General features: G+C 36.3%; 13 protein-coding genes and 1 long non-coding RNA gene across 26 annotated transcripts; 8 read left to right on the top strand and 6 right to left on the bottom strand.

Annotated features, from left to right (window-relative positions):
* Window positions 1-9,340: 9,340 nt before the first annotated feature.
* Window positions 9,341-18,808, bottom strand: LOC145220501 (uncharacterized). Of its 3 annotated transcripts, XM_080087714.1 has the most exons (15): window positions 18,738-18,808; window positions 18,332-18,445; window positions 17,815-18,090; window positions 17,404-17,517; window positions 16,696-16,806; window positions 15,236-15,289; window positions 14,555-14,803; window positions 13,508-13,627; window positions 13,224-13,340; window positions 11,557-11,832; window positions 10,960-11,076; window positions 10,673-10,819; window positions 10,264-10,536; window positions 9,855-10,016; window positions 9,341-9,771 (listed from the first exon to the last, which is right to left on the bottom strand). In XM_080087714.1, the coding sequence occupies exons 2-14, from the start codon at window positions 18,390-18,392 to the stop codon at window positions 9,895-9,897; spliced, it is 2,037 nt and encodes a 678-aa protein (XP_079943840.1). In that variant the 5' UTR covers window positions 18,393-18,445; window positions 18,738-18,808; the 3' UTR covers window positions 9,341-9,771; window positions 9,855-9,894. The 3 variants fall into 3 exon arrangements, with proteins under 3 accessions (XP_079943840.1, XP_079943841.1, XP_079943842.1); XM_080087715.1 differs by lacking the exon at window positions 18,738-18,808 and having other exon boundaries at window positions 9,341-9,767; window positions 18,332-18,633; XM_080087716.1 differs by lacking the exons at window positions 15,236-15,289; window positions 18,738-18,808 and having other exon boundaries at window positions 18,332-18,632.
* Window positions 18,809-18,863: 55 nt separating this feature from the next.
* Window positions 18,864-41,832, bottom strand: LOC145220499 (uncharacterized). Of its 8 annotated transcripts, none has more exons than XM_080087705.1 (22): window positions 41,769-41,807; window positions 37,877-38,276; window positions 37,468-37,532; window positions 37,218-37,406; window positions 36,278-36,395; window positions 30,230-30,252; window positions 29,000-29,173; window positions 28,316-28,507; window positions 28,062-28,136; window positions 27,488-27,574; window positions 27,222-27,314; window positions 26,907-26,999; window positions 26,574-26,666; window positions 25,686-25,778; window positions 25,501-25,593; window positions 22,158-22,250; window positions 21,999-22,091; window positions 21,442-21,534; window positions 20,659-20,740; window positions 20,509-20,570; window positions 20,171-20,300; window positions 18,864-20,099 (listed from the first exon to the last, which is right to left on the bottom strand). In XM_080087705.1, exons 2-22 carry the CDS (start codon window positions 38,238-38,240, stop codon window positions 20,086-20,088), a joined length of 2,319 nt encoding a protein of 772 aa, XP_079943831.1. In that variant the 5' UTR covers window positions 38,241-38,276; window positions 41,769-41,807; the 3' UTR covers window positions 18,864-20,085. The 8 variants fall into 8 exon arrangements, with proteins under 8 accessions (XP_079943831.1, XP_079943832.1, XP_079943833.1 ...); XM_080087706.1 differs by having other exon boundaries at window positions 29,000-29,170; window positions 41,769-41,806; XM_080087707.1 differs by having other exon boundaries at window positions 37,468-37,517; window positions 41,769-41,805.
* Window positions 38,277-41,969, bottom strand: LOC145220498 (putative E3 ubiquitin-protein ligase HERC4). The gene has a single exon (XM_080087704.1). The coding sequence runs from the start codon at window positions 41,967-41,969 to the stop codon at window positions 38,889-38,891; it is 3,081 nt and encodes a 1,026-aa protein (XP_079943830.1). The 3' UTR covers window positions 38,277-38,888.
* Window positions 41,970-42,827: 858 nt separating this feature from the next.
* Window positions 42,828-48,037, top strand: LOC145217708 (RING finger protein 32-like). The gene is made up of 8 exons (XM_080085044.1): window positions 42,828-42,993; window positions 44,321-44,504; window positions 44,571-44,660; window positions 44,771-44,955; window positions 45,190-45,314; window positions 45,378-45,581; window positions 45,745-45,903; window positions 47,793-48,037. The coding sequence occupies exons 1-8, from the start codon at window positions 42,958-42,960 to the stop codon at window positions 48,001-48,003; spliced, it is 1,194 nt and encodes a 397-aa protein (XP_079941170.1). The 5' UTR covers window positions 42,828-42,957; the 3' UTR covers window positions 48,004-48,037.
* A 446-nt stretch (window positions 48,038-48,483) lies between these two features.
* On the bottom strand, window positions 48,484-57,283 carry LOC145217707 (serine hydroxymethyltransferase, mitochondrial-like). Its single transcript, XM_080085043.1, has 13 exons — window positions 57,103-57,283; window positions 56,561-56,680; window positions 54,202-54,274; window positions 53,907-54,029; window positions 53,492-53,576; window positions 53,342-53,423; window positions 52,817-52,939; window positions 52,306-52,466; window positions 51,633-51,777; window positions 51,135-51,234; window positions 50,587-50,742; window positions 50,162-50,269; window positions 48,484-49,565 (listed from the first exon to the last, which is right to left on the bottom strand). The coding sequence occupies exons 1-13, from the start codon at window positions 57,166-57,168 to the stop codon at window positions 49,438-49,440; spliced, it is 1,470 nt and encodes a 489-aa protein (XP_079941169.1). The 5' UTR covers window positions 57,169-57,283; the 3' UTR covers window positions 48,484-49,437.
* Window positions 57,284-57,919: 636 nt separating this feature from the next.
* LOC145217706 (oxysterol-binding protein-related protein 11-like) lies at window positions 57,920-65,253 on the top strand. Its single transcript, XM_080085042.1, has 15 exons — window positions 57,920-58,184; window positions 58,381-58,565; window positions 58,818-58,988; window positions 59,306-59,431; window positions 59,922-60,040; window positions 60,524-60,785; window positions 61,118-61,224; window positions 61,317-61,463; window positions 61,664-61,832; window positions 62,124-62,296; window positions 62,468-62,597; window positions 62,666-62,852; window positions 63,173-63,266; window positions 63,465-63,583; window positions 63,801-65,253. The coding sequence occupies exons 1-15, from the start codon at window positions 58,018-58,020 to the stop codon at window positions 63,994-63,996; spliced, it is 2,352 nt and encodes a 783-aa protein (XP_079941168.1). The 5' UTR covers window positions 57,920-58,017; the 3' UTR covers window positions 63,997-65,253.
* Window positions 65,254-65,602: 349 nt separating this feature from the next.
* LOC145220153 (uncharacterized) lies at window positions 65,603-66,565 on the bottom strand. Its single transcript, XM_080087435.1, has 2 exons — window positions 66,402-66,565; window positions 65,603-65,883 (listed from the first exon to the last, which is right to left on the bottom strand). The coding sequence occupies exons 1-2, from the start codon at window positions 66,547-66,549 to the stop codon at window positions 65,645-65,647; spliced, it is 387 nt and encodes a 128-aa protein (XP_079943561.1). The 5' UTR covers window positions 66,550-66,565; the 3' UTR covers window positions 65,603-65,644.
* Window positions 66,566-67,685: 1,120 nt separating this feature from the next.
* LOC145220059 (sperm microtubule inner protein 11-like) lies at window positions 67,686-69,030 on the top strand. Its single transcript, XM_080087357.1, has 4 exons — window positions 67,686-67,795; window positions 67,918-68,079; window positions 68,543-68,684; window positions 68,902-69,030. Exons 1-4 carry the CDS (start codon window positions 67,699-67,701, stop codon window positions 68,948-68,950), a joined length of 450 nt encoding a protein of 149 aa, XP_079943483.1. The 5' UTR covers window positions 67,686-67,698; the 3' UTR covers window positions 68,951-69,030.
* A 740-nt stretch (window positions 69,031-69,770) lies between these two features.
* Window positions 69,771-78,713, top strand: LOC145218487 (uncharacterized). 2 transcript variants are annotated; one of them, XM_080085896.1, is made up of 17 exons: window positions 69,771-69,960; window positions 70,323-70,490; window positions 70,555-70,637; window positions 70,816-70,967; window positions 71,266-71,365; window positions 71,573-71,696; window positions 71,966-72,079; window positions 72,335-72,538; window positions 72,916-73,000; window positions 73,063-73,124; window positions 74,873-75,104; window positions 76,672-76,817; window positions 77,090-77,236; window positions 77,388-77,498; window positions 77,908-78,017; window positions 78,149-78,209; window positions 78,383-78,713. In XM_080085896.1, exons 1-17 carry the CDS (start codon window positions 69,841-69,843, stop codon window positions 78,509-78,511), a joined length of 2,148 nt encoding a protein of 715 aa, XP_079942022.1. In that variant the 5' UTR covers window positions 69,771-69,840; the 3' UTR covers window positions 78,512-78,713. The 2 variants fall into 2 exon arrangements, with proteins under 2 accessions (XP_079942022.1, XP_079942021.1); XM_080085895.1 differs by having other exon boundaries at window positions 71,951-72,079.
* Window positions 78,714-78,965: 252 nt separating this feature from the next.
* On the bottom strand, window positions 78,966-81,822 carry LOC145218488 (metaxin-1-like). 2 transcript variants are annotated; one of them, XM_080085897.1, is made up of 4 exons: window positions 81,343-81,822; window positions 80,256-80,523; window positions 80,055-80,192; window positions 78,966-79,305 (listed from the first exon to the last, which is right to left on the bottom strand). In XM_080085897.1, the coding sequence occupies exons 1-4, from the start codon at window positions 81,741-81,743 to the stop codon at window positions 79,165-79,167; spliced, it is 948 nt and encodes a 315-aa protein (XP_079942023.1). In that variant the 5' UTR covers window positions 81,744-81,822; the 3' UTR covers window positions 78,966-79,164. The 2 variants fall into 2 exon arrangements, with proteins under 2 accessions (XP_079942023.1, XP_079942024.1); XM_080085898.1 differs by lacking the exon at window positions 80,055-80,192.
* A 10,473-nt stretch (window positions 81,823-92,295) lies between these two features.
* Window positions 92,296-96,741, top strand: LOC145220458 (uncharacterized). The gene is made up of 9 exons (XM_080087664.1): window positions 92,296-92,446; window positions 92,687-92,815; window positions 93,056-93,112; window positions 93,310-93,435; window positions 94,103-94,222; window positions 94,546-94,615; window positions 94,799-94,893; window positions 96,019-96,099; window positions 96,444-96,741. The coding sequence occupies exons 1-9, from the start codon at window positions 92,336-92,338 to the stop codon at window positions 96,459-96,461; spliced, it is 807 nt and encodes a 268-aa protein (XP_079943790.1). The 5' UTR covers window positions 92,296-92,335; the 3' UTR covers window positions 96,462-96,741.
* A 1,121-nt stretch (window positions 96,742-97,862) lies between these two features.
* Window positions 97,863-101,649, top strand: LOC145219820 (uncharacterized). Its single transcript, XM_080087127.1, has 11 exons — window positions 97,863-97,973; window positions 98,334-98,390; window positions 98,734-98,865; window positions 99,119-99,238; window positions 99,503-99,572; window positions 99,670-99,764; window positions 100,228-100,297; window positions 100,396-100,490; window positions 100,929-101,009; window positions 101,452-101,514; window positions 101,576-101,649. Exons 1-11 carry the CDS (start codon window positions 97,863-97,865, stop codon window positions 101,591-101,593), a joined length of 912 nt encoding a protein of 303 aa, XP_079943253.1. The 3' UTR covers window positions 101,594-101,649.
* A 4,612-nt stretch (window positions 101,650-106,261) lies between these two features.
* Window positions 106,262-107,466, top strand: LOC145218777 (uncharacterized). The gene is made up of 4 exons (XR_013857733.1): window positions 106,262-106,482; window positions 106,548-106,648; window positions 106,925-106,984; window positions 107,042-107,466. It is a non-coding gene; the product is annotated as an uncharacterized LOC145218777 (long non-coding RNA).
* A 13,110-nt stretch (window positions 107,467-120,576) lies between these two features.
* LOC145219119 (uncharacterized) lies at window positions 120,577-122,483 on the top strand. 2 transcript variants are annotated; one of them, XM_080086502.1, is made up of 4 exons: window positions 120,577-120,657; window positions 121,070-121,147; window positions 121,320-121,466; window positions 121,765-122,483. In XM_080086502.1, the coding sequence occupies exons 2-4, from the start codon at window positions 121,114-121,116 to the stop codon at window positions 121,944-121,946; spliced, it is 363 nt and encodes a 120-aa protein (XP_079942628.1). In that variant the 5' UTR covers window positions 120,577-120,657; window positions 121,070-121,113; the 3' UTR covers window positions 121,947-122,483. The 2 variants fall into 2 exon arrangements, with proteins under 2 accessions (XP_079942628.1, XP_079942626.1); XM_080086500.1 differs by lacking the exon at window positions 120,577-120,657 and having other exon boundaries at window positions 120,712-121,147.
* Window positions 122,484-123,080: the final 597 nt, after the last annotated feature.

The raw sequence follows: 123,080 nt of genomic DNA, 5'->3' as shown, positions 1-123,080 counted from the left end.
ATTGTAACATTGCGACAGCATGTCGCAATTGCGCTGGCGAGCGCTCCCGCTTCCGCACCACAACTAGACATCGTCCCCGCACGTCCGTCCAGCTGGCATTGGTCTGTTCGTTTTGCGGCATCATCGGTTAAGACGATTTGGCACAAGAGCACAAGTCGCCACCAGCCTAGCCCAACGAACAGGCGAACTCCTCGATTTCTAGGCTCGGGTTGAGCGGGAAAACACCGGTGGGAACCTCGGCCAAACGTTGGCGACCGCCTGCTTGCACGACATTTTGTGTTTGTGGGTCACCACAAACACTGGAAAATGGAGTCTGGCGTGGCAAAGACTTCGTTTCCCTGGTACCTGTCACGCCGCCTGCTCCAGAACCGCGTTGTGGCAAGCAGGACGAGCGACGGAGCGGGTCGATTCGCGCGACTAAGTTCCGTCCAGCAGTCTTGCGACGAGCGACCTGCTGACAGAGTGCGCGCTTTGGCTAGGCGGATTCCCGCGCCCAAGCAACCACTCGCTCCATCCCGTGACACAACTTGTTGTTGTTCACGTGACTAAGAACTGTTCAACTGTGTCTACGTTGCGATGACGTATTTGCATGAAAATGAGTACATCGAGAAGAAAACCACAAACAGAAAATTTCAACATATATTGAAATAGACCAAGTTTTAGGGCTAGAGTGAAGCTCGTTCTGGTTGTTTCGGCAACTCGGACACCGACTCGTCCCCAGCTCCGTCACAGGTGACGTCAGAGCTCGGGAATCGGCTTTACAGCCGGTTTCCCGAGCAACGAAGGCATTCTGTTTCGGCAGCAAAGGGAAAGAGTCGAGTTGGCTTCTGTTTGCAACGCCGGCCTCTCGGCTTGCTCGAGAGGATCGGTGCTGGGCCTTGTGCTCGGCACCGCTCCTCTCTTGCAGCAGCAAGTCGAGGAGGTGTCTCTCGGCTTGCTCGAGACTATCGGTGCTGGACCTTCTGCTCGGCACCGCTCCCCCCTCTTGCAGCAAGTCAAGGCGTTGCGCCAAACCCACGTGCGCGTGGGGATTACTTGCACGGCGCGAGAACGCTTTTTGTTTTACTTGCTGCTGGCTGCACAACGAGGCGACGATCCGGAAAAAATCGAAAGTATTTGTAGCGCGAATGATTAAGGTGACAAATGCAAAAAGAGCGCAAGGCTCTTTTTAACCAAGCCCACCCAAAGAAGCCAGTCATCGCAGAAGCAAAAGCATCCCGCTAGGCGGCTTCCTGAGCAAGAGAGGGGAACAATACTGGAGCACGAAGCCCCAGCACTGAACCCTCTCTCCGCCAAAAGGAGCGAAGTTGGTCCGTAGCTTTTCAGGAGGCGATGGTACTTAAGCAACGAAAGCTTCTACGACACAGCAAAGCAATGTGCAAAGCACCCGCTAGGCAGTGACGCGTCTAACTCGTTGCAGAAAGACTTCACCTCGCAAAGCTTACTGAAAGGGATAGATTGCCCCTTTTTTAATTCTCCAAACAAACTTATGTTTGTGGTTCGTGGGAATGTGCTGCAATTGGTCGTACAAAAAACGTTTTCTCACGTGAGCAAATCCATGGAAACAATACTTCCAGCGTCGTGGTATTAGATTGTAACATTGCGACAGCATGTCGCAATTGCGCTGGCGAGCGCTCCCGCTTCCGCACCACAACTAGACATCGTCCCCGCACCTCCGTCCAGCTGGCATTGGTCTGTTCGTTTTGCGGCATCATCGGTTAAGACGATTTGGCACAAGCCTAGCCCAACGAACAGGCGCACTCCTCGGTGTCTAGGCTCGGGTTGAGCGGGAGAACACCGGTGGAAACCTCGGCCAAAAGTTGGCGACCGCCTGCTTGCACGACATTTTGTGTTTATGGGTCACCACAAACACTGGAAAATGGAGTCTGGCGTGGCAAAGACTTCGTTTCCCTGGTACCTGTCACGCCGCCTGCTCCAGAACCGCGTTGTGGCAAGCAGGACGAGCGACGGAGCGGGTCGATTCCCGCGACTAAGTTCCGTCCAGCAGTCTTGCGACGAGCGACCTGCTGACAGAGTGCGCGCTTTGGCTAGGCGGATTCCCGCGCCCAAGCAACCACTCGCTGCATCCCGTGACACAACTTGTTGTTGTTCACGTGACTAAGAACTGTTCAACTGTGTCTACGTTGCGATGACGTATTTGTATGAAAATGAGTACATCGAGAAGAAAACCACAAACAGAAAATTTCAACATCTATTGAAATAGGCCAAGTTTTAGGGCTATAGTGAAGCTCGTTCTGGTTGTTTCGGCAATTCGGACGTCGGCTCGTCCCCAGCTCCGTCGCAGGTGACGTCAGAGCTCGGGAATCGGCTTTACAGCCGGTTTCCCGAGCAACGACGGCATTCTGTTTCAGCAGCAAAGGGAACGAGTCAAGTTGGCTTCTGTTTGCAGCGCCGGCCTCTCGGCTTGCTCGAGAGGATCGGTGCTGGGCCTTGTGCTCGGCACCGCTCCTCTCTTGCAGCAGCAAGTCGAGGAGGTGTCTCTCGGCTTGCTCGAGACGATCGGTGCTGGGCCTTCTGCTCGGCACCGCTCCCCTCTTGCAGCATGTCAAGGCGTCGGCGTTGCGCCAAACCCACGTGCGTGTGGGGATTACTTACACGGTGCGAGAACGCTTTTTGTCTACTTGCTGCTGGCTACGACGAGGCGGCGACGATCCGGAAAAAAATCTAAAGTATTTTCGAGGTAGCGCGAATGATTAAGGAGACAAATGAAAAAAGAGCATAAGGCTCTTTTTAACCAAGCCCACCCAAAGAAGCCAGTCATCGCAGAAGCAAAAGCATCCCGCTAGGCGGCTTCCTGAGCAAGAGAGGGGAACAATACTGGAGCACGAAGCACCAGCACTGCACCCTCTCTCGACCAAGAGGAGCGGAGCTGGTCCGTAGCTTTTCGGGAGGCGATGGTACTTAAGCAACGAAAGCTTCCACGACACAGCAAAGCAATGCGCAAAGCACCCGCTAGGCAGTGACGCGTCTAACTCGTTGCAGAAAGACTTCACCTCGCAAAGCTTACTGAAAAGGATAGATTGCCCCTTTTTTAATTCTCCAAACAAACTTATGTTTGTGGTTCGTGGGAATGTGCTGCAATTGGTCGTACAAAAAACGTTTTCTCACGTGAGCAAATCCATGGAAACAATACTTCCAGCGTCGTGGCATTAGGTGGTAACATAGCAACAGCTGTTGCAATTGCGCTGGCGAGCGCTCCCGCTCCCGAACCACAACTAGACATCGTCCCCACACGACGACCGTCTAGCTGACCCTGGTCTGTTCGTTTTCCGGCATCATCGGTTAAGACGACTTGGCACAAGAGCACAAGTCGCCACCAGCCTAGCCCAACGAACAGGCGCACTCCTCGATGTCTAGGCTCGGGTTGAGCGGGAAAACACCGGTGCTTGCACGACATTTTGTGTTTGTGGGTCACCACAAACACTGGAAAATGGAGTCTGGCGTGGCAAAGACTTCGTTTCCCTGGTACCTGTCACGCCGCCTGCTCCAGAACCGCGTTGTGGCAAGCAGGACGAGCGACGGAGCGGGTCGATTCGCGCGACTAAGTTCCGTCCAGCAGTCTTGCGACGAGCGACCTGCTGACAGAGTGCGCGCTTTGGCTAGGCGGATTCCCGCGCCCAAGCAACCACTCGCTCCATCCCGTGACACAACTTGTTGTTGTTCACGTGACTAAGAACTGTTCAACTGTGTCTACGTTGCGATGACGTATTTGCATGAAAATGAGTACATCGAGAAGAAAACCACAAACAGAAAATTTCAACATATATTGAAATAGACCAAGTTTTAGGGCTAGAGTGAAGCTCGTTCTGGTTGTTTCGGCAACTCGGACACCGACTCGTCCCCAGCTCCGTCACAGGTGACGTCAGAGCTCGGGAATCGGCTTTACAGCCGGTTTCCCGAGCAACGAAGGCATTCTGTTTCGGCAGCAAAGGGAAAGAGTCGAGTTGGCTTCTGTTTGCAACGCCGGCCTCTCGGCTTGCTCGAGACTATCGGTGCTGGGCCTTCTGCTCGGCACCGCTCCCCCCTCTTGCAGCAAGTCAAGGCGTTGCGCCAAACCCACGTGCGCGTGGGGATTACTTGCACGGCGCGAGAACGCTTTTTGTTTTACTTGCTGCTGGCTGCACAACGAGGCGACGATCCGGAAAAAATCGAAAGTATTTGTAGCGCGAATGATTAAGGTGACAAATGCAAAAAGAGCGCAAGGCTCTTTTTAACCAAGCCCACCCAAAGAAGCCAGTCATCGCAGAAGCAAAAGCATCCCGCTAGGCGGCTTCCTGAGCAAGAGAGGGGAACAATACTGGAGCACGAAGCCCCAGCACTGAACCCTCTCTCCGCCAAGAGGAGCGGAGTTGGTCCGTAGCTTTTCAGGAGGCGATGGTACTTAAGCAACGAAAGCTTCTACGACACAGCAAAGCAATGTGCAAAGCACCCGCTAGGCAGTGACGCGTCTAACTCGTTGCAGAAAGACTTCACCTCGCAAAGCTTACTGAAAAGGATAGATTGCCCCTTTTTAATTCTCCAAACAAACCTATGTTTGTGGTTCGTGGGAATGTGCTGCAATTGGTCGTACAAAAAACGTTTTCTCACGTGAGCAAATCCATGGAAACAATACTTCCAGCGTCGTGGCATTAGGTGGTAACATAGCAACAGCTGTTGCAATTGCGCTGGCGAGCGCTCCCGCTCCCGAACCACAACTAGACATCGTCCCCACACGACGACCGTCTAGCTGACCCTGGTCTGTTCGTTTTCCGGCATCATCGGTTAAGACGACTTGGCACAAGAGCACAAGTCGCCACCAGCCTAGCCCAACGAACAGGCGCACTCCTCGATGTCTAGGCTCGGGTTGAGCGGGAGAACACCGGTGGGAACCTCGGCCAAACGTTGGCGACCGCCTGCTTGCACGACATTTTGTGTTTGTGGGTCACCACAAACACTGGAAAATGGAGTCTGGCGTGGCAAAGACTTCGTTTCCCTGGTACCTGTCACGCCGCCTGCTCCAGAACCGCGTTGTGGCAAGCAGGACGAGCGACGGAGCGGGTCGATTCGCGCGACTAAGTTCCGTCCAGCAGTCTTGCGACGAGCGACCTGCTGACAGAGTGCGCGCTTTGGCTAGGCGGATTCCCGCGCCCAAGCAACCACTCGCTCCATCCCGTGACACAACTTGTTGTTGTTCACGTGACTAAGAACTGTTCAACTGTGTCTACGTTGCGATGACGTATTTGCATGAAAATGAGTACATCGAGAAGAAAACCACAAACAGAAAATTTCAACATATATTGAAATAGACCAAGTTTTAGGGCTAGAGTGAAGCTCGTTCTGGTTGTTTCGGCAACTCGGACACCGACTCGTCCCCAGCTCCGTCACAGGTGACGTCAGAGCTCGGGAATCGGCTTTACAGCCGGTTTCCCGAGCAACGAAGGCATTCTGTTTCGGCAGCAAAGGGAAAGAGTCGAGTTGGCTTCTGTTTGCAACGCCGGCCTCTCGGCTTGCTCGAGACTATCGGTGCTGGGCCTTCTGCTCGGCACCGCTCCCCCCTCTTGCAGCAAGTCAAGGCGTTGCGCCAAACCCACGTGCGCGTGGGGATTACTTGCACGGCGCGAGAACGCTTTTTGTTTTACTTGCTGCTGGCTGCACAACGAGGCGACGATCCGGAAAAAATCGAAAGTATTTGTAGCGCGAATGATTAAGGTGACAAATGCAAAAAGAGCGCAAGGCTCTTTTTAACCAAGCCCACCCAAAGAAGCCAGTCATCGCAGAAGCAAAAGCATCCCGCTAGGCGGCTTCCTGAGCAAGAGAGGGGAACAATACTGGAGCACGAAGCCCCAGCACTGAACCCTCTCTCCGCCAAGAGGAGCGGAGTTGGTCCGTAGCTTTTCAGGAGGCGATGGTACTTAAGCAACGAAAGCTTCTACGACACAGCAAAGCAATGTGCAAAGCACCCGCTAGGCAGTGACGCGTCTAACTCGTTGCAGAAAGACTTCACCTCGCAAAGCTTACTGAAAAGGATAGATTGCCCCTTTTTAATTCTCCAAACAAACCTATGTTTGTGGTTCGTGGGAATGTGCTGCAATTGGTCGTACAAAAAACGTTTTCTCACGTGAGCAAATCCATGGAAACAATACTTCCAGCGTCGTGGCATTAGGTGGTAACATAGCAACAGCTGTTGCAATTGCGCTGGCGAGCGCTCCCGCTCCCGAACCACAACTAGACATCGTCCCCACACGACGACCGTCTAGCTGACCCTGGTCTGTTCGTTTTCCGGCATCATCGGTTAAGACGACTTGGCACAAGAGCACAAGTCGCCACCAGCCTAGCCCAACGAACAGGCGCACTCCTCGATGTCTAGGCTCGGGTTGAGCGGGAGAACACCGGTGGGAACCTCGGCCAAACGTTGGCGACCGCCTGCTTGCACGACATTTTGTGTTTGTGGGTCACCACAAACACTGGAAAATGGAGTCTGGCGTGGCAAAGACTTCGTTTCCCTGGTACCTGTCACGCCGCCTGCTCCAGAACCGCGTTGTGGCAAGCAGGACGAGCGACGGAGCGGGTCGATTCGCGCGACTAAGTTCCGTCCAGCAGTCTTGCGACGAGCGACCTGCTGACAGAGTGCGCGCTTTGGCTAGGCGGATTCCCGCGCCCAAGCAACCACTCGCTCCACCCCGTGCCACAACTTGTTGTTGTTCACGTGACTAAGAACTGTTCAACTGTGTCTACGTTGCGATGACGTATTTGTATGAAAATGAGTACATCGAGAAGAAAACCACAAACAGAAAATTTCAACATCTATTGAAATAGGCCAAGTTTTAGGGCTAGAGTGAAGCTCGTTCTGGTTGTTTCGGCAACTCGGACACCGACTCGTCCCCAGCTCCGTCACAGGTGACGTCAGAGCTCGGGAATCGGCTTTACAGCCGGTTTCCCGAGCAACGAAGGCATTCTGTTTCGGCAGCAAAGGGAAAGAGTCGAGTTGGCTTCTGTTTGCAACGCCGGCCTCTCGGCTTGCTCGAGACTATCGGTGCTGGGCCTTCTGCTCGGCACCGCTCCCCTCTTGCAGCAAGTCAAGGCGTTGCGCCAAACCCACGTGCGCGTGGGGATTACTTGCACGGCGCGAGAACGCTTGTTGTTTTACTTGCTGCTGGCTGCACAACGAGGCGACGATCCGGAAAAAATCGAAAGTATTTGTAGCGCGAATGATTAAGGTGACAAATGCAAAAAGAGCGCAAGGCTCTTTTTAACCAAGCCCACCCAAAGAAGCCAGTCATCGCAGAAGTAAAAGCATCCCGCTAGGCGGCTTCCTGAGCAAGAGAGGGGAACAATACTGGAGCACGAAGCCCCAGCACTGAACCCTCTCTCCGCCAAGAGGAGCGGAGTTGGTCCGTAGCTTTTCAGGAGGCGATGGTACTTAAGCAACGAAAGCTTCTACGACACAGCAAAGCAATGTGCAAAGCACCCGCTAGGCAGTGACGCGTCTAACTCGTTGCAGAAAGACTTCACCTCGCAAAGCTTACTGAAAAGGATAGATTGCCCCTTTTTTAATTCTCCAAACAAACTTATGTTTGTGGTTCGTGGGAATGTGCTGCAATCGGTCGTACAAAAAACGTTTTCTCACGTGAGCAAATCCATGAAAACAATACTTCCAGCTTCGTGGCATTAGATGGTAACATTGCGACAGCATGTCTGCAATTGCGCTGGCGAGCGCTCCCGCTTCCGCTTCCGCACCACAACTAGACATCGTCCCCGCACGTTCGTGTAGCTGACCTTGGTCTGTTCGTTTTCCGGCATCATCGGTTAAGACGACTTGGCACAAGAGCACAAGTCGCCACCAGCCTAGCCCAACGATCAGGCGCACTCCTCGGTGTCTAGGTTCGGGTTGAGCGGGAGAACACCGGTGGAAACCTCGGTCAAACGTCGGCGACCGCCTGATTGCGGGACATTTTGTGTTTGTGGGTCACCACATCGACTCCCTTTTTTTTTTTTTTTTTTTTTTTTCCTTTTCTTAACGGGGTTCGAACCCAGGAACCTCCCGGGGACGAATCCCGATCAGGTTTTTTATGTCTGTATATGGGTCAGGCGCGCCAGGCCATTCGGCCAACGATTATGTCTGTATATGGGTCAGGCGCGCCAGGCCATTCGGCCAACGACTCCCTGCTCGTTGGCAAGCCGCCTGCTTCAGAAACGCGACGTGATTGAATGAAAATGATTCCACCGAAGAGAAAACCACAAACAGAAAATATGAACATCTATTGAAATAGCCTAAGACTTAGGCCTCGAGCGAAGGTCGTTCTTGTTGTTTCCGTCACAAGTGGAGGTAGAGAATCGACCTGCCAGTTTTCCGAGCAACGGCAGCATTATGTTTTGGCAGTAACGAGGTCGAGTCGAGTTGGTTTCTGTTTCCAGCGCTGGGTTTAGATTCTCTCTCGCACCAACTCGAGCTAAAGAAAATAAGTAAGGAAGGAGCGTAACGATCCCCCAGCACTGCACCCTTTCTTGCCCAATATGAGCGGATCTGGTCCGAAGCTTAACAGGAGGCGAAGGTACTTGCGCAGCAAAAACTTTTTCACCTCCACTTAGCATTGTGTTAAGCACCCGCTGAGTAGTCGCTCCGTCGAGCTCTCTGCGGCAAGACGACACCTGCCAAAGCTTTTTTGACACTAAAATTTGACATATATCATTTGATTAAACGAACTTCTGTTTGTGGCATTTAAGAATGTACTGCAATTGACCGTACATTAAACGTGTTATCGCGTTAGTAAAAAAATAGCCACATACGAGATGTCACAACTGCGGGGGCAGTACTGCACGTACAACGCCAACCCTCACAACAACTAGAAATCGTTTGCCGCACTGCGACTTTGTTGATTTACAACTCAAAACAATGGATTTTTTGCCTTATGACGCATATTGATGTATAGCATGGACAAATTGCGTTCAGTAGTGCTATGAAGTGACGTTTTGGTGCCATTTAATATGTCAAACCCGTTAAACGCTAATCCTTCCTGTTGAACTTTTCCGCAGTGCTCGTAGCCAAAAACTGTTTTTGCACATGCTTCCCTAGGACGTATTGGTAACACTTGCAAGCATAAAACTGCCGAAGAACTTTTTTGCGTAAGGCTTACGAAAAATGCGTTCAACAAACCACGATACCCACCCAAGGAGGTCGAATATGTCAATCGCAAGAGAGAAAAAAACTTTATAGTTTAGATTTGAAACATCTATTCTAAATACATGTTAATTCGTCATTGGTTCCGTGTTTTTCGTTGAACAGAAAGTACGAGTGAAAAACAGCAGCACCATCTTTCCTAGCTAATTCTTTAACGTTAAATAGCCACCGTCTTTAACTTTATTCAAGATACGATGTTAAAAACAATGCACAACAATATTGAAGACGAAGTTGGCTAATATATAAATGAATGATGATACAGTGTAAAATCATCGAGCCAATAAATGATAGGCTGCAGACAGTGTACACTGTTTCGACCCTATAAGGTCTCACAAATGCAGTTGGTGACAAGAGATCGACCGTAATGGCTAGTGTAGCGATCCAACGGCACTCCAGTTTGTGGGGAGTAACAGGCTTAAAAGCCATTTCATCTATTGTGTGCGAACTGGGCATACACCACGGAGGAAAGTGGCTCACAATGGCCAAGCACTGATGAGAACTTATAGGTCAAAACAGTGTGCACTGTCTGCAGCTAATGACGATATACTTTGTCGATTCGGTGCAGAAATTAGTTCTTTCGTTGATGTTTCTGTCTAAAAAATACAAAGGGTATAAGAACGAAGTGTGCTTTGCTGGTACAAGCAACAAAAATATAATAATAATAATAAAAACTTACAAAAAGTCAAAAACCCAATGCGAAAACCTCGTTCTCATCGTCACGGTTCTGTTTCACAAAACTGTCCAGAAAAGCCGTTTCTGCATTCACAGCGTTGTCCACTTAATGAATTGTGACAAAATCCACCATTCTGGCAAACTTTTGTTCGGAGAGTTATTGGATCTGAAAAACAACGGTTCGTGTTGAACATGAACCATACTTGCTGTTATTGTTTCTTCTTTTTTATTTTTTAACGACTGAATTGTCTTGATGGTATGTTTATAAATTTTTTCTATCATAACAAAAAAGCAAAAGTTCTTTGCCTTTAAAACTAGAAAAACAAATTGTCAAACATGTAGTGAAAGCGAAGAAGCAACAGTATAGTATAATTATTGTGAAAAACAGCCACATAAAATTGCATAAAACTCACCGAAAAGAGCTTTCCAATACAAATCAATCTCTCCCTGGGTCCAACCACCATAAGAAGTGTCTGTTCTGACAACTCTAGCCCTAAAGCCCAGGTCCGCAATCTCAACAAGTTCAACTCGAAACGTATCAGGCAACTGTGGTGCACCAACAGCAGATGCACTCACATTTCTTGCCCTCGTGACGTAACAATGATCGTAAATGACGTCAACGACTTTGGTATTGTCGCTGCATTCGAAAGGCTGTGCACCAAATATTGTACGCCCCGTCACCAATTCTGTGAAAACAACCGAAAGTTTTTTAACAAACGGGTTTTATGTTTTTGTTCAGAATAAGAGGTTGTATTGCTTTGGCTATAACAAACACTGCTGTGTAGTTTTCTTTAGTTGCTTGTTTGCTTAAACTGAGCTTACCCACTCCCGATTCATCCGCTAGTCTCTCCAAAGTTTTGGTCTCGCAAGAGGAACCTTGAAACCCTTCGGTGCAAATGCATTGAAACCCATCACTAGTTTCTTCACATCTTCCACCGTTCAAACACGGATTTTGGCAATTGTTTAGAACTAAAAAAAGTTTTGTAGATGATTTTTTTTTAAAGTGATATAATCTTATGTAAGTTACCATTTTTTGTTTACTTTTTGCTACGCCCCAAAGTTAAAAATACGTAATCGTCAACGAGTTCATCACACAAAAAACCTCCTACCGGTTTCACAGAATTTTCCAGTGAATCCTTCCTCGCAATAGCATTTGTGATGTGGGAGCCTAGTGTTCTTGCAACGGCCGCCGTTTTGACAGGGATTTGTTATGAAGTTCCGGACAGCTTAAAAATAAACGTACTTATTATACTCATTTCATATGTTTAAAACATTACAAAACACAACTGGCGAAAAATAATACATTGAAAATGCCATTAATAACTGCATTCGCATAAAGTCCTTGGTTTAGCAAATCTTTAATTGCAGCAAAAATGGCTTTGAATTTAAATCAACATAAAAAGAGTTCAATAAGTCCATGGGCACAGCAAACCTCGATTAATCCGGACCCGTTTGGGCAAAGACCCGATGTCGATTAGTGCAAGCCTTACCACATTACAATCATTTGTAACTTACGTTTTGCCCGAATTAGGCGAAGATCCTGATTAACCGAACTCGGTTCAACCGAGGTTTACTGTATATGTTAAGTGGCGTGTTTTGTTATCAGGAGAATAATTTTGTTCTATATTTGTTTGTACATTTAATACACACTCGTATGCTCATGAAATTCATCAAATCAAGCAAAATAATTTTAAATCCAATCTTACGGAAGGACGCTGTCCATTTCAACTCAACAAAGTTTCCAGGATCTGGTACTGGTGCGCGGACGTTCAATTTTAAACCCACCATAAAACCACGGTTATTAAGCTCTGACGTCACTGTCTCGATTACATCACTAATGTTTTGAGGATTTAAAACTTGAACTTTAAGGTGGGGTTGTATGTCTCGAAAGCAAGCGTCAAAGGTGACCCATTTTTTGCGGGTCTTTCCTCCAAATGGAGACAAAATCCTGCCAGGAAGTTCAACCACTCCACTTCTGGCATCTACAAAGAAGAAACTACAAAATGTTACTTATAGGTTGAATATAGAAGCGTTCCGAGAAACCGAGTTGGTGTTTCCGTTTGAAGGGTTTCATATGACCAGCAGAACCTGCGCGTTCAACCACCGTCATATGCCACCGGTTAAACTGCGGCAGGTTCGTACGGTCGGTTGCTATCATGCGCCAAATAGTGCCCAGTACACTACATGCATTACCCAAATAATAGGACACTTGACTCGATAACTTGTGTATTTTCTGTGTCCTTGCTGTTTTACACAACTGTTCAACATGGACTTGTCTGAAGAAGTGACAATGCAAAAACACTTGACTGGACTTGATTGGTAAGGGAGCCAAAAATAAAGCTATATATAGCTATCAATACACTGGCAATATTTACATGCACAAAGGACGACGGAGCATTAACTGGAAAAATTTGACTCGGCAGTGCTTTTACATTTTGAGACGGCATTAAATATTCGGTTATGGAACGATACTGTGGTGCCCATTTACCTTGATGCAAAAACACGTGCTTAATACGCCTGGTTAGTAAATTGTTAGTCTAATCCCCAAGGATAACCTCTATATGTTTAGGCTAGGGATGGGAACCTTTTTGTTTGCGAAGGCTGCCAAACGGTTTATCGACACTCGTTTAGGCCGCACAGACTATTTACCAGGCCAAGGACAGTTGTGTTCAAACTTTTTGACTTACAGGTTGGTCGCTGTGATATTGAACTTACGGTCCAAGCTAAATAAAATTCCTCATTACATTTCCACCCTCACTACAACATTCGGGATTTTATTAATGTAGAAACTCGCTTGTTTACCAATATTAATCTAAGAGCAGCTTGTGACATCACAGACGAGTTTAAGACATTCGATTATGCGCAAACAATTGTTCTTCTGCAACACAAGTAAGATTACAGAACCTGGGTCTCTTCGCAGACCTACGGAAATCGCTTTGTGTACCAGTACGCAACCACTTGGCTCTAGTTTGAAAACAGCTGCCCTACAACCAATCAAATAGTAATGTGGAATAAAGATAAAAAATACGTTTCTGTCTAGTTTTTAGTGCCTGGTACAGTGTGTATTATCAACATCCTAAATTGTATTCTGACATCGAAGGCCGCACCTAGTGCCCTAAAAGGCCGCATGCGGCCTTTAGGCCGCAGGTTCCCCACCCCTGGTTTAGGCGCTACAAGTCTACGGACAAACGAATCAAATGCAAATTGTATGAATTGTTTAGAAAATATAGGTCTATGATTTGCCGCACATAAATCTTTGGCCAACGTCTAATATTTTGTTATACTTCGAGATAATGTATAATATTTCAATATTTTACACCATACATAACAAAAAACAAAACAAAACAGTTACATGCTTTAAACCAACTCTTACAATAGTTGCAGTTGTATCCTCCGTAGCCTTCGGGACAGACACACCTGTGGGTGTTATCACTCATTCGGTGACAAGTTCCATCGTTTTCACATGGAACGCTTGAACAGTCCCTTCGATCTATGTACAAACAAGTATTTTAACATGCTTTAGACTCCCGTAAGGACACTTTGAGATTATCCCAACGCAATTTTACAAAATAAACCAATCCAAAGCAATTGCAGATATTATTTTTCAGTTCAAATTTCAATATACATTTGCATTGACGACGAAAAAGTACAGCTTACCAAATTCGCAACGTTCTCCAGTGTACTCCAGTGGGCATGTACATATTTGACGTTCATATGTATTTTGACAAGTTCCCTTGTTCTGACACATTGGACCATATGCAAACGGTGATCTTATGCCTGCAAAATGTATTGTTGTTTTACACCAAGGATAAATAAAATATATCCCAAAAGTTTGCGTTGGTTTGTCTGTCATTATAAAGTTTCTAAGATGGCTGATTGGTAAGGGCTATCGCCTTCAGTTGAGTTTTCGCTGGGTGAAAGAACACATTATCTAATTGCATTAAAATACATTTTATGGAAAACAAATTTGAAGCTTAAAGTCCAAAACATATTAAAGCCACATAGGAGAGAAAAGGTCCAAAGTTCGTCACAAATTCTCTTTAAGGCAAAGAACCATTCTTGGAAAGCACCTATAAATTTTGCCAGAAAAGTTCCCAATTTCGGAAACAATTCAACGTATTAAAATCAATCGCGTAACGCAATCATTTCCAACATCCGTGTCACTTTGGGGCCGCAAAATAGAACAAGTTGGGAAACATGGTAGGGTGGTTTTTCAACTTTTTTTGCACGGACTCAATCTGCACCACTTGCAGAGCAAAATAATTTCACAGGTAGAAAAGACCAAACTACTGCATTGTGCCTATCGTTGTTTGTTCAGGTGAATCATTTAAAAAAATGCCACAGAGTGTAAATTCAGGCCCAAATTTAGCGCCTTTATTTTAAAGAAACCCAAGCCCGAACTTGGCCCGAAAAGCCCGTTCTTGCAACTCTGAGACGGACAAAAAATAGAAGTGGCCACGCGCAAACATGACGGTTGTGTTGAATATAAATTGTTTAAGAAAGGCATTAACAATAGATAATACTTTTTTCAGGATGTCTTGATATCATTTTATTGTTGGTCAATTTAAAAGCCATTACACTCATTAAATAAACGCTTCCTAACGATTACATGTGCAGATATCTTACAAAAGGGTAAAATCTCAGAAAAACCAAAAAAAAAAAACTGTAACCGAAACCTTTGAAACGAATATCAGCTGCACTTACCATATGTGCCTATTGTATAAATTTCAACAGTATCTAATGCATTGGGTGGTTGCTTTTTTTCTAAGAGGATTGAAAACCCCCGATTGTTGTTTGAAACTAGTTGTGCAGTGAAGTTTTTTCCGTTTGGTCCCACTGGCCCCAAACGTATTGTGCGAGCCGCTACACTGAAGCAGCTACGATAAGGGATGTTTTCCACTGAACTGTTCTTGTCTTTCAGGTTTTGTATATGGAAGTTGCGGTACAACAAACCTAAAAAACAAAAAAGTTAAAGTAGGTACCCCACTAGCGATTTCGTGGCAAAACAAGTAAGCCGTCATGAAAACAAATTTGGAAACATTTGTTTCAAAGCTTAAATCAGTTAGATTTCAAACAAAGAACAAATATACATTCCACTTATGCAATTATCTTCAGCATCTTTTTGAAAAAGAAAAGGTAGAAAGAATGTTAACAGAATAGGGAATGATTCCTAGGATCAATTTACTAGGATTAATAACAACAAATGAACAAAAACACAGAATAACGATAACCTGTGCTTCATACAATCAATGCCTTCTTTAAAGTAATCATACTGACAGAATCAACATTGCATTTACCCTTTGAAAATGTTTAAAATTTGGTTAAGTTTACATCACTAAGTGCAAAAAGTCTTAATAATTGAAAAATATAATTGCATCAAATCACCAGAAAAAGCTCCGTAAACCGTTGGAGATGTTTCAGTGTTTTTGTACACCATTTCTACAACATAAATGTTTTCTGGTAGGTTTCTTATTGTGTTTTAAGGCCCGTTTACACTATGCGTATCGCGCTCGCTCAGACCTGCGTAAGTTTGTTTGTTTCATTTTTTCTGTCTGGTTTCGCGCTTGACTGATTTTGGGCGCTCAAGTCTCGTAGAAATGAGCGAGCGATCGCCTGCCGAGCGTTTTTCTGCGTATCAAGCTGCTTGAACCTGCGCAAACGGTTTGTGTACGGGTTTCTGTTTTGAAAAAGCTGGTTCAATTGCCAAAAATAAATGATGACACGCTATTTGCCTTCAATTTAATTATTTATTACATGGTTATGATTGCATGTTATGTTTTATTGTGTTTAAATATTGTAATTAATTGCATTTAAAATGTACATTTACCCTAGCACAGCGGACTACATGTTATAGAAACATGAAAGTGAGCTAAATATGTCACTAATCTATACAACAGTGGTTCCGAACCTGGGGTTCGCGGACCCCCAAGGGGTCCGTGAGATGGTTTCAGGGGAACTGTGGAGGCAAACATTTGTAGTAGCATTAACAACAGTACAACATTTTTAAGTTCCCAAACCGTCTTTACAATCCTGCGTGCCAGTGCTAACTGTTTATCAAACCTTTGGATCAAGAAAACTTGCTTTTTGTGTGATTGTTACCTCCATTGTTACATCACAACACACATGAACAATAGACTTTATAGTGCCTTGTTTCAAGTAATGTGCACCAGAAAACTTATTTCTTTGTTGCATTGGCTGGTTTGACAGAATGCATTGACAGAACTTTATTGAGATTTAAGGACTGTGAAGGTTGATTAAAGTTCTGCCCCTAAAAGGGAAAGTATAATAACGTACAATGCAGGAAACGAATATCACAGCTAAATTACTTTGGGGGTCCGCGGACCTGTAAAATTTTTAAAAGGGGTCCGTGACTACAAAAAGGTTGGGAACCACTGCTATACAACAACATCCAGAACAATCCTGTATGATTACCAAGATGCAAAATCATGTTTACTAACAAAATATGATTTAATTTAGATTGATACAAAGCTTTTTCGATCTAAAATAGGTAACAATAAATTTGTGTGGTAATTTATGGTCATCGACATTTGCTGTGAGCTGAAAAATACGTCTAGTATATTATTTAGTAAGCTTAGGTACGCACCGATAATCGCAGTGTAAACGGAAGGGGTCGTAAGGTTAGGTTAGGCGCCGCTAAGCATGGTGTAAACGGGCCTTAACACCACAATTGCCAGTATTTTGTAAAATACAAGACTGGGCAAAACATTTGAATAAGAAATTGTTTTGCCAATATTGTAGTGTGAATTCCCATCAATTTTTAAATAAGTCATACATTTAATATCCACTTTAAAAAGAAACAATCAGAAAAGAAAGGACCCACTTACTATTTGTACAATTCCTTCCAGTGTATAGCGCATCACACACACAGCGGTAATCATTTTCTAGTTCAGTACAATCACCATGAACACACGGGTTAGGAACACAGTGAACCTTCTCTGCAAATAATACATATTTCTTTAGTATGTCAAAGTGAAAGAGTTTAAAAAAAACGTAATTAAATAAACAAAGAGAAATGGCAAAGTTGTAAAATTTGAACCAATTAGAATTCGGCACAGTTTTACATTGACACAAAGTGGCAGATAATGCTCTGCAGTCTGCACATTCTAAAAAGGACTGTTAAAGAGTTTGAAGATTTGAATAGTTATTATGTCAAGTCTATATTGCGCACAAAGAAACTGGTTTTAAATGTTCACATGGAAATAATAATTTAGCAACTACATATTTTTTGCCCAATGGTACATTTTTCACATACTTTGTGTAATTGAGACCCCCCAGCCAAAATATTTTTATTTTGCAAATTATGACTTTTTGATTTACAGTAACAGCCCTTTTGGTAGCAACTTAAATGTTTATTTGATCAAGCTTCTAACTTAAGTGGTGCAAACAACACAACATTCCCTAGTGTAAAGCACACTGAATAGTTTTGAACATAATGTTAATTGGAGTTTTATAAGACAAGAAAAACTTTAGCTCTGCATCAAAGCCTTTTATCATAGCATTCCATTAAAAATAATACACCATACAGTGCTTACGTTTTCTGCAACGAGGTCCATAAAAGTTTCCGTTGCAAAAGCATTGTTTTCCATTTTTATAGTTGTTACAATGTGCACCATTGGCACAATAATTGGATGAGTAATTTGGTGTCTCTGTTCAAAGACATGCAGTGTTAAATGTCTTATTAGCCTCAAATTTACAAACTGTTTAAATATAAATAGTTATCATGTCATGATAACAATAACAAGGTCAGTGGTAAAAATATTTGGCTCGATAGTTTGTAAATGGTAATACCTTGTATAATACAAATTTCCTCAGCTTTTAAAATATATAGAAAAACAGATTTTGGTAAAGATTTGAATAAAAAAATATGACACAATTAAAAAAAGAATACTACACACTAAAAGAATAAGTCCTTTTTGTATGGCAATTTTTAACATGTTACTTACCAAAGAAAACCCTGTACAAAAATGTTAAATATGGAGGATGTTTGGGTTTCTTAAAACTATCTGTAGTTTGAATCAGGACTTGAAAACCCCAATAGAATGTATCTTGAACTGTAGCTTTAAAACCCGGGTTCCACAATTCAGGTCTATACTTTTTCAACAATCTAATTTTTGTGGGTAATTGTCCCAAGCAGGCAGGGTATATAACTTCAATTAGTTTTCCCTCTTGGGTTTGATATTCAGGCGATGCAACAAACGAATGTCTAGCCTTGAAGTGGTCTGTATAAAACAAGCAAATGCATTAAATATTATTAGCTGTAAAGAAAATGAACTCAGTGATACCACAACAACAGGTGATGTAAACACTTTCCAAATTATATGACATAATGTACTTTAAAGTAACTTGTATTACATGTAATAACCTCAACATGACTGAAAAGAATTTATCAAAATTTAGTTTCAAATAGCAAGTTTTATGAGTCATAATGAAAAAACGCAACACCTGATTGCATAGACTTACTTGGGTTAATTGTTAATCCTGTTGAAACACAACAAAGAATAACAACCAAAAATCGATTCATTTTTGCTTCCTACTTTCGGCAAGTCTCATTTGGAGTAACCGTTGGCGCGTTTGCTGAAAGCCCAAAACGCACCAACTGTTAAAAGGCGTGTCAATTGCTCAACAGGATGTAATTTGCCAATCGATTGCATTCTCAAATTAAGGGGCATTTCCGGACACTGTAACGTGCAACTTTAATCTGGACAATTGGGGCAATAGTTTTATCAGAAATGACATAAGTGTTCTAAAAACAACTTGTAGATTACATCCAACGCCACTTTGTAATAAACTCAGAGCGCAAAATTTAAATTTGGGAATACCCATGTTACATAAACATCATATTCAAAATTAATTTTTATGTTCTAACCGAAAGTTCGATACAGCCGCTAAGATTTGTGTCATCCAAATTATGGTAGCACCAATCAACCAAACTATCAAAGCTCCAATCAACATTGGTTGACGTCGGAATTCTATGTTTGAACCGCAACAAATGTAAAACAGTAACCAAAACTTTTATTTGGTGACCAAAAGACCGTCACAGCACAAGTAAAAATGCTATACATCTTAAACGAACAGCAGTTGACGTGCAGTTAGGGCAATGAACATACAGCTTCACAATGTGGACTGGTAGAATTTGTTATTTAAGTACAGATTGGGGTTGGTGTTCCTATTACACAATGTATGGGTGCAGTGGTTTGTAGCTACCCAAGTTTGAATCAGTAAGATTAAAACATGGTGTGCGAAAATTCATGTTGAAAGGATTGTCAAATACACACATACATACAGATAAAACGGTGGTAAAACTTACAAAATCAGTGCTAAAACGTTGCTTTAAAAATACACAACTTTTAACAGTTTGTTAAAATTATGCACCAAAAAGATGTATTATTCAGTATTAACAGGTAACAATTTTGCAGGTAACTGTTGAGATCATTTCATACTGTAAAGATTTGCGATAAAAGCATTAAAATAAACAGTAATTTGTTTACTACTGTACCTTGCTAGTTTGCTATATCGATTCTGAAAAATACTGAAGTCGCGTCGTACCTTCTATGCGCTACTCTACAAACTACAGGCATAAAATCGATAATGTACAGTAAATTAAGGACCGTTGGATAGTAAACGCAGCCGGCATAAAGCCGTTTATGTACTGAGCCAAAAGCCGGTGACCACACCAAGTTTTAAACAATGTAGCCTAAAAAAATTTGGATGCATTTCTGTATGTACCACCATAAGTTCGGATAAATTTTTCTGCTTAAACTGTTTGTCACAGAAATTCATTAAACTCGGATTTAAAATTACGCTTTCGACAAACGTATACGAAAGCTGTAATGGAAATCAGTAATGAACTGCAAAAGCAAACCGCACCTTTTATAGACACCCAAACTTGTCGTACAGCCGAAAAGCGTTCGCTGTGCAAATTGATTAAAACTTAAAAAAAACATGACACTACGGAATTTTGGCAGCAGATATCCACGTTTCTCACACGCGCAATACAAAAAGCAGCCAAACTTCAGGTAACAAAACACGTTGGGGGGACACAGTGCACCCCTTGTGTTGGAATAAAATCAAGGTGCGACGGAAGGAAGCAAATTGTACAATTGTTACGCCAAAACGCGAGTAACAGTTAACACAAAACAATCTACAAATATACAGCGAAAAAAACGGAAGTTGGGCTTCGGGTTCTGGTTGCTTTTCTGCTTTGCTATCAGGGGTCACGTCTCTGAAGCTTAATTATAGGATCAAAGTATTATTTTTTATGAAAAAAAAACGATGTAAAAACAACAACTAATGACTTACATGTGGACGAAGACATGTGTACGCCGCTGTCAGTTCTAGCCGATGCCTTATCTCGAAATTCCAAACGGTCATTGGTGATGGCAACTTTACCGCCACCTGGTGTATGATCGGCGTTGTCAAGGGAACCCACCTGTTTTTAAATGTAGCTGCTCATAAGCTCGCAATGATATTAGATATCCTGATTACGATTAAAAACATTCTAATACTGTACAAAATGTTGATTTTTTAATTCTCTTTTGTTTCTATTTATAGTGGGCAAAAAGCCTAAAAATGATGGGCTCTAATTATGCATGTAACTAATAATACAGGTTTATTACATTATCATGACAAAATGCTACCTTTGACTGTGCTATTTCGTTGAACACTGGTTTCTCATCAAATATCTGGATATTTCCACCACCTTTAAAAACAATAAAAAATAAAATTTCATCAGATTACAAAATATGTTTTATTTTTAATTTTTTATAGTTATGAAATAAATGTTGTACCTGGTCTGTGATTGGCATTGTCAAGGGAACCACACTTTGATCCAACTTTGCTAAGATCCAAACTTTTCTTGACAATTTTAACCTAAAAAGCACATAGGATTTTAAATCACATTAATTAATGATAATTATCATGCTTTCAAACAACGACCAACTTCTTTCTTTTTAAATTTAAACCTACAACAATATCGTTTACTTTTTTGAAGATGGCCACTCAATTTGTAATGTAGTACATGCAATGCTTACATTTTTATACACAGTGGTAGAAAAACTGTGCCACTTATAGTTGTATTTCAAAAATTAGGTGCAAGTGTATGTGCTTAATCACAAATGCCATTAGCCACCAAATTTCAACAATCAGTCAGTTATATGAAAAAACAAGTTACATCAACAAAAAAACTGTCACTGAGGCTGAAAACATCACAGTTACGTTAAAAATTCCCCTGAAAAACTACATTTCATCTACTAAAGTGCTAAGCCAGTTGCATAATCAATAGATATGATTCCGATTTATGATTCGTTACATAACATGCATCTACATTTTCCTGCAAGTTCAACACTACTTAATTTACTGATCACAAGTCTAATACATAAAAATGTTTGGCAATGCTCTTAACAGACTTTGTGGGTCATTTTTCGTTTGAAAGTGCAATGACAAATAAAGTGACTCATTTTTTTTCTGTTATCACTTATTTTTTGTAATCAAATATCAAGCTTGCTAACATAATCATTGAGATAATGTATGTGAATGTGTATTGGTGCTAGCAGGCTATTCATGCCACCTACATTGCCACCAGCAGGTTTATGGTCGATAATTTCACGACTGCCCACTTTGGAATGAGCATTGGACAAATCCAAACTTTGGTTTACGATCTTGCTCTAGTTTGAATAAAACATTATTGTACAGTAAGTACAGTATGCAAAAGCATTAAGTCGCAGCATAAAGTAAGCTGCATACAGTGCACAGTTAAAACCTGTAAGATCTCCTGTCTTGTTACCAGATGCGCTGATGAAAACCTATAGGTAGTGGTGGAATTACAACTTTTTGTCAGCCAGTTCTATCACAAAATACATATTTTTCAGCTGGTTCTGTTACAAAAAGTCCATTGACAGTAACCACTAACCAGTAATGCTAACCAGTTTGCTAATCTCATAAAATTTCGTAAGACGGTTCTATAGAATCGTTGCGAAACGAATCCCACCACTGCCTACAGGCCTTTTACAGTTGCACACAAACATTTGAACAAGTGTTAAAAGATTAATTGTAATAGTTCAATCATGTGTTGACCATTTTTTGTTTTTGTTTATGTTTATTTGCAGCTTCAAACTAAACAAATCCTTACATTTCCTCCACCAGGTGTGTGGTGTATGTTATCTGTGCTTCCTACTTTCGAAGACACCCCTTTGAGGTCAACCTTTTCAGTAAATATCTTCACCTGGAAGGTGGAAATAAAAAACAAGAATAAGCTTTTTTTAAAGCACACATTTCACAGTTAATATACCTTTCCACCAGTTGGTGTGTGCTTCAGATTATCTTTACTCCCAACTTTGGACTGAACTTGTTCAAATGTTGGTTTCTTATTGAAAATCTTAACCTGTAAATAAAATAAATGAACACAATAGTTAAGTGGCCAGCAAAATAGAGCAAATGAAGTCTCATAAGACATTAAAAAATAATTTCAATTTTTTATAGCTTTTTTTGTAATTTACAAAGGTGTAAAATAATACAGACGAATCCGGTTAATCGCATCATCGATTTGCCAGGGGCATTTGATGCGATTGACCGGATTATGCGATAATCCGGTTGCTGTATAAACAGTCCACAGCGGTTATCAAAAGTGCTCATTTACACTTTCCCAGCTACGACGCTCAACCATGGCAACGGAGCAATATTTTCTCTCTTTTGTCGCCGAATTGTAAAAAGTGCTACTCTCAGCGGAATACATGACGTCATGCTTCCTAACTGTCGTGGCTATGGTGCAATCGCCCAAGTGTGTTGAAGAAACAGAAGCAACGCACACAAACTCTTTAATTGGCGCACACGCCGCAGTTCGTTTGATTTGTGCTTTCTCTTGTAGTCAGGTTTATTTGAAAAGATATGTTACATCGCATCGTAGCCAAGGGACCCAACATTTAAATTTAGGAACTTCCCTATGACGACAGTTTATGACGTTTTAGTCTTGTTTTGGGTAGTTTCCCTTATAAAGGCATCTCGCTTAATATGCACGTAAAATTGTTTCTGAACTATTTCGTTTTGTAGTTCAAACCAACGCGTTAAGCGGCAAAGCGCTGTGCATATTTGTAAGCAAGCCCAAACCAAAGTACACGACCGAAACCTGGTCAAACTTCCAACTTCGGCACATTCTACAGCCAAGGGTGCAAAGGCGAGCTGCATCAGTAACCCGTTATTCAATTGACAAAAAGAATAATTCATTTTAGCAAACCTTTAAAGACTCTGTGGCGCTACTTTCTAGCTTACTCAGCAAAACTGCAGCTGCAAGATTAGCGTGACTGTCACGTGATCAACGTGTGATCGTTGCTTCAAAAATTTAAACCAGCAACAAATCTAGAGGAATAAATGCCTTTCTTAATCGTTGATCCACCTGATAAGTTGCGCAAGGTCACGAATAGACGACATAAAATATGTCAATCATTGGCACGTTACCAATTACGTGAATCTAAACAACATAGTGTGATTACTTGCGAGCTAACATTTTTTACAACCATTACGTGTTTTGCGGGTCATGAACAATAACCGAAGAACATTTTTAACCATTTGTTTTACATTTAACACTGTTTAAATTTCAATACAGTTCAATACTTCGAATTTGGTGCAGTTCGCACTCAGTAAGAAATTACAATCAGCGTCTTTGCCGGAACACCAGTTTCGTAATTTTAACGTGTTGAACTCTTTTGAACGCTTGTTATTTCACTATTGGCCATTAGATAAGCCAACAATAAAGGAACAATGTGCACGGCTTTGAGATAACGATTCCTAGTTATCGCACAGCGGTAAACTGAACGCCGATTTAATCTCCTAATAACTTTTCAAAAAAAGGTATAACTTTTCTCCTAATAACTTTTTTTTATTTTATGGTCGAGACGTTTCATTTTCAACGTTAGATGCGTTATTTGGTGCAGAATGCAAACATGCATCTACGTTTTTTTCGCGTACATTACCTCCGGAGGATTTTACTATCATATCGTCGTCTTTATTCGAAAAACTCGGTCTGTTTGACTTTCACATAGAGATCATCAATCCGGTTAATCGCATATTTCGTTGAAAATCGATGCGAGTATCCGGTTTATGCGATAAACCGGTATGCGGTTAACCGGACGATTTTCTTAACAAACGATGGGCGACGGTTTGGGATTTTTGATTGCGATGCAATCAAACGGATTATGCGATTAACCGGTATGCGATTAACCGGATTCGTCTGTAACAATAAAAAATGATTACCAGTCCAATGCCAGTAAAGCACAATCACATTTCTTTCATACATTTTTTCTTACAAAAGTCTTTCTTGACATTTAAAACAATTAGTTACACTACATGCGACCAAAGTCTATATAAAACACAAGTTGTCCAACCTATTGTTACGCAATAAAGTCTATGGAGCCATTTTGTGTCCAAAATGTTACAGTGGGTAGAGGAAAACAACACATAAATTGTCTGATATTTACAAACTGGAGATCTTAAACGCGAATTTGATTCGCCAAATTGAATGAAAATTTCGCGTTCTAACATTTCACCATAATAATAAAAGCTAAACTGCTTTTTTTCATGTAAATTTAGCCGCTAACTTAAAATATTTGCATTCAGCGTGCGTTATCATGCTCAAATGTTAGAACCCAAAAGTTTTATTCGATTTTGCCCATCAATACCGGCTGTATTAATTTGGACACAAAATGGCGTCCATGGAGCTCTGTCGCGTAACATTGGGTTGGACTACTTGTGTTTTATATATACTTTGCATGCAACGACCAACAACAGAATGTACAAAATCTAGATTCTGTTTTTTTTTGTACCACCAACCCTAGACCAAACTGCATAACTATTTGCAAACATAATTATTCTACATGTGGTGTTCCAGAATATACTGGATTAAAAATAGAACAATATATTTTTATTTACTTTGTCTTGCCAAGGAACAGCAAACATTTTACAAGATACAAGAGATTCTCTCAATTTGGCAAGCTTTTTATACGACTAACTGGAAGACTTAAGTTAACCTTCAGTTTGAAATTTAGATTGCCAAAAAACAATTAGTAAGTAGTCCCATTTTCAAATAGGTGTATGTGTTAAAAAATGTGTATTTTGAATGAACTAACCCTCAACATTTGAGCTAAATGGTCAGTGAAGCATCTACAACACACATGTGATACTAACACATAATGGCTTATCATGGCCTAAAATCTATCCTGTCCACCAGCTAAGGTAATGAAAAATGTTTAAAAACAGATAAATATGCAATCACAGTGACTATCTGTCAGAAATATTAGTCTGTTAGATATTTCACAACAGCATTGATACGCTGTATTAGTCACCAAGTAGCAAGAAATGTTAGTAAACATTTTGGACCTTGCCACCACCAGGTGTGTGGTGGATATTGGACTTGCTGCCAACTTTGGAAGACACTGAGCTGAAATCAAGGGCACTGTGGAAAATCTTAACCTGAAACATCATGCCACTCACATTACCTTTAAAATTTATATATTTACAAAACCACCTAAACAACTAACAATAATCTAGGATATATTTTCGGAGGAATTTTATTAAATGAGCATCAAGTGGTCATCAGCCTATTGCCTTCCGAATAGTTTTAAGAATTTTTTTTTACCCACCTTGCCACCCTGGGGTTCATGTTTCATGTTGTCAGTGGAACCACACTTGGACCCAACTTTACTGTAATCCAGCTTTTTTGCTTCAATTTTTACCTGACAAAACAACAAAAGTTTGAAATTATTCACATTAAATTTTACATCACTTCAACATACACGGCAATATGATGTGAAAAAATTTAAATTACCTTTCCACCACCAGGAGTATGAGTAAGGTTGTCTTTGGATCCGCATTTGGAACGAACATGACTAAAATCCAACTTTCGATGTTCCACTTTCACCTAAAAATATTATTGTTTCTAAATTTAAATATTAATGTATTAATGGTAAAAATATTAATTTTTCACTGCTCAAGTAGTCAGTTGCAAATAAATAACCTACTTTGATAGAAAACAATTTTAAAGCAAATGTTTAAATGTAACTTTGGTGTGCTAAGTATTTTTCAGCTTCTGTGCTCATCTAGGCAATTAGGAATGTTAGTATTAACCAAATTGTGAAGAACATAGCGTAGCATGTGTTCTGAGAATTATATGTGTTGCCGAGAATTAACACACATTAGTCCTTGACCAAAAACAAAACTCATCTTTCCTGACAAAGGTTTTGGGTCGGCTCTTTAAATTAAGCTGACAACATCAATAAGATTTGATAACCAATAGGGATGGGCTGGGCTAAGCCAGAACCGGAGTACTCGGTACCAAGCATCGCTATTTTTCATGCTCGGTGCTTGGCCGAGCAGTTGCACAAACCGACCTGAGCATTAAATTTGCATATTCATGCTCATTTATACAAAACTAGTGTTCGAAAAGGTATTAAAGAACAAAAATGACTGTTTAATTAAGTGAGTCAAGTGTTGAAATACTGCATATTTTTGAGGTCTGTACAGCTTAACACAAGTAAGAGACCTAGGAAAGCTACAAAACTAGCTGGAATTAAGAATGTTTGTGATGTCACAATGCACCAAGCATGCCCAATCAAACAGAACCTTTGTAGTTTTGGCCCATCCCTAATAACCAACAAAACAATCTGAAGGAGACAAAAATAAAGATTAAGACTATTTAAAGAAAACAGTAGCTAACCTTTCCTCCGCTAGGGGTGTGATTCATATTATCTTTTGATCCACATTTTGAAGATACCTTGCTGAAGTTTAGTTTCTTGTTTTCAATCTTCACCTGAGCATAATAATGGAAAAGTTATAGCCAAACCTACACAAAGTAATACAACAACACTACAAACATCATTTGGGTTTATACATCAAATGATACACCAACACTTGATAGAACATACAGAGAACATACACCAACACTTGACTTTAAGGTTAACATAGCAATAGCTGACTAAAACTAATTTCACATATACTGGAACAGAAATAAGTACAGGGTTTTTCACCTAAAACATGATTTGAGACTTACATTACCACCTCCTGGGGTGTGAGTTATGTTTGACAGTGATCCACATTTTGACTCGACGCTAGTAAATTTTTTGGGTTGATTTGTTATTTTTACCTGCAGATTACCAAAAAAGCTGTTTGGTTTCTTTGAAATTGAAGGTAAAGGAAAAATAATAAAAACTAAAAGTCAGACCACTGACAAATAAACAACAAAATTGTAATAAAAAATAAAACAAAAACTCTGAAACAGGATTCAGAAGAAATATGAGTCTTCATGCAATGCTGAAAATTTTGTAAAATATTCCTTGTAGTATATATTTATTTGCATTCTTTTTACCTTTCCACCACCAGGAGTGTGGTTATAATTTTCCTTTGATCCACACTTTGATGAAACTTGACTGTAATCAGTTTTCTTGCTTTCAATTTTAACCTACAGAAATTTCCAATTTTTAGCATAAACAATCAAACTTTTTGCTGCAAATCATGCTTAAGCTATTTAGTCCTAGCTACACTGGACTTTGATCACATGTATTATTCAAGTCAAGTTTATAATAAATGTAAGGTGTTTCAGACATATTACTGTATTAATTTCCATAAACTTACCTTTCCACCACCTGGTGTATGTCTGATGTTGTTCATAGAACCAACTTTACTCTGGGCATTCTTTGTGTCAGGCATTTTGCTTGAAAGCTGTTACAAAATGCATTGTTTAAAAGAAACACTATGCACGGACTTGAAAAGTAGTTTAATCATAAACATTACTGCCAAGGTAGTGGTGTATATAGAATATACCGTGTTCCACAGCTTGATTGAAAACATGTACTGATGATGACAACAGAGATTGTCGAAACGTCTACACGATGTATTCTATATACACCACTACCTTGGCAGTAATGTTTATGATTAAACCATTGTTTAAAACATTGACACAAAAAATGTTAAAAGTGATCAAGTACAAAAAACCTGTTAGGTAGTGGTGTATATAGAATACATCGTGTACAAAAACCTATGTCATTATATTTACATTTTATCATTAGGCCAAAAGCTCAACTCAGAAAAACTGAAAAAGCAGTAGTAATATGCAGGCAATGTTTTGAGGTAAAACACCATATTTTTGCTAATAACAAGAAAGTTATTTAATGTTGTTTTAGTAATTGTTGGCCATTATTTAACTCACATTGGTATGACTGCGTACTGGAGATCCAGTTGAGTTGTTAGAATTAGCTGAGAAAGGACGAAGTGGAGTTGTTGCCTGGAAAAAGTAGTAACTGACATTTAACTTTGCAACCAAACTAAAACAAAGAGGCATTTCAAGGACACAAGAGAGGAATGAAGAAAAAAAACATACAGCGTTTGATGATAAAAGTAAAAAACAAAATTGAAAGCTTTTATACAAAAATTGAAAGTAAACACAAAATGTAATGCTTTTACAGCTCTTCTTGGAGTTTGGTTTCCAGATGATTTGGAGGATGCAGCTGACAACGGTCGTCGGGGAGAACCAGTGGTAGGTGTCCTTGGTGTCACAGATGCTAATTGTCGGGGTGGTGCTGATCGTGGAACGTAAGCAGTTCGAATTGCTTTGTTTACTGGCGTTTTAGGTGTTTTTGCTGATGGAGACTGTGGCTGCAAAATAATGCAAGAAAACCTCACATGCAATGCTATAAATTATCACATGTTTATGTTTCAAAAATTTCTTCAATTTTACTTGACTAACAATGGTGACATTGAACAATTGCTTGAAGTAGTAAAGCAAGATTTTGTACAGAAATGTGCAACTATGATTACTTTGCCTGCCACTTCTGTACAAATTATAATAATAAAGAACAATTTATCCAACTCCAAACAAGTTTAGGTTATGAATAGGGAAAAATGTTTACTACGGCTAACGTAAACTGCAGAAAAAAGTTTTATAAAATAAATCTTCGACAAATAATCTGTTGCATAGGATATAGCCCATTTTTCTTTTTTTTTTGCAAAAACTGATTATATGGCCATTTTCCTAGAAAATATTACAAAGTTTTGAAAGATACACATATTTATCATTGATTACACATGGTTTTCTGATAAAAATATTGGTCAAAACATGTAAAAGCAAACCTACAAAAATAAATTTACCCTGGTTTTGTTTTGCAAAGATCTATTAGATTGACTGGAGTGACCAACAACTTTTAATTCAGCAGATTTTGGGGTAGTTCGCTTGCCGGAGACAGATGCAGGTGTTGTAGCTGTTTTCTTTGGTTTGTTTGTTTTCTTTTGACTTGTAACAGTTGTTTCTGTTGCAACAACCTGCTAATCACAGTAGATCAATTAGAATTTGTACCATACCCATTTAGTAGTGGCCAGTGAGTATCAAACAACATGTCTGTACTAAAATCAAGCTGTATTACAATTTGCTTTCTATTTCACATACATGTGTGATATGAACGAATGTCATCATGATTCCGCAGCCCCTTTAATTTGCAATAAAATGATTCAATAGCTCATGGGGATGGAGATTAAACAACAGACTCTAACTAAGTAAATGGTCTTGTTCCAATTTTCAGCAATAGTCTGTATGAATAAGAATCGAATTTTGACCTAAAAAGTTTTTCAATTTGGCCAAAGCAAATAAAACTTAACGCAGAATGACACCCTTGGCTCAATGAGCATTTAGGGTTTAGAAACATAAAAAAGTGGCACAGAATTTTAAGTTTGATCTTGAATCGCTTAAAATCCCTCTACCCTGATATATAAACACATGCACATTTGTTGTGATGTGTCATGTTGCTTAAATAAAGCGAGTGTGTTTAATTTTACAGTAAAAATGCAACTCTGTAAATAACCAAATAGCGCACTATCGCCGTTGACAACCAAACCAGTTTGTTTATTTTAATCTTTCCTTATGATACACAGATTGCATGTAAACCTCCGCTAATATGGGTAGCAATGATATACTACAAGCCAAGTGCTATGCATTGCATTAACTTATACCCAAAGTTGAGTAGTCAATGTTAAGGAAACAGTGCGACGACGAAACCCGTAACGGGTGTATTTCTGAACATAACCATGTTGTATTAGTTCACCTAAAAGACCTATAAAAAGTCTTATGTTTTTTAACGGCTAAGAATATACGAAAGAAGTTTGTTGCGTTGGTTGGTCTAGCGCAAAATAACACGTTATCCAGTTATTTGTGTGACACTAACTTTACAAGAATTAAAAAAGTTACCAACGAAACTGCACATTTCATAAATATTTTATAGTTGGATCGATAATTATAAAATGAGCATAACGGCCTTGCTCTACCCGACTCGGGTAAAACGGACAATAAACAGCGTTCTGAGTTATAATCGACAATAAATGACTTACCTCTTCGTTGACTTTTGCAGCGTCTAAAACACAAACAAATTACAATGAAAATACTGAAAATATATCTGAAAAACACATGAAAATCATGATACTGTTCTTACTTAAGTATTTACAACTTGTATACAGAGGAGTCCGCTTAAAAACGGTATCAAAACAACGTATTACAAAAACCGATGTCGAAGCAAAGATTGAGCCTTCTTTTATAACATAGAAGAGATTTCGTGATTGTTTTGTAGCTTTAGGTTTATTACAACATCCTGCAATACTGATGTTTATCACGTCGTTTAAATCACGATATTATCTAATATTAAAAAGCGACAGTTTGACAAAGCCTTATAGTCGTATCCAGCATTTGCTACACTTACGTATTGATTACGTCAGCTAAACTAACGCAGAAGTTTTCAGCCAAGGTCTAGGCCTAATAACCTTGGTTACACTATGTGAAGAAAACGTAAACACAACAAATCGATATAATTGGGGTTACATGGGTTCGTCGGTTTAATTTATGCACCTGTAATCATGTGTGAAACTAATTCACACACAACGGAAAACGTAATACATATGCATACTTTACAGGCGCTCAATATCGCATCTATGTTGGTAAAATAAGTTGACAAAGCCATTCGTGGAAAAACTCCCCAAGGTTTTATGTTAATAATGCTCCTGAAGAGATCTGCAAATCTACACCTATTAAAGCACTTTCAGTAAACAACCGGAAAGTTGTGCTATTTTTGAATATACAAGGAGGTTATCGATTAAGCTGCTTAACTTAAATTGTACAGACTTTTTCTTGGGTATTATAGATTGTCTAACTGTGTGTTTTTTACGCATCACAGAGAGCGAATTAAGTCTTAGTTCAAATAGGCAATTAGTTGTTAAACTGCCAAGTAAGCTAACTATCGGTTATATTGCCACGAAGTATTAAGATTCGCTTTGCCAATTTATTTGGTCGAAGTAGCGATATTTTTTAAATACAGTTTCGGCAGTAATTCTTTTCTTATTTATCCGCTTTTATCCCGCTTTTTATTTTGTTTTTAGACACTGATGATGCTTTTTATAGCGAAATGCATTTGTTTTGATAAAACAAATAAAACATAGCGACAGATTTAGTGGTTTTTCACAGTGAATTTTCTACAGTTTCGGCAGGTAAACAATTTTGGCTTGTTTTTGTACGAACGTGACTTATTCCTGATTCGGCTTGCATCTCCGGCATATTCTATTTGAACTGGTATTGCTTTTAATGGATTTCAAGATCAAAGCATGGACGAAACAGTTATTTAAACCAATAGTCGCGACTTTGTTTTATTGTGAGATTGGATCAAAATGACAGAAATTAAAACCAACAATTAGCTTAGCTGATTTGAGTCTTAAATTAAATAGTTAATAATCAAACAGAAAAGTCAGATTTTTGTTTTTGTGCAATGTAGTTTTTTTTCGCACACAATCACATTAATACTTGCTCTACCAATACATTTTGCGTGTCAATGTCAAATCACATATTTTGGTTAAAAAAAATTGGGTTCTTTCCAAATTTCGGTTAATTTTGGAGACAGAAACCGCAACTGCTAACAACATTGAAAAGTTGACACAACAAAAAGTGTTCTAGATTCGCGTTGTTTTTTCAACGCTTTGTCAAGTTATCGCCTTTTCATAACAAACTTCGACATTAAAAAGTTTCTGTAAACGCCAGAGTTGTTTCAACAATGCTTGAGCTGTAGTAGTGATGTGAACTGAGATTGTGCGACTGCGTTAGGGCTCAGTAAAACCAAGGCAACAACATAAAATATTCATGAAGAAGTTGCAAACGTCTATTTACAAACGCTTGAGTTGATATGATGCTTTGGTATTGCATGGCAATTTGACACGAAAAAAGAAAACACACACAAAATTCCATACTGAAACTAACTAAATAAATATATATGATTGACTTTCTTTAAGCAATTGTATTTTTTTAGAAGAAACTCGCAAGAAACAAAATTAGTTTTGCGCATTCTGTCCGATATAGGCGCTCGTTACGCAATATATTCAATATTATTAAGATACTATTTATGCCGTTTTTAGACAAAAAGTATTAGGAAAGGTTAACAACTGAGTGATATAATTTTAAGACTTTCTTAAAACTTTTTTCTTAGACGTCAGATATGAAACAGACAATTTAAAACGTCATTTAAAAAAACTTGAGAATTTAAGTAACGCAGAATTTAACAAACACCTTAAAAACTACATTTACTACACGGTAATAGTTCACTACATCAGCAACCCTCATTCGCTAAACGATGAAACAAACTTATTTTGAGACTTTTTAGGTGCTTCATAAAACGCCAATAACCCTTTTCCTGTTTCAATGGTTGAATGTAGCGTTGATATTTAATGCTACGGTCACGAGAAAAATCCTCAAGCATTGCACATATTGTAACGTTAAAAAACAACAAACGTATAATTTACTCTGGTTCCATTTTATCTTAGAAGTTTCATGCTAAACGAAGCTTTTTAACCTAACTCAGGTTTTTTAATATCAGTGAAAAACAACCTCAATTGTGCACATACTCACCAACGCCTAAAACTAACAACTTAAGCTTGATTTGGAAACAACTGAATGTCTTATAGGAGCGATAACAAAACATAGCGTGTTTTCCTAGCGCTTTATCATTTCCAATGAAAACACTTCGTGCCGGACGTGGAACCGTCCAGTCTCACACTATACGCCCTGGTCAGTTTGCTATGTACCCTATGATGAAAGAAGCTTACGAAGGGTGATAATCCGGACTTTACGAATCGATATCAGGCCTTGCTACATTCCTCGCTTTGTAAAGCTATTACATTATCACACAGAATGCATATGGCGCATTTGCTTGGTGAAGAGGTATTAGCAGATGGACAAACTGTCGAAGCTGCGAACGTATATTTTTTACGCTGAGCTGTTAGAAAATGTTACAACTAAATGGGAATGTCACTCAAACGAAACAAACACTCACTATACACTTATATCAATCTGTGTTATTCTTTATGCACTGTATAAAATGTAAAATCGATTTCGCCCCTCTGATGGCATTCCCCAACACTCAACAGTGTTCATTCTGTGATTATTTCACTATATTAAAATCAAGCACTGCAAAAAAACAGCATTTTCAATCTTTCCCCTTGGCCTAGCATCACCACTGTCACATAAAATAACGTAGACTATTTCGTTATTTTTTAAAGCCTCTACAAAAACAAACAAAAAGTGACAAACCTCGACGTTGCCGTAAGATTGGATAACATGCTGTAACGTTACTCCGAAAATTACCCATGGATTGTGAAAACTTTCAAAAAAAATTCCTCAAAATCCATCGAGTTTGTGGGAATCTCTATTTTGCAAACAACCCTGCGCCCAAGCTTGACATGCTCATTAAAATTTTACGGACTCAGAAAGGCGAGAATACTACACACTTTTAGTCGCATAGCTTTTATACTTCAGCACTGATAAGTTTACAAACGTCTAAAAACCAAGAATTGCTAACAGAGTACAAAGATTAAGAACAGCATTGACCAAAACAATACCAAACACACGAACTTAATTCCAGTGTTATTTTTAGTCATCCAATAGTTTTTATTCTCTGTTTTTTCCTCTCCATGCATTTTTACTCTTCATACCGCATTTATTAAGAACTAACATCTCCTACTGAAAAACTCAAGAATCTAACTTCAATTGAAAATTCCGCAAGAGTATCTAACCCAATGTACCAACATTCAATAAACACAACACTTATTTTTTTAAAGCTTCTGGAACGCTTGAGTTTTAAAACACCTGAACTTAACACAATAAATCACCTACATCCAACGTGCAACGCATTTCAAAGGGGTAAAACTGACTGCTGTCTGGCAACCACGGTAACTAATGCAAAGCTTAAATGACATTACCTTACAGTTGTAAGTGTAAATGGGATTCCCAAGGGGTTTCGCTAATGACCTATACGCGAGGTTCTTGTGGAGGTAGGCCTCGGACGGCTGGTTTCATTGAAACATTAAATGAAATACAAATGTTCAAAACGTCAAACGTAATGTGATTTGAACGTCTCATTCTGATGAAATCCGCACTTAAATTTGCAAAACTGTCAATCATAATTCTTTTTTTCCTTTGTTTATCGTGCACTGTACTATCCGCGCATTAAGTGTTAGCTACCCTGATAAAGGCGACTTGTATATGACGTCGAAACGTCGGAATAAAACTACAATTGCCAGAAGAGGTATATAAACTTAATAATTCTAAGACATTGAGCACACGAAAAGTTTGTAAAATATAACTTAAATATGCTTGGCAAAAACACTTTGTTACTTCGATCTGGCATTTTGCAATAAATAAACTATTACTGTTAAATATTTCAATTTTACCTGACAATCACTTCTCAGTACAGTTTTATTAAATGCTTGAAAAACTAATGTTAAAACCTACAAGATATTACAACAACTTTTCCACGGCAATTCGCACTTGAAATATTCACCCAGCTGTTACCAGCCGTATCAAAAACAACCCGTAAGTTTTGCCAACTTGGTAGCACTCTCAAGCATAATGACACAAATCCAGTCGTTAAGACCCATCTCATATCATGGTGAAGTACACTTGTGTGACCAGCAGAGTAAGAAGTGCGGCTCCCAAAACACACGATATGTTTCCTATTCGACGTCAAGCATTGTTTTAGCGTCTGGGTCGCTCCAAGAGTCCAGTATAGGACCAAGGTGTTGACGAAACACAGAGTGAATGGCAATTGGAGATGCTCAAGTAGTAGCTCACCATAAAATGTTAAACACATTCTCCTTAGCAGCGTGTGGGCCGTATGTATAAAATCGAACTTGTTTTTCACGTTTTATGCTTAGTTGTTAAATAAACCAAAGTTTTAAACGCTAACACTAAAGTGAACGTGGTAGAGTGGCTTTATGGTGCAAACACTGTTGTGCCAATAGCACAAACAGATGTCCTTAGGTTACCCAATGAATTCATTGTTTCGTTTCGGTTTGATATGTTTTTAATGTAAATAGAATGGTTTCAATTGCTGTACACAAAGGGCAGGAGAATAAAATTTAAAAATAGAAACAATGCAACTGAAACAAACAATCTGAAGATTATTTGGTTAGTGTCGCTATATGTTTCAACAATTCCACACAAATGAAACAAATTAAATAGTTACGTATGTTTAGTTGTTTACAAACCAATTTACTTCATACATATTGCGGACAAAACAACGGTGGTAAATGTTTGAATTAATACGCACAAGACAGAGCCTTTTGAATTTTTTAACGAAGTTGGGCGTTTTTTTCGACTGCAAAGTTAATGTTCGTTTATAATGGCAAAAAGACTATCATTGTAACGTGTCTTAAACGGCAAAAAGCTGGATAACACCGGGTCGACACGACTGCCGCCAAGATTATGTAATATTTTCATTCCGGTACACATTTAGCATTTGTTTGTTGCCGAATTCGGCAATAACTATGCACCGCTGAAAAAGCGAACTAGAAAGGAAGAACATGGTTTTGCGTTTATTTAAACAAAGTGAGAACAAATGTGCACGTAGAAATTTACGCCCGAAAATTTTCGCACAAATTGTGCAGTCTTTAGAAACGTACTTCATGACTGAATTTGTACGTGCGTGAATCCTTGACTACATAACAAGTTTGAAACGTTTATTTCCACGTTTAAATCAATTAACTATTTTATTTAGAACAAATACATTTCGCTTATAAAAGCATCTTCATTGTCCCTGTTTAAATAAGACACCAAAGACGCTATAAAAAGCGAAATATATTTGTTCCAAATAAGATAGCTTACTGTTTTTAACCAGGAAATAAACGTTTTTAAACTTGTGATATAAAATATATAAGGTGGAAATCGTAACAAAAATGGTAACAAAAATAGGGAACGATTCCCAGAATCAATTTAATAGGATTTAGGATGTAAATGATTCCGCATTTATCTTTAAATAAACTAGTAAAAATACCGATCAAGTCTTGCAACTTAAACTTTTCATAACGTGTTGTTAATGTCACTTTAAAAGCAGAAATGGACGCACAAACCTGAGTCATCAGTGTTGTTGGTGGTTTGTTTGCGTTTTGTTTTTTCACTGATGATCATTTCCCGTAGCTCAGCCTCCATTTTTTGCGACACGGAAAGCATTTGCGAGTCTGTCAGTTCCTGCAAAACAAGCAACAAACAAAGTGACGCTTCATCCAACACACAGTTGTAAGTCGGACCGGGTTCGGGTTTTGGTTATTTTATCGGGCCTGACTTTACATCCTGTGTCCGTAACTTAACAAAAATACCTAGCTAAACAAGTCGGTGGAACCTAATGTCCAACGGCCCTAAAACGTCCCGTTAAAGTGATTCTCAAACTGTGTGCCGCGGCACGGTAGTGTGCCGTGAGATATTTCCAAGTGTGCCGCGAAATATCCCCTATTTTAAAGTGCAAACATTATCTGGTGTTTTAGGACCTTATGATGAAATACTGATGTACCTGCCAATGTTTCAAAGCTCACAACTTAGTTATTGGTAATGAAAAGCATCCCTAACCACAACAATAAAGTTAAAATTTAAAATTCTTGCAACAAGTTATGTTCTGTTTACCTGCGAAGTGTGCCGCCGAGGGAAATTTTAATTCTTTAATGCGCCGCATGCGAAAAAAGTTTGAGAACCACCTTTTCAAAGTGATTGTGGTCTTCCGTATAGGGCTGTCATTTGTCAATCAAACCTTAGGGCCAAAACAGGCTCCTCAGCAACGATAAGGGATTTGGGTTTGTACTTTCGGGTTCGGGCTCTAATTTCGGGTCTGCTCACAACCCTGATCCAATACGTAACTTTTGAAACGCTTTTGCGCCATCTAGAGGAAAATGCCTTTTCTGTTGGCTACAACAAGCTTACTGAATATTATGGGTATTACAATGGATGATGGAAAAAGGAGTTTTCAGTTTCTGTAAGTTCATCTTATTCTCCTGTATTCATTTAACAAACAGCACTTACTGTATATTCAGCATCAATTGGCGAGTTTCTCATTAGCTCTTCCAACGCTTCCTGGGGACTTTCCCTTCTGAGGGCTTCGTCAATCCCTTCTGAGTCAGCACTTTTTTCTTGCACCGGCAATTTCGCCGAGTCATCAAATTCGGAAAGTTGAATTTCTTCAAGCTGATTGCCTTCTTCTTTTCCCAACAACTAAGTTCACACATACAAGTATATAACAAAACAAACGACCTATGCAATTGATTTCACATACCTGTTTATCAGTAGTTATTTCTGGAGCATCAGTTCCATTGATATTAGGTTCTGTTAGGTTAACAACTAAATTATAAATGTGATGTACCCACAGAGCTTTATGATTATTCCTTACAAGATTTATGAGCATATGGCAAGAAAACGCTAAATTTGATAATATGTGACATAACAATACATTTTTTTTAATTTACACAAAAAAGTGTTGATGTACATGATACTAGATTTTAACCATTAACAGAAGCGCTAGTTTAATGTTTTACCAATGGCCCAAGTTGTAAACAATATTTGTAAAAGTTCCTTTTTATCACCCTCACAACAAATATGTGCTAAATAGGAATAGAATAAAATATGTAAAACAACAATACATTGCACAAATGCAAAACCACAATTTCTGAAAAAACACCACTTACTTATTTCGGTTTGCACCAAAGATTGGGCATCTCCCATGGCTTGGTAATCAGTAGAATCTTGTTGAATGGCATTTTGTTTTGGCAAGATATTTTGGCTTTCAGGCTGTTCTTCAGTATCATTTGTTTGCATGGTAAAAAATTCAGACTTATGATTGATTGAGGCAGCATCTTCGATTGGCAGTGAATTTTTTTCAATGGATAAGTATTCATTTTCAATGTTAGCAGCTGATGATTGTGGTTCTACATTGCTTGGCGGTGCAACAGGTGGTGTTGATTTTTGTAAAGAAACAGGCGAATTGTATGGAGAAATAAAACTGTCATTGGAGATGTCACCAAATTGTTGGCGATCCGTTTCAGCCATCATTAAACAGTTAAAAGCAGCTTAAAATTAATATAAAACCTGTAAGCAACATGAAAGGGTAAATGAAAATCGGGCACAGTTAAAAAAATGCCAAAGAAGAAGTATACACATAAATGCTATGAAGCAGGAAATAAATTTAAATACATAGTAATAAATGCAATGCAATTGCGGATTAAAACAAATTCTGCTAACACAAAAACAAATAATATTCTTTTTGAACAAAGTTGGTCTAATACACATTTTAAACAGTACCTTTATGTCAATGAAAGCCAACCCATACCCAAACTCAAACAAATCACACCTAACAAGAATTTGGTCATGATATTAAACAACTTAGTGGACAATAGCAGTAATTTCTACCTGAAGGATTTGGTCCATCATAGAACATTCTTGGAAAGACAATGCACAGAATTACTAGGGCTTTGTTATTGGTCAAAAACAAGCACAACAAATGAAGTTGCTTCCACAAACATAATATCTGTTTTACTACTTTTAAATGGCTTCAGCAATAGCATTGCACAAAGTTGAAAAAAAAACTAGTACAACAGTTTGCAAATAATTTTTACCAAATGGATGCAATATTAGACAAGAATAAAGAAATTAAATTGTTTACATTGTGAATGCAGTATGTCTTCTTCAAATTAAATTAATTTAGGCCAAGTGAAATCCTTGATTATTAAGCATAGCCATTTTTAGTTTTTGCTCAAGAATAGACTGTGAAGAGTACATTGGTAAGTCCAGCAAATTGAAACAAGTGTGAGCGACTGGTAGGTGGCTGTCACCAGTACGTACTGGTTGAATGGTTATTTTCACACCATTAATAGGAACTTTGTTGCAACCAGTAAGAAACAACAGAAACTCTTTCTTTTCTTCCAGTGAAAATGCATGAAAAACTGACCAAAACATTTTCATCACTGGATGCTGGCGATAATACTCGCCCTTGTAATCAGCTGTTTTCTCAAACTCTTCCCAGTTGTAATTTTGGTTCCCAACAACCATTTCCATGAGTTCCATTGGTCGAAAAAGGTTCATGATTTTGCCTCCACAAACTTTATGAAATCCTTTATTAAAGGCTTCATACTGATGGAGGACTGATTTGTTGAACACAAAATCAACATAAGTATCAACATATTCCTGACGATTTTGCTCTGTTACTGGGACATTTGAGCCATTTGGAATCAATTCAACCACTCTGCTTTCCCCAAAATTTTCTCTATTTACAGTGAAGTCCAAACAGAATATATCCTCAATGTTACCACCATCAAACTCTAGAAGTTGCTTCAGGCTGCGCGCCATTGTAGGATCAAGTTCTTGTAAATCGATTAAAGTTGGAGTTGCACCAAGCAGCTTCTTGTACAAAGCAAGGGGAAAGCATATATCAATGATTGTATTGTTGTAAATTGCAAGGCCACATAGCAAACCAACCAAAAAGTACATCATTTCGGTTTCCAGTTCAAAGTCAGAAAACCATATCAAGCGAGATTCTTCAAAATACTGAAACATGCCATACTTTGGATCAACAACCTCTTTCAAAATTAACATGAAGAATTCTTTACGCACACCACCAGCATCTTGGCCTTCTTCTCCAGCAAATTTCACCACTAGAGGTTTTTTTAAGCTCCGCATATCAACATTGGCTAAACTAGTTAAAGCATCATGTACTAATTCACCTCTTCTGACTTCCAGTTCAAGGACAAGAGTTTCCAAATACTGATTCTGACCATACCCAAATAGTGATGACATGTTACGATCATGCGCTTCACTATAGGCTGATCGCATTTGCCAAACAGCATCTATCTGCAGCAGGGACGTCTTGGCTTGGGAATTTAACACAAATGGATACTGGCAGATACAGCCTGGTCGACCTTGTACCCATTTGATATAATCTTCTTCCAAGTTTATAAGATCTGTTATGGCTGGAAGGTAAAAATGCTGATAAGGTATAATAGACTTTTCACCGGAATCATTAGCATGATTTAACTTTCCAAGATAGTCAAGCACAAATTTCATTTCTCCAAACATATTCACACCATTTACAACAGGGCGTCTCAAAATTTGCATAACACAGTCTTTGCAAATGTTCACAGGTTTTGTAAAGTAGAGTGGTTCCATTGATCTGTACCATTTGTCAAGCACTTTTGACGCAGCGCTAACAAGCATGGAACACTTTTTAGCAAAAGGTATTAATAAGGTAAGATAATTATCACGTTCTTCAAAGAGTTGGCATTCTGGTAAAATAAGATACACCCGAAGAGCTTCCATGTCAGGAGGGCTTGCAACCAGACATGGTATTAACCTATGCTGAAGAGATTGCATCATAACCTCCTGAACTCTAGAACAGCTACATGAACAAAGCTTATTAAATCCAAGTCTTGCAGCCATAAGACTTACTCCATGGTTGCTTGTTGTAGTCTTGTAGTGGTCACTGGTGAGGAATGATGCATTGAGACAAGAGGCTGAACTCATTACAGTTTGCAAATATCTCTCTACATCTGGCATTATTCTGGTTTCATTCGAAAGAGATTGAAGCTTCGCAATTAATTCATCACTGAGTGTAAAAATTTTCTTTTCTGGTGGAACTTTTCGAAAGTCAGCAGAAGGTGTAGAAGTTTTAGTGTAAGTAACTGCAGACTCATCTCCACCAGCTGAAATTTCCTTGATAAAAGCATGTTCACCTGTAGTCTCTGCGCTTGTTGTAGGTACGCTCTGTTTACTGTTGTTTCCAGGCAATGTAACTGCATGAGGTAAAAAATTTCCACCAACTTTTTCTACTCCATATCCAAGCTGGCCACTTGAGTTGTCACCAAATGCATATATCTGGTTGGAACTTGAAACAAATGTTAAAGTATGGCAGGAACCACATGCTGTTTGTGTCACTGTATCTCCCATGTGTTCAAAGACTTTTCTTGGATTAAGCGAACTTTCGGAAGATTTTCCATGGCCTAGTTGCCCCTGTTTGTTTGATCCAAATGTAAACAAACCACCATCCATAGTTAAAGCTGCTGTGTGGTAACTACCAGACGCAACATGCTTTATAACCTGAGATCGAAGAGACTTGAGTAACACTGGTGCTGAACGGTTTTCACAATCTCCTACACCCAACTGGCCATTATCATTTCTTCCCCAACCAAAGACTGCTCCAGAGACAGTCACAGCTAAACTATGCCAACTCCCTGCAGCGATTTGAGCAAATGGAATTCCACCCAGTGACTGTATTATCTTCATTTCATTGCTACTATGTGGTGCATCACCAGTGCCAAGTTGTCCATATTCATTGCTTCCACAAGCCAGTATAACTCCACTGCTGGTTAGAAATAAGCTGTGAGCCTCTCCACAAGCCACACTAATTATCTGGTAATATTGCAGTGCCTTAACAGGTTTCGGAGATGGATAGAAGTCAGATTCAGGTAAACCAATCTGTCCATGTTGATTTCTACCCCAACCATAAACCCTGAACCGATCATCAATTACCAGAACAAAACAATGTCCAGCAAAAACATGCTTAACAACAATAGTTTCCAATGCAGTTACCTTGTTACTGATGATACTGTTTGGGTGGCAGTGCCCGAGAAAGGCATACACTGACCCATCTTTCAACAGGACAACAGAAGTAGATTGGTTCAGACTTGCTTGCTGGACATCTTGATTTTCAAAAATGGTAACTTTTGCTGGTTGGATCGAAGTTTGGTCAATGGTGTTTTCTTCTATGGTTCGTTGTCCCCATGTAAACATTATGTTTATTGATTACATACCACCTAACTTTTAATTTAAGTCTTTTCCTTTTCCTAAATAAACAAACACATCATCCTTGATTTGCACAAAAGTTTTTGTTATAGTTTTTTATTACATTATATATACAAGTTAAAAGCTAAGTATCACCAGTAATTTGCACCTCCAGCCAGAAAAGCAACTCAACATTTTGAGTTAAGTTATAAACCTTCTGTCTGATGTTTTTACATTACAACCACAAAAAAACAATAATTTTAACAAAACATGTATAATATGCAAGATCAGATTTTGGAAATAGATTTTTATAAGTTTGTACACGACTGGCAGTTCGGCACAAACACAAACCCACGCTGCATCCTGCACACATTATGCTTGTTCAGGTAAGCTGGTCGCCTGGTTTGACATGCCAGATGCCACCTCCCACATCCGTCCACACACAGGTTTTGAACTAAAAGTATCCCCGTTCACAATCTGACACGATTTGTGGGAATTTGAACTGTGTAAAATACAATCGCAGGTATTTATGCCGCTACAACAACCACAAAGTTTGGGTTTGTGGCACAAACCCGCCGTCCACAGTCCACACACAGACAACCTTTGCAAAGAGCCGATTTTTCTAGTACATGTGCAAAAATACAGGAATTGTGTACCTGGAAAACAAAGTGATCTATTTTGTTTTTATTCATAGGCAATCTGTAACTCTATGTCAAAAATAGCATTTGCAAAATAAAATTTCCTATTACGCAAACAAATGAAACATCTATATTTTTTTATTTATCTGTTAAACTTGTTCGGATTTATGGTCGTTAGACAACATTTATCTCTCTAGTTTTTTTTGTAAATACAAGTATATTTAATTTTAAATAGAAAACATATTTGTTTATAATTGAGACGGTTACCATTCAACAAGTTACGTAGGCAACGTGTGCCGCCATTTGCAAACTTAAATAACAACTGGACTGGACGTAAATTACGTAAATACATTTTAAACATGGAACGACAAAGTCTGTCACACAAACTGCATTCGGTGAGTGGTGTTAGAAACTATTTTAAACCCACTGTTTCTGCTTGACAATGTTTATTTCACCGATGATGACAAAAGTTTTGATCTAAAGTTTGAAAAAAAATGAGTATGTTTTTATGCAACGTCATTGGCAATTTTGTTTTAAATTAATAGTGGTGGGACGGGTACCCAGTACTCGGTACTCGGTATCGATGGTATCAAACGATTTCAGTGGTATCTATACTCGTGCTCGGTATCGAAATATTTTGCATCAGTTTTCGATACCAACGTTCAATACCAAAGGCCGGTTTACACTATAAGGAAACTGGCAACATTTGCCCAAAATTTGCTTTGGACAGAACAAAATCGGCAAAAAGCTCTGCCAGGCCAGTCTGCAGAACATGGCAGTTCCCGACGAGATCTCGCGCGTGCAGGACCTACATGTCCCACGTGCGCGCATGCACGACCCGTAAGTTTGCGTGCAAGGGCAAGTTCAACAGGCCCAAAGCAAGTAAAAGAGGTCAAAACAGTACAATTTTCGCGTGCAACCATCAAAAATTGGTGTGCAAAATTTTTTTTTATAAAAAAATCGCGCGTGCAGCTGCCACACTCTGCAGACTGGCTGCCAGGTGATGTATATTATTTTCGCTATGGCGACAATCACTTTTTTCTACATGCTTCTGCATGTCAGTATGTGCTCACTGCTCATGTACCCCGAACACAGCAGAAAAATGAATTCACGGTATACAAGCTAAGTACAATACTATATTGATGTACTCGGTATCGAAGGTATATACATGTGGTACTCGTACTCGCTTCAAAATATGGTATCGTCCCATTAATTTAAAATTTAGCTACATTTTAACCTGATGTCAAGTGTACCCAATCATTTTACTGGTTAAGCATACTTTTTACACCCAAGTTTGACAAACTTAAGTTTCTTTGTTGTCAGTTTTTACTCAAACCTCACCTCACCTTTCCCTGACTTGTGTGATTATTTTTTCAGTCCCTCTTTACTGTTCCAACCAACATTGCTCCCCAACCCCCAGTCTTGTTTAACAACACTGCGCCAAACTTACTTTCTTGTATAAGCCCTAGTCACAATAATGCTGTATAACATGGTGTAATAGCTGCAGTGTGTTTAGTCATGATCCACCAATTAGCCCTCAAAAGTTTTGCGCTCAATAACATTTTAACGTTATGCAGCTATTTCCAACAGGGTGATTGTTTTAGTGCTATTGGGTCACTATGATTTGTGTACCGAGAAATAAACTTAGCTCAACTAAACTGAAATTGTATATTGTGACGGATAGAATAGATTTACGCTTACTGGTGAATATTTTATTTACAGAATCCAACTACAGCACTAGTTGCAGTGGCATACCAAGATCACCTAATCAAAGAAATGGCTTTAGGTGATTTGTCCTTAACAGACCCTGTTAAAAGAAAAAGGCCATCCCTGAAGCAAGCTCTTAAAGGGCAAGAACGACATCGGATTAATGCAATCAAAAATTGCAAATCTACACTAGATACAGGTAAATTGACATTGGACAAAAACACATGTTTTATTGGCATATTTTGTTATGTTTATTGAATTTAAGGAAGAAAAAGGAAAGAAATTGCTCATAAGCTTCCAGACAAGACAGAAACAGAATATATATTGGATCCCAAGCCAAGACCCCTAACTTTAGGTAAACAAATCTGTACCGCTAATAAAGTAACTAAATTTTGGAAACTATTTTGTTTATTTTTTATATTGTACATTATCTGGAAAAAGTGACTGAAAACAAACTTATTTTAGCCCAGAAAATGGGTTTAATTGCATGCAATGAGGACCAACAGCGTTTACTCACTGAACAGGAATGGAAAGAATTAAAACTAGCATCAACTGAGCGTGAAGATTTTACAAACCCATGTGTTATATGTAAGGATGAGTTTAGAATGGAAGATCAAGTTCTTCTCAGCTGTTCACATGTTTTTCATAGGGTATGTGGGATTTCAGTATTTTTTGTTACTTCTTTCTTACCAATTATGTCATAATGATACAAAGTCTTCACATTGGTTTGGGGGTAATACATTTTTCCTCATTATTTTATCTTCTCAGTGTCATGTAAATAAATTTACAGTTATTATTGAGCTAGCAGTTTCATCATATTATTTAACAAACCAAATCAAATGTATTTTTTTCTCCATCATTGTAATAATTTGTGTGTCTTTCAGGCATGCCTTAAAGCTTTTGAAAGATTTACTGGAAAGAAAACCTGTCCAATGTGCAGGAGAAATGGTTATCAGACCAGAGTAGTACATGATGGCACAAAAGCTTATAGACACAGAAGTGCTGCCAAGTAAACAAATTTTATTTGGTTTTAAGTAAGGGACCCAATTGAAATCCTTTGAATTTTTTTTAGAATTCAGGCTTATTGGCGAGGTTATGTTGTGCGGAAATGGTATTTAAACTTACGAAGAACTGTTCCACCAAAAAATCCAAAACTGAGAAAAACATTTTATGAAAACAAACTAAGTGAGATCACAGATCGGTTGGTTGCCATGGCTGCAAGTGATCATGTTGATAGATTTTTAGACAACATTGACGAATCAATACAAGAAAGCAGGTACGTTACTTTGTGTGTTATTGTTTTATTAAATAGGAAAGAGCCAAAGCATTTTTCAACACATTATGCAACACCTTCCATTCAAACCTTAATGCAAGAACCGCAAAACTAAAAGCTATCTGCCTTTTACATTGTATGTGTGTTGAATAAGTTTAATTTGAAGGAACATTTTCATGCACTGGGACAAAATGAGAATGTCAAACATGTGTGAAGAGGAATGGTTGAAAGTTTCAGTTACAGCAAGTGCAAGAGGAGCTACTGAATGTCCTATCTGCCTAAGAAACCTAAACATTGAAACAGACACTGCCAACACATCTGCCAGGTTGGTACTAAAAAAATATTTAAAAAAAGATAGAAAAGCATTTTATTATTCTTGTGTGGTAAAAAATTAGATTTCATAATATATTTCTCACAAAACTACCCCATCTCCTGTCTTTCAATGGCAAGTAACTCTATTGACATAACTCTGCCACATTAAAAATATTAGTAAATTAATTATAGGAAGTTTGTCCATGCACTTTTGGCATGAAATGTTTGGTGAATTTGGATGAAACTTTCACAGATGGTAGATATAGTAATGCAGATGTGCCATTTCCTTTGTTTGACTTGATAACCCCAGTATTTATCCCGATATACCCCAAAGTGTAAAACGTTTTTGTATGTTGCTGCACACCCCAAACGAAAGATTTCTGTGGTGTAATGGTATAATAAAGGCACTAGTACATATGGTACTTTTGTTTGTGCATTACTTGGTGGACGTTTTTGCACATGCCAGTCAGAGGGGTATTAACAGCCTTATGACGTCAGAAGCGTTGACGAATGTTGCTGATAACACCTCTAGTGGTCAGAATTTCAAACATTGTTCAATTTGGATAAAATTTTACATGACTGTTAATTGGGTCATCTTGGTTTCATATTTTATACTTTTGGGTGTTAAACCCCATCAGTCACCCCACTGACCCACTAAAATGGGTGAGTTTTTTTAAACGGTGTCAGAATTTGGTGAAATTTGAAAAGCTGGCAGAATTTGTCACTTATAGGTGTCAATTGTTGTGTTTAACCCTGCAACCCCAATATTTACCCCTCTAGCCCCCTAAAAAGTGTGAATTTTTAAAACATTATCCGAATTTGATGAAATTTCGACAGCTTATAGAGTGTGCTATTTATAGTTGTTGTTTGTTATGTTCAACCTTGTCGCTCAAGCATTTACCGCACTAGCCCCTCAAAATGGGTCCATTTTGTAAACAATGTCAGAATTGAATGAAATTTACATAGCTTGTAGAGTGTGCCGTTTATAGGTGTATAATGTTGTGTTTAACCCTGTTGCCCCAACATTTACCCCACTAGCCCCCCCAAATGGTTCGATTTTTTTAACAATGTAGGAATTAAATAAAATTTGGACAGTTTGTAGAGTGTACCATTTGTGGGTGTTGGTTGTTGTGTTAAACTCTGTAGTACCTATCTTTTACTCCACTAGACCCTTACAGTCAAGTGCAATTCACCATTAATAGGAGCTGATTGTTGTGTTTTAGCCTATTTTCTCACTATTTAACACTTTTTTCTCAGATAGTCATAAAATAGAAAAACCTTAATAAATGTATGAATGGAATGAATTTGAATAGTCTGTACTCCATACAGCATATTTATTTAAGCACAGTACCGATCACTGTGTTTGACGTTACAATGCCAAACTTTCTCATTATAATCTCTTGAAATGCATTATATACAACTTTGCATGTGTGGGGACCCATGAGTTTCTGCTTGCATAAACAACTAAGGTTATAAAAGATGGTGGATGATATGGGACCCAATAAATAAGTGTCAGATGTAAATATATGTTAAGAAATAGGTCACAGTGTATGTGCAATGGCAATATGTGCTAAGCCACCCTTCTAGTTTTGGGAATCATTCCCTATTCTGTTACCATGCATCTGCTAGATTTCTTATGTAGAAAAAATATATGTTGCTTATAAAAGCATCTTCAGTATATTATTTATTTTATATACATTCTAAGACACTAAAGATGTTTTTATAAGTGAAATTTATTTGCTGTATACAAGATAGCTAACTGATTTTCACCTCAAAATTTCCCAACTTGTGACAAAGTTGTAGGCTTTTTCTTTTCTACAATGAAACAAACATTTTGTACAATCTGAGATCACGTATGTAAACTACCGTGATTATGAAAAAACGTGTTTTATATTTTTACAGCACACAAGGTCAGTCAATTGCACTGTTGTCTTGTTCTCATGTCTTCCATGCTACCTGCCTTAATGCTTTGGAACAATTCTCTTTGGATGAAACCACACAGGACCAAGAACACATCACGCCTCAGACTGTCACCAGAACCACCAGTCCATGTAGTTTTAAATGTCCAGTTTGCAGAGCGTTTTATACAAAGCGTCTTGTTGATGTTTTTTGATGTTCACTTACCTTAAAATCAGATGTTTACCTAATTCTGTGTGTTGCAAACCTCAAAGAAGTAAAATAATGTGGTACATAAGTTGTTTGTTCAATAATTGATTACCAGTTGTCCCATAATAACTTAAGTATTTGGTATTTAATGGTACCAAGAAGGATGAGAAACCTATTGTGACATTTTAGCTCAGTGAAGCTTATCAAACATAAGTTACACTTATAAAAAGTTTTAGGCATCCAAGAATCTTTGTTAACTGATCACACAAAAAGAAAGGTGTTTTTGAATGTTTTGTACGATTAACACAGGTTTTAGGAAAAAATATGCATTTAGGACTCCGTGTTCATATTTTTGATCTTTAGCCAGTGGTATGTTCCAATTAAATTCTAATAATTACAAACTTATAAGCTGACTAAAGCATATTGTGTTCTAGAGCTTATAAACACATCATTCTGAATGTCTGAAACTATCTTTTTGAAGACAGAATAATATTAAATGCAGTTTATTTTTAATCACCAAATAAGTATATTGTGTAATGGAGTGCTTAATGGCTATGGTTCAAATGCAGGACCTAAAACATGCATATTTACACAGCAAAGGATACAAACTACTTCACCAAACAAAGTGTACCACCTTTTTAAAACAACTATTCCACAAGCATTAGCAATATTACAGCATCAGAAAGATAATAATGTTCATTGTAGTTTTGGCAACTGTTCTAAATACTGAATGGCACAGAATAGAAAAATTTGCAACTGGCCAAGATATAATGGAAAGGCACTACATACAACATTTTTGGGGGTTTAAATAGATCAGCGAAGTTTTATATTCGGGTTACGAAAAGAAATAAACATCTTTTTAGTATAGTTGAGGTCTAAGTTTTTGCTACCGTCATGTGAAGAAGTCTTTTTATATTTAACTCAAAGAAGTAGCACAAAATTTCCTAATCATATAAAACAAGGTAAGGGTATAAACAAAACTATTACTGTTGTTTGGCTTGATAAAACCATCAAAAATACCAACAAAGAATTAAAATATCATTCAAAGCGTTTAGTGAAAAATTAACTTACAGATTATTTGCTTCGTTTATTTGGGTTGTTCTATTAATATGTGACCATATATATATAATTTGAGCAACAGTATAAAACTGAAAATTTATCAATGTATGACAATTTAGCATGCAACCACATTGTTCGGAGCAATATGTTCAGCAAGAAAATATGTAAAACGTTTGGCAAAATGGTGCTAACAGGCATAAAAGTAAAATACCCGCATTCAAGGTAACATTAAAACATCTCATGTATTACAATAATTTTAGCTAAAATTACAACTAAAAATGCTGGAACTGTTAAATTAGGAAACTACTTCCCGTGCAAAATTGGAAATTATATTGGTCCAGGCCAAAACTCTTCTGCAGCTGCATTAGGAGATATATACTAGTTAACGATCCAGAAACCCAGGCATTGGCAAACTGCGAGCAAATTTCTCAACATCTGCACGCAGCTCAGCTATCTTGGCAACTGTTTCTGAATCATTTTTGATGAACTGCTTGAAATCTGCAATTTTTTCTAAAGACCAAGTTGGAACAATGTTAGTTGTCTACTAAATAAATTATTGATGCCAGGGCATAATGTATCAACGAATATTGATCTTCCAGCAGTTTTCAGTAAACTTGTATAGTTGTCTACTGTTGTTCAGTAATAGTGGTTTTCTATCAATGCCTAAAAATTATTAAGGGTCGCATGTTTTCCAGGTATAAAATATACTCCAGTTAAGTTCTTTAGTAATTGTATTTTTGCCTGTTGTTAAAAACAAGCATTTTTCACTGTTTGGATTCAACCAGCGGAAATAGATAGAGAGCACAACTTCATTACATTACTATGTGAGACAATTTGAACAGTTCAACTACCATTCTCTCAGCAAACAGTGAAAAAGTACAACCAAAGAAAAAGTACTGTTTCATGAAAGAAACATCCAGAGAAAACTGTTAGATATGTTTACATTAACTTTACATCAAAAAACCCAACCCTTACCTATTTGGTAAATGGCTATTGGCTAAGATTACCCCTTAATTTTAGACACACAATTTGCTAGATTTTATTGAAAACTTTAGCCCCAAAGTTAAAACATTTAACTAGTCAAACAAATATTGTATTTATCTTACTTGTTTTCTTTTTAGCAGCCACTGCAATATCTGTGCCCCTGTTGAGGAAATCCACTACTTTCACAAAGTCAGCTTCTACCATCTTACGAGAAGTTAAAGCCGGTGCACCTGTGTATGGGAAAAAATGATGGTTTATTCACACATTACACATGATTGCCTATTGCTTATGTCCAACAAAACAACAAAACCATAATGTTTGTCTAATAGATTTTTTAATCATCATAAACTTTTCTGCTCTGCAACCCCATTTTAGAAAAGAAATTTCTCTGTGGCCCCTTGATGGGTAAAGCTATTTCATGTAAATAAAAAATTTATGCATGTATACAATTTATTGTTACAATGACATAAGAATGCATGATGTTTCGCGCCCCAAAAGTTATATTTTGTCACCCCAATTTGGGTCACAACACATCTAGGCAACATACCAAGACGAAGACCACCAGGGGTCAATGCACTTGTATCACCAGGCACACTGTTCTTGTTGACTGTGATGTAAGCAAGTTCTAGAACTTTCTCAACTCGAGCTCCATCAATTCCCTTCGGCCGGAGATCAACCAAAACCAAGTGGTTATCAGTGCCACCTGATAATAAGTAAGTTGGTAATTTTATTGTTGTTTGCATGTCAGAATCAAGTATGTAACCCTTATTATTTTTTGTTGACAATGTGTTTGTTATTATTTTTATTTCATACGTAACAATGTATTTGCTAAAAATACATCACACTATGTCATTAAATTACTACAACCTAAGGTGTGTTTTGCAAGACTTTGTCAACTAATTTTAATGCTATGTTGACTGTAAGCAACTCTACAGTTCTTGTACCAAAAGGCAATTAATAGCATGGTTGGTATAGTTGTTCTAACTGGTTTCTTACAAGTAATAATGTCATTTACTTGGCAAGGCGTTAGCACCATTGGTTGGTTAGTAACAAATGTTATATAAATAGAAACTTTATCAGCACAAAGATTATCACCTGACACAAGTGTGTATCCACTTTTGACAAGTGCCTCAGCCATGGCATTGGCATTTTTCATAGTTTGGATTTGATATTCCTTGAAATGAGGGTCCATGGTCTTGAAAAACAAAAGTTGCCATTTCGTTTGTGTAATAACTGAGTGCAGCAAACTTAGGTTGTAACTTTTTTTAGGGAATTCTGTTCTGTAATAACTTGCAAATTAGCAACAAAAATAGTACTTAATTATTGAATTTATTTGATTGTAAGTTGCCCCACAGTTTGTGCAGTCCACATTTAATATCACATCAACACTATTTCCACATCCCTGCTTTTTGTTTTATTTTACATTCAAAATTATTTTGCAACAAATAGTTGTACTGTTTAGCAACAGAAAGAATTGTCGTAAAAGAATAGTGCCAACTTCATCGCATTTTGCTTACAAACAAAGGTGACTTACAAATGAGTAAATGAGGTACCCAATTAGCATTTTACCTCACAACTAAGAATAAACCACACCTGTTTCAATGCCACAGCAACACCAGCGATGCAGTGGTTATGAGGACCTCCTTGCAAACTTGGAAACACAGCAAAGTTGATTTTGTTCTCCAAGTCATACATAACTTGTTTGCCAGTCTTCTTGTTAGTGCTGCGCACGCCTTTTCTGTTATCAGACATTGACATTGCAGTTAAAACACTTGAGTAAAAAACACTTGAGTAAGTACAAAGTTGAAATTTTCAGCATTAGTAAAATTGTTGTTTATTGTCAGTTCACAAACATAGCATAACTCCCTGTTTCTTAACCAGTGGGCCACAGAGCAGTCTACAAATGGTCCACATATAATATAGGCTCATTATGTAATTCTAAGTATCATTTGAATATGTAAATAAGGTACTGTTTGATTGTGTTAAAATGTATGTTTCCCACTTAATTGCATGATGTTACAACAAACTCTAAACGAAGAAACTTTGTATGTTGATGACATGGTGGACCATCAGTATCTTACAAGAAAAATTTAGGCCAAAGGTTGAGAGACAGTAGCACAAGAAAACTACATTCCTTTAAAACAGGCTTTCAAACTTTTTAAAATGTTTTAAAAAGTACCCTGTTTGACACATATAGAAATAAAAACAAGACAGGCTAAAAACTATAGCTACGGTTATACTACTGTAATACAGTACTTTTTTATACCTGTAAAATACAATTCCAGCCCTTGGACCTCTCAGTGTTTTGTGAGTTGTGGTTGTTACAACATCACTGTAATCGAATGGGGAGGGAATGAGATCTGCGGCTACAAGACCACTGATGTGAGCCATGTCAGAAAACACCCAAGCATTGTGTTGGTCAGCAATCTAAAGAGAGGGAAAGTCAAACAATTGATTTTATTTCTAAATCAATAACAATTCAATGTCATGAAAATTTGTAAAGAAAACAGTAGCAGGTTATTTAGTGTTTATGGTGCTTTTGAAATTAACTAATGCAAACTTTATGTCTAATAGTTGGCTTAAACCAGTAAAACATCTTCAATAGGTCTGGCATGTTTAGATTTATACATATAAAAGTAGGTCATGGTCGCTGGTCTGCATGAACGCTATAGGGCTGATCCCAGTTATGAACAGATATTCATCATGGCTGATGTTAAAAGAACAACAATCTACAGATCTAGCCCACAGAAGAATATTTTTTGGACCCCTTAACTTACCCTTCTCATTCCCTTGTAGTCAATGAGTCTTGAATAAGCACTGGCCCCAGCAATAATCATTTTTGGCCTGAACAACTTGGCAGTAGTTTCCAACATGTCCATGTCAATATAACCAGTGTTTGGCTGAAAAAAAATACACATTTGGAAACCATAAATAAGTTGCTAGGCGAGGTATTAATTTTTTTTAAATCTATAAAAACTGCTGTAGAAATGTCCGTCCAACAAAAAAAGTTGTAAAATTTTTGTTTTGGGGAACAGAAGGTCAGTTTTTTTTCCAATGAAGCTGGTAGAACTAATTTTTAAAAAGGGGAAGAATTTTAGAATTTTTTTGCTTATTTGACAAACACTGCTTGACATGGGGATCATTTACAAAAATGTAGCTGGCAAGAACAATGTAAGACATTTTTCAGCGAGCCCAGCGAAATTAGCAATCAAGGCAGCAACTTTAAAATACATGACATTTAAACCTTATCGTTTATTACATCTGAGAATGTTAATCAAACTTTTCACATAATAGTAACTCACATCTAGGCGATAAGGCATAGATTCAAAGTAAATACTTGTAGATGAAATTCGTTTGGCATCCGTCATGAATCCATGAGTGAGACTTGAAAAAAAAAGGACATTTATATATTGCTCCAGCGATTCTATTTCACAAGTACAAATATCACTTACTGGCCACCATCTGGAAGATCAAGTCCCATCACTCTATCATGAGGTTTCAGAAGTGCAGTATACACAGCAAAGTTAGCTGGAGAACCTGAAATAAAATACAAGATATAATATAACCTCTAAACCACAGTTATACATCAACTCATTTTAAATCATTTATACAGAGTGTCTTTAATTTAGTATTTACAAAAATAGGACACATATCAGGCACAGATAATCACAAAAAAATCATTTTATTACAACCAACCACTTCAGTGTCGCAACAGTTTGGTCATTAATTTGAATAATAAAAATGAATTGTGTTATAAAACTAAAAAATTACTTGAAGAAGACTGATTAGTGAGGGACACAGTTGAAAAAAAACTATGCAACATCACACTGGGTTACACACTTCGGTTTAGTATGAATAGTTAACTACCTGAATAGGGTTGCACATTAACACCCCATTCTTCAGGATTCAGCCGAAAAGCTTTCAATGCCCGATCTTGGCATAATCTTTCTAAATCATCCACATTTTCAGTTCCTCCATAGTAACGTTGACCTAAACCACAATTATGTTAAAATTTGATGAATTAGAAATCATGTTTTCTTATTTTTCAATGGTAGTGGTAAATGCAACTGATTGCTAGTATTTTGGGCAAAGCAAAATTTAAATCATAAAAACTTGTTAAAATATTTTATTCAAAAACTGTTTGTTAAGTTGGACATATTACCTGGATAACCTTCAGAGTATTTATTTGACAAACATGTGGACATTGCTTCCAGAGCAGCTCTTGAACAAAAGTTCTAAAGAAACAATAACATGAACATTTGAGTAAAATACCACTGCCATGTTGTATGCTGGTGAAAATGCTACACCAGTAGTTCCCCCAACTTAAGCAATTTTGTAGCAATCACCAAACAGCTTTCGTCTTTCTGTAATCTTGTTAGATGTCAGATAAGCACAAATTGTGAAAATTCAGATCTCCATTGCTTGGTAATGCTCTTTTGTTTCATCAAAAGTAACCAAAAAATGCAAATGAATGCAAAAATGCATTATTTTTGTCCTTGATGTTACAATCTGCCTGTGGATCATGGTTTGCAAAATCACACAAGACTAGTGCAAACATTGCGTTAACTTGTTGGGGAAAGAAAAAAAAGTTAACTTTTGTCTTGGTAGAATAAACATTTAGTGCTCAGCTTGGCCCACAACCATAGCCGTCGATTCCCGGGGTGGCAGGGGTGGCGTGCCTCCCAACTAAACATCTCTGGGGTGGCAGCCATTATAAAATAGCTATGCTGCCACCCCATAAATTTCCTGGTCGTGTTTATATTCGTGCTTTAAATATATGCGTTTCTTCCATTCACATGCGCTCTTTCTAATAGTCGGTATATTTCGAGCATGTGCACAGCAAGCTGCCAGAAATCCTTCTTGTTTTCAAACAAGGCAAGGGGAAAACCCATTTTGTGCTACTCGTTTCAGTAATTTTCGCCAAGTTTGCTCCTCCAGAGCAAGTCTAAACAAGACTTATGACGTAACAATGGCAATTTTTATGTTTTCATGTATTCTGGATGACAATTGGCAGTTGGGGATTATTTTGTTACATAGTGTTCCATTTCCATGCGCGGGAAATATATTTGCAGTGGTCACCCATGTGCGCAAATTTCGTATCAAAACTGCAATGCCGAATACTTTTGCAAAATTAAAAGTAAACTTAATTTACAGATCTCGGTTCAAGTATCACAAACCACGTTTGCATTTTGTGCGTTATGTTACCTTTTAAACAAGACTTCTTAATAGATAAATACGATGATACATTTTTCCTGCCACTAACCAGTCCGCTGCTGTGATTACATCACTAATGCATTGTGACATCATAACTCCACAACTAGATGGACCATTTGTGACGAGGTGTTACATCCCAGTTAAGCAAGATTGCGTATCCGCAAAATGCCACGTGTATCGTAGTGTGGTTTAGAGCAGTGCTTGTCAACCTTTTTTGAAATGGTACACCCTTTTAACGTTTACACAAAATTTGTACACCCCAGTAAAAAAATTATTCAACCCTGTAACACACTGAATCTGTGGTCCTAACAGAAATGATGATGAGCGCAATATCAACAAGCCATAATCCACAATTCACTTTCTACATCTGAAAGAACCACCATTAACAACGATTATCAAGTGAAATATTAAATTATGATGTCACAAATAGAGTTTTGTAACTTAAAATCTGTGAACACTTGAGATGCATGTTGTGCCATGTATTGTACATTCCAGTCAGTCTGTTCTAAAACTGAAACCTGCCTGTTGTGATACCTGGTCATAGGTATATTATATTTTTTGTCTGGTACACCCCAGTACACCCCATCAAAGTGGTACACCCTTTAAAAATTATGGTACACCCTGGGGTGTACAATACACCCGGTTGAAAAGCACTGGTTTAGAGTTCATTCGCGAGAAATCTCGAAAAAATCGAGTCTCGACTCTGGAGAAATAAATACAAATTTCTCTAGAAATATTACGTCATGTATCTTAAACAAAAAGTAAATGTGACACCTCTTATTATGTGCATTTTTCGTATCAACTCGCTTCTAGAGCGGACTGGACACATAACTTTCTTATTTTGCTTGCGAAACAGCGATTTTTAGCGTGCGTTGCCGCTAAACTTTCACCTTTCCCAGGCAGTAGTCACGCCTGGTTGCGTAAGATCTATAACAGTCGGTTTGCTAGCGAATCACTACTTGCGATCGCTACTAGAAGCGAAAAAAGACAATCGGAAATTTTTTGTTTTTGTTAGAAAACTCGGCCTAAATAAAAATTTCGAGACTCTCGAGATTCTCGAGAAATGGATTTTAATTTCTCGTTTCTCAAGAAATGAAAAGTCGAGAAATAGAGGAACCCTAGTGTGGTTTGATCGTGTAAGGAACCACTTGACCAAATTTTGCCACCCCACCAAAGAACATTTATGCTAAAAAATCGACGCCTATGCCCACAACTGCTGAAGAAATTTTCAAATGAATTGCTATAAAATTATAATTCAAAAGTTTGGGAACCATCATGTTATACAATAAACATAAAACACATTATACCTCGGAAGCAATGAGTTCCAATCCCCTACATTGCCGATCTTTTTCATTCTTAATTATTTTGAAGATTTCAGGGTCATCCTCCTCAAGGGACTCATTGCCAACCCATTTTGAGCTTGACCTCTGCACAAACAAGAAAATTCTGGATTATAATTATTGCCAATTCCAATGGCAAAGATTGCAGCATTTTCTTGAAAAAGTGATTGCAAGATTATTGTAAAATAATTTCTCAATATATGGCATTAACGTTTTTAGGTTTACCAAATGAACATTTAATTACACTTATATGAATTACTTGACAATCATCTAGACAGCAAACATGAAAATTATGCGTTATGCTCATTTCCAATCGCAAAGGCTACATTGCAGCATCTTCTATTCATGCAAAATGCTAACATCAATTTACAAACTTAACATTTTCAACAAGCGAGGATGTGCATAGTGACATGCTAAGGTAAAAATGATTGCACATTTTTTACAAAAAAGGTGTGACAAATCAGCATTACGATTGCAAATATTGCATACAAAAATAAATTTAAACTTACAACAGAAGTTCTAGTTAAAAGTGCGACGTTGGAACGAGTAAAAAGTGCAGTGCAAATTCGATTCATCGTGCTGATTCAAATTACAGTTTAGGGATAAAAACTCAGAAAAACGTGCGCAACGATATGAAAACTTTCCACGGCTGCAATCTGCAAAATAAAATTTTCCACTTCACCGTGGCGCAACGCAGTGCCATCTAACGGATATTAATCAGCTGTGAAAACCGGTCAAGCAAAAATATCGATGTTAACTTACTTCGTGGGTGTTAGGGAAAAAGTTTTTTGCACAAGATTGTCTATTTGAATTATTTACACGCGTCATTCTTCAAACCAGTGACTAAACTCAAGCTGGAAACACAAACTTCATGAAATAAACTTTACTTATCCGCTATAGAGCTTTAAAATATTATTATTTTTTATTAGTACCTGACATTTAAGTTAATAGGAAAAACAAAATAGGTAGGCTAGAAACAAAATTTATTTTATTTTTCCAATTTTTTTTCGCATGGGATGCTGCGAAAACCAATTTAGCAAAAAAAAGTAAATAACACTACCGCATACCATACACAAAATCTTTTAAAAAAGGTACCGTTACCAAATAATTTTAACTTGCATCCTGGACTTTAGTTAAACGGTGTATTTGTACTAAAGTAATTAAGTAAATTACATATTTTCCTATTTGTAATAATTTTGCTAAGTTATTTTTATTAATTTTAAGTTTAATAATTCAATTCATACTAAATAGAACGTTAACTCCACAAAACGAATTACTATTATACCTTAAAATTAGTGGTCATTTGCGTAAGTTAGTAAATCATGTGTTTCCGCTTTCCGATTCCATGTTGTTTTTATTGTGATGTGGAAGTGGAATAATTTTTCTTGCAATTTTCGCGTCGTCGCCATGGTTTTTATTAGGGAATGCTAGGCAGCCAGATTAATCAATTTAGTACCCAGTGCAGCAACTCACCTAACAAACCAAGGCATAGCAAGGACCCGGGAATTACAAAGATGGATGTTTCAGCACTTGTACCCTTTGATGGACGATTAAGCAAATACACTAATGTTATGAAAGGATGGCAAAACCGGTAAATATAGCCCACGCCTTTGTTGCTCGTCATATTATAAACTTTAATTCCTAACTATGAAGGTTGTTTGTTTGTTTTGTGTATGATTTAAATGGGAACTTTGTCATTTTCAACAATGGTGGTGTTTGCGATCTAGTTTCTTCCAACAAACTACCATTCATCTCTCCATAACACTAACATTCAACACTGTTTCTAGATACTTTCTTCTTAACCCACAAAATGGCATTCTTGAGTATTTTGTCAACCAGTCAGAAGCGCTCAGTGCTCATTACAAACCAAGAGGATCACTTGTATTAGCTGGTGCAGTTATTGCCCCTAGTACTGAAGATTCCTACACATTTTCAGTCAATGCAGCCAATGGAGAGGTGTACAAACTAAGAGGTGTGATACAATCATTGTTTTTTACCTCTTCAAGCACCTATTGGAATTTGAGTTCTTCATTCTTTAGCACAATGAACCACCCCAGTAGACTGTACTGCAATTGTTGATTGTTCTATGTCTCCTATTCTTGTGTCATGTTTGATGGCCTATATATGTGAAACCCTGTCGGAGCTACTTTAACAAAACTTATAATGTTTTTGGTGAATAAAAAATAAAACCAACTCACTTCAACTTTCATTCACTTAAATACAGCAAGCAATGCCAAAGAACGCCAGGAATGGGTATCTCGACTTCGTACAGTTGTTCAACACTTTAGCTCACAAATTGCTCAAGAGCACCCACCGTTGGCAGCATCAGGATCTAGAAAACCAAGAACGAGATCAGTTGTGTCAAACATGAGCAACAGCATTAACAAAATCAAAGGTATACTGTTTTTGTATCTTGTGCAGAACTATATACATTAAACTATATCCTAAGGTTATTACTTAGCTGACAAATTGAACACACTCAAATCAGTCTGTGTATTTCTTATTACAAACCACTGCAGATTTCAATTTCGCCCAAAAATATGGCATCATCTGTCCTTATTCAAATAGAATAAAAGTACATCTTTATCCTAGGATAGGCTAGGTAGGCTCTGTAAGAAAATAATATTTTGTCAACAAGGGCTTTGTGTCATAACTAATAGTAATACATATATAATAAATTACTTCTAAGTAAATGTTTTTTGTTTGTTTTAGATCAAGTTCAGCAACTGTCAGGGCCACAGGTTGGCAACAGCTCTGTAAAACATTCAGCACATGATGATACAATGAGTGTTGGAACGCTTGACCAACAAACTGGCAATTCAAGTTCAATGCGAAAAAGTAGGTCCCATATGTGTGTGTACATTTGACATCTGGCATAAAGATTTCTAAATGGAAACACCCAATTATTTGCACTTTCAAACAGTATGATCTTAAACTTACATCTATTCTACAAGAAGATACTGCTGACATTTACATTGTATATTTTATTTCATTTTAATGGCAATTCTTATTTTTTTGCACTTTTTTTGTAAAAATTGCTGTCTACAGCACATTTGTTCACAGTAAGGTTAAAAACATCAAAATTGTTGCTCTAACCAGACCTCCTGAATGGGGTACTTTTTGTAGAGCTACATTAATGCTAAGCAAACAATTCACACACAAAGGCATTGTCATATATATACAGATAAAGAACATACATTTCATATGTATTTTAATAGGGAAATAGTTTCTCTTATTGCCCAAGGTCCAAATTTGAACTGATATTTGCTAATCCTAGTTCCAACATTTAACTAGTGCTGTTCTGTACCTTACCTTTGTTTCCGTATAGATCGGCAACGCAGTGACAGTAGAGGTTCAAACAAAGGCATGTTACACAGGACAACTTCAACTGAAACAAAGCGGCAACTTCAGCATTCTGATCTCAAACAAATGCAAGATGCTAGACAGGTAATATGGAGTTATGGTACCATCCATTGTAACGTAGGCCTAGGATGAACATACATTTATCAGGGTGGTTGTGGTACTAACTACTGCATGTTAATGCATGGTATATATACCGTTTAGAATGCTGCATAGTGTGTGAAATGTGCGAGCACATGCCCCGACAAGGGTAAATTAGACCAGATTCTAGTAGTATTTCTAGTACAGACTCTCACCCAACCTGAATAGCTCCAACTGTAAGCACTTTCAAAAGTCGGCAAAATTTTAATTTTCGCAAGCATGTTTAAGTACTGTACAACTTTCTACTTTGTGATAACATGTGGTATCATGCGATAGGTATACAGTATTTTGTACCACTTTTATTACTGAGATCATACATTTATTTGGCATGCTGATATCAGTAATAGCCAGGTCTATTTGAGGTCGTATATAAATGCTTAAAAGACTGGCTTGATTTCTTATTTGTAAAACTAGTTTTTGTACTTTCAGGCACTGGTTTCATCAGACAACTATCATGCAGGATTAGTTAGCATGCTGGACAGTCTTAACTTTCACTCTGATAACAAGACGGATTCAGAAAAGGGCGATGTTGCATCAGTTGGTAGTGATGATCCCACCATGGGTCTGTCAGCATTGGACAAAGATGTTCTGTTGATGAAGTCAACATCTGGAGCCATGCTTCAGTCACTTAGCAATTGTTACAGCATCTTACAAAAATATCATCAACAGATAACCTCTGCATTACCACCAGGTACTGGTGCTGCAACTCTGAATGTAATGCATGGTGTATAAGTTTTATTGATTTTTTGTGTGTGTTTGCACCTTGAATCAATTAAATTATGGTAGTAGTAATCTAAATGTTGAAAGTCATATTTTACCAATGAACTAACCAAAAATCACAAATCCACAGCTTTTACATTTCAATTTCATTTTTATATCCCTATTTACATTTTTTGTGTCTTTTACTGTTTTTTTCTCACGCATGATCATGCTGGAAAAAATTAACCTAAAATTAACTTTTTGGCTGTTTTGGTGAATACCTTTTTGTTCGTATTTAATCCAATGCTAACTGTCATCTCTCAGATGCTCAAATTCAATGGATGGAGTCCAAGCAGGACACCAAATTACACATGGGATCACATCACCATCCAACAGATGTCAGCACAATTGGAGAAGACAACCCCATTTCGGTAAGTTTACAGCAAGTTTAACTTTTTGGAACACATATCTCATAAATCATATGTTTTTGTTTAACTTTTTGTTTTATGTTGTTATGTTGCAGTTTGAGACTCCAAAATTGGCTGATCCAGCTGATGAAGTGGAGGACTCATCTAGCGTCAATGAAGAAGATCTAGGACCTGTGGATGAACACAAAAACGTCATCATGCATCTACTCTCGCAGCTAAAGTTGGGAATGGACCTTACCAGGGTATTGCTTTTGTTTTTTGATGAAACTTAATAAAGAAAAAGGTTAATAAAAAGTACTGTCAGAGATGTTTTTAACACATCTACAAAGAATGACATTTTCTCTTTACCTGATCTGTTTTATTTTTATGAAATCAAAGTATTTTTGGGACTACATGTTTTATCTTTAGCTTTCTTTGATCTTTTTTGATTGCTTATGAACAGGTCACTTTGCCAACCTTTATTTTGGAAAAGCGCAGCCTACTTGAAATGTATGCTGACTTTCTTGGCCACAGCAATTTGCTTCTGGAAATTCCAACAGGGAAAACCCCTTATGAAAGAATGCACAAAGTGATCAAGTTTTATTTGACTTCGTTTCATTCTGGCAGACAAGGTAGGAGATATAACCTTTGACAATATAGGCCATATTGGCATTTTAAATCTTTTACGATGAATGTGCTTGAAATGTCTGTTCCAAATTAGGGCAGTCAATTTTTGCAATATAACAGTCAATTTTCGCAATAATGCTTTTCTATTGTAAGCCTCATTATTTTGAATACCTTTTGCAAATAAATGTTGTGTTTGAAATCCTTACATCATTACACTTAAAATAGTAATTTCTGATTTTAATGGAATATATTTTTTCGATTTTTAATGTAAAACTTAAGGAAATTTTGTTTTTCAGGTCAAATCACTAAAAAGCCGTACAATCCAATTGTTGGTGAAGTTTTTCAATGCAGCTACTACATTCCAAATCAAAATACCTCCGAAGGTTTATCCACTGAGAAAAACAATGGCAGTACCAAATCTCCCCCTTCTACACAAACTCATTCAAGAATCCAGTTCATAGCTGAACAGGTCAGTAAACTCTTACTAACAAAAAATGTCTAATTGTTGTAGGAAATAAAAAAATAGTGCCACCTATTTCCTTTTTTCATAATTTTTTCACTACCATGTTTATATCACAAAATCAAAAATTCATCTAATTTTTACATTTGCAAATAAGTTTGTGTTTTTGCTGTGTTTTAGGTTTCCCATCATCCACCTGTTTCAGCATTTTACACATCATGCTCTGAACGTGGCATAGAAGTTAACTCACACATTTGGACAAGGTCAAAGTTTATGAACATGTCTGTTGGTGTGGTCAATATTGGTGAAGGTAATTGAAAACTGAACAACAGAAACTGATTTATCCTTATTTTACATTGTTTCATACATGTTTTTAAGGGACTATTACCCTAACGGACTTTAATGAACATTATGTGATGACCTATCCGTCTGCATATGCTCGCTCAATTCTCACCGTTCCATGGTCTGAACTTGGTGGAAGATGCACCATCACTTGTGAAGAAACTGGTTTAACAGCTAACATTGTTTTTCACACTAAGCCAATGTATGGAGGAATGCCACATAGGTAAGTTGGAAGATAAATGATAATAAAAATAGGCCAGAGGTATTAGAAGTGGCAACAAGGATAACATTGATCTAACTGTGTCCAAGGACTTAAGGCTGAATAAAAACCTAATGCAAAATAGGATTTTATGTCAATATAAAGCAAAACTTTGGTTAACTTTATATGCAAGGACCAAAGGAACCGAAGGACAGCACTTAAAAATGCAAATTGATAAGTTAATAAATAATCACACACCATGTGACACATTTTTGCTAAGCTACAACCCAAATAAATTATGCACAGGGAAACAATGCAATCGATGATTTTAACATGTGTTTCAGAGTAACTGGTGAAGTGAAAGACCAAAATGGTTTTGTTTCCTGTCGTGTTCAAGGAAAATGGAATGGTGAACTCGAATTCAGTTATTACAATGAGGTAGACCTTGTTTTAAATTAAACAAAAACTCTATACAGCTATTGTCAACTGCTACTATATTTTAGGGGTCTCCTTTTAAAGACCTTTTCAAATATAAATATTGGGATGTAATAAACTCTAGCAAAATATAAGTTGTAGAACTTACCAAGCAATACATTTTCACAGCTTTTTTATGTGTTAAACATGCATCTTTTTCAGGACAATCAGAATACCCCAAGTCCCACACCGCAGCATGTGGAATTAATTGACACAAATAAATTACAAATCTTTCCAAAGTATGTCAGACCCATGGAAGCACAAGACATGTTAGAATCCAGGTAATAATGTTGAACACCTTTACATAGCAATTTGGTCATAAAATTGGCCAATAAATATGAATTTACAATGCCCTTGTGCCCACATTTTGCAGTCGCAAGTGATGTCTTGTCATTGTAACATCTTATTAAAGAATACACCTTACTATTAAATGGTATGGTAAAAGGCAATAATAATTGCCATTGTGTTCATGTTTGTAAACAAAAGTATTGTTTGCAGAAAACTGTGGACCAACGTCACACAGTCTTTGAAGAGTGGTGACGTCACAGCAGCAACTGAACATAAATCTATACTGGAGGACCAGCAGAGGGAGATAGAGAGGCAGCGCCATGATGCGAACCTTCCAGTTCCAACTGCCTACTTTACACAAACTAAGGGAAAAGACTATGATACATATGCCTACAAAAAACATTAAGTTTACATATAGTAGATGTAGCACAAACTACAATAAATCCTGCCGCTGTGCTAATGCGCTTTTCAGTTGTGGAAAATGAAACTTTACTTAAAATTTCAAGATATAGTGGTGCTTAGCAACAACAAAGATGCAGTGACTTTATGGCTTTTAAAGTTTTCAATCTTTAATGTGAAATGTTTATTATTGAATTGGTTTAAAAACTGTCCGAACAGTGTGGAGCCAATGGTCTTTTATTTGTTAACAGCACATTTGCAATACTTTTTTTCTGTATCTTGATGTTACATATTTAATAGTTAGTGGTGTTGTTGCTTCTGTGTTAAATCTTAAAGGCATTTAAAATGTTGTTGTTAATCCTTGGCTTGCCTTAGAATATATTTATTATCATCTACAATCTATTTCTGCCTCTGTAACACCAAAAACACAGGCTTTAAAAATTCCAAAATCTGTAAATGTCAAAATTTTTTGCTTGCACGCAAAATGCAATTTCTGGTATTTCTCCCATGGGGACTGTCCACTGCACATAGGCTTTGAATTAATTGTTGTGCAGTGAAGTTTTTTTGTTTAAGTGCAAATATATTGCTACCTATTGTTATAGGCCAGGGGTCACCAAACTTTTTTCACTGCGGGGCGGATAAGTTTAACAATGATTCGCGCGGGCCGCATAGTTTTCATGCTGTAGGGCCGTTTTCCAAACTTAGCCCGCGAGGCGATTTTTATAGGGGCGCCAACATATGGTCTTTTTATAAACTCCTTTAAAATATGGTGATGCAACTGTTAACTAGATCGTTAGTCTCATCTTACGCACAATGCTTGTATATGTTATCGCAAGTAACAAAAGAAGGCGATTGTTTGCGCACAATTAACACTTGTAGTCTTGTCTGTGATGTAACAAACTGACTTTGGATCAATCCTGGGCGTTGTAATCCTATGAAACTAGGTGGTATTAATTCTACATATTGTGACAGGAAAACTTAAGGGGTAGATTTTGAATGTTACAAAGTTATCAATACGATTTGGCGAACAAAAAAATGTGGGTCGCGGGCCGGATGAATTGACCTCGAGGGCCGGGGTCGTAGTTTGGTGACCCCTGTTATAGGCCAAGTGCATTTTATGTCTATTACAATGTTGTTTTTTGTCTGTTTGTCTTACTCCATAAATCTTTGAATTCATAATAGCGTAAAGTGACATATATTCTGCTGTTTTGTGAACGTCTCGTTTGTGTCAAAATCAGCAAAATATGATTTAGTTTGAACTCCACTGTTGTATGAGATTTTGAGATACAAGCAGGATTCGGTTGAACTAACTGGTTAATATTAAAGTACAATACTTTCATTTGTAATGGTGAAGTATAGAATTTAAAATACTTCATTCTAACATGGGTCTAGACTAGAGTCTGGACCATTTTTCAAAAGCCTGACTCCAAATAAATCTTTTGTTTGTGCTCAAATGATATTTATTACATATGAAATTTAATGTGTAGGCCTGTTTTTCTTTTACATCGTTATAAAACCACTTTGTGGGACAAACCATATAACAGAGTAGGAGTTTAAAGAAACAAAATTAGAACTAAATGAATCGACATAATATACAATCTATTGCCCCTACTATGTATTTCCCAAACTTCATCTTTAAATGAACCGTCAACGCACTATCGCCTTCCAGGCGCGATTTTTACAGGCAGCACCGAGTTTTTAAGCAGTTTTGGAACATTCCAACCAATTTCTCCAGGCCTTTGGTGTCTCATCCTACACAAGGTTGCTGGATTTCGATATGTTGTATACAGGTAGCTAGCATCGCTGGTGACTTCTTGTGACAGGGAAGTATGTCCGATGTATTTCCCTTGGTCTACGACGGCGACTTTTTGGAACAAGTCTGTTTGGTCTGGCCCTAAAATAGTAAAATGTGCGTGTTTGAGTTTTTCCGCTTTGTCTGACAAATAACACCTGTTTTTTGGAAAAAAAGACTTGGTGCATTTAAATGCTTTGCTTGCGCTAGGTTTTTGATGGAGTTAGGAGGCCTATGTGGTTGTAAATCGGATTTCACTATAGGTTTTAGAAAAGTTTCGGCCCCAGTTCCAACGCTGACACGTTTGCCTCGCGCACAGGGTACGTGTTACATACTGATCAATTTAAATTATTGTATTCGGTAAACTTATGGGCGAGCTTCGGGCTTACTACTGTGTCGCTTACGACTTTCCCTTTTGAAACACCTATTATTATATTGGTATAACTTAGCCTACAATATTTTCCTGCGTCTTGCAATCAATACTGGACAAAGTTGGGCCGCTACATGGCTTCGACTCTGTATGCAATGCGCTGTAACGATTCACACTTAACTGTGCAGATATGTGTGGCCAAAATAATTGATTCAAGGAAAACGAGGCTAAAAGCACTTGCATGCCTCACCCGTATATATCATTCGCCTTCCTGTTGGCATAATCTCCGATGGATGGTTATATCGTTTCGTTTCAGGATCATAAGACCCCGAACTCCCACTAGTTCTTGACGAAGCCGCACTTTGCACGCGACTTTGCGAACCTGCTGACTTACTCATTGTTACAGTTAGAGAATCAAACTCTGCAACACAAAGACTAGGTTTGTGTCCTTTTAAATAAAGTCAACCCACACAAACAAAATTAAGAGTAGCGTGACCAGGCTTATTCAACATAGCCTATTTGGCCTATAGCTTGCCCGAAACGCCTCAAATGTCTGCACACACGTACGTTACTTTCGTATTTCAGAAACGTCGTGTTTTTGCAACAGATGGAATAATTTACATAACCAGCTGTATAAATATCAAACCTTACACAAGTGTCAATCTCAACTGACATTTGCACAAGCTGTAGCCTATCCAATTTTCTTTTCACAGTCGAGTTTAAGTTGCACTTTTTGCTGCGGCCTTCTGTACCTGCTGCTGGTGATATTCTCAGATTTGAAAGCCGATACTATGCGAACAATAGGATATCTGTTTGTACTTATTGATTTGGGATGTTCCGACAATGTATGTCCTTAATTGTCTGTTTGTTGCATTGTTGTTTGTCCTAGCAATTCAATATCAATAAAAGCTTTAAAACCGAAACAACTTTATTAACGCCGGCACTGATAAATATGAAGCCTGTGGTATTGCGTAGATAGCACCACTCTACTTTTACATCTTTTGTCTGTATTTTTAAAAAAGGCCTATTGCGGTAAACAGTGTTGCAGCACATATAGCTTTTACACTGGGTCCATTTAAGTTTAAGCTAAGGTTTTGTCGGCATTTTGTGCTTTCGATTGTTTGTCTCGTAACAGGCGGTACTTCTGCCTTGCACGACGACCTAATACATTTTCAAGTGCTGTTGTCAAGATCAACCCGGACGACAAACCTATTTAAGTGCTCTTCCAAGCATTTATACGTTGAACCGTAACTTAACATTCTCGCAGTTATCGTCAAGTGTGCCAGCTGAGCATATGTTTGTAAAAGTATTTCTATGTTGAACAACCGCTTCATTTAAAATTTGTGAAGCGTCCTTTGTTATAGCAACCACAGGTAACTGCAAAGGTGTCGCCTCAGGTACAAATACAGGCCTTAAAAGCGAGATCTTTACTTGTTGTATATAGCTTATTGTTTGACTGGTTTTAGTTAATTATTTAAACTAAGTTTTATAATAACAGAGTGACAACAATATTTGCCTATTTGAAGTAGTAATATACGACCTTTACCATGGCATTCTTTGGATTAACTGGACTAGGGTATCAGGACTCTATTAAATCACACCTTTCTCCGCAAACCAGACCATATACATGTCCAGCATCCACAGGTATTTGCAAGTTGTTACATATTTTCATGGCTTGTGGCTAAAATTGTCGCAATATGTGCATTTAGTCTAGCTCTTTTCTCAGATTTATGTTGTAAGAAATATATATTTTTGTGTGGATATAGGTTCGTCTGAACCAGAGTCAAAACCATTCAAATTGCCACCGATACCGAACACTGGACGAGTAACTGACCATTTTAATAACTATACTAATCCTGATGTTGGGAACGAACGAAGTTATTCGAAGCATATTACATTGCTGAAAAAGCATGTGCGATCACGAAACTGTAAGTTCAATGTTTAAGTTATTTGTATACGCTACTAACCGCTGTAATCAGGGCTAATAAAGAGGGGTTTACGAAGTTCGTCATTTATAAGTGTTTTATTTCGATAAATTATAATTCTGGGCTCATAAGTCATTTGCTCTACAACCATCTTAAAATGGTGTCTTAGATCGGTAATCCTGATGGTGTCTTGGATATCTCCGCAGATCGGTAATAGTGATACTGATCAGTGGTTTTGTTATTCACAACAATACGATTATGTATAACAACAATGTACCAATACAAAGATAGGTTGACAGCAGTGCACACTGTTTCGACCCATTAGGTCTCACTTGTGCTTCTGGTGACAAGATAGCACATTGGCCTTGTGGGTCAGAACAGTGAACACTGTCTGCAGCTAAATTATTTAAGGATGCAATTAATTGATGTAGAAATTTATTTCCGTGCTCTGTTGTTTCGATTTTAGCTCCAAACGAGTTGTATCGTGTCCCTTTAACTGATGCAAACAAATGTGGTTGGTGGATCCCAAAGAGTGCTGTTCAACCCGCAACTGCATATCCTTGGGCCCATACACCACGATATGTGCATTGTAGCAGCGAAATGACAAGGTAATGCAAAATTTATTGAAAGAAGTCCAATACAGCTCAAAATTACAAATAGGGTACTTTGATTATTTGTTCAAAAAACAAACTAATGTATAGATTTGAACAACAAGATACGTTACGTATTTGGCATTGACGAATCTGTTTCAAAATTTATGTGTTGTGTCAACAACATGCATAACATTTGTTACATTTCATAATGTTTGCAATTTCATGATTATAGATTCGTCGATGCAATGGCTCTCACCAACCGGGAATTTTCACTTTTCTAAACACTGCGGACAAAAAACTTTTTAATCTTTACCTGCTGCCTGGTATACTGTGCTGTCAACAGTCGTTTTTACTTTTTCTCTTTCACTGCTTTTTTGCTTTAAATTTTATCGATAAAATCGAAATGTTGGATTTAGTATTGCAAGTTTAGTTCGTCCGAAACTGCGATTCCGTGTGACGAAGCTTTTTACATCCGGATTTAAAAACCATTAGTAACGCTTTTTATTTTCAAATATTAGTGTATGGCATACACTGTATGCACCGTGACACAGTTTATGCACTGTGTAACTGGAGCACGTTTGAGACCCAAATAAAACTAACCCTACGAAAATAGCTTGTATTTACGTTTTTGTTTGAAAACAACAACAACAGGATGATGATTTGACATAAAAAACTAAAACGTAGAGTTTTAATAAAGGTATATAACATTTTAAAAATAAATTACAGTACTGTAGTTGAAAGAAGTAGAATACCTGCAAATCAGGTGGTACGTAAAAGTCGTAATGGTCACGCAACAGTAATCATATTTTTCACGTACCTTCTTAGGGTACGTTAAAAATGTAAGATAAGTCCTATTTGAAATGTTCGCGCGAATGTTAGGTAATTTGATTGTTTGTTTTGACATTTAAAGAAAAGCAAAAACTACCCAATACGGCCTACAAGGACAAGACTAACTGCAATATACGATGCACTTACAAAACTGTACGATCCAATGTAACGATAACGAACCAAATACAGAAACAAATTTGAAAGTTGGCTTTTTCCAGAACAGTGATCGTTAATCGTTGTAGATTTTTGAAATACAGTTATTTCTTGTAAACTTGTTTGAATTATATTGTCTAAGGATCTGAGTATGTATTAGTGGTAAAATATACCTATTCAATAAAACAAGATGAATTCAGATGACTTGCTTGCTTTTTCTCCAAATGTTGGTCCTTCATCAATTTTAAAAACTGTCTGTGATAATGAAAATTTGATGGTTCATCAAACTCCAATTCACAAGAATCTAAAGGTAAGATTGCACACACAAAAACACATTGATGTACATTGTTTTGAGGTCTATAGACCTGTAAAATACAGGTAACTTTCTGTAACAAGTACAATGAACAAGTGAAAGTTAAAGTTATAATGAATTATTTGTTTGGAAAATCAAATGTATTTTTTCTTATTAACAAATGTTTGTCTTGTATTTTGAAGCTTGCAGTTGACGGTTGGAAAGAATTCTTTATTTAGCTGTAGGCTAAATTATGTCACACTTCATCGTCTTCATGTATTGAAAAATGCTTGATTTGTTTTAACTCATGTAAAACAGCTAATTTATATTTGTGAAAAAATCGCTATGTAGAATTTAGTTTAAATATTTGTTTATTTCAGGTGAGTTTTCAGACTCCAGCAAGAACCCCATTAGGAACCGTTCTCAGCCAACAACAGTCAACAGTTGAATTATTGAGAACAAAACAAGTTGCGAAAAAGGGCCCAACTCAAGATTGGCATGTCCTTAGGGATTTAGATGAAGAGTTAAAATGGAAAGAGCGGATTGAGGTAGTAATATATTTCTAGTATCAAATATGGGTATAAAATTATTAAAATTGTCATGATTTTTCAGGTGGTTACAAAAAAAGACCATGAAGATTATGTAGAATGTGCAAAGGGTTTCATTGAAGATGTCATCACAAATGTTGTTCAAAGGTTTGTAAATTCGCACAAAGTGTAAATATACATAAAAAATTCCCCAATGAAAAAAGTCAGGGAATTTCAAACTCCTATATTACTATATAAATTATCAAAAAAACATCCACTTTTAATGTTTTGCTTATGTATGTTACATTTTTGTTAGTTTTTGAAAATATTTTTCTTTTTATTACAGCAAACTTAAGGAATCTTCAGCTGTAGATCTCAAGAACAATAACAGCATGCAAAGCAAAAAGGTTCAGATGGATAAAAATGCAAACATAGAAATAAAATTGGAAGGTATTCCAGAAATCCCTGATGCTTTGGACAAAGAAAACCAGGAACCAAGTGTGTATTGTTAGTTTTGGTTTAAATCCAAGTATGTGTCTAATGGCTAAAAGAACAGTAAATATGTTGGAGTAATACTGACTCAACTTCTATTAACCCATGCTGTTTTGTATATTTTGTGGATGAGAAGTCACAAGTAAAAATAAACACATTTTTATGCTCAGCACAGCTGTAGGTTTGGGATTCCAGTTTGTAATTAGAATGTACAATAATGAAGACTGTTTTTTTATATTATGCTCCTGATTATAATCTTCAAACTGACTGTCATTTATCATATTGCTCCCTTAATGTGGTTTAGGCACCATTAAGCAAACTCCAAAGTTAAAGAAGGTAAAGTTAAAAAGACCTGGAAAGTCAACCAGCAATGGATCAGAAAACACCAATCAACAAGAAGACAAGTACAAATATTTTGTAATATTGCTACTTCTTTTTTTGCTATTGTATTTCTACAACCAGTAACAAATCATGCGTATTTCAAAGTACCTTAAACTGCAAGAACCACTCAAAATTTTTGTTTATTTGACAACCACCATGCCTTGCATTTTGCTATTCATATATCTGTGTTGCAGAAAAAAACTTTTACACACATATTTGTATTATTTTAGGTGTTCACTACCATCTTCTTCTGGGGGATATAACTTGGACAATTTGGACGATGCTAACTTCAACCCTTTTGTTACATCAAAATGCATGCCCAACTCTCCAACAAGACCAAGCACCTCTAGCTCAGTAAGAAGTTTTCACTGCTTTTTGCCTTTAGGTTTATGTGCTCAATTGGCTTTGCTCAATCAGTTTCTATTTCAAAAATAATGTGTTACGCAAATTGAAACTGTTTTAAGTCATAATGTCCTTACTGGATTGTGGGTAAATCTCTAACATACAAGTTACATACAGATGTACTTTATATTTGACTTTTGTTTTAACGCAGATAGTTAGTGTCTAGTGCAGGTTGTGTAACATATATTAGCAACCTATGTTTATAGACATTTTCTACAAAGGAAACAGATGAATCAATACCACATTTTGATCTAAGCAGTACCAATCCAATTGAGGGATCTTTCTGCAATTCATCAATGGATGACATAATGTCATCCATGTGTGGCAGTGATTTGGTATGAACTTGTCTTGTTAGAAAGTAAACAATCAAATTTGTAATCTGTTGATTTTGTTGCCCCCCTAAATAATGCCATATTTTCTTATATTTGGCTACAGAAGTCATACAGTATTTACATAATGACAATCACATTTATATGGTGCTTTATGGATGGCCACATTTTTTTAATATGGCCCTTTTATTTATGGTTCCAAATCCAATTTTGTTATTTATGTTTATTGTTACTTGTACAAACTATCCAACTATTGTATAGAAACAACTGAACAGCAGAAGTGAAATCAAACCATTGAACACTCTTTTAATGCAATCACCCAATGAACTGAGTTTATGTAACCTGGATGACACTGCAGCAAATGCTGACTCAACAATTTCTAAAAATCATGACCAAACGATAACTGAAGAGAAAAAAGAGCCTTCACAAGAATCATCGAGTCAACCTGAACTTGCACTTAACCAAGTATGTTTATAAAAAACTCTTGCTACTACTCTTTTCTACATATAGAGTTAACTGCTAATGGATTGGCATTGTAAACTAAGCACCACCAATGTTGTTTCTTAACCCTGATACACTGTTGCAAATATGGAAAAGTTTAAAAGTTCAAGTATTGCAAAATTGATTAAACCTCCCCTTTTTATAACTTTGTATTTGGGCAAACAAAAGTATAAAAACTTGTGGGTAATTTTATGCTGTCATCGCAAACCCGTAGTGTAAAAAGATCATTAGCATAAATTTTACTGTTTTTATTTTTATTTTAACAATCATAATTAAGCAACCCCTCCCGTATATCGAATTTAACAAACAGTCCACTTAATTTTTTTACCCTCATTTCATAGGACTTGGATGAAACATTAAAAGAAGAAGAAACCAAAGACCAGCAAGTTATCACAAATGAGATGGAATTTGTCAGTGCAGAGTCATGTAAGTTGTATAAATAGAAACAAAACAACAGATCAGTACATAACCATTATTGTTTTATTCAGTGATGCAAGGTGGATTCGATTTTGATCTGGACTATTTGGCAAACAAGGGTGACGGTGTTGTAGTAAGTAATATTAAGTGAGAAAGATTAGATGCAGATTAAAAGTAACTTTAAAAAATGCCAGAGATCTTGCACATAGTTATAGGCGTCGATTTAGGGGTGACCGGGGTGACATGTCTCCCCTCCTGAAAAAACAGGGGTTACAACATATGTAATTATGTATTGTCTCCCCTGTTTTTTGTTTAAAATAAAGTATTGCCAGAAAGACCACATACACACCTATGCCCTAAAGTAGTTGAAACTGGATGTTTGTTATAGATTGAAGGTCACAATCAATGACAAACGCAAGTGTCTCGTGGTTTGTTATGCGACGTAACAATGGTTGCAGTAACAATCGGCATTGTTATGTGATAGTTAATTGTTTTATTCCGAGCACATTCAAGCTGGTGGTTGAAGTATCTTATGTTTGCTTTATGTTAACTGCGGGAATGACTAGTCCAGGGGTGCTCAACCTTTTCGCCATGACGGCCGCATCGCAGATCCTTATTTTACCAACGGCCGGCCAATTGCCTGCTTGCTTGTGTTTTAAAATTACTGATGTAACGAAATATTATATGTCAACCATCTAATGGCGCCTAAAAAGCTTAGATTTGTAACTTGAAGAGCAGATTGAGCTGAACAGTCTGACGATCAGTCTTAGCTGTTTATGACGTCATCATCTATATTGTGACGCTAAGGGAATCTGTTTTTTCGCATTGTTTGCACACAAAGGCATAAAAAAGTCTGCCACATATGGCTACTAGGCTGGTAATACTTTTTCAGTTCCATAAAATGTGTTTAGAGCAGCTTGAAAATAAAAATATTTGACAAATAAGTTTTTATTTAGGTCATGGCCGCCAGTACATATATTTTAATAAACATGTTCATGCCCGCAGGTTGTGACCTCCTGGACCAGTCAAGCTAATATATAGGCATTTTTGCAGCCAAAACGCAAGCAACCCTCGAATAAGACGTTTTTTGTCTGATGTTGAGTCATTTAAAAATCGTCACACGCAATGTAAATAAACATCTTGAACAACGTATACTTAAATACTGTCACAACTTTACTATCTCACCGTGTGAAAGTTGTATATCTGCAATGTTTAGTTCGTTACGTGCAACCGAATATGGGTCTATAACTTAGATCGTGCGGTCGCTAGGACAACGGAGCAGTTAACGCAACTGCTTTGTGTTCCTACGATTGTGGGCTTTAACGGCTGATGGATGTTTCCAAAACATGGAAAGGTCTCCCCTAAAATTTTGCAAATAATTAAAAAATCGACGCCTATGCACATAGTTATGACCTGTTTTAAATGTGATTTACAGTGATATGTAACTACTACATACAGTATAATTTCTCAGGCAGTTCATATTTACTAAAATAGTAACGAACTTTACTTAATATTGAGTTTAATGTTGGTTAGTTTAAGGCGGTGGTTTACAACTGTTGGTCACCAGACCACTAGTGGTCCATGATGACTTTTTGGGTGGTCCAAAGGATGCCCACTAAATTCGTTGATAAACTAGAGATGATTACATATTATATATTGGAAGAGTATCAAAATGTCAGCTGTTAATTATTGTATATCACTTCTTGAAAATTGGTTTTAAAGAATTATGTTTCAAGCCAAATGGTTATTTCGTATGCGTACTTCAATCTTGCCCCAAAAACAAATGGTCCACGATTTTATTTTTGCTGGCCCGGTGGTCCATGGCCCGAAACGAGTTGAGAACCACTGGTTTAAAGTAACAAATCTTCTTACATTTTTTAGGTCCCAGATCTCCACAAACACTCTCTGTACCTAAAATTCGACCCCTTGGTGACGCAAGAGAGCCGTTTGAGTCGACTCTCAACGCTCATTGGTCGAAAATCTGACATCATCGACCTTTGTGGGCGTGTCAGTCTTGCCCGAAAAAACCGCCCACTCCCACCGATGCAAGAAATCGTTGACCACAAACCTACACCCGATTTATTATGTGACAGTCCAACAAAATTTCGAAAAGGTATCACGTCTTTTAGATGTTTTATGTCGGCATGCTACGTACGGTGTTGCTCCTAAATGAACTAGCTGTAGCAATAAAAATGACCGTCAGTAAACAGTAATAACATTAATAATAATAAGCTACAGACAGTGTGCACTGTTTCGACCTATAAGGTATCATCAGTACAGGCAGCTGATGACGTTTTTGCTAGTATAGCCATCCAACGACACCCCAGTTTGTTGGGAGTAACAGGGTAAAAACCCATGCCTCACCTTATCTGCGCGATGCCACAATTGGGCATACAGCCTAACTTGTGAGCCAGTTTCATCTGTACTGTATGTCCAGTTGTGGCATCGCACAGACTAGGTGAGGCACCCACAGGTCGAAACAGTGTGCACTGTCTGCAGCTTATCATTTATTGGCTCTATGCTTTTGCAATAATAATAAGATTTTGATTTATCTTATTAATTTAGGTTGATTTAAGGTACGCTTGCGATGCAGCATCCGCCGTCAACTTAGGTTGCAAATCGAAGATACAAAGTATAGGGCTGAGCGTTTTGGGGCACCAAATCTTATCCTAGCCCTTGTTCTGGAAAATTTTGCTCAGGGAATTGAAACAGATACTTCGCAACAATAAGTTCGCTTACTTTTTAAGTCTACAATATCAAGCATCGGACAGTTTTTCCTAAAAAAGCTGGTCAATTAATAAAAGGGCGTCGCAAATTTTATCGATTCTTTCTCTAATTATTATGTAACGTCGAGCAACAGTTTAAGTTGAACACATGACTTTAAAAATGCTAATGCTCGGTACTAAGAAATCGGATCCTTGTTCGGAAAACATAAAAACCTAAGTGTCTTACAACTGTGTATATGGCGTAAATTGTAACCATTGCCATAATTGTTTAATGTAGACCACGCTCAAGCGTTTAAAATCGTTTAAAAAAATCAAATTTAACAAATTATTTTCCAAATGTCATCTGCACAAGTTATTTAGCATAATATTACATCAGTTTGTGCTGACAATAACACTTGATTAACGTTGTAACGTCACAATGTGCCCTTAAGTAGGCCGGTGAATCTTGCCGGCAAATTTCATCGATTTCTTTGCACCAGGGAATCTTATATCAGTCTGCTGGCTCGCATTTTCTCGCCTACTAGGCACTTATCGAAAGGTCAGGCTATATTGCGTATTGCAGTCGAGTTCGTTGTTTTACTTGGCCTGACATAATGCGTGGATTTTCTACTTACGCATATTACATTAATGAACGAAATAGCCAGGATCAAGTATAGCTTTGCCTATAACCCGGAAAAACATTGTCATATAATCGACGTTTTAATGGACAAAATGTTAACAGCATCAACTATGGGCAGTAGCCGCATTGGGAATGTTATAGTTAGAGAAATTGTCCATAGAGAACTAATTGGACATATTTTACTGCAACTTGTCTTACTATTTGTTTTGGTTTTGTTATCAGTTGTGATATAACTGCACACAAATTCTTCGAAAAATAAAATTCGAATTCGTCTGCCAGAAGTGTTTGATTTAAGACACTGAAATACTGAGTTATTTTAATTTGTTTTGCTTTAGAAATGGATGAAAGTCACAGCAGCGATGGTAGAAGCTCTGTTTTGAGCGACACCGACTCAAATGAGGAAATCATTGAGGTTTTAAGATACTCTGAAACTGAGATGAGACGCTTAATTGACGAATGCAAGGAACCACTGGAAGCCAAGGTAAACGTTTTTTTAGAGATTTTACTTTTGTTTTTTTTCTTACTTGTAATTCTTTGTGATAGTTATTCTGTATAAGCCTAAAGGTTAATTAATGCCTTTTAAAATGTAACTTTCATTTCTTTATTTGATTTCTGTTTTTCATATTATGCCAGGAAACTTTAACAATTTTTCTTTAGTGCTGTTACATACTTTTTTGTGTGTGATTTTGGAAAACTTTACCTTTTGTATACATTAGGAGAGTAATAAAAAAATACTGTCTTGAACTATTTTAGATATCAGAGTCATCAACATACATTGAAAAGTTACAAACCGACAATGAAAAGTTGCTTGAGATTTTAAAAGACTTCGATGAAACAACTTCCAATATTGTAGTGAATCAAGAAATTGAAGAGAAAAAGAATAAAGCTGCAATAATTGAGGTTAGGTTTGTTAATTAGGGATTTTATAATTATATTGGTGGTGTTTAAATAGATGAACTTTGGTAGAATTGATAATGAAAAGAGTTTTTGCCAATTTGTAATAAAAAATGAGTTTAGACAGTTTGATTTTAAGTGACTGCTATTTATCTAGCTTGAAACTGAAAAGGAAGAATTGAAAAGCCATCTGGAAAGTATTGAGAAAGCTTATATGGACCTGCTGAAAAGGATGGAACATATGAAAACATCACTCACAACAAACAAGGTATTGATTTAAATACTAATTTGTAATGCACAAACCATGTAGACTTCTTGAATATTTTATGTGTAAATAATCATAGTAAATCGATTCTGGGAATCATTCACTATTCAACTGCAATTCCCGTAACGATTTCTACCATTCATATTATAACCACAAGTTTTACAACATTTATTTGCAGGTAAAAATCTGTTAGCTTTTTATAAAAGACAAACATATTTTCTTATGAAAGCATTGTCAGTGTCTGTAAAAACCTATTGGGTTTTTCTAAACAATACTGCTAAAGTCTGCCAAATGGAAAAACTGTAAACTAAGACAGTAATAAAGTATAATTTTGGGTTGCTTAATCTCCATCCACATTCCAGTGGCTTTAATGAAATAATACAAATACTGAAATTTGGGACTGCTTTTACAGAACTCCATAGTAACTTATAAAAAGGCCATCGAGGACCTGAAATCAAATCTTCAAACATCCCAAAAGAGATACAAAGCTCTCAAAGAAACAATGGAAGAGAGAGAACAAAAGTAAAAATATGTTTTGTTAAAGTGTAAAGAATCCTAGCATTTAAATGCTTAATGATGTAATGTAACTTAATAAAAATCCAAAGGGGATGTTTATTTTGATTTGAAACTATTTGTTTCTTGTTTTAAATCAGATTGATAGATCAACGTAAGAAGAAAGAACAAGAAATGCAATCACAAATAACCGGATTAACAGTAAGTACTCTTATTAATATCTATTTGGTGACATTTCCTAAAAAGTAGAGTACTTGAAAATTTTGATCACAAGAATGAATTTTCCCTGAAAGTTGTCAGTAAATATATATTTAGCTTGACCATAAGTGGGAATTTTTTAGGTCCCAATATTAATACACATTTGTTTTTGCCAGGCAAGATGCAAATATTTGGAAAACCAGACCAAATCGCTAAAATCCCAAGTGGAACAGACAACAAACGAAAATCAAGAACTGACCAAAATCTGTGATGAGCTGATCGAACAACAAACTTGCAAAACATGAAAGAACAGTGTTTTTGGTTCAACTTTCAATAGTTTCTCATTGGTAGTCTTTACTGCTCTAAATGCGCATGCTCCTTCAGAAGGTGCACAATCGTTTTGTGTTTAATTTTGCAATGCAATTTGTGTGGGATGGTGATTCTTTAATTTTGTCATGCTTTTTTCGCTTGTATCTGATATGTCGAAATATATTTCTCCCATTGTTACACTTTTGTCTTTACACATGGTATTTTTGAAAGCACTTAAAAATGCTGGTAGGGCTTGGCTGGCCAAAACACTTTGCCCCAACCATTTCATTAAAACATCACCAGCATGCATAAACATCACAGTAACTTTAAAATAGGGTGAGGTGTAATTTTTCACTTTTTTAATTCTATTTGGACAAAACATCTTTACTTCATTTGGACAGTATGGAACCAGCAGAATAATTATATTTGGTCAAAAAATTGGTTGAAAAACCTGTTTGCATGCTCAATGTTTGAAGCAGAAATGGTAGACAGTATTTCCCGTATCTTTAGGGACAATTTTTTAGACATTCGTGCAGGTTTAAATCTTTGTGGGACTATATATATATTTCGCTTTAATTTTGTCATTTTATAATCTACCCAGCAGTCAATTCCATAGTTCTCATAGTTTTTATTTTAAAGACGGAACTTTTTAATCAATTGTGTCAAATTCCTCGATTGCAGATCCATGATTTTGAATCCTTTCAGCCAGTTTGCTACTTTTATGTGTTAGAACTCCGCTGGTCAATGCGTAGACAATCATGGCCCCAAGTGCAGCAGCAATGGTAATGATCTGCAAATAGGGGAATGTCTTAAAAATGTTTGCCCAACCCAGTGGTTCTCATACAAATACAACTTCAATTTCAGCAGGAAAATATTGTTTAGGTAAGAAATCGGGGTGGAAAAACAGTCACAGACATTTGTAGTAATTGTTTATTTTACACAGAAAACACCACACTGAGATCGGTTCAGAACAGGGGTTCTAAACCTGTGGTACACAAGCTTGTTAAGTAGTATGTAAGAAGTGTTTTTGCAATTTAAATCAGATTAAGAATTGCAACCCAACTGATTAGCCTTGGTTTTGGGCAAATCTTGTCTATAGGATATTCTTTTTGGAGATTCTTACCTTGCTTAATATTATAAATATGTTAATTTAGTTCAGAAAAATAGACTGGTGTCCTATCTACCCATTAGGTGATATGTATGACTGCAGCGACTGATGTTATATAAGAGTTTTTTAGATATTCATCTATTTGGGTTTCACTGTACAAATAGATGCTAGCTAATACTTTTTAATTGTCTCTTTAATCAGCAAAAAAACTTTATTAATGAATCATTCATTACTCTATCATAAGAGTTTATAGATTTGACATCTTTAATTTCCCCCTAAAACAGAATGATATGTTAATTGTCTCAAACATCATTGCATACAGTTTGATGATGTTACTGGCTGTTATTGTAAGTAAATAGTTACTCTCTTCTGACATGGATAAGTTAGTGTGAAAGCTTGGTTAGGCAGACATGAATAAAACTTCTTCATACCTGATCCCGCTTTAAAAGCTTTTCTGGTGATTTTTCAACACTTTTAGAGGGTGATGATGATGTCAAGACTTTGGGAAAATACATTTGGTCAAGACGAAAACAAAGCCCAGTCAAGTTTTTGCAAGCGTTTAAATGATTCTGAAATGAATCAATTTAACAACAAACATACATTTTAAAACAAAAATGGAACAGCTACTGTACCTTTATTTCTGTTGAAACTAATGGTGCTTTAAGAAGAATTGAAAGGTGTCCATATAAAACAGCATCAAAAGTTGATGGTGATTTTCCAAAGAAATATTCATTATTTCCCAACTTCTTTTCCAACACATTAAGGCATTCATGAGCATCCCGATACAATCTCTTTTCTATGTCATGAAGTTCTTCATAATCTGTGCCACCTTTTGCTTGGTATATTGATTGTTCAACAGCCTTTCTGATTTTCGATGGGTACCAAAGGCTCCATGGAAACCTATAAATAAGTTGATTGTCACAAAACAAAAAATATCTTTGGAACACTATATACGGATCTGTTCATAAGTTTAACAGTAAAAATAATGGCCCAAATACATGTGGTGGCCTTCATATCACTGATGATGGCATGAGCATTCGCCGCAACGTTTGAAAAATAAAGCATGTCACTTTTTACGTCCATTTAGGCCATTATTTTCACTATTAAAAATATATCTGTACAAAAGTTAGGGTAAATATATTTAGCATCTCAACAAAAATTGCTGGGTAGTTTAGGCATCTGTTTTGCTGTTCCAATACATCCTATTATCTTAAAAAGTCATTTAATACCTTTTTTAAACATCCCTTGCACTGTAAACTGACCCAACAGTAACTTTGTCGCCCTTACACATACATAATTCAACTTTTGCCACATAACACTGTGTGGCTGCAGCCCATTTAGTCATGATCTACCAATGGTGTTATTCACTTTTTTGCGCTCAATAACATTTCAATGTTGCATAGCTATTTCCGTCTTGGTGATTGTTTAGTGCAATTGTGTCAGTATATGTTATTTCACCAACAGAATCAACCTAACATATTACAAGCCGTTGCTGCCAGGCATAATACATTTATAGAGATCTTCTAGCAATTGTATTTTTATACTGCCGTTTTGTCGTGTTAATTCGGTTATTTACCCTAATGAAGTTGCCCTGTATAGGACATCAAAACGTCAGCAAAAAAATACTACTGCCGGAAGAGATCTATAAATTCAAAATTAACTTCACTCAAGATATAGGCCGATACAAGCAGCTTTAACAAGAGTTTAAAAAATACATACCCACATACTGTTGCATAGGCAGGTCGTATTACTTTGGTATAATTCCCAGCATCAAGCCACAATGTATACAAAATGGCAGGTTTAAGCTTCTGTTCAATGTATGCCAGAAAAGCAAGAGTGTCAGCATTTTCATCCTCTGTCAAATGAAAATCTGCATTGTACCCCTCTTTACGCAGTTTGCCAATAATTCGGAGAGGATTTGAATAAACAATTTCCTTTACTTCCAATTCAGGCAAAGTGCCGGTAATTGTGTTTTTTGGTAAAGTTTTCTCAACTTTTACTGGTACGTTACGAATTTTGGCGTAACATATTACAGAAAGCGAATCGATGTCTATGGTTGGTAAATCCCAGTCCCCACCCCAGCATTTTAGTTTAATATTAAGGTTTTCGCGTTCTTCCATCACAGCTTTCTGACAAAAGTTCTAAAATTTAACACCCCAGCCCAACGAAAAATATTCAGTCAACAACGCCGTTGAATAAATTAGGGGAATTCCCATTGCCTTTTTTGCTTGACGTTTTTTGTTTCAAAAAGGGTTTTTTATTTTTTTCAAACTTATTTTCTGCCCATTATTATTGAACCTTTGAAAATGCAGAAGGATGCGACTCCTCCTTAAAAATCAAAAAAACTTTGCACAAACTATTCTCGAACTAAGTTCGACGAACTTACAAACGACTCCATCTAGCATAGCCTAGGCTAGGCTAGTCTAGCCTACACAACGCAAAGTAGCGAAACTATGACTAGCTCAAGACAAACGGTTTGAGCTTTGAGATCAAACTTACGGTGAAAATGAGTAGTACTGAAAAATAGCCTATGTAACCCAGTAAAGGTTTTAATTACCAAATCAATCAAAAAGTTTGGTTAACGGGGTTACTCTTTGCGCCCGCCAACCTTTTCCTATGGTGGATAACTTTGCAGGCTAGAGGTGCTGCGAGCTAACGTTGGCGGAGCGAGTCAAAACCTTTCTAGGAAAGCACAGATAGGTCTTTATGTCCATGAGACATTTTAGGTTTTCCGCCACACAACGCTTCAACCACGCAACAAGACAAAACATGTTTATCTTCCATTCACGACATCAAATCCACATAAAAGACTTTAAACTGAAGCACATAACACACGGTAGGCCTAGCCCACGCCTTTCGTATCAGACAATTGCTCAAAACATAGTTTCAATACATTCGGCAAACTTGAAGTGTGGAAAATAAACAAACGTAGGCAACTTAGGCCCACTTAATTATTTTCGAAGCTTCCGGAAATTTTGCTAAAAATTATATCTTGTGGCGAAAATTTAGCAAAAAGTTTATTATTTTCGTGCCTCCCTAATTAGAAAACTGCTTGCATCCTGCTATAACAAATCACCAAACGGTCAAAAAACACGCACTTAATTTGTTTGACCAACGTCGTGTACAGACGTCACTGTTCAAATCGACAGTACAATATACATACAAAATTCAACTCGCAGAAAATCGAATTTTCTACCAGTGGTCGCAACCAAATCATAACGGTAAAACGATGTCGCAGTGCCCACTATGATTGTTTAGGTTTGAGCGAGTAACTTTAATTAAAGTCAAAATCATAATATCTCAAAGTCGACCTGCATTCAACACCCTTCGTCACTCGCGATACCTACAGAAATGCCTCTTTTACGATACAAGGGCTCTTTTTACACGTGCCTGTTTGGCGTAGCAGCGAGTTCCGACCAATCAACTTCTAGTGCGGGAATACTGATACCATAGCCTCCATACATCAAACAACACAGAAGAAAAGAATTTGCGTAGCAGAGCCAAATCAGGAAAACAAAGTGTAGAAAAAGACACTTAGTCGTGCTTGACCAAAATATTTGATCAAACAGCAAACAAGGTCATGGGTTCTAATCTTATTTTGGTCGCTTGCGTTTCCCTGAGCAAGAAACTTAAGCAGAATTGCTCCAATCCAGTGGTTCCCGATGTGTTGAACTAAATTAAAGTCACCAACTGCCCAAGTCGAAAAAAATAAATAAAAAATGATCAACGGACTTGCAATAAAGCAGGCAGCTCGACGGCAGACTAATTGTGAGTATTCAGGCGTTGCCCGCCCACCGAGGATAAAAGTGAAACTAACAAACAAACAGTTAGGCCTAACACACGTTTGAAATTATTTTGAGCGGGTCCAGGCCAAAAGTCAAACAGGTTAGCCTAAACACGTATTCGCTGAAAAAACATCTGACTGATTTTGGCAAAAGGGTTTTTGCACCCATAGGATTTTTTTGTTGTGTTAAACAAAACTGAAACGAAGAGAGGTTGATGGCGTTTACCACATGTTTGTAACCGCAACACTTCAAGATCAAGTTCAACCAAACTAGCTAAAAATCAAGAATTTTCAACTAAAAAATTGCTAAGGCCTGAATATTAACATGGTTTCGGCTTGCACTATAGTCATCAGAACAGTCAAAATTGGGTGCGTACAAGTGCATACTATCCATTTAGTATTACATACAGACCAGTGGATGGCGCCACCGCTCGAGTTAAAAGTCCTTTAGTAGTCAGAAGTCAAATTTAGGTTGTAAGCTTTTCAACCAACGCACTCTTAGTTTTATTGAACCACGTTTGGCAGTCTAATCGTAAGGTAGAATTGGTTACAGTATTTTTTTAACTGCGTGATCAAACTATTGTCAACGTCATACATGTGCCGGTAAGAGACAAATCTCAGTAGCCTACATGGCGGTGATGAGAAAAAACGTTTTTATTGCTTGTTTATTTGTGGTTTCAAAGTTTAGACAACCTTCGCTAAATTCCAAAATATATCACAAACACTCATACACGAGTAATTTGTGTTTGCAGCAGTGCAAACTTGCAAAGTGTCCAAAGCGGCAAATAGGTGTTGCACGATATTAGAGTAGTGTGCTAGGGCTGGTAATATGAGCTATTAGTAACGCACGTTACAGGAAGGGTCATTCTCTGACTCATCGGAAGTTTACCTGATGCGTTTTTAATTGATTTTGCCCGCAGACAAATCGAGTTGTTCTGATTAATTACGCTGTTCTGATTTTTGCTGTTACCAGCTAGCGTTTCCTCATCGACTTGTTGCTTTCGTTAATTGCATTAATGTTACGATGCGTTACGAAGTTTAACCTACTTGTCGCATCTCAACAGCATTACCGAATATTTAGAAACTAGTTTGAAACTAGAAATGTGCAAATCTGCGGCTTCAAAGGTTATCCGAGAGGCAGCAATGACTTGGTATGGATTGTGTCGACCGGACTAACACAGGTTGCGCCTGATACATTGGCAAATAGGCTACACAACCATTCTGTTGCCTTTGAAACAAAATCACATTAAACGTTTTTTAGTCGACAAATTTCATGAAAAATATTGGAGCCAAAATCACACATACCATAGTTACAATAATTTTCGATAACGCTGTTCTGATTTAAAAAAACGAAAATATCATTCACATAAAGCTCAAGATTGCCAATCCCTGGTTTATTAGACATATGAAATCGTTCCATACGTAATTATTACTAGACCACCACAGCTGAACAAGCGCAAAACCTGTACAAAACCGTTTTGCAACTATTTAACACACGTTTGTAATTATTTTGAGCGGGTCCAGGCCAAACATCAAACAGGTCAAACACATATTCGCTAAATAAACATCTGACTGATTTTGAGCAAAAGGGTTTTTGCACCCATGCGATTTTTAGTTGTGTTAAACAAAACTGAAGCAAAGAGAGGTTGATGGCGTTTTTTTACATGGCTTGTTTTATAGTCATCAGAACATTCAAAATTCTGTGCGTATAAGTGCGTTCTATCTATTTAGTATTACCTTCAAACCGTTGGAGGGCGCCACCGCTTGAGTTTAAAGTCCTCTAATAATCAGAAGTCAAATTTAAGTTGTAGGCTTTTCAATCAACGCACTCTTAGTTTTATTGAACCACGTCTGGCACTCTAATCGGAAGGTAGAATAGGTTATAGTAATTTTTTTAAATTGCGTGATCAAACTATTATCAACGTTATACAAGTGCCGGTAAGGCTGGATCCACACACACGCTCGCGCGCCAGCGCATAATTGGTTTGTTCTTTTATAATCTCTGAATCTAAAAACACAAATTGAATGCAATGAAATGTAATAGTGCCAAAGTAATGTTTTACCTGTACTGATTGTCAACCACTGCTTGTAATACAAGTGATGAAAACCTTTTTCTATTAATATAATCTCTCCATTTTTTGGTGCTTTTACATGTATATGGCATCCATCAATTGCTCCAAAAACCTGAGGAAACCCTGATTTTTGATGATTTTGATTTGCAATTTGCTGTGCCTCATTGGAATCGGGAAGATAAATGAATTCTTTGTGTTTTCTGCACAGGGCCTAGCAAAACCTGAAAATAACAATGAAGTTTAAATAAATGTTATTGTTGCACTTTTTATTCTACAGGTTTACCTGTGTAAGCATCGATGTACAGATATTTGTGAATACCAAATGTAACTCCCACAACTCTAAATTCAGCAGCTGAAGCTAGTTTATATATGGCAACTGCAATCCTTTTTTCAAGTGATATTGGTGTTCTAACTGATCTGTCATCTAAAAATTCATATCATTATAGTTTTACCATAATTCATCAATACTATGTTGTTATAATCTGATATACACATTTCTACCAACTATTACGAACATTAATAACATGGTTTCAAATCTTCACTCAGTAGTGCAACAAGCCGCTCGAAAGTTGATTTTCTTATTCTAAAATGTCTTAACCAATCCGAGTCATCAAACTTTTTTACCACAGTATCCCACCAATCAGTAGATCTTGTTTTTGCATAAAAATAACATTAGTTATTTGTAAAAGTGAACATCATACACGTTACATACCTCTGAAGCATTCAAAACCTTCTCTTCTTAACTGTAGCTGAACTATTTGACTTTTGTGCAACCAACATGCCTGTTGTTTGAAGGCAATGACTTTGGTTATGCAATAAAATAACTAAAACTGATATATGCATTGCAAAAATAGTCAAGAGAGTCAAATCTTCAGTTATTTGATGATTCATGACAAATTTTCTTGCTTTTTGATTTGGTCCGATACTCAGCCAGACAACTTCTGCTCATACCGCGTACGGTGCTTCCCCTACATTTATACGCCTGGTTGATCACAAAACGGACATGGAAACGCGAGCGGTTTTGCGCCTGGTCGTTGGGGCCGAGTAAATGAACAGGCCATGTTTTCAGGCTATGTGCGCAAGTGGCCATGGAAACGTAGTAATAGTCAACCTGCATTATGTAAATGTGCAACCAGCGGTGTTTTTTATTGTATATATTTGGCTTATCCGTGATGACCTTTTAGAGGAAGATTGTTCACGGGTTTCCAGCACAATTTAGATACTCTGTTGCTGCGTCAAACGTGCGAGATGCACCGTTACGACTAAAAGCGCCGATTTTACGCATTAAATGCGAGTTTTGTTCCAAATTTCCAATCCTCCTTAAACGTTGTTGCGCAAAGATAAAAATATTTGTGTAGTTGTTCTCGATGTTCCATAATTCTGGAAAATATACATTTTAACGTTCGTTGTACGGATATACTTTCGGTAATAGCCTACATATAACGAGTTAATAAAATTGACAATTATCGACAGTAAAACGCCATTTGAACGACGATTTATCGATGTGTTAACGCAGTCAAGTAAAAATGTGTTTTAAAGCAGCTTTAAAAAATATATATTTCTGTTAGTTGCATAATTAAGCTTGGCACATTCAAAATACGATTACCCAGGGTTAACGGATCTGTTGTAACGTATAAAAAGTTTTGGAAGTTCGACCAACAGTTGATTTCCTTCAACATGGCAAGTGTATAAAAAGTAAAGCTTTATATGTTAGCAATGTCAACAAATTTCTGGAATATCATGGCTCTGTTTAAACCTTTGCAAAAAACGTTCGTTACGGCGTGCTTATGCCATGCAGCCTTTTTTGCTGCGTTATTCTTGTCATTCATCTATGACTTCAAGTAGCAGAAATGACTCATTAGCATTTAGTGAGGCAAGATGCACGTGTTGTTCAAAATCGTAATTCTTTTAGCGGTTTTTAGGACTTCATGTAGCTGTCGACCGCAACAACCTACAGGAGAACCATTGTTGAATTGGACTCAAATCGACAATCGTATAAATGAAATATTAAATGGTACGACATTTATTCAACTTTGTCTAATAAAGAGTGGAACTAGTTAATTTTAATCTGACTCACCGAAAAAAGTAAAAAAAAAAAACTTTCATTTTGATATTTATTTTGTCAGTGCTACTGCAACATCGCACCTAAAATGACAGTGTAAGTTTTTGAAATAAATTTTTGAAACATGCAGAAAAATATCGAATTATCCTGCGACTGCACTTGTAACGACGCTAGTCGTCAACCGTAATGATTTTTTTCATTTGCAGAAAAACAAAACTGTACGGGAATCGTGTACAGAAATCATTGCTACTGGCTGCCGCGGACAGTAGCAAATTACAATAGCAACGGTGGAAAGTCGGCGGCTACTAACCTTTGCCGTTTCTATGGAGCCACATTAGTTGACATAGACACTGAGGAAATGTATAATGTACTCTACAACTACCTACAAAAAGCTTGGGGCGCGTACATTGACCAACCCACATTGGAAAGTGTCGAAGTGTGGCTGGCTACAACCTATAGGGTAAAGTCAACATTATCTAAAAATAAGTTTATGCGAAAGTTATGATTTAATTACTTGCAATTTTAATCAAGCTTGGGCATGATTCAGTACACAAGCTTCTTTCATGTTGCCACTAATCGGAACAAATTTGATTTTTAAGCATCCATCTGCGGTGAGTTCCAGAGGTGGAAATGTTTATACTCGTTGGGTTAATGGCTATCCTTATGCCAGTGATACTGTCATGGCATGGGATGTGTCTACCGGACCTGGGCGGGTTTCACCAGACGGCGGGATGTACACAACCCAAGAATCTCTTCCAACCCCTTTGCCGTTTTGTCGCATGTAACGTAAATTAACTTTAGATTGAGTTTGCTGAAACACAATTTCTCCGCAATCAATGAAATCAAAGTTTTTGTCAGACTTACGATTAAATCAAGCTTTGCGTTGCAATTTTCTTTTTTCTGCTTATATCTAGACTAAACCACACAATGTTACAACTTAGTCACCAAGTCGATTTGCAATGAACTGTCAAACTGAAATGTTTTTATTTAACCAAAACACCGTGTGTCGGACTTGTCGTTGTTGTAAAAAGTACTAACTTTAAACTGCAAGAAACAAACAGTTGAAATTGTTTGAAATAATGACCCGCAATCAAAACGGAAATCCACTTTAGGCCTAAATTTGTTTGTTGATATCGTTTTTTGTGCTTTTAACCAAGAGTCGCGCCTTGTAAAAAACTTCAACCGGTTGTTATTAACTTTAAAGTTATGACTGATAAATACAAATGCGTGTTGTAAACAGATTTTTTTAGTCGCAAAGTCAGGTCAGTGGAAAATTGGTTTCACAGCCGCAAGAGTTCGAAAGCAAGCATTTCGCCATACACAAATCGTTGGTTATAAATACATTCGAAAGCAAGCATTTTCGCCATACACAAATCGTTATAAGGGGGTACGTACGCTATACGGGTAGTCATCAGGGGTCACATCACGAAACACACTTTCACTAACGTGTGAAGCCAAAGACAATAATAGTGGGCATAGCTTAAACACCATTTACCCTGCTCATGTCGCCACCCAGTGGGTAAATTATACGTTTTAGGCCTCAATGGACCAAAGGCGGCCGTGCAACCTGTGGCATTTGAACAGAACTTGTGTGATTTTTTTCACTGTTTGTCCAACGTAAAAAATCACTATTACAATAAACTTTGAAATGCTAGGTAGCAAAAAAACAAGAAAAAAATGTTTCGAACATTGTGTAATCAAACAAGACTGTCGGATGTGACATTTCCAATAAAACCTATGCATTTTGTGGCGTGTGTATGGGTTAATGGACAAACATGCTGAATTTACACTTGGTACCATGTTGAATTTACACTTGGTACAAGGAAATGACCAATTTGCGCAAATCAACGTTCAGCTGATTTGGTGTGGAAACAATATGGTCAATTCGATACGCAAGTTCGAACTCGTTATGTCAATACGAGACGTCATCAAACAAACGACATTACTTTAACTCACATGTGGGCCAGCTTATCGACTGACTTTGTCCTGGTGCTTAAGTCCCCCTAGAACAGGGGTCAACAAACTTTTTTCACTGCGGGCCGAATAAGTAGGCTAACCCGAAATCTGAGCCCGAACCCGCCCCCATGGACGCATTTATCTATGTATTTTCTATTTAATTGCTTTTTCCGTGCCGTTTTTTTTAGTTCTTTCTTTTCTTCTTTTTTTATCTCTTTCTTATGTTGTACAGCTATCATGTTCTATCGTCACTATATTTGTGCTGCACCCTTTCTTCTGGCGCCGGAAACTATCCAACAGGGTTTCTTTTGGTGGTTTCTTTTCCTGTTGAACCCCACCCTCTTTCCCTAACACGGGTGGTTAGCTTTTAGGTCCCAACCTGACTGGTTCCACCAACGTTTCCCCCCCAGTCTTGATGTCCCAATGCGCCAACCTCACCCTCTGATGTGAGTCCCTGCCACATAACGCTTTAAGTAACGGTGTAGCTGCAGCGCGTTTATCATTTTTCCACCAATTGTGCCCCTACCTTTGTCGCGCTTTATAACGTCCCAACGTTGCGCAGCTATTTCCGGTTTGGTGAATATTTTAGCGCAATTGTGCTGCTACGATTTGTATCACCGGCGAAATAAACTCAACTCAACTCAACTAAAGTATAAGCCCGAAGCCTGGCCCGAACCCGAAACGTTTTTAAAAAGCCCGTTTAGGCCCGAAATTTTGATTGACAGGCCTATCTACGAAAGCCTTGCAACAAAGAATAAGAAAGAAAAAAGAAATAGACAACAATCACAATTATGAACAATGGTAGACGTATTAGAGTAGGGTGGACATTAGGTGTTAATTAGCTGAGTGATTTTATTGTAAAAAAGTGGCGGACACGAAACGTAAACCAGGCCCGTTTTCTCACAAATACGTAAGCCGGAACCCGACCCGAAAAGCCCGGCCAACAAACTCTGGGCCGCATAGTTTGCATGTCCTAGTGCATTCTTTCCAAACCTAGCCCACGACACATTTTTTGTAGGGGCGCCAAGATATGGTCTTTCTACAATTCCATTTAAAATCTGGTAATGCGACTGTTATACTGTACATGTTACAATGTTAACTATACGTTTTGACAAACCAAACAATGTGGTCGCGGGCCGGATAAAATGACCTTGCGGGTTGTAGTTTGGTGACCCCTGCCCTAGAAAAACAAGTTTAAGATAAGGGCAACATGATTTTGAAACCTTGTAAATAAACATATCGCTAAACTCCAACTTACAGTCATCCCAGTTAAATTTGAATAAATGTTAAACCTGTATTAGTAAGTACTGATAACGTGCTCAAAAAACATACTCAATTCCTTCTAGAAAGCCATGTCACCTGTAAGATTTTCAAATATTGACATTGTGTTCTTACAAAACATAACAAGTCACCAATGCCAAATAATATTTATTAATTTGAATGTCATGTTTCTTTGCCCCTTCTACAACACTTCATATACATGTTCTATCAAACATGATCCAACCAGAATAATCAGGATCGGTGGCCTTCTACCACCGAATATCTTACATGTAGTGTATTAAATAATGTCATAGAGAGCCCTATAAACAATATTTATTATTTAGTGTGCATAGTGTTTCACATTCAGTAGCAGATTTTCTTTACATTATCACACTGATTAAAAAGATAAGACTAAACATATTTAATTTATTTTAAGGAAAGAGCTTGAAAGATTAAAAGCATGGTTGGATATAAAAAATAAATTAAGAGAGGAGGAAATTGTGGTAAATGGTTTTATGTTTACAAATATATTGGTAATTTTAGATGACTTTGTATCTTAAACAAACATAGTCCAATGTATCCAGTGTTTTTTATTTAGAACCCCCATTATTGTATAAGGTAACCTAAAAGTGGAATTTTTTTAAGCAGATGTTGGTAGTTGATGCTATTGAGAACAACATTTTGAAAGGAGCCTTAATATTTTTCACCATTCCAAGTATAGTTTTCATTAAAATTTACTAACATCACAATAGATTATTTAAATATGGCAGATTAAGCTATCAAATATTAAAAATGCAAAAAAAACAAAACAATGTAAACTACAAAAGAAATTAAAATTGTTAAAGGTTTAATTTTTTGAGAAAGATGTAGAACAAGAATGGTTTTTACCCAAGTAAAAACAAATTTGGGAAAGGCATTAAAGATGCCCACAAAACATCCGATCTGTTAATAACCAACAATTTTGTTCAAATGTGCAGAATACAGAAAAAGTGAACATTGCAAAGATTCTTTTAAAATTCTTTTGAACCAGACCTGCTTGTAAATAAATGTTAACGGAATTGCCCTAGTCTAAATTGGTAGCATTTGTCACAATGATAATATTGACTTTAGGCATGTGATTTTAATGACTGAGAAGCAAACAAAGGGGCATCTGTTGCAATTTGTTTAATCATCAGGTAGCTTACATAGGAGCAAGAATAAAAAATTAAAATAAGACAGAAGGTTAAAAAATACCTAAAAATTGTAGAAAAGTTGGAGATAGGAGATATAATATTCAGGGGGACAACTTTTGTTTTCGAAAGTCTTTGTAAAAATACAAGCCAACGATTGACTGTAAAACATTTTAAAAGGTTTTGACAAGCATGTAGGTGACCATCCTTACTGGTACCTTCTGTTGGCAATAGCACTTTTGAAATGCGCTAAAGTATAAGCTTGTATTTTTTCAAAAAGAATAGTTTGAGGTTTAGAATTTAATTGATTTAAATGTTTCCCAATCACTAAGTTAACATATTTTATTGAAATTCAATTTGCAGTGCTTACATTTTTCCAAAGTTTAAGGTTTAATTTTTGGGGGCAAGTATGTCTTGTAACAGCTGTTGTGAATGTTGCTGTGGTCCAACAATTGAGCCACAGTATCCATCTGGAAGTCATCCTGGCCTAAAATATGCTCGAGTTTTCAAGAACTTGGGGGTAAGTAAAACTAAAAAAACAAAAACATCATTAAAAAAAGTATTGTTTGTCCAAATCATTATTGGCTAAAACATATTGCCCTTGGCAAAACTACAACTACATGTTTGTGGTTTGTTACGCAATCAGCATGAAATCTCTGTTGTTACTTGACTATAAAAGAAAACAAAAACTGGCACATGGCTGACAATCCGCTTTATTTATATACTAACAACAAATTAACTCAGAAATTTTTGTTTGAAGATTACACAGGTCTTTCTTGGTTCATTGTCAATGATCATTGGAGTTGTGTTGATTATTATTTCAGCACTCTCAATGGATTATTCTTATGGCTTTTCTTATGCTGGCATTGGAATTTGGTGTGGTGCATTTGTAAGTATAGTATTGCATTTTAGGCAAAATGTAACAACTGTAGCTGCCAAGTATCATATACATATCATATATACAGACTAACTAATTTGTTTTTAAATAAGTTTTCCAGAAGAGCAATATTTAATTTATGTAGGCAAAATGTGTTTTACAGAAAAAATAGGAATAGGAACCTTGTTTTGTAAAAAAAAATTATACTAATTAATCATTTAAATGTTTGTACTACATTTATTCTTTTTCTAGATTTTTGCATCAGGAATTTTAGGAATGAAATCTGCATCCCAACCATCACAATGTGTGGTAAAGACAAAACTTAACTGCTTTGTGTTGATTAGGATTTTTTTCTTTATTATTTGGATTTGCTATCACCAGAAAAGTATTGTTTTAAACAAACTATGATGCCAGTTTGAAATAAGGGTTCAGGAACGCGATCAACAAATTTAATATTTTAACTTCTGATCAAAAAACATTTTTTTTAACAAATTACTTGTTTATAGATAACTGGTGCAATGGTTGTGACCATTTTTGCTGCATTGACTTCATGTTCGATGTTCTCAGCTGAAATATGTGCTGCTATAATTGCAGCAGACTATTACTATACATGGGGCTTTAGATCCTATCAGGTACAATCATTGTTAGTACAAACAGACTTGCGTGTGCTTTAGGGCAGGGGTCGGCAACCTTTTTTGCACTACGGACCGTTTTTGAAAGTGAAATTTTATCGCGGACCGGTCTTCAAGAAACTACAAATATTTAGCAATGAAAACACCTAAATTAGTTCATCATCCCCGGGATACATGGGCAAAATGTTTAAGAGCATTTAACCTTAAAATTTATACGGCCCGGTAAAGAGCCCATCACAGACCGGTACCATGCCGCGGACCGGCAGTTGCCGACCACTGCTTTAGGGTGTACATTTATTTTTCCAAGTTTACAACATGCAAAACTACAAAACTATTGCATAAATGAAAAGGTATGACTTACATGTGAAAAATAAAACTATTGTGCACGACAACACACAGTTAGTAAATTCTAATGTCTTTGTCCAATCCATGCAAAATTTGAGGTACAAGAAATTTGTAAGGTTTTTTTTTTTTCACACAACACTGTTAATCTGGAGTATTTAATCAGGGTCTATGATAGATATGGAAAAATGTGTCTTTTTACATGTTCTAATCTAGATCTTTTACTTTACAATAGCGAATTCACACACCAAAGAACCAGATTTTTTTGCTTTCCGAGTCCAGATTTGACAGGGATTGCTAAATATATTTTGCTTTGTTTATTTAGGATGCCCAAGTGGCTCTACATGCTGTACTAACAGTTATTGGTTTTGCTGAATTGATTATCTCCATTACTCATTCTGCCTACTGCTGTGCTTCCAACTGTTGCCGAGCTACAACAACAACAGTGAGCAGGGACAACAAAATCAATTACTATGTTTTGAAAACTAATTTTTTGTATTGTTTGGCCATGCTTTCAATAGTGTCAATTTACATTGCTTCAATTTTTCAGAGTAAAATTCTTCATTATGTTTTTTTTACAAGAACTTAAATGCAATAACTTTTGTTTTAATTTTTATTCATATAATTGTACTGTAGCTGTTATTTTATTAACCTATTGAACCTGTGAAAACAACATCACATGCTACATTTTCTCGTTTCCATAAACTTGGTGTTAATAATTAACTAACCTAGATGACTGATGTCATAAAACCAATATTTTTTTTACAGCAAATGGTGTTTACAGCAGTACCAGGCCAAGGACCAATAATGACAGCACCGACCCAACAATTTTCACAGGGTATCCTATCTTTAAATGTTTTAAATTCATAAAATTTTTGATCAATTGGTATTTCAATGTAGATTTTTTTGCTTAATAATTAATGCATAAAAAATATTTCAATGTAAGCGCATAATAAACAATTTGTCAGTGAGTATTACTAAAAAAAATCCTAATGCAAAGCAAAAACTTTTGTTTATGCAGGTGTCCCACAATACCAGTATGTTGTGCAAGGCCAATATAACCCAGCTTTCACACAGAGTGTTGTTCAAGTGAATGGGCAGAATATTCCAATACAGGTAAGCTTCTTACTTATACAGTAAATGTGAGTTATTACTTCCCATGACAACTGGTGACTGTTCATAAATAACATGATATTTTAGGGAGCATGTTTGAACAAGGTTTTATTACATGATTATTCTTGACACAGAAATTACTAGATAAGCTGTAATTAGATGTTGGTAGGTGCAAAACTGGTGTCTTCGTTTTGTTAGTAACAACATAATAAAAATTCTTTGTTACTAATAAAAAAATACATTTGTACCCTGATTATCTGTGTAATTAAAAATGCCCACTGGTTTTTATTTTGCCAAGAAGAACAACTAAACAGCTTTTTACTAAACACAAAAATAAATATAACAATAAAAAACAAAGCAAGAATAGATCTAAAATAAACAAAACTTTTAATGAGGACATTTTTTTGGACCAATAGATCTAAATATATATATATATATATATATATATATATATATATATATATATATATGTTGCAATGTGTAATCATAATGAACATTTTTAAAACTGGACATGAACAAGCTGCAGACAGTGCACACTGTTTCGACCTATAAGGTCTCATCAGTGTAGCTGGTGACGAGAGATCGGCCGCATTGGCTAGTGTAGCCATTCAACGGCACTCCAGTTTGTTGGGAGCACAGGGTACAACCCCATGGATCACCTGGTCTGTGCGATGCCACAACTGGACATACAGCACAGATGAAACTGGCTCACAATGGCCAAGCAACTGCAACTGTCTGCAGCTTATCATTTATTGGCTCTATGCTTTTACATTGATACTGTGACACTGAGCTGACTTCACTGTGGTTCCCAAGCAGTTGCTTGGCCATTGTGAGCCAGTTTCATCTGTGCTGTATGTCCAGTTGTGGCATCGCACAGACCAGGTGATGCATGGGGTTGTACCCTGTGCTCCCAACAAACTGGAGTGCCGATGAATGGCTACACTAGCCAATGTGGCCGATCTCTCGTCACCAGCTGCACTGATGAGACCTTATAGCACTGTCTGCAGCTTATCATTTATTGGCTCTATGCTTTTACATGGACATGAACAGTTATATCGAAAGTAATTGTCTCAGCATCAACAACTAAACTGACTTACTAAATAACCAAACATAATTTTTCCATATTAGTCAGCACATCAACCCCACATAGTCCCACAACCTAACCCAACTTACCAACCACCATCTACACACCAGCCACCTCAGTATGCTGTAAGTACACAGATTTGTATTTATTTCTATCGGTAAAGCTCGTAAGACTTCCCAATTCCATTTCCAATAATTTTAATAACCCATCAATGTACAGTATAAAACACACATTAAATACAATTAAAGTGTTATAGGATTCTTTTACTGTTTGCCAATTTTGGGATGATTCTACTGTAGCATAATTATTGTCTGTCAAACAAGATTTCACTAATTTGCATTCCTTTACATGAATTATTAGTTTGTCAGAAAGCAGAGTAAAACAACCCACATGTCTACAATTTGCTTTCACTTGTCAATAAATGTTTTTTGTTGTTGAGGCATATAACCACAAGATTTATGTTTTAAAGGAAAAGGGAACACTGTAAAGAAGAGGGAAAAGGTTTGATCGCTGTACCTTGTCAATCTGTATACTTATCATGGTGTAATCAATTTAATTCCAATTAATTAGATGTTATTGTGTTGTTCAAAACAGTTTACATTTCAGTCACTGTAGCAATGAACTTTAAACATGTGTGAGTTTCAAACATTTCAAAACAGTGTTTTCTTTTCAATGAGCATTTAGTACTAGAACTTCTTTTTCATACCAATGCCACCATTTACCATGTGTTTATTGCAAATCTTTTTACAATTCCTTGTTTTTGTTGCTTAAGCTAATATATTCATGGCAAAATATTGTGTTTTTCAAATTATATAAAACTAGTAGTCACATTCTCAATAATCCTAATACTGCAAAAGTTTGTACAAAAACAGCAAGAAGATCAATTAAAAAGATTACAAACCATTAGGGTTATAGATTAATCTGGTTGTAAAAGATTGTTTAGAAGTTAAGAAACAAAAATTCAGGATCTCTTCATACAGAACATGCAAAAAGGACTAAAAGTATGGCAGGCTAGAAATTGCTTAAATGCTAACAAAAAATTGAGTGCACTGCATTGTATGAAGAAAGTAATTAAAAGTATTGACAAATATTGCGCCAGGATGCATTATCTTGAATATACATTTGTTCAGTTACCACAAGGGCAAGGTTCTGTTACTGCCAACAAGCTACACCAAAGCCTTATCATATGGTCCTTTTTTCTAAAATTTATACCTTTACTTTGAAAAAATTATACCTTTAAAGGGTAGAATAGAACCTTGCATTAGGACCAGAGTATTACTATGACTAAGGGGTAGAATCAGAATAAATTGACACTTTTTGTGAAACCCTTAGTTTTGCAAGCAAATATCCAGTTCAGACATAGAGCTTTTATTACTTTTAAAGTATTAAAAAGTATCTGGTTATATATTTTCTTTTTACAAAAGTCATTGAACTTGCACGCTCTTTGACAATGGCAGGTGTATTTAAGTGCAATTTAGCAAAACAGATAGAATGTTATTATCTTGCACCAGTACAAAACATGAAAAACAGAAACAAAATATTTTAACTTTTTAAGTAGTTCAGTGACAAGTTATATGTGTGTTTGCATTTTCATACAAATTTTTGAAACATAACTATAATTTATCACAGCTGTTAATTATAACCATACAGGTTACAATGAACAACAAATTGTACAACAATCAGAACTTGCAAACTTAGATGCAGTTTTTTAAACACAACAGTACTTTTAAAATGTAGTGAAGTATAGGCTTGTGTCCTTTTATTGATTATAATATTTTAAGTTGCAGAATTTGCTTAATGTTTACCAATTACAAATGAAAGTTAATGTATTTCAGTTAAAATCAATTTGCAGCTATTATAAACAAAAGCTTTAATTTTTTGTATAAAAATGTCTTGTAACAGCTGTTGCGAATGTTGCTGTGGTCCACAGACTGAATTACAATTTGCACCAGGAAGCAATCCTGGCCAAAAATATGCCAAAGTTTTGAAGCAATTAGGGGTAAGTAAAATATAAAAAAACCTAACAAAAGAGAAATGTTGTTATTATAAGTTATTATCAGGTTTGCTGTTTTGCTTTCTTCCACTATAGATTACACAAGTCATTTTTGGTGTATTGTCAATATCAATTGGAATTGTATTGATCCCTATTTCTGCAGTCTCATTTGATTTTAGTCATGGTGTTTCGTATTCCGGCATTGGAATTTGGTGTGGTGCATTTGTAAGTTTTTGATTGTTGGCAAAACATGGTGCAGTAAAGTATGTGCTATTTTGTTATCTTCAAACATTTTTTTGCTAACTTTAAGTCATTTGAATGGTTAAAAAACTCTTTTCGCTTTTGTACAATAATTTATGTTTCCAGATTTTTGCATCAGGAATTTTAGGAATCAAATCAGCATCCAAACCATCACAATGTGTGGTAACAAAACGTTTTGTGTTAATTTTTTATTTAAAAAATCTCATTTTTTATGTCAAGACTACAAAAATTATTAAAACCATTTAAGAGCTCAGTTTTATGTTGTGTTAGTCTTGAACAATCACAATTTTTACACATGTAAAAACATAGTCTGAATATCCCTAAACTGTTCTACAGAATATCTGCAAAATTGTAGGAAATCAAAAAGATGTATACTTGCAATTTAACATTTGCACTTTTAAAACGAGAAAAGGCTAAAAATAATATACATTTGCAAAAAAAAACATGGGCAAAAAATCATACTACAAAAAAAACAACTTTAACAGAATGATTTGGTGGTTTTCAGATAAAGGGTGCAATGGTTGTAACCATTTTTGCTGCAATAACTTCATGTTTAATGGGCGCACTTGAAACAAATACTGCTTTTCATGGAGGAGGGAGCGCCTGCCACAACGGAAAGTGCTGGGTACCATATAAGGTACAGCTATGGTTGTTACAAACATATTCTTGGTTATTCTGCATCTTTGCCTCAACGAAAAAATTTAAGGAACATATGATTTACAATGCTTTTTTTACTTATATCTGAAACTGTAACTAATCTTAAAAAAATATTTTTGCATGTTATAATTTAGATGCTTTACCGACCATTAGAAGAAAATAAAACACTAAACCACAGTTGACCCCATACTGACTGAAATTTGCTGAATACATAATGCATATTTATTGTTTAGAATGCCCAACTGAGTCTACATATTACACTAGCACTGATTGGGTTGGGTGAATTGATTACTTCAATAGTCCATTCTGCTTACTCCTGCACCACTTACTGCAGCCAAATTACAGCAACAACTGTAAGCATCAACATAAAAATTGTATGCCACGATATGCCATGTTTGTTGTTAAGAATTCTAAATCCCAAGTAATATTATTTTTTCTGTTTTATATTTATCATAATGTACTGCAGCACTTTCTTGATCCTATTTAAAAATTGAAAACACAACACAAATGCTGCATTTAGAATAAAGCTTGCTTTCATAAACATAGAGCTAACCACTGACTAACCAATTATTGTCATAAGGACTACACAATTATTGTCATAAGGCCAATTTTTGTAGCTAATGGAACTAACAACAGTACCAGACCAAGGACAAGTCATAACATCACCAAACCTACAGTTTTCGCAAGGTATCCTATCTTCAAAAGTTGTGACAAAAATGTAACTTTAAAACTGAAAATTTATCAGCGGTTCAATAGAGCCAAACCAAAATATATTTTCATGCAGACGTACCACCAAACCAATATGTTGAGCAAGGACAGTACAACCATTCCTTTACACAAAATGTTATGCGAGTCAATGGGCACAATACTCCAATACAGGTATGTTTTTACGAAAAAAAAGTTAATGTTAAACAACTGTTTTTTAAATAAACAAAAGTTTTGTTTTGAACAATGAATAAATGAGATATGTTTGAAGTGGGGCGTTTAAACAAAATTTATTCAAGGTAACTAGGCAAAGTGTGATTGTGGCCAGTATTCACAAAACAAAGGTATAAAAGCAGTTAATTAGCATCTGAGGTAAATCCTATAAAAATAAATATGAGTAAAAATATATGAGACATTACTGTAGACACACAGTTGTTATTTAGAAACTCATGAATGTATTTTAATCACAAAAACATCTAGCAAACAGTAACAATGAGTCACATCAATAAAATGGCCCATAAAGCTTTAAAAGAACATCATATGCAAAATTTTATTAAAAAAGATGACTCCATAAATATGGAGTTTCGGCAGTTGACTAGCCAACACAACTAATGCATCAAGCCATTATTCTTTGCAGCAAACAGAATTTTTAACAGCACCAAGTCAAGGACAAGTAATGACATCACCTGCTCAACAGTTTTCACAGGGTATCCTATTTTCAATTATTTTGACATAAATATAAGTTTTCAAAAATGCAAATTTAATTGCGTTTTAATGTAGGCAAATTAATGTTATGTTCATGCAGGTGTCCCACAAAACCAGTCTGTTGTGCAAGGTCAGCACAACCCTGCTTTGACACAAAGTGTTGTGCAAGTCAATAGACAGAATAATCCAACTCCGGTAAGTTTTTGCATGCTCAGTAATGGGTTTAACTATTATTGCAGCAAAAACTATTAAACAATGTTTTTCTTAATAACAAAAGTTTTGTTTTATACCTTAGGTAAGGCAGAGATGTATTAGGCAGATTGGTTGCAAAGAGTTTAATCAAGTCTTGACACAGAGTAGTGTTAAACAAACTAGTGTTAAACAACTATTTTTCAATCAACGTAAGTTTTAACCGATGTTGAAACAGTGTGCACTGTCTGTAGCTTATCATTTGTTGGCCTTTACATTAACATAAGTTTTGTTTTAAACACTTAGTAAACAAAAGCAAAAAGTATTTTAATCACAAGAAGTTACAGCAAAAAGTCACAAGGAGTCAAATTGTGTCTGTTTATGTCGACATCATGCATGATTGATGCACATGATTAAATACCAAACATTATTTTACAATATTAGGCACCACCGCAGCCCCTTGTGGTTTCTCAGCGTAACCAAATTTACCGACCACTAGCAACAACTCAGTCACCTCATTATACTGTAAGTACAAAAATTCGCACATTATGCTTATAAATTGGTCATTTAATTCATAGTACATCTGTATTTTTAATATGCTTACTATAATCTAAAACGATACAATGTGACTGAAGATTGTGTACAAATGTGAAAATTAAAACTACATCATTTTTTAAGGTGAATATGTTACATGATTACAAGATTCAAATGTTTTGCCATTTTTGTGTTTTGATAGAGTTGTGTGAAAATTAGCTTAATTGCAGATGGTTGTTAAGTTTTTGCGTCTCCATCTTAGTGATTGCAGCAAACAATTTTTGAGATGTTTGAGTTCCAAAGGTTTAAAAATGCTATTTTGTCCTTAATTTGTATTTGGCAAAGAACATTATTTTTTACATCAACATCATGTTTTAAAGCACATATACAACACATATATTGTCCAATTACCTTAATAAAAATGTTGAAACAGCCGGCAGTACCAGCATTTCAAATTGGCAGACCAACACTCCTAACTGCAGCACATCAGCAACCTGTAAGTAAAACTGCGTTTAAGCACCATTAGATGTATGAAGTTCAATTTATGCTTCTTTTAGGCAAGCTTTCAACGCTAGACCAAAACCATTCATAATTTGTCATCAAGTTGTCAATTTAAAATGAAATGTTTCAAGTAAATATCACCATAATGGCGCAAATATTAATTTTGCTCATAAATTGTGATTTTGTGTGATTTTGTATATTTTCTGATGGAAGTTTGTAGCTTGTAAAGGCAAGGATTAAAAAAACAAGTGCAAACATAAATCATTAAACCTTGCAACCTTCAACAAAAACTCATTCAGCAATAAAGACGAACAATAAACTAAGGAACATTATCAACCGACTTGAATAGTACTTTGATCATAAACATAACTGCCAAATAACAAGTGTATGTAGAATATATATTATGTAGATGTTTCAACAATCACTTTTGTCATCATCTGCATAATGTGTTCCATATACATAGGTTCTTTGGCAGTCATGTTTATGATTAAACAATAAACCAACTGGTGAAAAACATTGTCGAAATTGCTTTGTTTTATTTTTATTTAAAAAACTGACTTTATGCTGTTTAAGTAATCTGATAAAAAATGTGTGTTTAATTTCCTCAGTTTATTTTGTCAAAAACAATTTTCAAAGGCAAAATAGTAATAAACAACAGAATTAATGTGTGTCTCTTTGTTTGTGATAAGCAGGAAAATAAGAGACAGTAAAGAATAATTATGTCCTGATGTTGGACAACACAATTGACAACAAATTTACCTGGAATATAAATTCTCAATTTTATTCAAAAATGTAGACTTTTTAACTGTTTACCAGTAAATTTGACACTAGGTTTTTGGTGAGAGCATTTTTAATATGTATATGTTTTATCTCATGTACAACACTAACAGAGTTTTTTTGATATTCGTATCCATTTAAATTGTTTTTCTATAAAACAAATAACACACCCTAAATGTCCAAATATATATTTGGGCCACAATGATGGTAAAACATTCCAATAAAATGTGTTTTATTTTGACACATGTACTTGCATGCTTTAGTTTTTAAAGAAAAAGGGAAGCCTAAAAAATAAAACTACAATTTTGAATTAAGTGAAATTTTTGTATACTGCAAGTATATATACTAAATGAAGTTTTTGTTTAAAATTTAGTCTCTGTAGCATATAATTTTAAAACAAACACAAGTTAAAAAATGTAATTGTTTAAACATATTGCTTGCATATTGATGCCATATTTTTGTCTTGTTTGTAATCTACAGCTTTTCACCGTGCTACATTCTGTAGAATGTTTGAAGTATTCCTAAATATTCCGTTTTTTTATTGTAGTGCAATTATGCATAATTTGTAACCACATTTTTAATAATAATGCCTCAACATGTATCAAACCTAGTTTTTACAATAAAACAAAGGAAGAAGCAGAAAGTTTCAGATTGTTAAATATGTTTTGGTAGTTTAAAAATTAAGAATCAATGTTTTATCCTGGAACATTCAGAAACAGCGAATAAACTTGTTACAGAGTAGAGATTGTTTAGCTACAAACAGAAAGTAATTGATAACAGTCTCTGATATTGACTGTGTTTAAAATTGAAGTGATTGTAAATACTAAACATTACGTCAGAGTGCATTTTTTCAGAATTGGAAGTTTGCTTTGAGTAATCAAAAGTCCAAAGTCTTGTTTTGCAAACAATCTAAGCTTTTTTTCTTCAAAAGTTTCGTAACTTTAAACCGGTGCCAGTGGTCACTGTTATGTTTAGGAATGATTGAAAGAAAACCTCTGTGTCTACCATTTTTATAAAAGCTGCAGAAAAAACAATGCATACAGAAATATATAGGGGAGATGCGGGAACATTGGGCATGAAGGACCTTTGGGCCATCATGTGTTTCTCTCAAACTGGCCGCTGTAGCGAGTTCTCAGTCATATGTTAAAGTACTTGTGTTGCAATAGTTTTAAAGCTGTAACAACAAGAAGGCCAGTCACTTACAGAAGAAACTGTGAGCATAACTAAGTTTTCGCAGCTTGAAAGTAAATATTTTGCTCCTTTACATTTTTGTAATTTCTTTATAAGAGAAAGCTAGTTAAAACACGAAGTTTGCAGGATATTAGTTAGTTAATTGTAGCGTTAGATGAGCATTAGTATTTCTTAAGTTAATCTGTGTAACGTAGTTCAGTAAGATAAGTTCGTAATGGCGGCAATACAGGACCATTGAGCCAGTTGTTCACAGGACCATTGGGCATGGCCCTTTGACTTTACACCATTGGGCATGGCCCAAAGGTCCTTGACCTATGAAGCTATGGATGCTGGTTGTATTTATTTCTTTTGATTAACATTAGATTTCTTTTTTCAATAAAATTGTTCTACTTTCAAAACAACACTTAATAAGCTCCCTCATGCGTGGTTTAATGGTCCAGAATATCACATGAAAATACTGGCCCAAAGGTCATTTATGCGAGGCTCAATGGTCCCCAAGGGTAAGGACCTTTGAGCCATATTATTTGTAATTTTTAAAACGGAATATCTTGCCAACTCATTTCCAAATAAGAAAGTTATGCCCTTGTGTAAGTGTGTTAAAACGTGTAGTATTAGTACAGGTGTTCAATGGCAATTTTTCTTTCGAACCCAAAGAAATAGTCATGAAAAACTGAATTTTGGCCCAATGGTCCTGCATCTCCCCTACTTGGCACCCTACCAAAGGATGGTGTCAGAAGAGTATTTACAGCAAAGCCTCCATTTTAAAAAATTCAGTCCTTACTTTAGGCAATATTTTTCCATTTTCTTTTTTATAGAACTTTTAAACTCTTAGTGAGAAACAATGCAGTGCAGTAGCAAAAAAATTAGGCATCAACTATATTGCATAATGCAAAAGAAGAATGCACATTATTTTTTGCCAAAACAAAAAATGTCATACATTTTACTACTTTACAGTTTACTTACCAGTCAAGCGCATGTTTGCAGTTTCATATACTTGTAAGGTTTATTTGTTGATTGTCATGGCCCTTGATAATAATTATGCAGGTTACTATGGGCAACCAATTGTACAACCTGCAATAAGATATGCAGGTGTTTTCAAATCATTGGGGGTAAGTAAATTTTGTGAAATTTTCAAAGAAAAATTTGTATTTTATTTTTGTTGTAATTAAATCATTTGTACTTAAAAAAGGTTTTGTAATCAAGTTATCACATCACAATACTAATACAGTTCATAATACTTTAATGTATTGTAACTTTAGTTTAAAACAATTTAGCTTTAACATATTTATATGTTAAGATTACTCAGACTCTATTGGGGAGTCTATCAATTGTTATTGGGGTGACTGCTCTTTTTCTTACTCTTTTTTATGGTTTCTATGACGTTTCGTCATATTTGGCTACTGGAATTTGGACTGGCTTGTTTGTGAGTATCTGATGTTACTATGAGGCTGACGCCATACTAGTTTACTACACTATTAAATTTTAAAAATATTCAATGATTTTATTTTCATAACTTACTTTGTGGAAATAATGATGTAAGTAAACATAGAAATGTACAGAAAAATAACTCTGGCTAAGTTAGGGCTTACAAATTTTCATAAAATTTGTTATAACATATAATATTGACAAATATTCATAGATATTGATTGGGGGAATTCTTGGAATATTATCGTCAAAAAGCAGTTCAGTATGCTTGGTTAGTGTTTTTCTTTTCGTTTAGATAGAAGACATTTGTAAAGTAAATATCTGAAAATGCTAACATGCTTGTGTTTTACAGGTCACAGGTGCCATTGTGGTTACAATATTTTCAGCTCTATCTTCATGCACTATGGTTATCTTGGAATGCTTTGGTGTTATGGCACTTTACTATAATTATTTCTACTATTATTACACACCAAATGTTTTGGTAAGTTTTGAAATTTTGAATTTTAAACAATTAAATATATGCATGCAATTTTCTGTGATAAAAAGTTAGCAAAATCTTGCTATAAAACTCAAGTAGACCAAATTTGACAGCTATTAGCCTTGCAACTAACCTGTTTATCTTAGATTGGTCAAATGGCATTGCACTCATCACTAATACTGATTGGGTTTGTTGAGTTAATTGTTGCCATTGTACATTCCTGTTATAGTTGTGCAGCATGTTGCAAAAGGGAAGTTGCACCAACAACTGTAAGTGGGCAATTTAAACCAATGTTTTTTTTAAAACTATTTTCAGGCTACATGACTGTTTGTTTAGTGGGAAAAGTTTGACACCTTCCAAACAAAAAAGTAGCTAATTAAACCACTAGAGCTTACAACTGCACATTACTACAGTGAATCACCATTTCAAAACACTTAATAGTTTATTTTTATTCAGCTGCAGAGTAAGTATTGCTCAGAATTTTAACCATGCAACACTGTAGGAAAATATAGTAAGGTTATGTGATAATCTGGCTAGCTGGCAGACACTGCCTACATATAGCCATTGACAAAACAGGTAAAATAAATAGTCCTGTAAGTTTTTACTACATTCATCATGTTTAGAATAGTTAATATAGAAAAGTATATATATATATATATATATATATATGTATATTTATGCATATAAACATAATAATATACTAATATATATTTTTTCTACAAACTCGTGTGGGGGTACAGGAACCCCTGGAATTTTTAAAAAATCGGCTAAATGTGGCACAGTACAATAACTTTTCTGAAAACTCAAAATGCATACCCATGGGTCTCAGGAAATCACAAAAAATGTTTTTAGAAAAAATAAGTTGTGGTCAAAATTTTTGGGAACCACTGTTCTAAACCATCAGTGATTAATTACATTGGATCTTTGCAGTCAGATTTGGGTTAAGAAATGGCATAAGGCCTGGTTAACTGTTCTATGTTAAAAAAGTATTTGTTTTAATATAAAGTAAAGTTGTCACCCTTTAGCAAATAATGATGACCCAACAACCCGGACCAGCAAACTCAATGCAGTACTACCAACATTATCCAGCTGGTAATCACATTATATACCATATTTGAAACTTTGATTACAGTTAAACTTTATCTTGTTATGCTTAGGAGGAGGTCAAGGTCAAAATCAGTTTGTAGCTCAAGGTCAAGCAAACCCTGTGTTCATGGAAGGACCAGTTGCAAGCATCAGCCCTTTAATTCCAATGCAGGTAAACAATTTTCTGGAATAATGAGAAAATCTGTTCACACCATGTAGCATTTGGTTTGGTTAGTTGGAAGTGGTTGATTTAAAAGTGGGTATAAAAAAAATTTGGTTGGTTTGAAAAATGTTGCCCATTTTTATTAAAAAGGTCTTTTGAGATCAAATAAGTATAAAAGCAAATCAGCTAAAGTAAAAAATACAAAGTAAAACATTGCTGCCTGTATTAACTGAATGAAGCAAAACACATACACTAACACTAACAAGAATATTGTTGAAACTTCAGGCAGTACCACAATTCCAAATGGTTCGACAGCCAACTCAGATTGAAGTTCAGGAGCACCCTGTAAGTAACTGCATTTAAGCTCCTTTTGGGATAGACTTTAATTTTTTTTTATTTCAGGGAAGCTGTGAACAAAAGACCCTTGATTGAATTCTGCGATAATTTTTTGAAACTGAAGTGAAATTCTTGTGTAAGCACAAAAGCAATTCTTTGTGATGACATCACCATGTCAAAACAAACTTTAATTTAGATAAAAAACAAAGATAGTTTGATTTTTAACTTCAGCAAACAATATTTGTTTGGACTTTTAGATATGGGTTAAATACAAGTGGAAACGGAAATAATTAAACCATATTTTAAAAATCTGATTACAGTAAATCAAAGAACAACTTAACCAAGTGAACAAAAACTTTGTTAAATGTGCTATGTTTGTGGGAATTTTGTTAAAATGTTGTTTCTAATTTAGTCATTTGCAAGCGTTGTAAAATCATTTACTCATTTTGTTTTCTTAAATATTTTTAAATTAAACAAATGACATTGGTGTATGGCTTCGTGTTTTTATAAAGTTACTCCCAATATACAAGTAAATAAGCAGAAGAAAGAAGAAAAGTAGTAAATTAATATCAATACATCTCAAAATGGACACAAATTTATGCAGAATTAACCCCAGAATTTAAACACATCACCTTTCCATGCAAAATCTCAAAATGTAAATGAAACACTCAAAACTTAATGGTAAAAAAACAAAAGTTTAAAGTAATCTCAAAAATATACTCATGAAATATTGCACAAACCTATCCTTTCCAAACATGTTTTTTTTTTAAATACAAAAAAGCATGTTTGTGGGAACAAATTTTCTAGATTACTTCAACCTTTAAGTTAACAATAGAAATTGGCCTTTTTGTGAGGTAAGCACAACTTTAAAAATCATATTTGCAACCCCTTGTTTTAAACAGCAATAGTGGTTGCAGTTTATGGGCATTTTGTTACATGCAAACATGGTTTGGAATCAGAAAAGGTTAATAATTATTCCAGTTTGACTTCCTTACATAAATTGTTATAAACCTATCACAAGAAAAAGTAATTAAATGACATAATCTTAGGATAAAACAAGTCACAAAATGCCAGTTGGAAGTGTTTGATGCAATTACACTGTTGTTCATTGTTGCACAGAATCTTTAGGGATTAGGAGTAATCTTGTTCCTAAATACTGTATCAAGGATTGTGTCACTTTTTTTTAGTTGCTTATTCCTGTAGCACTTTTTAATATTATACTAGCAACAGTGTTCAGGTTATCTAATAACTTTTTTTCTTAGTCAGGGAAAATTGTGGGACAAACAAATTAAAATCTCAGATCAGATATTGTGATTTTCCTTTTATTTTATAAGAGCTCTGTTGTTTCAGACAAGCTTTAGTTGCAACTGGCAATTTATCATCATTAGTATTTTCTCCTTCATGGACCACACAAAAAAAAACCACTAAAAAGTAACATATCCCAGCTATCACATGTTTTTTTAAAATAGTTAAAAATATGTCATTCCATTTTTTGATGATGGACCCTTTTTCAAATTATGCCATTTCAACTGTCAAAGTTGCTATCTTTATTAGCATAGTGTTTTAAAACTGTGAACCAAAAAGCATTTAAGTTGTTAATAATGACTTTGGAAATAAATTCTTTTGGTTATGGTGCACAACCTGTCATTCAAGAAATTCAACAAGAATTACATCAGGAAATTAAACAAAGAGTTTAAAACTGTGGGGGTAAGTACACAAACAGTAAGTTGTAAGTCTAAACACATACAAAGTGTATAATTTTCAATTAAAATTTTGCCCTTGCATATACACTATAACACATATTTTCTACACTTATTTTATATTGGGTCCCATATCATCCATTGTCTTTTATAACCTTGGTTGTTTCTGCAAGCAAAAACTCATGGGTCCCCACACATGCAAAGTTGTAAATAATACATTTCAAGAGACAACCATGAGAAAGTCGGGTGTTGTAAGGTAAAACACAGTGACCGGTACTGTGCATAAATACATATGCTTTATGGAGTACAAACTATTTAAATTCAGTCAATTTATACATTTTTGAAGGTTTTCTATTTTATGGTCTATCTGAGAAAAAAAGTGTTAAATAGTGAGAAAAAAAGCTAAAACACAACAATCAGCTCCTATAACACAATAATACAGGGTCATGTAACAGCTACAGGGTTGAACACAAGAATCAACACCTATAAATGGTGCACTGTACAAGCTGTCCAAATTTCATTTAATTCAGACATAGTTTGAAAAATTGAACCATTTTGGGGGTCTAGTGGGGTAAATGTTGGGGCAACAGGGTAAAACACAACATTCTACACCTATAAATGCACACTCTACAAGCTGTCCAAATTTCATCCAATTCGGACAATGTTTAAAAAATTCACCCTTTTTAGGGGGCTAGAGGGGTAAATATTGGGGCTACAGGGTTAAACACAATGATTGACACCTATAAATGACAAATTCTACAAGCTGTCCAAATTTCATCTAATTCCGACACCATTTAAAAAACTCGCCCATTTTAGGGGTTAGTGGGGTAACTGATGGGGTTTAACACCCAAAAGTATAAAATATGAAATCACAACGACCCAGTTAACAGTCATGTAAAATTTTATCCAATTCTGACAATGTTTAAAATTTTGACCACTAGAGGTGTTATTAGCCACATTCATCAATGCTTCTGACGTCACTAGGGTGTTAACACCCCTCTAACTGTCAACTGCAAAAACATCCACCAAACAACCCACCAACACAAGTAACATATGTCTGGTTGGCTTTATAACATCACACAAAACTAACGTTTGTGGTGCGCACCAACAACATTTTACATTTGGGGGGCTAGCGGGGTAAATACTGGGGTTGTCATGACAAACGAAGCAGATGGCACATCTACATAACTATATCTACCATCTGTGAAAGTTTCATCCAAATCCATCAAACATTTCATGGCAAGAGGGTGGACAAACTTCAGGGAGGAAAGAAAAAAAAGAAAAAAAAAGAAAAAACAAACAAACAAATCGAGTAAAATCAAGATGTGTCCCCTTCAGGGAAGGGGACCCATAATTATTTTGTTGCCTAAAAATATTTGCCCATATTTTACACATATATGAAGGTTGCAAGTGCCCAAGTGCTGACCAGTTACTCTGCAATATTTTCATCCATATTGACTGGCGTTGAGAGTATGGTTGCCACTTTGGTGTCAAAACTTGAACAGAATGACATAGGAAAAGTAAACCTGGTACAAACACCTTTGCTATTTCATGTTCAATATTTTATGTTTTAAAAAAGGCCCAGTGAATCAGGTTGTGTATGTAATTTACTCAAAAGATACACATTTATTAACTACTCAGATTGAAAAGACTGTCTAGACCCGTTTAAGAAAAAAATTGGATTATCCAAGTTTACTACACTTCAATCCAGATTCAGACAATACTTTCCTACAAAACATAAACTATTTATTGCAAACTGCTTGTGAGTAACGAAAATGACACTAGTTGCCGTAAATTTTTTTTGTCATAAAACATTTTAGGATATTGAAGGCAAATCAGGTAAAAGGTGTTTTATAAAACCCAATGTAGAAAATAAAATTTTTCTGCAAACGCAAAACAAAAATTTAACTTATAACACAACTCATATGACCTATACCAAAAAAAAGTTATACAAAATCAATACTACACTTTCAGGATGTACATCTAGCCTTGCACTGTATTTTGGCTATCCTGGGATTTTTCAGATTGATTATTGCAAATGTACATGCTGTCTATTGTTGTCTAACAAACTGTTGCCCAGCTGAGGTGTCTGTGAGTAGGAATTTCGGAAATACAGTACAACAATTAGCCAAAACTAATTTCCCCAAAATCAATTTTTTTGTTACCCCTGGTCATTTAGCAAACTGAAAATTTGGTTTTATAAAAAAAAACACAACCAAATACTAAAAAAAACTGGAAAAATTAAACTTTGATTTTACAGCAAACAGCAAACATTGTAATGTGAGGACCATCACCTGCACAAGGGCAATACCTACCAACAAGTAAAACCAAATGAAATGCATCCCATTTAACACATGCAAAAATTCAATTGCTTTACATTTAGATGTACCGAATAACCAGGCAATGACACAGGGGCAAATTAACCCTGCAATTTGTTTAAGGCTACCAGAAAGTAACCACACTTCTATTGAAATGCAGGTAAACTGCTGAGTTATGCTTAAAATGTTTTTCAGATTTAGTATGGAATGCACAATAAGTGTTGTTGCAAAAGTATAATACCAAGCTTCTATGGCAACTGGTTCAAATTAGTAAATAAATTTTGAACTTTTTTTTAATACCTACACCCTAACTTTCTACTTTTACATTTTTATGTTCCACTGCTACTGTTTAATTAATACTGTTTAATATATAACTTATGCAACAATCCATTAGTGTTTTTTTACAAATTTGGCACTAAAAATTCCAGGGAACGCAAGCATTTCAAAAAGACAAACTCGAGGGTAACATACAACCTTCCCAAGAAACAGTAAGTTAGAAATTTAAAACAATTAAATTCACATTTCAATTGCATATTACTGTACCTTCACATTTAGTGGGCAAGTTAAACTATACAGCCCTGTTTAATAAAACTTTAAATACAAAAAAACTTTTCATAATAAAATTGGTTCTTAAAAAATAAATGCTTTTTAGGAAAATAGATGTCTGAAGCTGATGACAGAACTGATTATACTTCTGTGAATAAATCATTACCACTAATTTGGCTACATTATTCATAAATCCATTATTTTATGCCACTAAAATTGATCATGAAATGCAAAAAGCAAAGTTCAATAAACACAAACAATACAGAACACATGCAATTCAAATTACCACCATCATGCCAATAAAACTCATGCAAATACATTTGACTGATGTTTTGAGAGGTAAAAATTTGGTCGATAAAAAGCTGCAAATTAAAATTATATTTGATTTTTTTGTATTTGTATTTATTAATTTTGAAAACTTGTAATAAATTTAACACTTAATTGATAACAACAGTGGTAAAACAAAGGATTAAAGATACCATTATTACATCACAATACCATACTATACTCAGGAAAGTTGAAATAATCAATTGAAGCTGGTAATTATTACAAAAAAGTGAAGATGTGTGACTGTTGTAATGCAGATATGCAGGAAGCTAACAGGCCTGTTCAGCACAGTGGGTTTGTTAGAACAAAATTTCCAAAAGTGCACAAGTGGTTAGGGGTAAGTACTCATAAACACATTTTTCAAAAATTAATTTAAACATCATTGAAACAAGGTTTATTGTTTATTGTATTAGTCTTAAAATGTATAAATTTAACATTGTGTGTACAAACTAAGTTTAAAATATAATTTACCTGTTTTAAACTTCTAACAATCAACAGCCTTTCACATGCTATGCAAAAATTAGGGTTCAGTGATAATGTAAAAACTACAACAGGTAAATCTCAAAATTATATGCCGAAAACAACTGTTTTTTCTGTGAATCTTGGCCACTGGTGTTTTGGGATATGTGTACAAAAATTTTCTAAAAACTTCAAACAGCTTAAATTTACAAATTTCAAACAGCATAAAGACATGTAATGAAGAACACAAACAAACAATTCAAGATTAAGCTGCAATATTTTTTTCCAGATTACTCAAGTTGTACTAGGAGTTTGTTGTATTGTTTTCGGAATAGTACTAAACATCCTTGCTGGAATTTTTAGAGACTTATCTCATGTTTTTGCACATGTGTCAATGGGAATTTGGGCAGGTGCATTTGTAAGCATTTTGTTTTATTGTGAGTACCAATACAATTAAATTATAAAAAACTGGTTGTCTTGTCATAAAGATTGTGTTTGGAGGCAGTTTTGGAATTGGTGTAGGATTGAAGCCATCTAAATGTCGGGTGAGTTTGATTTTTTTGTCTTAATATCATACACATTAGAATTAACATAGATAGGCAGTGGTTTGTCAAATGTGTATACCTAAAACTTCTTCAGAATGTAAAACATATTAATAAACAAATAAAATGCAAGATTAATGACTGCAAAGATTCAAAATATCAAAATTGAAGAAAACCCCCCACTAAATTATGACCACGAGTGACTGCAATTTTTACATTATTACAGATAAACACTTCCATGGTACTACACATTTTTTCTGCATTGCTAGCAGCTGTTATGTTTAGCACAGAAATTCCTGCAGCTATTATTTCCTCAATAAACACAAGCTACTATTATAGCTACTCTTACTACAATGGTGAATTCACAGAATATTCCCCATTCTATTACAATGAATCAAACCAGGTAGGATTTCATAAAAATATAATATGCTATGACTTTTTGTGGTGTTCAATAGAGTTAGACCAATATGGGTTTTTTAAAGGCTGATCCTGATACCAATTATCAACATTAAAGTAGGCCGATAATGATATTTAAAGCCAATATTTTATTTGCATTATAGCGCTAAAGTTGTACTATGTAGATTGCAAAAAACTCTAATGTTGTTAAAAATGGGAATGCTGGGTTATTGTGCAACAAAGTAAAAAAAAAATAGTTCAAAGGTTGTGGTTTGCTATTTGTGTAAATCAGTGGTTCTTAACCTTTTTGGTATAGTTTCCCACTAAATCAATCACCAAGCTCGAATTCCCCCCTCTGTTGTTTTTTATTGATGTTTTGTGTCCTACAACAGAAAATGTATTCTTCGATTGAAATAATTTTGTGATACTAAGTGAAATTGGTCTTTAATATTGTTGTGGTAATACTTTTGTAAAGAAAATTATGTTTAAACGACTCAAGGCCGATCTGACCCATGGACCGGAGTTTGGTGACCCCTGATTTGCACAATTTCCCTCTGCATACACTAAATTTTCCACCTGTTAAGAACCACTGGTGTAAATGAACATAACCATGTAAAAACTGAATTAACAAAAGCCACATCAGATCAGCATTAGTTTGGAACAAATGTGTCGCACCATATGCATAGTTGTACCAAATTACGTTAAATGATAATCAACCATTACCCTAACACAATAGTTAACTTTAGTGGTGAAAGTGACACACAGCTTACCTTTATTTTCAGAATGCCCAAATCACCTTCCACAGTTTATTGGTGATTGTTGCATTTACAGAAATGGTAATTGCTATCATTCAAGCAGCATATTGTTGTGCTGATGTTTGTTGTGGAGTGCAACTACCTATGGTAAAAATGGTCACTTTGGTTTAATCACAATGCCAAAACATGCTCCAAATGTTTTTTTGTTTTATTTTAGCAGAATCAATTTCAAACTGTTCAAGTATTAAACAGACAGATGCAAGTGGTACCAAATATGCCTACTCAGCAATTTGTACAAGGTAATCATATTAAAAAAATCCGAAGCAGGCCTTTGGTTTAATTTTTAATATTTCACTGAGGCCCATTTTAACAGCACAGTGCGACACAGATCCTATTACTCAGAATGTAATGGGACAAGTTCAACAAAACTTACCTCAAGGAGGGTTTACTGTTGTTCAACCAGGCAATATGGTAAGTTCACTTTTAACTTAGCTTTCCACATTCTGTTACTCATACTACAGTACTGATAAATTAGGCATCTGGCACATGAAAATACAGTTATGAAGTGTCGTTGAACCTTACATGTCTAGGTACGAAAACTTTATTACAAAATGTGATATTGCTGTTAATATGCATTGTACATTATTAACAAAAATGGCAGTGAAAAAGCCCATTATCTTTATGTAAAATTTTATTACATTGTTTTAACACACTCTAAATTACATTTATAAATTGTCTTTCTGCACTTGCTTAGATTTCCCATAACAATCCATATCCAGTACAACAGATGCCATTGCAACCACCTCCAATATACACAGTAAGTATGTTAACCAATCTTATTTGACCTTTACCTTAACCAGTTAATACTTCAATTGCAATTTCCATTTGCAAAAACAGATTACCCATCATATTTGCATTGTGCAAAATAATTAATTCTGCAAATATATTTTAAACAAACATTTTAATTTAATCATAGTTTAAAAATTGATTTTGGGTAAATTTAATAATGCAACACTGCTTTGAATTGCAGGAAAAGTAGAAAAATGAAAAGAATAAATGTGATATGAATTTGTGTTTATTTGTTGACTCAAATGTGGACACAGCAACACATAAAAAATTATGGTGTACATCAAAGGCAAAATATATCGCCTACAAATAAAACAGGATAAAAGTAACATATTGAAATGTAAATTTTTAAACAAGAAACTATTTTGATACAAAACTTTTTGAGTTATTTAATGGTTTGTTTACAAGTAGATTTAATGATAGTGACAGTTTATTTGATAATTTCCCTGAAAGATTTACAAAGCAATAGCAAAAATATCCAAAACATAAAACACAAACGTTTTACTAGTTTTGCTTCACTGGTCATGGAACTGCTCCACCTAACTGCAATTTTCTTTGAACAATTCAAAATTTTACTTGAGTATGTTCATAAAATTTTTGGTTCAAACATTTTTTGTTGATTGTTGGAACATTTGCACTAAAATATTTTTTGTCTACACAAGCTCTGGCAGTTATGGATTAAAGAAGTATTCTTTGCTTAAATTTTTTTATATACATTGCCACTCCAACTCGACAATATGCCACCAAAAGGACCCATAAACAATTTTTCTACATTCTTAGTTTGTGATATTTGATATAAAAGTGGCGATGAGAATAAATCCTACATTCTTTACAATCTGGTAAAAGTTTGCCTCCTAAAACTAAGAAAACCATTTGAAAATAGTTCATTGTGCACCACGGTAAATTATTATGTGTTTACGGCTTTATGCCATCATTGCTAGTGCATACAGTCAGGGGAATGCCTAAAAACCATCTGTAGGAAAGGCCGCGAATTTCGCCGCGCGAAATACACTGTATTTTAACAAAACACTATTCACCAAATTTCTAGTAATATTTATTTTCTAAAAGCATGTAAGCCTAAACATAATGCGCACAATCTTGCGACTTAATTAAAACAGGGTACAGATTATTTATATGTTGTTTTGAATCACCCACGCTTAAAAGTTCTTTACAAACAAATCTTCTCGGGAAACCCCCTACTAAGAAAACTGTTCAAAATAGCCACTTGAGGACGAAAGACTCACTCGTGTGTTTGGGTAAACGGCCGAATGGTCCAGGGCGCCTGATCTACACGAAGAAATTAAAAAAAACTTGGTGCCTTGTGTTCGAACTACAAGTGCGCATGTTTTAATTGCTTTTGCAAGCTTAGGGTTACCAAATGTAGCGAGGTGTTTATTCGAGGTAAAAACAAAATGACACAATGTACTACAAATACGCCATATGAAACGAGAGGAAAGAAAAAAGGCAATCGTTCCGATTCGGTGTAGGCATGCAACCAAACGGGCTGTCGACAGAGTTTTGTGTGCCATCACCCATCAGTGCATTAACTATTTACCGACAAAAAAAAATCTTTATTAATTGCATCCACGTGGATACATGTTGTGTAGACTACCTATCCTCGGTAGATGCAAGCTATAGATGACAAAATTTAATAATGGTGCTTTTGTTGTCCATGTTTCCCAGAGCTTTAGCAGGCTAAAAATACAATAAAAATAGTTATTTAAACATAGTCATTGGAGAAACGCATAGTTGAAATAAAACTTAAGTAAGTAATTTTACTTACGGAGCCAAGTGTTGCAACAGTTGTTTCCCTCAGCCACTTTGGTGTTCCATAAACCAGCGGCAACGGAGAAGAACGCCGCAATCCACACGAAACCAAAACTATAGCCAAATACGACACCCGAAGCTATAACCTCTTGGGCAAGAAACGTTCCGCCGGCAATAACGCAAAGAAAACCTGCAACAAAAAGAGCAATATGTTTGTCAAATTAGCAAGTTGCTTATTTTCAAAAAACATGTATTTGCAATATTATTAACCGTAACTCATATGGAAACCGGGGGTACGATAAGTAACTTAATTAGTAAAGAAAAACGTGTTCCATATTGAGCGAGATGGATTAATTTGCTTGTACTGTACCACTGAGTTCTTCAAGCTTTATTTTATCGGAGCCTGTAACTCTGTTTCTTTTGGTTATGTTTGCTGCCACGATAACAAGAGATGTATTTTTTGATAAAAAATAAAATGAGACAATATGCGACCAATGTGAACACCCACCAAAGTAAGGCCCAAAAAGGATACAAATTTACAAATTTGAAGATGTGGTAACGAACTAGCACATACTCTTAAACAAAGGTGCACAACGTTTTCGCTTTGACGGCCATGTCACCAACGACCACCAACTGTCTTCTTTTTTGTTTCAAAATTACAGATATAAAGAAATAGGTTTATCTCATATATATGCTGTCCAATGGAGCGTGCATGCCCAGATTAGTTTCTAACTGGATACACAGATTAATCTGAACAGTCCGAAGAACAATCTTAACTGTTTATGACGTCATCATATATATTGTGGCGTTTGTGGTGCCTGTTCATTCCCATTGTTTGAACACAATAGGCGTACAAAAAGTCTGGCGCATATTGCTACGAGGCTTGAAATACTCTTTCTAGCCCTACAAATCTATTTAGAACAGTTTTAACGTCACTGCAGTCAATACACATATTTTAGTATACGTGTGCACGGTCGCATTACCTCGTCACTGCAGCCGCAGTTTGTACACCACCTACTGTAAGATATTATTCCAGAACCATAACATTGTAGTTATGTCCAGGGAGTCGAACCGCTTGTCATATGGGTTCATGTTCGGTTCGGGTTCACTTGGTTTTGTTTTTAAGGGTTCGGGTTCGGTCCCGGTTTTTAAAAATGTATATTTTCGGGTTCGGGTTTTGTTCCGGTTTGGTTTTTAAACCGGTTCAATTTGTATCTGTTTTAATGTAATTCTTTCCATCATGTAGCCTACCTGAGAATCAAACTCCAAAAGAATTTTGCCCGTGCACTATATTTTTGACACACCCTATAAGTGTTATCTCGTGTATTCTTCAGTGCGCTGTTTTGAAAAAATCAGAAAATATAAAGAGACTGCATTTTTTACTGGTTCCGTTCGGGTTCGGGTTCAACGCCAAACAAAATATGGGGTTCAACTCCGGTTCGGGTTTTTAGAAAATCGTAATTAGCGGTTTGGGTTCGGTTCGGGTTTAATGAAATTAACCGCTCAAACCGGTTCGCGGGTTCGGGTTCAGTTCCGGTTCGACTCCCTGGTTATGTCTGTCCTAATAACCCACTTTAAAACCATCAAACCTAATAAAGTTTTAACAACTCACCTGCTACAAAGTGAAAGATTGTCGAGACGAGAAGAAATATATGTGTCTGATTAAAGGACTTCTTGACCGCTGTAATCCACAGAGCAAGACCAGTAATGCTACATGCCAAGGCGATGCATAAAAGCACCAATGCCAGAATCGTTCGCCAATTGTAATCTGTTTGTAAAACAATAATTTTTAAACCCATTTTTTGGAATATTTATTTGATACTGCTGTGTTCCCAAATGTTTGTCCCAGTATAGAAATGTGTTAGGCAATCCACTGGTTTTCCAAAACTTTACATACGCTTGGCCGAGCAAGAGTCTTCGCGCGGACAACAACCAAAGTTGATTCAACTAAGCATTATATTTTGCCTGGTAATCAAGCTTGTGTTAATTGTCAAAAAAAGAGTATATGACTTCGCGTGATGACACATGCGGTTTCGGTCAACCTAATTTAGCCGATTCGGTACATCACTACTACAATAGCTAAAGTATTCCACCACTGGTTTAAAACGAGGCAAATTGAGATAAATGTTCTTAAAAAACGCAGAATAATAAGTTAATGACAAAGCGTTATTTTTGTACACCTTTTTGTTCAATTCTGATAAACTTACTACTGATAGTCGTGCAGTTTCCGCTTTGACACTTGATAATGAGACCACGAGAAGTGTTAGGAGTTTCATCCAAAAACCATGCAGGGGATGCTAAAGCTACGATCACGGATATAGTTGACATAAGGCACAAAAGACATGAGATTACATGATTCCGTTCCAACATTGCTATAATGTTATTTGGGTCAAATTTTGACAAACGAGTATCGAAACAACGCAAGTACAATTCTATGTTCCTGTATTGGAAATACGGTTAGAATATACGCATGTATAGGCTATAAGTTAAGAAGACAATATGCTAAACAAATTCCTCGGGGTTGATAAACGTCTGCATTATCGTCATTAAATTAAAAAGCAAAGTAACGTTTATTTCGGTTTTCTTCAACCTGGAACAACTAAACCATACCGACATCAGTTTTGTGGTTACAAACACTCAAATTTTTCGACAAAAAAATTTGTTCACTGAAAAAACTCATGCACAATGCAAGTGCGCTTCAGTACAAGTGACGTCACACAAATCATTTCCGCTCGTTACTGTACAACGAAATCCCCAAACAAGTGCCAAAACGTGCGTCACATGCTTACACGTGACGCCAAGGCCGTCACTGATTGGTGAATGGCTTGCAAAGCAAAGTGACGGGCGTCCACAATTTTTGGTGCTAACTTTAAAATAAAAAGGGTTTGCAAAATATAGTTTAGCTTTAGAAATACTTTTTGTTAAGAACCTGTTCAGTGGTATAAAAGTTCGATGAATCGACTAAAAGTCGGAAACCATTAGAGTGCTTTCTTGATAATTAATTAGTCCCGAAACCCCTAAATCCTCGAAAATATGTTACATTTATTAACCTTTATTCATTCAAAATACGATGGATAGTCAAGCCTGTAGGTACTGAGATCATCAGAAATTTCGTGAGAAGCAGCGACTATTTTTCGCTATAATTTTAGCTCAACCCAAATCATCGAAACTGCAGAGTTTCGAAAATAGTATGATCAAAACCAGTGGTTCTCAAACTCGGTTTTGGGGGCCGCATGCGGCTCCCAACTACTTATTTTGCGGCTCGCACCAGACCTCAGAAAACCATCAAACATTGCTATTTTAGCTACCAAAGTAATAATCTTTAGTGATTTTCTCAAGGTTTCGTTGTTTTGCGGCTCCCTACACACTTAAAAAATACCATTTGGCCCCGACAATAAAAAAGTTTGAGAACCACTGATCAAGACGGTCGTTAAGGGTTACGTCAGTGCAATCGCATGCCAAAGTGCAAACATCACGTGCATTCGCGTCTGGTCTGGATACGAATAGCGTGGAAACTTGAAAGGAGCCTAGGAACTTTTGTTAAACTTTTCCAAAGATGATCTGTATAATTCAAAAGACTTTAAGTTATTCAAGTTTTTTTAGGTATTTGCTTTAAATTTGACCGCAAGTGTGAAGGGTGGCACTAAATACCGCATGTGACCGCATGTGGCCGCATGTGACCGCATGTGATTCCTCTTAAAATACACCATGTTATGTGAAATGTAAGAATTCCAGCCCCATTAGGGGTAAAATAGACCAGATTCTAGATTGATTTTAATTTCAAACCTTCACCCAACCCTAATAGCTCTAACCGTCAGCGCTTTCAAAAGTCCGCAAAATTATTTTTTGGTAAAAGCATATTTAAGTCCTTCACAGATTCCTGCCGTGTGATAACATGCGGTCACATGCGGTATACAATGCGGTCACATGCGGCCACATGCGGTATTTAGTACCACCGCAAGTGTGAAGTGTCATTTATAGGTTGAACGACTTCATGGTATCACGGCAACGCCAGGCTGAAATGTTGTAAGCTTGTGATACCGCTTGTTGTTGAACATCTATTGATAAAATATTGTTGTCAAAGTGTTAATATTCATTTAATGTAATAAATTAACCAAACCAGAACAATGGGCTTAACCCAAATAAACTGTTAGAAACAATGTGCAGAGTGCAGTGTAGAAATAGCTGGGCAATTAAAATGTTGTTGGTTTGAATATTTTAGCATGTCATAACAATGTAAGACTAGTTGCCAGTGCTACGCCGTTAAAACAATAGTCACAATTTTGTCTGAAACTGCATTTTTTCTATTTGCTCAATTCATGTGACCATATGTATGTGTATTTTTTAGGGGTGGTATTCATGGATATTATTGTTTTGTTAGTAGGTGGTAGTTACCTTCTTGCATTGACCTTTTGTTTAATTGCACTTTTTACTCCAGGGTGGTTTTGGATTGGTGGTGATGCTCACTTTGGATTGATCCAAATGTGTTTATTAGGGAAATGCATTACTAAAACAGGTAAATTTTATTAAGTTACTTTCACTTTGCACTAATAATCTGTGGCAATAAATGTTTTTTTAAATTCAAATGTTGTTTTTCCAAACACTTTTACGGTGTTGCGAAACTGTCTGTGTACATGTAACCCAATTAGCCAAGTCATGTCTTTTTGAAAACAAATACATTTTGTTAGATTGGTCATCATATGAGATTGGTGTTCTATCACTGATGTGTGTTGCTGTTGCATTGATGGTATTATCTATGGGCCTTTTCATCAATGGTGTTATAAAGAAAAGTGTTCAATCCATTGATTTATCAGGAGTCTTTATTATTATTTCAGGTCAGTGGAAATTCAACACAAAACATTTTTAGCTCTCTAATTATTTAAAAAAATTATTTCCCCAAACACATGCTGGTGTTATAAATGACTTTTGATAGATACCAAATTTAGCATTATTCTTGAAAAAAAAAACGATTCCATCATGCTATTGTTTGTATAAATTAAGTGTTAGTGATTAGGTTCAAAAAAATTGTGAAATTTAAATATGGATGTGTCCAAAACAGAAAAAAAATATTCTCAAAGGATGTAACCTATTTGACTAAAATAGATTTAACCTACTTCAAGATTTTTTTCACAGGATGTCTGTGTGTGCTGGCAGCCATCATCTTTATAGTTTATTTACAAACTCTTGCACACCAAAAATCTTACGGGTACAGCTTTGGTTTTTGCTGGGCAGCTGATGCAATGACACTTATGACAAGATATGGTTTAAATTCAAATCGATGGCACAGTTCCAACCCATTTCAACCACTAAATTAATGAACTTCTAAACACAAATTAATTTATTTTAACTCTTATTATCTATTTGCATGGTGTGCAATTGTGATGCTGCTGTTAAAGAAATTTCACTTTATTTTGGCCGTGTATATATCATGTTACCTTGTCAGTATTTAACGTGACTTTTCAAAGAATTGCAATTTGTATTTTCAATTGTATGTTACTGCTAAGCCATTGTGATGCCTAGTATTGAAATTATGTTGTTTTGCATAGTACAGTGGTTCTTAACCTTTTTGGGATAGTTTCCCACTAAAGTCGATCACCAAGTTCGAATTTCCCCCTCTGTTTTTTTTTCATAGAGATGTTTTGTGGTCGACTTAAACAAAAAAAATTATTTGATTGAAATACTTTTGTGAAGCGATTTGGTCGGGACCATATAGGCTTAGTGCAATGTTATTTAGTTTGAATAGCGCTAGAGTAAAAGTGTGTGAGATATTGAAATGTCCTCTCTGTTGCATTACTCATTTATTTGATCACAATCAATAAAGGGAAGGCATTTATTCGCGCACAATAACAAAAGCATTGATGTTTTAGACATGTCTGTGATGTAACAAATGGCCTTCTAACATTAGGTGAAATTAATCTTACATGATGTTGCGAAAAAATGTAGTAAATTAACTTTTAACAGTTAATTTAAGGCCGGATTCGACCGGAGGGCCGGAGTGTGGTTACTCCAGACTTACAAAATTTCCTTGTGAATACAACAAATTTCCCACCGGTTAAGAACCACCGGTATAGTACATTATATCTTCCAATGTTTTATATTTTCTTCCCGAAACAGTTGTTTTGTATAGTGCCAGTCAATTCTTTTTACAGTTCAGCATATCTATTTGTTTCAAAAATCTTTTCAGGTTTTTAGAGTTTTAGCAGCTGCTTTTAATTTAGATCGTTTTGTTATTGTTGCTAAATTTAAACACTGCAGTATGATATCACCAAGTCTTTTATTGTTATACTAGTAAAATGTTTTTGCATTTTTATATGTTAGTGTAAAAATTCCTTTTGAAACAAATTATTGTTTCAATTCTGGACCCTATTTTTTGATGTCTCATATTTATTTGTGTGTTCTGCAGCAAAATAGATTACATTTGCAGGTCTCTTTCATGACATTCTGCAATA

This window comes from Phallusia mammillata, chromosome 3 (genome assembly GCF_965637545.1).
Source record: "Phallusia mammillata chromosome 3, kaPhaMamm4.hap1.1, whole genome shotgun sequence".
NCBI lineage: Eukaryota > Metazoa > Chordata > Ascidiacea > Phlebobranchia > Ascidiidae > Phallusia > Phallusia mammillata.
Note: the sequence above shows the minus strand (reverse complement) of the source record. Positions and strands in the feature narration are given on the sequence as shown.

Bases quoted from the DNA above. Each gene is read 5' to 3' on its own strand.
- LOC145217706 (XM_080085042.1), top strand. From the start codon at position 58,018: ATGCTAGGCAGCCAGATTAATCAATTTAGTACCCAGTGCAGCAACTCA. The intron at 61,225-61,316 runs GTAAGTTTACAG...GTTATGTTGCAG, and splicing joins GAGAAGACAACCCCATTTCG to TTTGAGACTCCAAAATTGGC. The intron at 62,853-63,172 runs GTAAGTTGGAAG...CATGTGTTTCAG, and splicing joins TATGGAGGAATGCCACATAG to AGTAACTGGTGAAGTGAAAG.
- LOC145217708 (XM_080085044.1), top strand. From the start codon at position 42,958: ATGGAACGACAAAGTCTGTCACACAAACTGCATTCG. The intron at 44,661-44,770 runs GTAAACAAATCT...AACTTATTTTAG, and splicing joins GCCAAGACCCCTAACTTTAG to CCCAGAAAATGGGTTTAATT. The intron at 45,315-45,377 runs GTAAACAAATTT...AATTTTTTTTAG, and splicing joins AGACACAGAAGTGCTGCCAA to AATTCAGGCTTATTGGCGAG.
- LOC145217707 (XM_080085043.1), bottom strand. From the start codon at position 57,168: ATGAATCGAATTTGCACTGCACTTTTTACTCGTTCCAACGTCGCACTT. The intron at 51,778-52,305 runs GTATAAAAAAGT...GTCTGATAACAG, and splicing joins GCTGGAATTGTATTTTACAG to AAAAGGCGTGCGCAGCACTA. The intron at 51,235-51,632 runs GTGTGGTTTATT...TTGTTTTTCAAG, and splicing joins TTGCTGTGGCATTGAAACAG to ACCATGGACCCTCATTTCAA.
- LOC145220499 (XM_080087705.1), bottom strand. From the start codon at position 38,240: ATGATGGCTGAAACGGATCGCCAACAATTTGGTGACATCTCCAATGAC. The intron at 25,779-26,573 runs GTTAGCTACTGT...TAATATTTTTAG, and splicing joins ACACCCCTAGCGGAGGAAAG to GTGAAAGTGGAACATCGAAA. The intron at 20,301-20,508 runs GTAGCATTTTGT...ATTTAAAAACAG, and splicing joins ACGAAATAGCACAGTCAAAG to GTGGGTTCCCTTGACAACGC.
- LOC145219119 (XM_080086500.1), top strand. From the start codon at position 120,961: ATGTATGTGTATTTTTTAGGGGTGGTATTCATGGATATTATTGTTTTG. The intron at 121,148-121,319 runs GTAAATTTTATT...ACATTTTGTTAG, and splicing joins GAAATGCATTACTAAAACAG to ATTGGTCATCATATGAGATT. The intron at 121,467-121,764 runs GTCAGTGGAAAT...TTTTTTTCACAG, and splicing joins AGTCTTTATTATTATTTCAG to GATGTCTGTGTGTGCTGGCA.
- LOC145220153 (XM_080087435.1), bottom strand. From the start codon at position 66,549: ATGAGTAAGTCAGCAGGTTCGCAAAGTCGCGTGCAAAGTGCGGCTTCG. The intron at 65,884-66,401 runs GTGAGGCATGCA...TTACTATTTTAG, and splicing joins AAGGCGAATGATATATACGG to GGCCAGACCAAACAGACTTG.
- LOC145218488 (XM_080085897.1), bottom strand. From the start codon at position 81,743: ATGGAAGAACGCGAAAACCTTAATATTAAACTAAAATGCTGGGGTGGG. The intron at 80,524-81,342 runs GTATGTATTTTT...ACTTATTTATAG, and splicing joins GCCTATGCAACAGTATGTGG to GTTTCCATGGAGCCTTTGGT. The intron at 80,193-80,255 runs GTACAGTAGCTG...GATTCATTTCAG, and splicing joins TAGTTTCAACAGAAATAAAG to AATCATTTAAACGCTTGCAA.
- LOC145220498 (XM_080087704.1), bottom strand. From the start codon at position 41,969: ATGTTTACATGGGGACAACGAACCATAGAAGAAAACACCATTGACCAA.
- LOC145219820 (XM_080087127.1), top strand. From the start codon at position 97,863: ATGTCTTGTAACAGCTGTTGCGAATGTTGCTGTGGTCCACAGACTGAA. The intron at 97,974-98,333 runs GTAAGTAAAATA...TTATGTTTCCAG, and splicing joins AAGTTTTGAAGCAATTAGGG to ATTTTTGCATCAGGAATTTT. The intron at 100,298-100,395 runs GTATCCTATTTT...ATGTTCATGCAG, and splicing joins TGCTCAACAGTTTTCACAGG to GTGTCCCACAAAACCAGTCT.
- LOC145220458 (XM_080087664.1), top strand. From the start codon at position 92,336: ATGTCTTGTAACAGCTGTTGTGAATGTTGCTGTGGTCCAACAATTGAG. The intron at 92,447-92,686 runs GTAAGTAAAACT...TTTTGTTTGAAG, and splicing joins GAGTTTTCAAGAACTTGGGG to ATTACACAGGTCTTTCTTGG. The intron at 94,894-96,018 runs GTAAGCTTCTTA...TTTCCATATTAG, and splicing joins GGCAGAATATTCCAATACAG to TCAGCACATCAACCCCACAT.
- LOC145218487 (XM_080085895.1), top strand. From the start codon at position 69,841: ATGAATTCAGATGACTTGCTTGCTTTTTCTCCAAATGTTGGTCCTTCA. The intron at 73,125-74,872 runs GTAAGTAATATT...TACATTTTTTAG, and splicing joins ACAAGGGTGACGGTGTTGTA to GTCCCAGATCTCCACAAACA. The intron at 78,018-78,148 runs GTAAAAATATGT...GTTTTAAATCAG, and splicing joins ATGGAAGAGAGAGAACAAAA to ATTGATAGATCAACGTAAGA.
- LOC145220059 (XM_080087357.1), top strand. From the start codon at position 67,699: ATGGCATTCTTTGGATTAACTGGACTAGGGTATCAGGACTCTATTAAA. The intron at 67,796-67,917 runs GTATTTGCAAGT...GTGTGGATATAG, and splicing joins TACATGTCCAGCATCCACAG to GTTCGTCTGAACCAGAGTCA. The intron at 68,080-68,542 runs GTAAGTTCAATG...TTTCGATTTTAG, and splicing joins GCATGTGCGATCACGAAACT to CTCCAAACGAGTTGTATCGT.
- LOC145220501 (XM_080087714.1), bottom strand. From the start codon at position 18,392: ATGAATCGATTTTTGGTTGTTATTCTTTGTTGTGTTTCAACAGGATTA. The intron at 13,628-14,554 runs GTAAGTGCAGCT...TACATTTTGCAG, and splicing joins TTATACAATAGGCACATATG to GCATAAGATCACCGTTTGCA. The intron at 13,341-13,507 runs GTAAGCTGTACT...GTTTGTACATAG, and splicing joins TGGAGAACGTTGCGAATTTG to ATCGAAGGGACTGTTCAAGC.